This window comes from Macaca nemestrina, chromosome 10 (assembly GCF_043159975.1).
Source record: "Macaca nemestrina isolate mMacNem1 chromosome 10, mMacNem.hap1, whole genome shotgun sequence".
NCBI lineage: Eukaryota > Metazoa > Chordata > Mammalia > Primates > Cercopithecidae > Macaca > Macaca nemestrina.
This window is the reverse complement of record NC_092134.1, coordinates 38,052,954-38,169,291: the sequence shown is the minus strand read 5'-3', so window position 1 is coordinate 38,169,291 and position 116,338 is coordinate 38,052,954. Positions and strand designations below refer to the sequence as shown.

Genomic DNA, 116,338 nt, shown 5'->3' with positions numbered 1-116,338 from the left:
AATGAACTTGCTGCAATGATGTTACTGGGCTTAGATGTGTGTTTTCTGTTGGGATCTTCGAGAAGCAGGCACTGAGACAAAGATTTGTTCTCAGAAGGTGATCTCAGTAATCATCTGGCTACTTTGTTCTAAATCTTTTTGGATTACAGATCCAAGCCTCAAGGTTCATTTGCCAAGCCCTTCCCAAAACTTTTGCACAAATCTTCCATGTTGCTGTTTTCAATCTCTGACTATCTAGCCAGTGACTGGTTACGGTTATAGATCCTCACCTCAGATCATGTTTCCCTGAAGTCAAAGTACATGATAAAAGGCAGTGCTTGGAATTTTGCCTACAAATTGAGATTTGCCCTCAACTGTCCTTCAAGACCACCCCAAATATACACAGTACGTTTCTAGCTGATAGCGCCTATTGTTCACGGTATCTGTAAACCGGGTTTGGCTTTTTTCCATTCTCAGTTAACTGGACAATAACGCTCCACAAAGGTAAAGGGACAGATTGGTAGGGGCAAGGTATGGGAATAGAGTAGTTAAAGGCACAGAGTCAGGAGAAAATGTTCATACAAAGAAAATGTGTCTTCATGACCTGTCTGGTCCCACCTGCTAGGTGATGGAGTGCTGCTGGAAATGGTCAACTTTATGAGTAGGTGTATTAAATAGCAGCTGGTGCCCCCACAGTCTCCAACATCCCCAGTAGCAAATTGAACCGTTTCTCAAAAGGAAAATAGTAATCTTCCAGAAGGGGGTATGACCTTGCTCCAAAGTCCTGTGGGCTTCCACTGTGATTCTCCTGGAGAAATTTGTCTCTGACTGCGTTAAGTCTCCCAATCAGCCAGACACTTTGAGAGGGCTGAGCAGCAGAGCTGCTTGGACTGCAGACTGGGCCACCTACAGGGACTAGTTTTGCTCTGCCAGCTTTTCAGGTCATCAGGCAAATAAATACGTGCAAAACACCTGTATGTTATATGCTGTCTCAAAAATCCAGGGCTAAAAAAGCCAAAACAACACACTGAATACAGTATGTCTTGAAGGCACTGAATTCAACCTGATCCAGCTAAGGGATACTCAGGGGATAGGGCTGCAGTAGACTAGTTTCTTATGACTGAGGAAGAGTTTCAAAAGAACTGGTTTTTGCGTGTTGGTTTCTTTAGCACAGTTGTTCAAAACATTGGCTGCAAATTGAACCATAAGGTGGTGAGGGGAGAAGTTTTAAAAATTACTGATGCCTGGATCCTACCCTCAGAGATGCTGGTCTGATTGCCTGGAATTCTGGATTATAAAAAAGCTAATATGCAGTCAAGGGTGAAGACCATTGTTCTAGTTCCTTCTAGATGTTCCTATACCAACAGCCAGGGTCCCACTCTATCCCTTCATTTTCATATAGGAAAACAAGAAGGTAAGTGAAGTCATACGATTACCCTGCGTTTCACTTATAAACCAAAAGGTATCTGAGACAAGTCTCAATCAATTTAGAAAGTTTATTTTGCTGAGGTTAAGGCTGTGCCTGTGACACAGCTTCAGGGGGTCCTGATGACACGTGCCCAAGTGGTCGGGGTACAGCTTGCTTTTAGACATTTTAGGGAGACGTGAGACACCAATCAGTAGGTGTAACATGCACACTGGTTCCGTCAGGTGAGACGGGACAACGTGAGGTAGGGGCTTCCAGGTCATAAGTAGACAAGAGACAAAAGGCTGCATTCTTTTGAGTTCTTGAGCAGCCTTCCACTGAATACACAGTTTAGTCTGGCTCCGGGAATCTGGATTTTTACATAAACAACAGGGCAGAGGAAGCAATCAGATACACATTTATCTCCGGTGAGCCTCAGAGATGACTTTGAGTTCTGTCTGTCCTTTGTCCACAAGGAATTTCAAGGAGGGAGATATGTAGCTTTTTATCTTTGTAGCTATTAATATCTTATTTAGGGATAAAATGGGGGTCAGGTTTGCCTGACATAGTTCCCAGCCTGACTTTTCCCTTGGCTTAGTGATTTTGGGGTCCCAAGATTTATTTTCCTTTCACACACTTGATGCCTTGAGTTGAGATTTGAGAATCAAGGTTTATTCTCTCTTAAGTCATTCAATGCCCTTGGAAACCACCACCTGACTCCATAATCCTAGCATTAATTTGTTCCATGGTGGCTGCTACCAGTCCCCAGGGGCCTTATCCTCGGGGGCTCGTGGATCCTGGTGACTAAAGGCAACAGCCTGATAAGCTCCTTGATCACTGGAGCTGTGAGCTTTCCATCTGGAATACAGAGAGATGTGGGCCTTTCACCCTACCCAGACACAACCACCAATTCCAAAGATCCCGCATTTCCTTGAAGGTCTTTTGCCTACCTCTGGTACCAATCTGGATATTAAAGACTTTTTTATTGGTAAGCAACAAAAAAAATCTGTGACCCTAGTTAGCTTAAAGAACTAAGAACATATTGGAATAGAGTCTAGGATAGTTTACAGTTTAAAATGAACCATTAAAGAACCAGACTCAGGACGTAGGGTATCTCTGATAACCTCCTTAGAGAGCTTCAATAAAAGTCACCCAGTTCTGATGACTTTCAGCCTTTGTGTCTCTCCATTCAAGTTCCAAGTTCCCATGAGAAAATGTGGCTTGGCTTAGGTCTTCCCATATAACGAGCTATGGTAGTAAGGTAGGGTCCCAAAGCACAAACAGGACCACAGAGGCTGTTTCCAGAAAAGGGAACTGTAAACCAGGCAGCTACCCCAATACAAGTCTACTTCAATCACCATGTTTGGAAGCATCTATTTTGCACCTGGAAAACAACAAAGTGAAGGGCAAAAAGGCACGAAAGACATTGTTTAGTCACACAATTTTAATCTAGTGAATGGTAAATGGTAAAAGAGTAATTACATGAAAAGCTCCATATTTTGCATGTTTCAACTGTTCTTCATTGTCTTTACTTGTAAGGTGTTGAAGGTGGGATCCACTCCTGAATCTTCTTTCTAGTGGTGGAATAAGGTACATATTGTTCTGGGGTGCCACTCACGTTGAATTTATGGTTTGTCCAAATGAATTTACGAGCAGTAAGTGGTTTTGTTGTTGGAGGATCATCAGTCATACTGTGAAGCCACCGATGCCTTGAAGAGGGGAAAAAACCCAAACAGTTATGAAGAGGCAGTACAGCACAGTGGAAGGAAGGTTAAAAAGGTATTTTTTGTTGTTGTTGCTTGGGTTCAAGCCTTAGCTCCAACACTTACTAGCTGAATTCTTCTATGCCTTAGTTTTTTCCATCTGAACATCCCTACTCCTCAGGGATGGTATAAAGATAAAAGGAGATAATATACATAAAGCACATAGAAAAATTCTTGTGTGTGGCAGATACTCAACAAATGTCAGCTACTGTTCTCATTACTGTATTTTTTTCCTTCATTTTCTTTCTTTCTTTTTTTTGGAGACAGGGTCTCACTCTGTCACCCATGCTGGAATGCAGTAGCACTATTATAGCTCATTGCAGCCTCAAACTCCTGGGCTCGTGTGATCCTCCTACCTCAGCCTCCTACGTAGCTGACACTATAAGAGCATGCCACCATGCCTGGCTAACTTTTAGAACATTTTTGTAGAGATAGGATCTCACTATGCTGCCCAGGCTGAACTCAAACTTCTGAGCTCAAGGGATCTTCCTGCTTCAGCCTCCCAAAGTGCTGGGATTATAGGTATGAGCCACCATGCCCGGCCCATTACTGTATCTTATCAAATCTGACACTATCCATTTTCAGACATGCCATTATTTTATCTACCTCTAAGAAAGAAAGATGCTACCAAATATATTATGGCACACTACTGATTATAACATGTATCCTAAGTTTAGATGTGCAAACGTATTTTAGAATTGACAAAAATACAGTATTACTATTAGGTGCTAGAGGTCAATTCTGGATTTTCGGTACGCTCAGGTTACTCTGGCTCATGAAGGTCTAGTTTAAAATCCATGAGGCTCCTGCTGAGAAGAGTCTCTGATGCATTGTAAATTCAAGCATGTCAGTGTAAACACTAGAGAATATGCAACTTGTTATATTAAAAGATTAAATCAGGGCCAGGCACAGTGGCTCATGTCTATAATCCCAGCACTTTGGCTAGGATGAGGTGGGAGGATCACTTGAGGCCAGAAGTTCAGGACCAGCCTGGGCAACATAGTGAGACCCAGTCTTAAAAAAAAAGTTACAACGACCCCCAATTCACAAATATTTCAGTCGTAAGTGCTTAACAATTTAAGAGGATATGTTCCAGAAATCAGACCTAAAAGCCGGATACCTGGAGGTGAAAGGGAAGAGACCAGCGATACTGCTGCTAACGACAGGGAAAGGAGGAATCAAAGTTTGTGGGACAGAGTTCGATCAAGCAGGAAGCTAAGCTGAGGGGTTTACATGGGAAAGAAGGGAAGAGAGAATTTGTCCCAGCCTCTAAGACCTGGAGCTCACAAGACAGAGACGACCCTGTTGGGGGGGGCGGGGAAAAATGAGAGGCCCGTCACAGAACTGCAGCCCCGGGGTGGGGAAAAGGTGATTATCTAGCTGCAGAGAAAAGGACAAGAGGAGGATGTTTCAGTGGAATAACTAGAACTAAAGCTAATGAGAAACATTTTTGTTGCTATGTAAACCTAGGAATATTTGCTAGCAGTAATTGATAGATATAGATAGGTAATTGGCTAAAAACCAGTCTGAATACAGATAAAATATGATTACAGTTGCTATATTTATATCGAAAGATAATTGTTTCATGATCGGCTTATACAATGAAGAATGCAGAAAGCTGTACAAGCTAGGTCAGTGTCTGTCTTACATCCTTTAAAGGAAGCTGGGGATTAGTGAAAGTGACCTGGGCCAATAAACTGTAACCATGCATATGAGCACACGAGCGCTGAAGCCCTTGTGAGACGATGGTGGTGAGCCAGGCTCCACTAACCACTCAGAGGGATTAGCTGTTAAAGTCAAGGCTGTCACTTATCAAGGGGCTTTATGTGAGCTTATGACATAGCAGAAATACTTAACTTTTATCTTGTTGAGTCAGCTTAACTAAAGAAAAATTTTATTCAAAAAATTGCTATCAAGACTCCTGAAGGTTAAAATGATATTTAAGGAACCACAGTCCCAAGCTTATGCCTATTCTGTTACTTAAGTGAGGAACTGAAGAGCTCATGGAGAAATGGAAAATGCTCCAAAAAAGTAAAAAATAATTTTTATCACAATACACAAAATCTGAAAATATTTATCCCGGCAAGGCTACATGCAAGAATCAGGGAATTAATAAATAATAAACTATACCCATTATAGCAGTTTATAAAGAATTATAAGAAAAAGGGATATGTTTATAGTCTGCTAGGCAAATATAACCCTTGTTATTTTATTATTAAATAAGGGGTAAATAAATCATATCTTTCAGACTGCCACATCAGAGAGTTTTACTTGCAAAACAGACTCTTAGCTGGGTCCTTTTTCTTTTTCTTTTTTTTTAGACAGTCTTGCTCTGTGGCGCAGGCTGGAGTGCAGTGGCGATATCTTGGCTCACTGCAACCTCCACCTCCTGGGCTCAAGTGATTCTCCTGCCTCAGCCTCCTGAGTAGCTGGGATTATAGGCGCATGCCACCACGCTGGGCTAATTTTTTTTATTTTTAGTAGAGATGAAGTTTCACCATGTTGTTCAGGCTGGTCTTGAACTCCTGGCCTCCAGTGATTTGCCCGCCTCGGCCTCCCAAAGTGCTAAGATTAAGGCGTAAGCCACTGCGCCTGGCCAGAGATACTGACTTTTAAGTTATTTTTTAAAATTTGGCCAGGTGCAGTGGCTCACGCCTGTAATCCCAGCACTTTGGGAGGCTGAGGCAGGCGGATCAGGTCAGCAGATCGAGACCATCCTGGCTAACACAGTGGAACCCTGTCTCTACTAAAAATACAAAAAATTAACCGGGCATGGTGGTGGGCGCCTGTAGTCCCAGCTACTCGAGAGGCTGAGGCAGGAGAATGGCACGAACCCGGGAGGTGGAGCTTGCAGTGAGCCGAGATCGTGCCACTGCTCCAGCCTGGGTGACAGAGCAACACTCCGTCTCAAAATATTTTTTTGTAGAGATGGGATCTTTATGTTGCCAGGCAGGCTGGTCTCAAACTCCTGGTCTCAAGCAATCCTCTTCTCTAAACTTTCCAAGGTGCTGGGATTACAGGCTGGCTTCTGACCGTATTGTTCATGTTTCAGATATTTTCACTTAGTATCACTGAGACTAGAAATGCCAAAGATTTTATTTATTTATTTATTTATTTATTTATTTATTTTTGAGACAGTGTCTCGCTCTGTCACCCAGGCTGGAGTACAATGGTACAATCTTGGCTCAGTGCAACCTCTGCCTCCTGGGTTGAAGCAATTCAGCCTCCCGATTACAGGTGCACGCCACCACACCTGGCTAATTTTTGTATTTTTAGTAGAGACGAGGTTTCACCATGTTGTCCAGGATGGTCTCAAACTCCTGGGCTTGAGGGATCTGCCTGCCTCAGTCTTCCAAAGTGCTGGGATTACAGGTGTGTGCCACCGCACCTGGCCTAGAAATGCCAAAGATTTTTCAATTTTTCAAAAAATAAATACGAAAGACTAAGGAAAAACTCCAGAATGTTTTATGAAGTAAAAATATTCATCATACTAAAACTATTACTCCATCTCACTTTAGTTTATGAGATATTCTCACACATACTGCTCTTTCACTTATTTAACACTCATCAAACTATTCTAAAGTCTAGGAAACAGGATTAAAATGACTTTCCCAAGGTCCCACATGATGTATATTACAGAGCTGAGGCTTGAACACAGCCTTCTAATGGTTGAATCAAGAACCTTTTGATTAGAAATTTAACTTTCAATCAATAGATGAAACTGGGTTGGGATTATGGTATCCACAAAACCCCTGGATCCATCTAACCCCAGGATGGGATTGATACATTTAACAAATTTAAAAAACAAACATGGTTCATTATAAGACGGCAATTCAAACCTTGTTAGCACACTAACTATTATTTAATTAAGTGCAATCTGAATGAAAATCCCAATGGGGTTCTTCTTAGAGTTTCACAATATGATTGTAAGCTTCAGTTAAAGTTTATCCAAGAAAATTTTGAAAACTCAGAACAATCAGAAAGGCTGGCACTGGCATTATCAGACATTAAATTAATGTCTCAAACATTAGAATGCTATGGCAACTGACACAAAAGTACCATAAGAAAGTAGAAAAACCCCCAAACAGACTAAAATGTATATAAGGTGAAACTGGCATTTCAAATCATTGAGGAAAGTAAAAATTTCTCAACAAATTATGCTAGGATGATTTTGTTGGGAAACAAAAAAACACCATAAGGTATAAGTTGAGAGGAGTGTAAAAAAAGATAAACAAACAAAACAAAAGAAAAAAAAAAGTTAGATTTCCCAAGTCATCAATGATTCCAGATAGATTAATAATGCTCAGGACCAGGCACAGTGACTCACACCTGTTATCCCACGGGAGGCCAAAGCAGGAGGATCACTTGAGGTCAAGACCAGCCTGGGCAGCATAGTGAGATCCCCATCTCAACAAAATAATTTTTGAAAATTTAGCCAGGCATAGTGGCACCTGTAGTCCCAGCTACTCAGGAAGCTGAGGTGGGAGAATTGCTTGAACCCAGGAAACATAGGCTACGGTGAGCCATGTCCTGCCACTGCACTCCAGCCTGAACAACAGAGCAAGACTCTGTTTCTAAATAAATAAATACATACATAAAAATAATAATCTCAGATACGAAAAGAGTATTTATAATCACAGAATATATTGATATTCAGATAATATGAAGATTCACTTGTAAAATTAATGTCAAAGGTAAAAAGCCATAAAAAGAAAAAAGTTGATAGATCTTACTATGTAAAAATTGAAAAAAGTGTAAAACATTGATGAAAGACATTGAAGAGGACACCAAAAAATGGAAATATATTCCAAGTTAATGGATTGGAAGAATCCATATTGGTAAAATGTCCATACTACCCAAAGCAATCTACAGATTCAATGCAATCCCTATCAAAATACCAATCACTTCCTTCACAAAAATAGAAAAAAAACCCACAAAACCCAGTCCTAAAACATATATGGAACCACAAAAGACCCAGAATAGCCAAAGCTGTCCTAAGCAAAGAGAACAAAACTGGAGAAGTCAAATTACACTGACTTCAAATTACACTACAGAGCGGCCGGGTTTGGTAGCTCATGCCTTAATCCCAGCACTTTAGGAGGCTGAGGTGGGTGGATCACTTGAGGTCAGGGGTTTGAGATCAGCCTGGCCAACATGGTGAAACCCCATCTCTACTAAAAAATACAAAAATCAGTGAGTGTGGTGGCACATGCCTCTAATCCCAGCTACTCAGGAGGCTGAGGCAGGAGAATCGCTTGAACCCAGGAGGTGGACATTGCAGTGAGCTGAGATGGTGCCACTGCACTCCAGCCTGGACAATAAGCAAGACTCCATCTCAAAAAAAAAAAAAAAAAAAAAAAGAGTCTTAAAAAAAATAACAGAGCTATGTTAATCAAAACAGCATTTTCACCAAAGGTGCCAAGAACATACACTGGGGAAAAGGTAGTCTCTTCTGGGAAAACTGGATATCCATATGCAGAAAAACGAAACTAGATTCCTATCTTTTGCTGTATTTTACAAAAATCAAATCAAAATGGATTAAAGACTTAAATCTAAGACCTTGAACTATGAAACTACTACAAGAAAACATTGGGGAAACTCTCCAGGAAATTGGTCTGGATAAAAATTTCTTGAGTAATAACCTGCAAGCACAGACAACCAGAGAAAAAAATGGGCAAATGAAATCACATCAAGTAAAAAGCTTCTGCACAGCAAAGGAAACAATCATCAAAGTGAAGAGACAACCCACAGAATGAGAGAAAATATTTGCAAATTACCCATCTAACAAGGGATTAATAACCAGATTATATAAGGAGCTCAAACAACTCTACAGGAAAAAATCTAATAATCTGATTTAAAAATGGGAAAAAGATTTGAAAAGACATTTCTCAAAAGAAGACAAACAAATGGCAAACAGACATGAAAAAGTGTTCAACATCACTGATCATCAGATAAATGCAAATCAAACTTAAAATGAGACTACTCTGGGCACACTGCCTATGGGGTAGCTCTGGTCCACAAGGAGCAGTAAAAAAAAACCTACAATGAGATACTATCTCATCCCAGTTAAAATGGCTTTTATACAAAAGACAGGCAATAATAAATGCTGGCAAAGATGTGGCGAAAAGAGAACCCTCATGCACTGTTGGTGGGAATGTAAATTAGTACAACCATTATGGAGAACAGTTTGGAAGTTCCTCAAAAAACTAAAAATTGAGCTACCATATGATCCAGCAATCCTGCTGCTGGGTATAACCTAAAAGAAAGGAAATCAGTATAGTGAAGAGACTTTTGCACTCCCATGTTTGTTGCCCCATTGTTCACAATAGCCAAAATTTGGAAGCAACCTAAGTGTCCATCAACAGATGGATCTGTAGAGAAAATGTGATACTTAATACAATGGGGTACTATTCAGCCATAAAAAAGAACAATATCCTGTCATTAGTAACAACATGGATGGAACCGGAGATCATTATGTTAAGTGAAGTAAGCCAGGTACTGAAAGACAAACATTGCATGTTCTTGTTTATCTGTGACACCTAAAAATCAAAACAGTTGAACTCATGGAGATAGAGAGTAGAAGAATGATCACCAGAGGCTGGGAAGAGTAGTGGGGTTGGCCGGGCGCGGTGGCTCAAGCCTGTAATCCCAGCACTTTGGGAGGCCGAGACGGGCGGATCACGAGGTCAGGAGATCGAGACCATCCTGGCTAATATGGTGAAACCCCGTCTCTACTAAAAATACAAAAAACTAGCCGGGCGAGGTGGTGGGCGCCTGTAGTCCCAGCTACTCGGGAGGCTGAGGCAGGAGAATGGCGTAAACCCGGGAGGCGGAGCTTGCAGTGAGCTGAGATCCGGCCACTGCACTCCAGCCTGGGCGACAAAGCGAGACTCCGTCTCAAAAAAAAAAAAAAAAGAGTAGTGGGGTTGGGTTAGGGATGAGGAGGAGGTGGGGATAGTTAATGGGCATAAAAAAAAATAGTCAGAAAGAATGAATAAGACCTAGTACTTGATAGCACAACATGATGACTATAGTCTATAATAATTTAATTGTACATTTTTTAACAAGTAAAAGAGTATAATTCGATTGTATGTAACACAAAGGACAAATGCTTGAAGGGATGGGTACCCCATTTTCCATGATGTGATGATCACACATTACATGCCTGTATCAAAACATCTCACCCCATAAATATATACAACTACTATGTACCCCCAAAATTAAGCTTTTTAAAAATTGAAATGTCTATGTCCTAAAACACTATAAACAGGATTAAAGGTTAAAAGAAACAGGAGAAAATATTTGTAATATGCAGAAAAAAAGGTTCATTTATCATTACAAATTAGAGAAAGTCAAATATCCCATAGAAAACTGATAAAAAATATTGAGATGTCAACAAAGAAAAAAATTATAGGAGCAAACAATGAAGTTTAATCAAGGCAATGCCCATTAAAACAAGGTAAAATTTTTTACTTGCTAAATTGGCAAAGATTTAAAAAACCCAGAATCAGTGAACTTAAAGAGAAATCAATACTCATATAGTATTGAATATATTTATCCTGAGAATATAAATTGGTATAGCCCTTCTAGAGGGCAATTTGGCAGCAGGTATCAAAAACTTATAAAACATGTATACTCCTGGTGGATCCATTTCCATTTAAGGAAATGAGGATATGGATAAATACTCAAGTACAAGAATATTTATCAGAGTTTTATTTATAACAATGAAAGAATGGAAAGAACAAAACCAAAAATAAAGGGAATAGCTCATGGCATATCCATATGATGGGAAGACTAAGGCATTATTAAAAATTATGCTATAGAGAATATTTTGGCTAGGTATGGTGCCTCACACCTGTAATCCTAGCACTTCTGGAGGCCAAGGCGGGAGGATAGCTTGAGGCCATGAGTTCGAGACCAGCCTGGTCAACATAATGAGACCCCATGTCTACAAAAAATGCAAAAATTAGCCAGGCATAGTGACAGGCACCTGTAGTCCTAGCTACTTGGGAGGCTGAGGCAGCGATCACATGAGCTCAGGAGTTCAAGGCTGCAGAAAGCCATGATGGTGCCTGGATGGGAAGGGGGGTGGGGAAGGCGGGATTCCATTTCTAAGAAAAAAAAAGAAAGAATATTTTATGACTTGAGAAAATGTTCACCATATATAAGTTTTTTAAAAGCAGGTTATTTGCCTAATTTATTTAATACTTATATATAGCATTTGTAAGTCATGGGCACTAATCTATACACTTTACAAATATTAACCTATTTGATCCTTATAACAACTCTAGTGGTAAATATTATTATCCAAATTTAATAAGTGAGAAAACTAGGGTGCCAAAAGTTAAAATAACTTGCAAACCCAGGCTACTTCTTCAAAAAGCTCAATTACATGAATAACAAAAACAAAAGAATATATATGCATAGAAAACGAGGAGGTAAGAATAACAGTTGTCCCTAGTATCTATGGGGGATTGATTCCAGGACAAATGTAGCATTTGCATATAATTTAGGCACAACCTCCTGTATACTTTAACTCATCTCCAGGTTACTTATAAAGCCTAATACGACGTCTGCATATCACTTCATTCATGTGGATTCAACATAATACTTGGCACTCAGCAAATCCGGCTTTTTGGAACTTTGTGAACTTTTTTCTGATATAATTTCCACCCGATGTTGGTTTAATCTATGGATGCAGAACCCACAGATACTGAAGGTTGAATATGTATCAAAATGTTAATAGCAGTGGTTTCTACAAGTGGTGGGATAACAGGCTATTCTTATTTCTTTTGTTATTTTTTGAATTTTCTATAATGAACATACTGAGCTGTTCTTCATTCACCAAGAGTAATACATAGTTTATTTCCACATCCCACATATGGAATTTTCCAACAAGGCATCTTTGTAAAATGTTAGAATCAATATTAAATGAAGCAATGAATACTCAGTGAAATGTGTTAAATAAAAGCTGAGTTTTAAAAATCAAAACAATCTTGTCTTCTGCTTATAATGAACATATTTTAACAGAGAATGGTTATAAAGAAAAGTAACATTCTGTAACATAAGAGAAACTACCTAATTATGTAGTTTGTAGTTTCTTAGAACACAGTATCCTAATATTCTGATTTTCTGGAGCAGAAAATAAACATTAGGAAGGACTTACTTTGAAGAAAGTATTATCAGCCATTGACAGCTAGCAATTTATTTAGAGAAATAATATTTTAAAAGACTATAACAGGCTAGGCACAGTGGCTGTCACATATAATCGCAGTGCTTTGGAAGGCCAAGGTTGGGGGAACACTTGAGGCCAGGAGTTTGACACCTTCTCTCTCAAAAACAAAAACATTAGCTGGGTGTGGTGGCATGCACCTATACTCCCAGCTACTCAGGAGGTGGAGGCAGAATGATGGCTTGAGCCCAGGATTTTGAGGTTGCAGTGAGTTATGATCATGGCACTACACTTGGCCTGGGTGACAGAGCAAGACCTTGTCTCAAAAAAAAAAAACCAAAAAAAAACACTCCTCCGCCCCCAAAATCCCATAAAACTATAACAAATGATTCAGCGGGTCAAAGTACTAAAAAGGACAGGTTGAAACTGCAATGTAATTCAGAGGTAAATCTAGTTTCAAATTCATCAAAAAGCTATAAAGGAGTAGCAGAAGATGCCATTTTTGAATCAGCTAAAGTGAAGAAAACTGATTATCATACCCAAAAAATAATGTTTGTTTCAAGTAAAATAGTATATGTACATTCATTCATTCAACAAATATTTTTTGAAGAAATACTGTGGCAGGCACTGTTCTAACATGGTATTTGGGTAAACATACAATAAATTAAATAATATATAAAAAAATGTTAAGCAGAGGTAGGTAAGTGCCACCAAGGAAAAAACTAGAGCAGGAGAAGAGTATGGAGTATGAGAGGGAACAGGGCTCTTATAGACTAGATCACCTGAAAAGCCACTGGATTGGCACTTGAATAAAGTGAAGGTGTGTGAGCCATGCCAAATCTGGGGAAAAAGCTAGTGCAGAGACTGAGTTGGGAGTATGCTCACTGTTCAAGGAAAACCAAGAAGGCCAATGTGGCCAAGTCAGAGTCAACAGGGCAGTGACTAGGACAGTGCATGCAGACTGCGATCACACAAGGCCTTGCAGACCATGGAAGGAGTTGGGGTTTTTACTCTCACTGTGATGGGAAGTCACTGGATCATTCTGAGCAGAGACTTGATGTGATCTGATTTACATTTAAAAATAGGCACTCTTGGCCGAGCGCGGTGGCTCAAGCCTGCAATCCCAGCACTTTGGGAGGCCGAGACGAGCAGATCACGAGGTCAGGAGATCGAGACCATCCTGGCTAACACGGTAAAACCCCGTCTCTACTAAAATACAAAAAAAATTAGCTGGGCGTGGTGGCGGGCGCCTGTAGTCCCAGCTACTTGGGAGGCTGAGGCAGGAGAATGGCGTGAACCCAGGAGGCGGAGCTTGCAGTGAGCTGAGATCCGGCCACTGCACTCCAGCCTGGGTGACAGAGCGAGACTCCGTCTCAAAAAAAAAAAAAAAAAAAAAAAAAAAAAAAAAAAAAAAAGGCACTCTCATCACTTAGCATATTGGGAACACTAGTGCACTGCAAGAACGTTATCAAACCAGTTAGGAGGTGACTGTAGATGTCCAGGCAAGAGAAAATTTTGCCTTGGACTAGGGTAACAGTCATAGAGGCAGTGATGAGACGTGGGACATACTCAGAAACAAAAGCAGTATGAATTTGCTAATAGACTGGACATTAGAGAAATGAGACAGGGGGATGACACTGAACTTTTGGGCTTGAGTAAACAAGTGTCATTTAAGCGCTTAGGAACATTTTGCTTGATAGCTTAATCTGCCTATACACTGGGGATTTGAAGAATTGAAAAATATCAAATATCAAATATGTTCAATTTATAAATGTGACCTTAAATGCTTAAAGAGATGTATTAAGTAAATTTGCAAATGGGTATTACTGTTTAGGACAATGTAATCCTTTCCATTAGAGTTTATCAAACATTCATCAAAGAACAAGAGAAAATGACTGTTCTTTATTTTTAGGCAAAAAATAATTCAATTTACTAATCTTTTTATCCTATTTATAAATTGAACCTCAAGAATGAAAAACAATTAGGTTTTTACATTTGCAACTATAATAAATAGTATATTAATTTTAAATCCAAATTGCCCAACAATCCTTTCTAAATACAAAAGCCCCACAGAAACTAAAAAACTCGAATTGACACAGTATTTAGCGACACAGGAAAAATGTCTGTGACATATTAAGTGAGGGGAGGGAGAAGCAAGTCCGAAAATGTTGCATACATTATGTGAGAAATGTGTATGTATATTGTTCTTTATAATAATAAGCTTTCTTCTAAAGAAGTTGTGACCAATAAACTACAATCAGTTTTTCACACACTGTGGTCTTGAAAAAACATTCCTCTGGAGTCCCAGCTACACGGGAGGCTGAGGCAGGGGGATGCTTGAGCCCAGGAGTTCAAGGCTGTAGTGTGCTATGATTGCACCTGTGAATAGCTCCTGCACTCCATCCTTGGCAACATAGCAAAACCCCACCTCTAAAACAAACACTCCCAAAACATTCTTTCTCTACCCAAAAGCAGACCCTCAAATAGTTGTTGAATCAGTGAATAAAATGTTAACAGTATTGCCAAAGAATCAGAGCTTATTTTTGTTTCACCTCATATTAATATTTCTCTGGATTTCCAAATTTTCTATAGCAATTGTATATTCTTATAATCAGAAAAAATATTTTAATGGTGACTATAAGAACTGTTTTAATAACATGAAAAATTGCTTATAATATTGATGGAAAAAAGCAAGAAAGATGGAATATGGTTATGAACACAACTACACAGAAAAGTTTTAAAAGGGGCCGGGCGCAGTGGCTTACACCTGTAATCCCAGTACTTTGGAAGGCTGAGGCAGGTGGATCACATGAGGCCAGGAGTTTGAGACCAGCCTGGCTAACATGGAGAAATCCCACTCCTATTAAAAAAAAAAATTAGCCAGGTGTGGTGGTGGGCACCTGTAATTCCAGCTACCCAGGTGGCAGAGACACAAGAATTGCTTGAACCTGGGAGGCGGAGGGTGCAGTGAGCTGAGATCATGCCACTGCACTCCAGCCTGGGTGACAGAGCAAGACTCTGTCTCCAAAAAAAAAAAAAAAAAAAAAAAAGGATTCATGGAACAATGTCCAATATTGACAGTGCATGTCTACTAGAGCTATGTGGATCACTCTCCTTTGCCAGAATGTTTAAACTTTTCTGATCTCTCCTCATTTCTTTCAAGAACAGATTCTATGTAGATTCAATGAATTTCATATTGCCAAATCACATGGACATTTTTCTGTCATCATCTTCCTCAACCTCTTGGCAACAATCAATACGAGGCTTCCCTTGCTGAAATACTCCTCTTTCTTCCCTTTCCTCCTACCTTGCTAGCTACTCATCATTGTTCTCTGCTGATCTGGCAGGTCTGACCATTGTTCTAAGCTCAATTCGCATATCCAGCTGTTTACTTGATACATATCTAATCATGTGGATTTCACAAGAGGTATCACACACCATGTCCAAAAAGAGGGTTCTGATTCTAATTCTCCACCCCTACCAACCTGCCCTTCTGCAAGTCCTTCCATCTCAGTGAATGGTCCCAGCATTATGGTACCAACCACCCAGGCCCCAAACCTATGAATCATCCTTGATTCTTTTCTATCACCTCCATGTAATGGCCCCCGCCTGCCATGCTATTTCTCTACAAAGCCTTCTAGAACACATCATGCCAAATGAAAAACAGCTGACCACCATGATGTTAAGCATCTCAAACAAATTAACCTTTCAAGGGCAAAACCATTTATTAATTTTTCCCTGGCCACAGAAAAATTTTCAGGGATAAAATTATTTTCTGTTAAAAAAAAAATCCTTTACCATACACTACTATTTTTTAAACGATGTATTTATGTATTACTTCAGTAAATTAATTTTAATAAGAAAAATCAATGTATGAGGAGAGACTAGTGTAACTGCTGAGAGAGAAAGACACGTTACTAAGAAATGAACAGAAAGTGCCACCAAGTGGGAAAACGGTATACATGCAATAGAGAAAAATCTATCCAAGCCATGTCTTGTTTTGTTTTTTTTTAACTTGGTTCAAAGGACTTCAAGGTTCCAATACTTCAAACCACAAAAAAGCACATCTTCATTTCTTCCGATACAAGTGAAAACAGTAATTTTACACAGCCGTGCATGAAATAGCCCAAACTTTCTACTTTTCTACACTAATTCTATATAAAAGCTAACTACCATAACAATGAAAATGAAGATTTCTGTGTGTTACTGTATAGATGGTGGCAATTAGATAACTTCAGAATAAAACTGAAGGCAATAAATGTGGTATTGAACAAAATAAAGACAAGAACAAGAAAGAAAAAGTAGTATAGAATAGTATTTGGGCTGGGCACAGTGGTTCACGCCTGTAAAGTCAACACTTTGGTAGGCCAAGGCAGGTGGATAGCTCGAGCCCAGGAGTTTGAGACCAGCCTGGGCAACACGGCAAAACCCTGTCTCTACAACATACATACATACATACATACATACAAAAAGTAGCCAGGCGTGCTGGCCTGTGCCTATAGTCCCAGCTACTCCAGGGGCTGGGTCAAGGCTGCAGTAAGCCAAAATCGTACCACTGAACTCCAGCCTGGGTGACAGAGCGAGACCCTACCTCAAAATAAAATAAAATGTTACTTGTTATCTACTTAAATACTTTCAGAGTATCCTACTGAATTAAATTAAATATAAATTCCTGAAGAAGAAATTAAATCTTGTTGCTGATCCTATAAGAGAATAAAACATATAGGAAAATGAAGGTACTGTAAAAACAAAACAAAACAACAAAAAACAAACCAGACACTAAATTAGAACACTGTATTAGTACTAGTATTCATTAAATGCCTATAAACTACAAGAGAACAAAGACCATACATATTTCACTCACCACTGTGAATATATAAACCCATCAAGGTCTGACATATGGGGGGTGCTCAATATATATTTGTTGAATGAATCAAGTTTGCAAGCAGACTGTGTTAGGTTCTAGGCAATCCCCGTTTCTTATTTTCAAGGCATGTGAAGCTCAACTGCCCATCCGAGAAGTTTGCAGCACCATCTTTTGTTTTTGTACTGGTGGACTTAGCAGTCTTTACTGGTGGCTGGCAGATTCAAAGAAGTGAAGGCCTTTAGACCAGAGAGATAAAATGAACTCATTTTTCCACAAGATTTCTAATGTTTCCCCTAAGATTAGAGAACATTAAGTGAAACAGAGAAGCTGACTAAAATTCTATCCAAAACACTAATGTCTCTAAGGGAAATCTTTCCCTAGGTGAGATTATGCAGCTACTGAACAGACTCATAAGACTATCACACTTGGTACCTGAGAACTCAGGACAGAGGACAGGAATCACAGTTTGCCAGCCGGGCAGCATCAGAGGTTCCTCTCCCTGGGAGTCTGTGCCATTGTTCATGCAAGTGACAGCTCACCCAGCTGTCCAGAAGCTTTTCTAATTTTTATTTTTATTTTTTTGAGACGGAGTCTCTGCTCTGTCGCCCAGGCTGGAGTGCAGTGGCACGATCTCGGCTCACTGCAAACTCCGCCTCCCAGGTTCACGCCATTCTCCTGCCTCAGCCTCCCGAGTTAGCTGGGACTACAGGCGCCCACCACCATGCCCGGCTAATTTTTTTTTTTTTTTGTAGTTTTAGTGGAGATGGGGTTTCACTGTATTAGCCAGGATGGTCTCAATCTCATGACCTTGTGATCCGCCTGCTTTGGCCTCCCAAAGTGCTGGGATTACAGGTGTGAGCCACCGCGCCCGGCCCAGAAGCTATTTTCTTTAACTCCCGAGGTGACACAGCACAGGCTCGAGGGAGAAGAGAGCAACATGAGGCAGGTGCAGGAGCTGCCTTAACTTCAAAGCTTTATGCTCCACCAAAGCCAACGTCTCTAATAACTCCAAAGGCATACTTCAGGATTCCCTTTCCCACAGGGTCATGCCAGTTCTGAGAGCAGCAGCACTCACCAGGCATTTCTAATTCCTCTCAATCCAGATGCAATTTCCCAAACAGAGGTCGATTTTATGTTGCAATACTGTTAATACAATTTTATCTGGTTTCCAGGATAACAGAGCTAGGCATTTAACTGAAGATCATATTCTCCTAAACCTCAATTTATAAAGTTAAGTTGAATACTACACTAGATAAAATCAAACCAAAATCCTATCTCCAGCACCAATCTCTATCCTAACCAACAGGCTAGCTTTCAACTGTCTACTCACCTTCTCATGTGGTCGTCTATCAAGCTTCTCATACGTAACGTAGACTACCTCTTCTCAACCTGCTCCCCCTACTCCACTCTTCCCTATCTCAGTAACTGTACCTCTAGTAGTTCAGGCGAAAAATCCTGAAGTCATCCTTGACTGGTTTTTCTTTCAAAAGCCAATCAATCAGCAAATCCCGCTGACCCCATCTTACTTGGCACCCTCTAAGAGGGCCTCCAGTGATCGCCGCCTCCTGGTATTCACACCCTTGTTTAATACCCTCTTCTTAAGTGTGGCTGGACTGATTGACTCGCTTCTAAAAAACAGACAGCTGAAGTATGGGATGTCACTTCCTAGATGAGGTTTAAAAAGACTGTGCCGTCCACCTTGGTCTGGGGAAGCCAGGCGCCATGTCATGAGGTGGGTGGTCTGTGCAGAGGTCTACTGAGTGAGCTGGGAGGCAAATCTTCTGACATCTGTCTACGGCCATGTGAGTAAGTGTGGCAGTGGGTCCTTCCCAAGCCAAACCTTGAGAGCACAGCAGCCTCAGACAAGATCTCAATTGTAACCTTGTGAGACCCTGAGCCTGAGGCACCCAGCTAAGCTACACTCAAATTGCTGTGAGATAATATTTACTGTCTTAAGCTAAGTTTGGGATAACTTGTTCCACAGTAATAGACAACTAATACAACCCCAAACCTCCCAACCTGCATCACTAGCACCCTAGTCCAACCCCATCAACTGTCTAGATCAGGACTTACAACAGCTTCTTAAGCGATTAGCCTGCTTCCACACTTGTCTTGCCCCCTTCCTTTATTCTTCGTAGCAACCACAGAGATGCTTTAAAAATGTAAATCAGAGTGCAAAAGTCATTAAGTGGGCCCGAGGAATGTAGACATCTGCACGTGGTATGTGAGGAGAATGCTGCGGTAGCCCAGCAGGATGTGTCAGAGCTTTGTGGGGGAAAGAGCCTGTCCACACAAGGAGAGGGGAGGGTGGCAAGCTGGTTTGGGGGCTGGAGGCAAACTGGGGTAAGGAAGAAGTCCAGTGGGGGAGGGGGATGAGAGGGCAGCAATGGGAACTTAGTTATACACAGTGGAATTGAAAAAATAACTATATTAAGAAAAAAACCAGCTATACATGGGAGAGGGAGAAAACTAGAGTGTAACCTGTAGTGTGGGACTGCCGTCAGTGGTACTGGTGGGGACACACAATCGTTACACCTGTTGTTCCCTAGCTTGTCCACTGAGAAGGCCTGGGAGCACTGACATTCCAATAACGATGAGCACAGCTGACATTCATATCTTCATTTCTAATACCACTCTCCACTAAAAAACAAGCAAATGGTCAGCTGTGGTGGCTCATACCTGTAATCCCAGCACTTTGGGAGGCTGAGGTGGATGAATCACCTGAGGTTGGGAGTTTGAGACCAGCCTGACCAACATGGAGAAACCCCGTCTGTACTAAAAATACAAAATTAGCCAGGGTGGTGGTGCATACCTGTAATCCCAGCTACTCAAGAGGCTGAGGCAGGAGAATCACTTGAACCTGGAGGCGGAGGTTGCAGTTGAGCTGAGATTGTGCCATTGCACTCTAGCCTTGGCAATAAGAGCAAAACTCCGTCTCAAAAAACAAAAACCAAGCAAAACAAGCACGGGGTTCCTCAGAGAAATGGCTTTCTCCAAGGCTGGAACAGAGAACCTCTAAGATTAACCTGGAACACCTCATGTCAGAAAGTAAGAAGGTGCTCCAAGAATGATGAAGATATTTCAAAAGGACCCCCCACCCCATGCTAATAGACAAAAAAATAAATAAATAAATAAATAAAAATATATTTATTTTATAAAATAATATATATTATTTTATATATAATATATATTTTATATATTAAATAAAATAAAAAATATATTATTTATATATTATATATAATTATATATTATATATAATAATTATTAATTATTTATATATATTATTATTAATTCCATATATATATGGAATTTAAAAAACTCACCATCCTGGCCAACATGGTGAAACCTCATCTCTATTAAAAATACAAAAATTAGCTGGGCATGGTAGTGTGCACCTGTAATCCCAGCTACTAAGGTGGCTGAGGCAGGAGAATCGCTTGAACCTGGGAAGCGGAGGTTGCAGTGAGTGGAGATCGCACCACTGCATTCCAGCCTGGCAACAGAGCGAGACTCTGTCTCCAAAAAAATAAATAAATAAATAAAATAAAGGAAAAGTGGCTGGGCATGGTGGCTCACGCCTGTAATCCCAGCACTTTGGGAGGCCTGGAAGGGCGGATCACGAGGTCAGGAGATCAAGACCACCCTAGCTAACACGGTGAAACCCCGTCTCTACTAAAAATACAAAAAAATTAGGTAGGCATGGTGGCGGGCACCTGTAGTCCCAGCTACTAGGGAGGCTGAGGCAGGAGAATGGTGTGAACCCAGGAGGCGGAGCTTGCAGTGAGCCGAGATTGCGCCACTGCACTTCAGCCTCAAAAAGAAAAGTCTCAAAAAAAGCAGTTGGCAGGAACAAAGTACCTAGACATTTCTCAGAAGACATACAAATGGTCAACAGCTATATGAAAAAAATGCTCATTGTCACTATCATCAGGGAAACGCAAATTACCACCACAGTGAGATATCACCTCATACCTGCTAAAATGACTTATCAAAAAGACAGAAGATAACAAGTGTTGGCAAAGGTATGAAGAAAAGGGAACCTGCAGCCAGGTGCGGTGGCTCATGCCTGTAATCCCAGCGCTTTGGGAGGCTGAGGTGGGTGGATCATCTGAAGTTGGGAGTTTGAGACCAACCTGGCCAACATGGCAAAACCCCATCTCTACTAAAAATACAAAAATTATCCAGGAATAGTAGCTCACACCAGTAATCCCAGCCACTCAGGAAGCTAAGGCAGGAGAATTGCTTGAAGCTGGGAGGCAGAGGTTGCACTGAGTCGAGATCGTGCCACTGCACTCCAGCCTGGGCGACAGAGCGAGATTCTGTCTCAAAAAAAAAAAAAGAAAAGAAAAGGAAAAAAGGGAACCTGTACATTGTTGGTGGGAATGTAAATTAATATAGCACTATAGAAAACAGCATGGAGGTTCCTCAGAAAACTAAAAATAGAATTACCATATGATTCAGCAATCCCACTTCTGGGTATATATCCAAAGGAATTATACCCAGAAGTAAGATTCCTGAATTATGCTGAAGAGATACCTGCACTCCCATGTTCACTGAAGCATTATTCACAAAGCTAAGACAAAGAAGCAATCTAGGTGTCTATCATCGGATGAATGGATAAAAAAAAATTGTGGTATATGTACACAATAGAATACCATTCAGCCTTAAAAAAAGAGGGAAATTCTGTCATTCGGATATCATGGGTGAATCTGGAAGACATTATGCTAAGCAAAATTAGCCAGGCACAGCAAGATAAATACTGCATGATCCCACTTATATGTGGAATCTTAAAAAATTGAACTCATAGAAGTAGAGACATCCAGGTACCAACTCCAGCTGCCCAGAACGGGCACTATGGTCATGGTAGAAGGGACAGCAGTGCTGAGGCAGAACAGACTGGGCACCAAGGCACAAGATTTCTATAACTGGCCTGATGAATCCTTGAGAAAATAGGACAGTACACTCGTGTATCAGCAGCACATTCAACAGAACGTAAGAGCAGGCTGCTCCAATATTGACAAAATTCTTGAACCACCTGAAGACCAAGATGAAACTGTACGGAAATAGGAACACTTAAAGCAATTCTGCCTTCAGCTAAATGGACTTGAGGTCAAACTTCAGAGTGAATGCCATCCAGATACTTAAATGACAGCAAGAGAACAATGGATTTGTCTTTGTGCAACTCATAAAACAAGAGTGTCCTGCTATAGACTACAATAGACATACATTTGATGGTGCTGTGTCTTCTGAACAGCAATATTTTCCCGGCAAGGTTAGTATAAAGGAATCATTGGTAGCAAAACTAGGATCAGCATGCCATAGGATTTATATAATATTTTAATGTGCTTACTTTCATCACTGGCAAATTTTTGATAAATATGAAAATGAGACATTTTTGTGTCATCGGTTTACTAACTTTGTGCTGAAGTATAATTTGATGTCCAAGCATAACCTGAGTGTACCAATTTTAGAAGAGGAAGCTCAGAATTCAGTTTCTAGGGAAAAGTGAAGCATGAAGGGAATTATATAGAAAAATGTACTGATCACATAATTAACATTAATTATGTGCTGTATATATCATTTTAGACATATCAATCATGTGTCCATATTATAGCTTATTTGTTTAGTATAGGTTTTGGTATGCTGTGTCTGTCTTTTATTAATAAAATGGGAATTGCTTTTTAAGTTATGCATAAGCTGTATATTCCCCAGTTTGGCACTCATGGGTTTTCAATAAGATTAGGGCCAGGTGCGGTGGTTCATATCTGTAATCCCAGCACTTTGGGAGCCCAAGGTGGGTAAATCCTTTGAGCTCAGGAGTTCGAGACCAGCCTGAGAAACATGACGAAACCCTGTCTCTATGAACAATATAAAAAATTAACCAAGCATGGTTGTGCAGGCCTGTAGTCCCAGCTACTTAGGGGGCTGAGGCAGGAGAATCACTTGAACCCGGGAGGCAGAGGTTGCAGTGAGCTGAGATCATACCACTGCACTCAATTCTGGGCAACAGAGAGAGACTCTGTCTCAGAAAAACAAAAATAAAAAATAAATAAGATTAGTATTATCTGTTTAAAATGCCTGTTAATAAAAGAATTTACAGTTTGTAAAATTGCTGCTAAATAATCACTGGATCACAATCCTTATCAAACAAATCCACCTATAAAAAAAATGAGTGAGCTTGAGGTTTTGTACAAGTCATATACTAAACAGGTGGTTTCCTTTGGTTTTACCTCTCAGTATATTCTAGAAACTTCTGTAGTATACACTTCCATCGTACCTGTTAACTTTCCCAAAATGAGATTAAAGTGTTATAAGATTCTGTTTAGTTTTAATATGCATGTGATTATTTGTATATCTAAATATAAATGCAAATGAAGCATTAATGCCTAAATAATCTTACTATGCTACATAAAGTACATTCTAGGCTAGCATACTTGGAAAGGGTTTACCTTTCTACAACAGTAGACTGTTACATACAAGATGATGATAATGGCAAAGTACATAAATGATGTTCCCACTGGCAACCTGCCCTGCCTGCCACTTCTCCTTCCCTTAACCCTCTTCTCAAAATACTTTAGCTGAGAAGCTTTTCACCAGACTGTGATTTAGTGATGGATTATACCTATTTATATTCATATTAACTGCTTACTGATTATATTCCATATTAGCTATTACATTACACTACAGGAACAATGTATTGGCATAGGCCCTTGCCTATCTTTGTTTTGCAAAATTGTTCTAACTACTTAGAAAATAGTCCTTAAGGCCGGGCGCGGTGGCTCAAACCTGTAATCCCAGCACTTTGGGTGGCCGAGACGGGTGGATCACGAGGTCAGGAGACCAAGACCATCCTGGCTAACACGGTGAAACCCCGTCTCTACTAAAAAATACAAAAAAAAAAAAATCTAGCCGGGCGAGGTGGCGGGTGCCTGTAGTCCCAGCTACTCGGGAGGCTGAGGCAGGAGAATGGCGTGAACCCGGGAGGCGGAGCTTGCAGTGAGCTGAGATCCGGCCACTGCACTCCATCCTGGGCCACAGAGCGAGACTCCGCCTCAAAAAAAAAAAAAAAAAAAAGAAAATAGTCCTTAAAATAGTTTCTCTTCCTGTCAGTAATATTAGTCTTTTCATCTAACCATCTAGGCAGCATTAAATAGAGTTGAAGAAATATTTTAGTATTTATTTTATACACCCTGTCCACAAAGTTTCTGTTTGAATTATATGCGCATGTGAGATTATCTGCAGTAATTCACAGGTTCTGAGGGTGTTGATAAGTGGTCATATGTTTTTTGGACTTTGGTATAATTCAGTGTCTTAAGAAGGATTCAAGTACAGGTTTAACAATCTTATAATCTCATTTCTGATAAAGCACTGAAGGTCTTACTGCCAGACTGATTATAATGAGGCACTAAAGGTGAAAAAAACTGTACATGTTGTGAAGAAAGTACTTAAATCCATCTTTTGAACAAATTTAACTAACACAAGGAAATGCTTTTCCATTTAAAAGGGTTATTTTGAAATGAAGACAAAAATGTATTCATCTTCACTGTTTTTTCAAATTTAAGGGAATAATTTATACCATATTATTATACAAGAATGTACAGCAAAAATGTGGGACATAGCAGTATACTGAGAGTATATATATATGGTTTATACCTTTCCAAGCTGCCAGTCTTTTAGGCTTTGAATATGGCCAGCAGCCCCCATCATTACTATACCCCAACCCACAACTATCTTATAAAAAGTTTTATGTTCACGGTGAAAGGAATTTTGACTTTCAAATTACATATTTATATTAATGTCACTATAAACCAATGGGAATAGTAATTTTTAAACAAGCTTGCTAAATATTGGGACTAAACTGTTACTAAGATATATGTAGCTATTTAGCTGTTCTCTCTAGACCATGTCTCTCAATGGGTTTCTACCACTTGACTAATTTATTGGTGAATTTTTTTTTTTTTTTTTTTTTTTTTTTGAGATGGAGTCTCACACTGTTGCCCGGGATGGGGTGCAGTGGCATGATCTGGGCTCACTGCAACCTCCACCTCCTGGTTTCAAGTGATTCTCCTGCCTCAGCCTCCCAAGTAGCTGGGATTACAGGTGTCCATCACCATGCCCGGCTAATTTTTTGTATTTTTAGTAGAGACGGGGTTTCACACTGTTGGCCAGGCTGGTCTCAAACTCCTGATCTCAGGTGATCCGCCTGCCTTGGCCTCCCAACGTGCTGGGATTACAGGCGTGAGCCACCAGGTCTGGCCTTTTAGTGAATATTTAAACAAAGGTAGTGACTGGGATTGGTGATCTGGCTAAGTATTTTGAAACATATTTTGAAAAATATGGCTTAGTGTTAATAGGGAAATAGAATATCAGTTTTTTTCTTATTCATTCCATCTTCCTTGTACTGTGTATTTAAAATTGATCAGATAAAAAAATCTCCAAAAGAAAACATCACGCTGGGTGCAGTGGCTCACACCTGTAATCCCAACATTTTGGGAAGCCAAGGCAACGATTGCTCGGGCTCAGGAATTTGAGACCAGACTGTGCAACATAGCGAGACCTTGCTTCTACTAAAAATAAAAATAGGCCAGGCGCGGTGGCTCACAGCTGTAATCCCGGCACTTTGGGAAGCTGAGGCGGGTAGATCACCTGAGGTCAGGAATTCGAGACCAGCCTGGCCAACATGGCGAAACCCTGTCTCTACTAAAAATACAGAAGTTAGGTGGGCGTGGCGGTGTGCACCTGTAATCTGAGCTACTCGGAAGGCTGAGGCAGGAGAATCGCTTAAACCTGGGAGGCAGAGGTTGCAGTGAGCTGGGATCACGCCACTGTCCCCCAGCCTGCGCGACAAGAGCAAAACTCTGTCTTTAAATAAATAAATAAACAAATAAATAAATAAATAAATAAAATTAGCTAGTCCCAGCTACTCAGGAGGCTGAGGTGGGAAGATCGCTTGAGCACATCATATTGAAGCTGTAGTGGGCTATTAATGTGCCACTGAACTCCAGTATGGGAGATAGAACAAGACCCTATCTTTAAAAGAAGGAAAAAAAAAAAAAAAAAAAAAAGGCAGAGTAGAATGGTGGTTACCAGGGGCAGGAGGAGTGGAGAGTATAAAAAAGAGGAGATGTTGATAAAAGAGTACAAAATTTCAGTTAGGAGGAATAAGCCTTAGTGCTCTACTGCGCAGAATCGTGACTGTAATAAATAATAATGCATTGTATATTTGGAAATTGCTAAAATAATTTTAAATGTTTTTACCACAAAAAAAGATAAGTATGTGAGGTAATGGATTTATTAATTGGCTTGATTTAATCATTCCACAATGTAAACACATATCAAAACATCATATTGTGCCCCACAAATATATACAATTATTATTTGTCAATTAAAAATAAAATTTTAGCCTGGGCAACACAGTGAGACCTCATCTCTTAAAAAAAAAACAGCAGGGTGTGGTGATGCACGCCTGTAGTCCCAGCTACTTGGGAGGCTGAGGCAGGAGGATGGCTTAAGCCCAGTAGGTTGAGGCTGCAGTGAGCTGTGAAAGCACTACCGCACTGAGCCTGGGCGACAGAGTGAGACTCTGTCTCAAATAAAATATTTTTAAAAACTGAGAACCCCTCCCCTCTAAAAACCTCTAAAGAACTCCAAATGCAACTTGAATGGGTTCCAACTAGTCAAATAGAGCTCAATTTGAACAATAAAAGAACCAATTATAACAATGGATTATAACCCATTGATTAAAATAGGAGTTGATACAGATGTAATGAATTAAAACTCTGATGAGTAAGGGGATACTTATATAATCTCAAAGAGTCTCCCCACAAAATGTTAACTAATTACAAAGGGAAAATTAGTAACTTCAGAATGGAGAAAACTGGCAGACCCCTTAATTACATGATAGAGGTTTTCATTAATAATAGGACAAACACAAATCAGCTGCTACTTAATAGAGTGCAACCAGAAAAACATGGCTTCAGTGACAGGAATGTCAGACACACAGCCTGAACCTAGTCGTGAGGAAACATCTAACAAACCCACTGAGGGACCTTCAACAATGTAACTGCCGAGTAATTTTCAAAAGCCTCAAGGTCCTGAAGATCACGGAAAAGCTGAGGAGCCAATCCAGTGTGAAGGAGACTAAAGAACTTGAGATCCATATGAAATGTGTGATTGGATCTCTCTATAAAGGGCGTTGTTGGGACAACTGATGAAACCCGAGTGGCTGAAATTCAGAACACACTGCTCCAAAATAGGCAGCTCTGGCATATTGACCATGCTGAGTTAAAGGCACTTGAAAAACAGCAGGCACAGCCGAGTGTGGTGGCTCTCATGGCTGTAATCTCAGTACTTTGGGAGGCTGAGGGAGGCAGATCACTTGAGGCCAGGAGTTCAAGACCAGCCTGGCCAATGCGGTGAAACCCCATTTCTACTAAAAATACAGAATTAGGTGTGGTGGCCCACACCTGTAATCCCAGTTACTTGGGAGGCTGAGGTAGAAGGATCACTTGAGCCCCAGAGGTCAAGGCTGCAGGGAGCCAAGATTGTACTGCACTCTAGCCTGGGCGACAAAGCAGGATCTTGTCTCAAAACAAAACAAAACAAAAACAGCAGGCACAAGAATAATATGACCTTTTTCTTTCTGAAAGGAGAAAAAATTCTCACATAAAAGATGTCCTCCCTATACCAGAAGGAAAATATCTTTCTACATCAAGGACAGGAAATTGAGGTCAAGGGAAATCTGCACAAACTTTGTTAAATTAACTCTTATCTTCTTGGTCACTTCTCCACACAATTAACCTATTCAAGCCCAAGTCCCTTTGTCTTGTCACATTTTCACAATGTTCTACTCTTTGTCCAATTCAGTATCTAAGTGTTCAACATGAACTGCATCTTTGGGTCTTCATTCCCTTATGAGGGCTCCAAGTCATGGAACTCTTTTTTTTTTTTTTTTTTTTTGGGACGGAGTCTTGCTGTGTCACCCAGGCTGGAGTGCAATGGCCAGATCTCGGCTCACTGCAAGCTCCGCCTCCCGGGTTCACGCCATTCTCCTGCCTCAGCCTCCCGAGTAGCTGGGACTACAGGCACCCGCCACCTCGCCCGGCTAGATTTTTTTTGTATTTTTTATTAGAGACGGGGTTTCACCGTGTTAGCCAGGATGGTCTCGATCTCCTGACCTCGTGATCCGCCCGTCTCGGCCTCCCAAAGTGCTGGGATTACAGGCTTGAGCCACCGCGCCCGGCCGGAACTCTTATATTAAATAAATTTGTATGCTTTTCTCCTGTTAACATGTCTTTAATTCTCAGGCCCAGCCAAAAAGCCCTAAGAGGATAAGGGTAAAATTTTGCCTCCCTTACACAGTGTATCATTGTTACTTTCCTCATATTTATGGTTACATTGTGGATACGCAGGACAATGCTCTTGTTTGCAGGAAGTACCCGCTAAGGTATTCAGGAGTGATGGGACATCAATCTGGCAACTTACTTTTAAGTTATCAAAATATTTGTAAGCTGGGCGTGGTGGCTCATGCCTGTAATCCCAGCACTTTGGGAGGCCAAGGTGAGCAGATCATGAGGTCAACAGATTGAGCCCATCCTAGCCAACATGGTGAAACCTCATCTTTACTAAAAATACAAAAATTAGCTGGGGGTAGTGGTGTCTGCCTGTAGTCCCAGCTACTCGGGAGGCTGAGGCAGAAGAATCGCTTGAACCCGGGAGACGGAGGTTGCAGTGAGCTGAGATCGCGCCACTGTACTCCAGCTTGGTAACAGAGTGAGACTCTGTCTCAAAAAAATATAATAATAAAATAAATAAATAAATGAAATATCTGTAACGATTCTGAAAGTTCGGGATTATTCCAAGTGTTAAAAAACCTGTCAACCAGATCACACCCTATCTTACCTTCCAGTGACTTCCAGGTAAATTCAGACAAAAAGCCGAAGTATGTACCATGGCTTACTGAAAGAGTCTCCCCGAGGCCTGAAAGCTTGAAGGGATGAGTAACTCCTCCCTTCTCAGGCTCAGTCCCAAGGCTCAAGGCTACTTGGGCAGCAGCCTGTGTCAGCAAGACACCAGAAGCAGGAAGAGAGCTGGCTGAAAGACACAAACCCCCTTGAAGATCAAGAGGCAGGCCGTCCAGGTACTAGATAGCAGTTACATCAGACCGAGACACTTCCTATTTACAGGAGACTATAAAACCCCTGCCCCGTCCTCATTTGGTGCTAACACCATTTTAGGCCTCAGCCCGCCTGCACCCAGGCACTCATTAAAACAGCATGTTGGTCCACATCGCCTCATGTTGTCTATTGGCACGCTCTCGGGGTTCAAGCCAATACAAGAACTTTTCGTCTTACAAGATCTACATGATTTGGGCCCTAGCTATTTCTCCTACCTCGTTTCTTAACATCTTCCCCTCACTCATTCCATTCCAGCCAAACTGGCCATACTGCTGTTTTTGAACAGACCAAGCAATACGTCTCAAACATACAGGCTTTGCACCTGTGGTTCCCTCTGCCTGGAATGCTTTCTCCCCCTCTTCTAGGTCTTTCCTCAAATGTCACTTCCTCAAAGAATCTTTCTCTAACTCCTGTATAAAACAGCCACCTGACCCTTCCATTGCTCTTGATTCCCCTGTGAGGCCCAGCTTCATATCATCTTCCTTGCACTTATCATTACCACAAATACGTAAAGTATGTTTTTCTGCCTTCCCCCATGAAAACAAGGACCCTGTTTTATTCACTGCTTTATCCCCAGGTTCTTGGCACCTGGTAGGTACTAAATAAATAGTTATTTGAATAGGGATGATAAATTGTATCTGTACAATTACTCTCTACATGTAATAATACCTGGCTCTCTAATTAGAGATAAATCAACCCAACATCAAATGTATTCACGAATCAAGGGTAAGAATCCACAGATTTAGAATTCCACAGTGTGTCACAGTCAACAAACAGGGCTTTGAGAAACAAACAGCTAAGCTTGTCCAACATCCAACACCATTTCTCCCTACAAAGATTCATCACAAGCCGTGAAGCTTCCCATACAAACAAGGGTCATCAAAGGTACTCAGCCCTTAGGAGGCTTCTCTCCACAAAGAAATGCAGCTTTGAATCCTCCCTTGCCCTCAGGCACCTGCTGGAGTGATCTTCTACAGCTCTTACCTTCATTTTCCTGTGATCTCAGATCAAATAAAAGGACTTGCTCCACTGAATAGAACTTTTATCTTTTCAGGTTTTTACTATTTTATAATTTTAAACATACTTAATCGCACATAATTGAAATCACAGCCTACCCCTCATCTCCCCAACTGTGGCCCCTGAGCACCAATGTTAGACGAACGTTTTGAAGCAGATAGATGTCAATCTGAATAAGACAGCTTACATGCCTTCCACAGCCTCCCAGGACCAACTCCACCCAAGAAACAATCTCTCAATGAAACAAAAACCAGGACACCTCAGCTCCAAAAGCCTGAATTCCATGTTGACACCTTGGTCTCAAATAATCCTCCTAACATATAGAATGCCCCTTCGGAGAAGGTTGATGGTTCTAAACCTAAAACCCAAGCTCAGTGCATGCTGGGCTTAATACCTAGGTGACAGGATGATCTGTGCAGCAAACCACCATGGCACACGTTTACCTATGTAAACCTGCACATCCAGCACATGTACCCTGGAACTTAGAATAAAAGTTGAAGAAAAAAACAAAGACACAGAATGTGGAAAAAATAAAAAATAAAAATAAAAATAAACAACCCAAAACAACCCACAGCTCCTCAGACCTTAACAGAACAACAGGTTATTATTTCCCACTAAAAAGAGTGCAACAGCAATCCCCTAATGATATAGCATGAGAAAGTTCCTAATCAGTGCTGCTTTCTCATGTTAAGAACCAATGAACTTCTTTTTTCAGATTCAGGGTTTCACTCTGTCGCCCAGGCTGGAGTACAGTGATGCACTGATACCTCCTTGCAACCTCAAACCCCTGAGCTCAAGGGATCCTCCCACCTCAGCCTCCCAAGTAGCTGGAATTACAGGCACACACCACCATGCTTGACTAATTTTCTAAAACTTTTTTATTTATAGAGATGAGGCCTTGTTATGTTGCACAGCCTGGTCTCAAACTTCTGTCCTCAAGCGATCCTCATGCCTCAGCCTTCTGAAGTGCTGGAACTACAGGTATGAGCCACCACACCGAGCCCCAGTGAGCTTTTAAAGACATTATCCATTATCATGTTCTTCAAACTACATCACTGACATAGTCAGTGCTCACAATTAGTCCAAGTAGTAGAACACGGGTTGAAAACTGGTTATAGCTCAGCAAAAAATGTACAGTACAAATATGTTTTGCTTAGCTCACACAGTATTTGGGAAAAAAAAAAAAGTTGTTCTGTCCAATTGAGTAGCCTATTTATCACAAATAAAAATTTAAAAATGTCCTCAGTTGGATTATCGGTATTTTAAAGTGCTCTAGAAAGGCCAGGCATGGTGGCTCATGCCTGTAATCCCAGTATTTTGGGAGGTAGAGGTGGGCGAAGCATTTGAGTCCAGGAGTTCGAGACCAGCCTGGGCAACATGGCAAAACCTCATCTGCACTAAAAATACAAAAGAATTAGCTGGGCATGGTGCCACATGCCTGTAGTCCCAGCTACTCAGGGGGCTAAGGCAGGAGGATCACCTGAGCCCAGGAAGTCGAGACTGCAGTGAACCCTGATTGTGCCACTGCACTCCAGCCTGGGCAACAGAGTGAGACCCTGTCTCAATAATAATAATAATAATAAAAATAATGTTCTGGGCCACATGTGGCAAGTGGTTACCCTATCGGACAGGGCAGATAAAGAACACTTCCGTCATCGTGGAAGGTTCTGCTAGATAAGGCTGTATTTAAAATGTCAAATATTTTTGAAAATTAATTGAAAAAACAAGAACTGGCCCGGTGTGGTGGCTCATGCCTGTAATCCCAACACTTTGAGAGGCTGAAGTGGGTGGATCACTTGGGGCCAGGAGTTTGAGACCAGCCTGGCCAACATGGTGAAACCTGTCTGTGGTAAAAGTAGAAAAATTAGCCAGGCATTGTGGCAGGTGCCTGTAGTCCCAGCTGCTCAAGAGGCTGAGGCAGGAGAATCGCTTGAACCTGGGAGGCAGAGGTTGCAGTGAGCCAAGATGGTGCCACTGCACTCCAGCCTGGGCAACAGAGTGAAACTCTATCTCAACAAAAAAAAAAAAGCAAGAAAAAACAAGAAGTCTCACAAAGAAATACAGATGTCCACCTTTGAAAATTCCAGAAACCCTTCGCAGAATTCTCACCGGATGGAACTGGGGTTTGCTGAATAAGCCTGCTGCCCTCTTTGACAAGTCTGTACTTTTCAGTTCACTGTAGTTCCCACGACCCCCTATTGTTTCATAGCCGCACTTCACTCACTTATGTCACATATCTGGGTTTCCAAGTGACTCTTTAGAACAGAGGCAAATACACTGAGATTATCCCACTTTCTACTGAAGACAGCCCAAAACTAGCTCTGATGTTCAAATCCAATTAAAATAAAATGTCACAGCCCACCAGATATACTTATTTCTAGTTTTTGAGTGAAATTTTCTAGACCACTGGAAAGGATCTCCAGAGTTTAACTGTATATCAACTCTATGGCATTATTTCAGCAGTCTATGAAACAGATATAAGTACTTTGCTTAGAAACACTTCATGCAAAATTTGGTAATTCAAGTGAGCATTTAGAATTTCATCTCAAAATATGTATATTATAAAGTCATACAGGTTTTAGAGACCTAAGGAATTTTAGGACTATCATTTTACAGATGATGAAACTAAGCCCTAAAGAGCTTAAGGAACTTGCTTAAAGTCAAACCGCCAGACAAGATTACAGCCAAAGTTCTTTTCACCTTCCGCTTCACCAAGACAGGTGATACTATGGCATATCGTTGTTCTAAGACAGCCACACCATTATACATCCCAATATATACCGTGATGTTGACATGCCTCCATCAAGAGATAGGTCCATGTTTTCTCAAGTAGAACTTGGGCGGAGCTTTCTAATTGCCTCAATCAATGGAATATGAAAGTGATACTGGACAATTTGCAAGACTAAGTTAGATAAGGCAATATGGCTCCTGCCTAGCTCACTCTCTCAGAGCACTTGCCTGTGTCAGCCCAGGCAACATGAAGGTATTCCAACCCACAGGCCCAGCTATAACCCCAGCTGACAGCCAACAATAAATGCCAGATACTAAGTGAACAAGTTTTCCTTTTTCTTTTTTTTTTGTGGAGACGGAGACTCGCTCTGTTGCCAGGTTGGAGTACAGTGGTACGATCTCGACTCACTGCAACCTCTGCCTTCCGGGTTCAAGTGATTCTCCTGCCTCAGCTTCCCAAGTAGCTGGGACTACAGGCACGTACCACTGCGCCCGGCTAATTTTTGTATTTTTAGTAGAGACGGGGTTTCACTGTGTTAGCCAGGATGGTCTCGATCTCTTGACCTCGTGATCCACCTGCCTCAGCCTTCCAAAGTGCTGGGATTACAGGCGTGAGTCACCGCACCCAGCCTGATCAAGTTTTCAGATGATTCCAGTGTCCAGCCTTGGAGTCTTCCAGCTGAGGCTCCAGACATCTGGGAGCAGAGACTAGCCACCCTTGTTTTATCTTGTCTGAACTCCTGACCCGAAAAAAAAAAAAACTATGGAGACAGAAATAATTGTTGTTTTAAGCCACTAAATTTAAGGGTAACTTATGCATTCAATGTAAGTAGGACAGATACTTTCAGAAGAATACCACTGACTGCCTTATAGAGAGATATTCAATACATTTTTTTTTTTTTTTTTGAAACGGAGTCTCACTCTGTCGCCCAGGTGGGAGTGCAGTGGCCGGATCTCAGCTCACTGCAAGCTCCGCCTCCCGGGTTTACGCCATTCTCCTGCCTCAGCCTCCCCAGTAGCTGGGACTACAGGCGCCCGCCGCCTCGCCCGGCTAGTTTTTTGTATTTTTTAGTAGAGACGGGGTTTCACCGGGTTAGCCAGGATGGTCTCGATCTCCTGACCTCGTGATCCGCCCGTCTCGGCCTCCCAAAGTACTGGGATTACAGGCTTGAGCCACTGCGCCCGGCCTCAATAAATATTTTGTAATGAAATAAATATTGTCAAGTTAAATTAAATAAAATGAACCAGGCATGGTGGCTCGTGCTTATAATCTCAGCTACTTGGAGGCTGAGGTGAGAGGATTGCTTGAGCCCAGGAGTTCCAGCCTGGGCAACATAGTAAGATCCCATCTCAACTAAAAAAATAAACAAATAAAAGCTGGGTATGGTGGCTCACGCCTGTAATCCCAGCACTTTGGGATGCCAAGGTGGGTGGGTCACTTCAACCCAGGAGTTTGAGACCAGCCTGGGCAACATGGCGAAATCGCATCTCTATAAAAAATGCAAAAATTAGGCCGGGTACAGTGGCTCATGCCTGCAATCACAGCACTTTGAGAGGCCGAGGCAGGTGGATCACCTGAGGTCAGGAGTTTGAGACCAGCCTGGCCAACATGGCGAAACCCCATCTCTACTAAAAATACAAAAATTAGCCAGGCGTGGTGGCATGAGCCTGTAGTCCCAGCTACTCGGGAGCGTGAGGCAGGAGAATGGCTTGAATCTGGGAGTCAGAGGTTGCAGTGAACCAAGATCATGCCACTGCACTCCAGCCTGGGCAACAGAGCAAGACTGTCTCAGAGAAAACAAACAAACAAACAAACAAACAACAAAAACAGGCCAGGCATGGTGGCTCACACCTGTAATCCCAGCACTTTGGGAAGCCGAGGTGGGGGGATCACCTGTGGTCAGGAGTTCGAGACCAGCCTGGCCAACACAGTGAAACCCTGTCTCTACTAAAAATACAAAATTAGCTGGGCATGGTGGCTCACACCTGTAGTCCCAGCTACTCAGGAGGCTAAGACAGGAGAATCGCTTGAATCCAGGAGGCGGAGGTTGCAGTGAGCCAAGATCGCGGCACTGCACTCCGGCCTGGGCGACAGAATGAGACTCTGTCTCAAAAAAGAAACAAACAAATTTAAAAACGAAACAAAAATTATCCGGGTGAGATGGCATGGGCCTGTAGTCCCAGCTACTAGGGAGGCTGATGTGGGAGGATCACTTGAGCCTGGGAGGTCAAAGCTGAAGTGAGTCATGACTGTGTCACTGCACTCCAGTCTGGGTGACAGAGTGAGACTCTGTCTCAAAAAAAAAAAAAAAAAAAAAAAAGACAAATAAAATAAAATAATAAAATGTTGTCTCAGCTTACCAGTCAGGAGGCACCATGCTTCCATCCACTTCCCAGAATGTGTTTTTGCCATTCATTTCAGTAGTATATACAACCCATCGGTGACGGCCTGAGTGGAAAGACGAACATTTAGAAAGAAAAACTTTTTTTTTTTTTAAAGCATAGATGCATAATATCAAAGAAGACAACCTTTTTATTAAAAAAAGACTTTGTGTGATCTTATATAAGAGAGCTATTAGAGGAATAACACCCTGGGTGAATTCATGAAGGCAAGCTCCAGGACGTGTGTGGCAAGCTTTAATCAGCAACCTGCACCAAAGACTGAGATGATTCACTGCTCTGGAGGGGCTCAGGCCTTTCCCGGAGTGGAGAATCCTTGCTTCCCTGCCAGCTCCCCAGAGGGAGTAGCAGATAGGACAGGAAAGTGTGTTCCCGGATGTTCAGGGTATTCAGAAAATAAGGTGCTCCTCTTGCGACTGGGGCAAAAACACATTTGTAGCAATCATACTTGAATTCTACGTCTCCAAGTAAGTATTTTTTTTAAACCACCCCAGATCCTTTTGGAAATTTGTGAATTATACACAATAAGCAAACATTAGAAACGATGGTTAGGTACACAGGACACCTCATGTCATCAAAATAATATGGCTGCATTCCTCATTTAGGAAATTTCTGAGCACTAGTTGAGGGGCCTAACCACTATTTACACTATTGGGTCCTTAAACTGAGCAAAGACTTGGGCTTTGTCACTTATTATCAGTGGTTGTTAGGCAAATTTCATGAGCCTCAGTTTCTTTATCTATTAAAAGTGGATGACTATACCTACATCTTAGAGTTGCTGTGAAAATTAAATATCACATACATTCACCTAGTTCAGCATCAGCCACATAAGCGTATAATAAATATTAATTCCTTCTACCCCTTCCTTACTGTTCTTACCTGCCAATAGGGAACACTGAATTTGTTCATTCCTATGATGGATTTTAAACCAATAAGCAAAAGGTAATCTGCATTTCATTTACAGGGTTTTCCTAGATAAACATATAATCAACAAATATTGACTACCGGTACTTAAACATGACCCCATCTCTTTTTAAAAATACAGATTTCAATAAACATTTACTGCTTCATTTAGAGAAATCAATCTTAAGAATAGCTAACTAAAAACAAACTATAATTCAATGAGGCACGGGAATGTGCAGGCAGACGGAGGAGACCTTGGGAAAGGTTTCATAAGTCAAGACCTGACAATACAGTTAGGCTATAATGATGGAGGTGGGCCTTAACAATCTCTCCCTCTCTGTCTCTCTCTCTCCGTATTTCTTGAAATGTTAAATGCCTATTCTCAGACTCAGCTTTATTTATTTATTTATTTGTTTACTGGAGATGGAGTTTCGCTCTGTTACCTAGGCTGGAGTGCAGTGGCGCAACCTCGGCTCACTGCCTGCAACTTCCCCTTCCTGGGTTCATGCAATTCTCCTGCCTCAGCCTCCCGAGTAGCTGGGACCATAGGCATGTGCCACCATGCCTGGCTAATTTTTGTATTTTTAGTAGAGATCAGGCCAGAAATTTATTTAAACACATACATGTAGTTATAAGCAGGTTCACAGTAGCATCATTCCTAATAGCAAAAAGCCAAAAGCAACCTATGTGTCTATCAACAGTAACAGGATTGAAGAAATAATGGTTCTACCATACACTGGAATGTTGTGTTGCTGTTTTTAAAAATGCTGTGCATTTTTTTTTTTAAATAAGCAAACACAACTGGCTGGGCACGGTGGCTCACTTCTTAATCCCAGGACTCTGGGAGGCTGAGGCAGAGGGATCACTTGAGCTCAGGAGTTCGAGACCATCCTGGGCAACACAGTGAAACCCTGTCCCTACAAAAAAATACAAAAATTAGCTGGGCATGGTGGCACACGCCTGTACTCCCAGCTACTCTCAAGCTTGAGGTGAGAGGATCACTTGAGCATGGGAGGCAGAGGTTGCAGTGAGCCGAGATCACACCACTGCATTCCAGGTGGGGCAACCGAGAGACCCTGTCCCAAAATAAAAGAATCTTAAATATACATAAAGACTAAACTATTAAAAGAGTTGCAAAATTAAAAGGGGAGAGAGCTTTCATACACCAAATATATATATACACATACATATATAGGTACACACACACACACGAGATGGGGGACATTGTGAGACACTATGTTGCCCAGGCTGGTCTTGAACTTCTGGCCTCAACTGATCCTCCCACCTTGGCCTCCCAAAGCACTGGGATTACAGGCATGAGCCACCATGCCAGGCCCTAATTTTTTTTAATTAGCAAAAATAGGAATATTTCCAATGCAAGGGAGAAAAGAAGAAAGGAGTATGGCTGCGGTGGCTCACGCCTGTAATCTCAGCACTTTGGGAGGCTAAGGTGGGCAGATCACGAGGTCAGGAGTTTGAGACCAGCCTGACCAACATGGAGAAACCCCATCTCTACTAAAAATATAAAAAATTAGCTGGGCATGATGGCGCATGCCTGTATTCCCAGCTACTCAGGAGGCTGAGGCAGGAGAATCGCTTGAACCTGGGAGACGGAGGTTGCGGTGAGCCAAGATCCTGCCATGGCACTCTAGCCTGGGCAACAAGAGCAAAACTCCGTCTCAAAAAAAGAAAAGAAAAGAAGAAAGAAAGGAAAGAATGTAATGTTATACTTTGTAACAGTAAGTGAGAAGTAGAAAGAATAATTACCCCAGGTTCTGCCATTAATTACTTAAGTCTCTTTGATTAAGACAGTTCCTTGTGACTGTTTCTTCATCTATAAAACAACAGTGTTTAGACAATCTCTTAAAATCTATTCTAGGTCTAAAATTCTGTGATTTATGTGAGTATTAAAAACATCATAACTAGGTGTGGCAGTATGTGCCTATAATTCCAGCTCCTCAGGAGGCTAAGGCGGGAGGATTGCTTGAGCTCAAGAGTTCAAGACCAGCTCAAGTAAAATAGTGAGACCTCATCACACACACACACACACGCACACACACACGCACACGCACACACATAAATAACAAAGTACATCAGATGTTTACTTCTTATAGACCAACATGCATCCAAAGCAACCACACATGGTTTACACATTCCTGAGAAATATTCCTAACTGCTCAATGACTTACCTTCTTCATCTGTAAAATGGGGGCACAGGGAGCACAAAAGTGCCTATCTCAAGGAGATGTTGAAGATTAAAGTAGATAATGTATGTTTTTGTTTAGCACAGCACCTAGCACATGGTAATCACTCAATAAATGCTAGGTAATTATATTTCACATTATACATTGTTCCCCTGGATGAAGACTAATTGCTTTTTCCTCTTTGATACTTTTCATCTCAATCAAGAGAGTATTTTTTTATTATTATAAAAGTAAAAAATGCGGCCGGGCGCGGTGGCTCAAGCCTGTAATCCCAGCACTTTGGGAGGCCGAGGCGGGCGGATCACAAGGTCAGGAGATCGAGACCACGGTGAAACCCCGTCTCTATTAAAAATACAAAAAAAAAAATTAGCCGGGCGCGGTTGTGGGCGCCTGTAGTCCCAGCTACTCGGGAGGCTGAGGCAGGAGAATGGCGTGAACCCGGGAGGCGGAGCTTGCAGTGAGCCGAGATCGCGCCACTGCACTCCAGCCTGGGCGACAGAGCGAGACTCCGTCTCAAAAAAAAAAAAAAAAAAAAAAAAAAAAAGCACATGGGAGAAAATTCAACAATTCAAGAAGGTACAGGTTGGGTGTCTCTAATTCCAAAAGCTCCAAGATTGGAAACTTTTTTTTTGTGTGCTGGCATGACACTCAAAAGAAATGCTCATTAGAGCATTTCAGATTTCAGATTAGGGATGCTAAACTGGGACATATAATGCAAATATTCCAAAATCCAAAAAATCTAAAATCTGAAATATTTGTGGTCCCAAGCATTTCAGGTAAGGGATACTCAAACTTTAAAAAAAAAATAGTAGCAGTCACAGTGCTAATATTGACTGAGCACTTATTATGTGCCAAGCATTAGGCCAGTGGTTCTTAAGAGTTGGAAATTTTGCCCCCAAGGGGACATTTGGCAATGCCTGGGACATTTTTGGTTGTCAGTCAGGGCCGCTGCTGCTGGTCATTCTATGATGCACAGGACAGCCCCTCACAAGAAAGAATTATCTGTCCCAAAAAAAGAAAACTACAAACCAATATCCCTGATGAACGTAGATACACAAATCCTCAACAAAATATTAGCTAACCAAATCCAACAGCATACCAAAAAGATAATCATACATCATGATCAAGTGAGTTTAATACTAGGGATGCAGGGATGGTTTACCATACCCAAGTCAATAAATGTGATATACCACATAAATAGAATTAAAAATAAAAATTGTATGATCATCTCACCAGATGCAGAAAAAGTATTCGATAAAATCCAGCATTCCTCTATGATAAAAGCCCTCAACAAAATTGGCACAGAAGGGACATACCTCAAAGTAATAAAAGCCACATATGACAAACCCACAGCAAATGTCATACTGAATGGGGAAAGGCTGAAAGCATTCGCCCTGAGAACTGGAACAAGACAAGGATGCCCACGTTCAGCACTTCTATTCAACGTAGTACTGGAAGTCATAGCCAGAGCAACTGCATAAGGGAAAGAAATAAAGTGCATCCAAATTTAAAAAGAGGAAGTCAAACTGTCGCTGTTTGTTGATGATACGATCATATACTTAGAAAAGCCTAAAGACTCATGCAGAAAGCTCCTAGACCTGATAAATAAATCCAGCAAAGTTTCAGGATACTAAATCAATGTACACAAATCAGTAGCACAGCTATACACCAACAACAACCATGCTGAGAATCAAATCAAGAACTCCATCCCTTTTACAACAGCTGCAAAAAATAAAATAAAATACTTAGGAATATACTTAACCATGGAGGTGAAAAATCTCTACAAGGAAAACTAAAAAACACTACTGAAAGAAATCATAGATGACACAAATAAATGGAAACATACCCCATGCTCATGGATGGGCATAATCAATATTGTGAAAATGACCACATGGCCCAAAGCCATCTACAGATTCAATGTAATTCCCATCAAAATACCATCATCGTTCTTCACAGAACTAGAAAAAACAATTTTAAAATTCATATGGAACCAAAAATGAGGCCACATAGCCAAAGCAATACTAAGCAAAAAGAACAAATCTCGAGACTCCACATTACCCGACTTCAAATTATACTATGAGGCTACAGTTACCAAAACAGTATGCTACTGGTATAAAATAGGCCAATGGAACAGAACAGAGAACTCAGAAATAAAGCCAAATACTCACAGCCAACTGATCTTCAACAAAGCAAACAAAAACATAAAGTGGGGAAAAGACACCCTATTCAACAAATGGTGTTGAAAAAACTAGCAAGCCACATGTAGAAAAATGGAAGTGGATCCTCATCTCTCACCTTATACAAAAATCAACTCAAGATGGATCAAAGAGTTAAATCTAAGACCTGAAAACATAAAAATTCTAGAATATCACTTCAGAAAAACTCTTTCAGACGCTGGTTTAGGCAAGGAAGTCATAACTAAGAACCCAAATGCAACAAAAACAAAAATAAATGGTACCTAATTAAACTAAAAAGCTTCTGTACAGCAAAAGAAATAATCAGCAGAGTAAACAGACAACCACAGAGTGGGAGAAAATATTTGCAAACTATGCATTAGACAAAGGACTAATGTCCAGAATCTACAAGGAACTCACACAAATCAGTAAGAAAAAAACAATACCATCAGAAAGTGGACAAAGGACATGAATAGACAATTCTCAAAAGAAGACATACAAACAGCTAATAAACCTATGAAAAAAATGCTCAGCATCACTAATTATCAGGAAAATGCAAATTAAAACCACAATGAGATAGCACTTTACTCCTGCAAGAATGGCCATAATTAAAAATTCAAAAAATAATAGATGGTAGTGTGGATGTGGTGAAAAGGGAACACTTTTACACTGCTGTTGGGAATGTAAACTAGTACAACCACTATGGAAAACAGTAAGGAGATTCCTTAAAGAACTGAAGGCAGAACTACCATTCGATCCAGCAATCCCACTACTGGGTATCTACCCAAAGAAAAATAAGTCATTACATGAAAAAGACACGTGCATACACATGTGTATAGCAGCACAATTTGCAATTGCAAAAATAAGGAACCAACCTAAATGCCCACCAATGAATGAGTGGACAAAGAAAATGTGGTATATATACACCATGGAGTACTATTCAGCCATAAAACAGAAAGCAATAATGGCTTTTGCAGCAACTTGGATGGAGCTGGAGGGCATTATTCTAAGTGAAGTAACTCAGGAATGGAAAACCAAATATCGTACGTTCTCACTTATAAGTGGGAACTAAGCTATGAGGATGCCAAGGTATAAGAATGATATAAACGACTTTGGGGACTCTAGGGGATAAAAGACTACATACTGGATACAGTGTAACACTGCTCGGGTGACAGGTATACCACAATCTCAGAACTCACCACTAAAAAACTTATCCATGTAGGCCAGGCACAGTGGCTCACACCTGTAATCCCAGCACTCTAGGAGGCCGAGGCGGGCAGATCACGAGGTCAGGAGATCAAGACCATCCTGGCTAACACAGTGAAACTCCGTCTCTACTAAAAATACAAAAAAAATTAGCTGGGCGTGGCGGCGGGCTCCTGTAGTCCCAGCTACTCGGAGGCTGAGGCAGGAGAATGGCATGAATTCGGGAGGCGGAGCTTGCAGTGAGCCGAGATCACGCCACTGCACTCCAGCCTAGACGACAGAGTGAGACTCCATCTCAAAAAAACAAACAAACAAAACTTATCCATGCAATCAAAAACCACCTGTACCCCAAAAACTATTGAAATAAAAAAACAAAAAATGAAAAGAAAGAATTATCTGCCCCATAGTGTTAACACTGCTGAGGCTGAGAAACCCTATATCACAGTAAGTTCCTCCCATTCACTTTTCATCTTTTAATACAGCTTTATGAGGCACTTATTATTATTATTCTACTTTACAGATGAGAAAACTGAGGGTTAGGGAAGTTAATTAAGTTAACCGGGTTACAAAGTTATAAAGTGGAGGGGCAGAATGTTGAATCTCTACCATCTGATTCTATGAGTTTATTGAGTTTCCTTCCAAAATTTAACATGTACACAAAAAGCATGTATTTTCTCCTTTTGAGGATACCAAACATTGTTCTGCAACCGGAATTTTTTTATATTACACATCTTTGACATCTCTCTATATTAAATTTATAGGTTTATATCATTCTTAACAACAAAGTATTCTAAAAAAATGTTTAATTCACCAGTATCCAACTTACGCACACTAATGTTGCTTTTAAAATTTACTAGCATGGTGGCTCATGCTCGTGATCCCAGCACTTTGGGAGGCTGAGACAGGAGGACGGCTTAAGCCCAGGAGTTCAAGACTAGCCTGGGGAACAAAGTGAGACCCCGTCTCTTAAAAAAATTAAAAAATTAACAAGGTGTGGTGGTGCATGACTGTGGTCCCAGCTACACAGGAGGCTGAGGCAGGAGGAAGGCTGGAGCCCAGGAGGTCATGGCTGCAAGGAGCCAAGATCATACCACTGCCTCCAGCTTAGGCAACAGAGTGAGACCCTGTCTCAAAACAACAACAACAAAAACAAACAAAAATGCTGCGGCCGGGCACAGTGACTCACACCTGTAATTCCAGCACTTTGGGAGGCTGAGGTGGGAAGCTCACCTTAGCCTAGGAATTCAAGACTAGCCTAAGAAACAGAGCAAGACCCAGTCTCTCCAAAAAAAAATTTTTTTAAACAATTAGCCAGGCATGGTGACACATGCCTGTAATCCCAGCTACCTGGGTGGCTGAGATAGGAGGACAGGTTGAGCCCAGAAAGTTGAGGCTGTTGTGAGCCATGATCGAGTCACTGCACTCTAGCCTGGGTGACAGAGCGAGACACCAAAAATAAATAAATAAATAAAATTTAAAACTATAATAAAACAATGCGGCCGGGCGCGTTGGCTCAAGCCTGTAATCCCAGCACTTTGGGAGGCTGAGACGGGCGGATCACGAGGTCAGGAGATCGAGACCATCTTGGCTAACACGGTGAAACCCCGTCTCTACGAAAATACAAAAAAAAATTAGCCGGGCGAGGTGGCGGGCGCCTGTACTCCCAGCTACTCGGGAGGCTGAGGCAGGAGAATGGTGTGAACCCGGGAGGCGGAGCTTGCAGTGAGCTGAGATCCAGCCACTGCACTCCAGCCTGGGCAACAGAGCCAGACTCCGTCTCAAAAAATAATAATAATAATAAAAAATAAAACAATGCTGTGATGTGTGTTTGGTTTGCAAGAATATTTGCAGATTTTTTTTTTTTTTTTTTTTTTTTTTCTGAGATAGAGTCTCACTGTCACCAGACTGGAGTAGAGTGGTGGGATCTCGGCTCACTGCAACCTCCGACTCCCCGGTTCAAGCAATTCTCCTGCTTCAGCCTCCCAAGTAGCTGGGATTACAGGCACACACCACCACGTCCAGCTAATTTTTTATTTTTACTAGCGACTGGGTTTTACTATGTTGGGCAGGATGGTCTCGATCTCCTGACCTCATGATCCGCCTGCCTCGGTCTCCCAAAGTGCTGGGATTACAGGCGTGAGCCACCACGCCCAGCGGAATTAGTAGTTAAAAGTGGAAGTGCTGAGACAAAGGATGTGTGCAATGTAAATTTTTACAAATGTTACCAAATTATCCCTCCAAAAAGACTGCATTAACCTATATATTTCTATGGCTTTGCCCACACTGGGATTTATCAGATTGAATACTCAAGGCTGGGCACAGTGGCTCACACCTGTAATCCCAGCACTTTGTGGGGGCCAAGGTGGGTGGATCACGAGGTCAGGAGTTCAAGACTAGCCTGGCCAATATGGTGAAACCCCATCTCTACTAAAAAATACAAAAATTAGCCTGCCATGGTGGCGTGCGCCTGTGGTCCCAGCTACTCAGGGAGGCTGAGGCAGGAGAATTGCTGGAACCCAGGAGACGGAGGTTGCAGTGAACCGAGATCGCGCCACTGCACTCCAGCCTGGCCAACAGAGCGAGACTCCGTCTCAAAAAAAAAAAGAAAAAAAAAAAAGAAAAGAAAAACACTTCAAAATGTGATAGGTGAAAAATATGTAACACTGTTTTTAAACTTGCATTTCTGTTGTTGCAAGTGAGAATGAACATTTTTCCATACCTTCATTGGCTATTTACTTTTCTTTTTTCTGTAAATTATCTTTTTTCATTTTCTATTGAGTTTTTCATCCTTTTCCAAGTGTTTTGTAAAAGCTCCTTGCAAAATATGGAAAACAGACTCAAATCAAATGCCAATCCCAATCCAATTATTCATACTAAAAAATACTGCACTCACCAAAAAATTGCTTGTTGTCTTCGTAGTATTTGTTTCCATATTTGTCTTCTCCCACTAATGTACCAACCTTCACATCATTTGTCCTGTGAATACCCAAAAGAAAACAGACATTTTAGAATGATTCTTAGTTCAAAACATAAACGGAAATAAAGTGAGAGTAACAACTTTCAGACACAAGGGCTGCTGCATCAACTAGCAAAACGAAGAAGTGCTGGGGATGGGAAAAGATGAATTGACAACTGATGTGCCCAAATTATACTAAAAATATAAATGTAGTCCCTTCAGATTACAGGACTACTTGTATCTACTATCCCTCAGCCAGGAGGCACTGGAGTTAGTAAAACCTTCAGGAAATCAAAAAGCCAAAGTATTTTATCTTACAACGATACGAAGGTCTCCAGGCTCTTTCATTCCACTCTGGGTCTTCATTTAGGTTTCCGCGTAACTATGCTGCTCCTGGGATCAGTGAATGTCAGGACGACCATTATTATTACCTTCAACGCCTTACAGAGAGGGTACGGCAGTGCAAGGATTAAAAAAAACTTTACCAAGGTCACTGAGTTAATGTCTTGTAATGCTCATTACTCTCCAGGGCGTGGGAAAAGAGTGCAGCCCAGATGCCCTTGCCTCCGTGTCACAGCTCTGACTCTACAGAGAGCTTCGGTCTTGTCTCGGGGAGATACGCAACAGAGACCAGCCTGGGGGTGGCAAGGCAGAGATTGGGGCGCTTGTCCTTGACAAGAGCTGTGGATTCTCCAAAGTGACCCGAGCGTGGGCCCCCTTCCAATAAATCAGCCAGCGAAAGTATAGCCCCAGAGGCCAAAAGCATGGCTCTGGCCGCCTACCTGAAAAGAGCCCGTAGATAGCCTCGGAGACCGCCGTGGCCGGTGAACTGCTGCAGCCCGCGTTTCAGGACCCGCACCAACTCCATCTTGCCCCGCAGGCCCCGCCTCCCGGGTGCGCCAAGCAAAACCTACCGGATGGAAGCCGCCACTCAGCCGCAGGAAGCCCAAGCCCAGAAGGTTCCCACGCGAACGCCAGACGCGGTGGCTCTGCGCCTGCGCAGAGCTAGGGCTTTCCTACACGGTCTTGTTCTGGCTTCCCAAGTAGGCAGAATTGGTTTCCCCTGGAAGCAAAGGTACCTTAAACTTTAGAGTTTTCAGAGGTTAAATCTAGAAGGCCGGCATATGCTGGAAAGCTCACGTAGAAGAGGTTTCCCCACACGGGAATTCCTCCTTTGGGAATTTCAGTTTCCTTATCTAAAAATAATTGGCTTTGGTGGGCGCGATGGCTCACTCGTGTAATCCCAGCACTTTGGGAGGTCGGGTTGGGAGGATCGCTTGAGCCCAGGAGTTCGAGACCAGCCTCGCCAACACAGTGAGAACTCTGTCTCTACCAAAAAGAAAAAAGAAAAAAAAAAGAAAAATTAGCTGGATGTGGTGGCGCGTGCCCGTAGTCCCAGCTACTCAGTAGGCTGAGGCTGAGATGGGACCATCGATTTAGCCTAAATAATTTCAATGTTACTTCATTTGTTAACCACAGTTCTACAAAGATAAACCTCCCTTCAACTATTTGGTTCCTGAGATACAATTAATATAGGAAAGGCAGTATAGGTGCTTGATTCTCTTACTTTTTTTTTAAATTTTAGAGACAGGCTTTCACTCTGTCACCCAGGCTGAAATACAGCGGTGTGGTCATAGCTCACTGCAGCCTCAAAGTCCTGTGCTCGAGCAATCCTCCCATTTAAGTATGTACCACCACCCCTGGCTAATTTTGTTGTTGTTGTTTTTCAGAGATAGATGTCTTGCTATGTTGCCCAGGTTGGTCTTGAACTCTGGCCTCAATTGATCCTCCTGCCTCAGCCTCTCAAAGTGCTGGGATTACAGGTGTAAGCCACGACACCCAGCCAATTCTTTCCCTTATGTATGTTTTCAAAGTAACAATTTATTTACTTAGCTTTTTTTTTTTTTTTTTTTTTTTGGTAGTGGTGGTTAAAAACACAAAATATAAAATTTACCATTTTAACCATTTTTAAGTGTACTGTAGTGTTAACTACATGCACATTATTGCACAACAGGTCTCTAGAACTTACTCTTCTTGCAAAACAGAAACTTTGTATCCATGGAACAACTTTTTCCTCTTCTCCATCCCCTGCCAACCACCATTCTACTTCTGTTTCTAAGAGTTTAATTTAGATACTTGATATAAGTAGAATCATGAGGTGTTTGTCTTTTAGGACCTGGCTTGTTTCACTCAGCATGATATCCACAAGGCTCATCCATATTGTACTATATGACAGGATTTTCTTCTTTTTATAAATGTTGAATAATATTCCACTGTATATATATATGCCACCCAGTTATCTGTCCATAAACATTTCTGTTGATTCTGCCTCTTGGCTATTGTGAATAATGCTGCAATGAACACAAGTGTGCAGATATCTTTAAGATCCTGTTTTCAGTTCTTTTGGATATACACCCAGAAGTGGATTGCTAGATCATATGGAAATTTTATTTTTTATTCTTGTAGGAATCCCCATACTGTTTTCCATGGCAGCAGCACCATTTCACATTACTGACAACAATGCACAAAGGTTCCAACTTCTCCACCTCCTCACCAACACTAGATATTTTCTGTGTTTGTTTGTATGTTTGTTTGTTTGTTCTGAGACAGAGTCTAACTCTGTGGCCCAGGCTGGAGTGCAGTGGTGTGATCTCAGCTCACTGCAACCTCCGCCTCCCGAGTTTTTTAGTTCAAGCGATTCTCCTGCCTCAGCCTCCCGAGTAGCTGGGATTACAGGTGTCCGCCACCACCCGCAGCTAATTTTTGTAATTTTAGTAGAGACGAGGTTTCACCATGTTGGCCAAGCTGATCTCGAACTCCTGACCTCAGGTGATCCACCCGCCTCGGCCTCCCAAAGTGCTGGGATTACAGGCGTGAACCACCGCGCCCAGCCTGTGTTCATTTGTTTTTCACAGTGGCCATCCTAATGGGTGATGAGGTGATAACTCATTGTGGTTTTGATTTGCATTTACCTGATTATTGATGTTAACCATGTTTTCATATGCTTGTTGGCCATTTGTATATCTTCTTTGGAGAAATGTTTGTTCAAGTCCTTTGCCCATTTTTGAATCGGGTTATTTGTTTTTTAGTTGTTGAGTTATAGGCATTCTTTATGTATCGTGGATATTTTCTCCCGTTCCCTAGGTCATCTTTTCATTCTGTTGATTGTGTCCGTTGCTATACAGAAGTTTATAAGTTTGATTGTAGCCCCAGTTGTCTATTTTTACTTTGTGCTTTTGTTATCATATCTGAGAAATCACTGCTAAATCCAATGTCATGAAGCTTCCCCCCTGTTTTCTTCTAGGAGTTTTATAGTTTCAGGTCTTACATTTAGGTCTTTAGTCCATTTTGAGTTAATTTTGGTATATAGTGTAGGGTAAAGGTTGAACTTCATTCTTTTGCTTGTGGATATCCAGTTTTCCCAACACTATTCTCTCCCCACTATGTAGCCTTGGTACCCTTGTCCAAGATCACTTGACCAAATACTTAAGAGTTTATATCTAGGTTCTCTATTCTGTTCCATTGGTCTATATGTCTGTTCTTATGCCAATACCACTCTGTTTTGATTACTGCATCTTTGCACAATGTTTTGAAGTCAGAAAGTGGGTTCTCTATTCTATTCCATTGGTCTATATGCCTGTTCGTATGCCAATACCACTCTGTTTTGATTACTGCATCTTTGCACAATGTTTTGAAGTCAGGAAGTGGAAGACCTCCGGCTTTATTTTTCTTAAGATTGTTTTGTCTATTCAGGGTCTTTTGAGATTCCATATGAATTTTATGACTTTTTAAAAATCTGCAAAGAAAAATGGCACTGGGATTTTGATAGGTATTGCAATGAATCTGTAACTTACTTTGGGTAGTATGGGATTTTAATTTTAACAATATTAAGTCTTCCAATCCACAAACATGAATGTCTTTCCATTTATTTGCATCTAATTTCTTTCAGCACTTTTGTAGTTTTCGGTATATATATAAGTCTTTTGCCTACTTGATTAAGTTATTCCTAAATATTTTATTCTTTTTGATGCTATTTTAAATGTGATTGTTTTCTTAATTTCCTTTTTGAGTTGTTCACTGTTAGTGTTTAGAAGGCAACTGATTTTCGTGTGTTGATTTTGTACCTTGCAACTCTGTTGAATTCATTTATTAGTTCTAACCAATTTTTGGTGGAATCCTTAGGGTTTTCCACATATAAGACCATGTCATTTGTTAATGGAGATAATTTTACTTTTTTGTTTTTTTTTTAAGGCAAGGTTTCACTCTGTCACCTAAGCCGGGGCTCAAGTGATCCCCCGGCCTTAGCCTCATGAACAGCTGGGACTACAAGCATGCAACATCATGCCTGGCTAATTTTTTAAAAAGTTTTTTGTAGAGATAGGGTCTTGCTGTGTTGCCCAGATTAATCTTGAAATTCTGGCCTCAAGCAAGCAATCTTCCCATCTCAACCTCCTAAAGTGTTAGGATTATAGGCATGAGCCACCGTACCTGGCCCTTCTTTTCCAATTTTCAGCTTTTATTTATTTATGTTTTGCCTAATTGCTCTGGCAAGGGTTTTTAGTAATATGTTGAATAGAAATAGCAAGAATGTACACACTTGCCTTGTTCCTGATCTTAGAAGAAAAGCTTTCAGTTCTTCACTATTGAATATGAAGTTAGCTGTGGCCTTTTCAAACATGGCCTTTATTAGGTTGAGATAACTTCCTTTCATTCGTAGTTTGTTGAGTGTTTTTGCCAAGTGCTTTTTCTATACCAATTAAAATGATAATATGGTTTCTGTTTTTCCTTCTGTTAATGTGCCTCTCAACTTACAATGGTGTTACATTCTGACATGCCCATTATAAATAAAAATCTAAATAAAAAATGCACCGAGGCCATGTGGTTCACACCTGTAATCCCAGCACTTTGGGAGGCTGAGTCAGGCAGATCGCTTTGAGCGTAGAAGTTCCAGACCAGCCTGCGCAACATAGTGAAACCCTATCTCTACAAAAAATTTAAGAAAAAAAAAAAAATAGATGGGCATGGTAGCATGCACCTGTGAGGCTGAGGCTGGAGAATTGCTTGAACCTGGGAAGCAAAGGTTGCAGTGAGCCAAGGTCATGCCACTGCATTCCAGCCTGGGTGACAGAGTAAGACCCTGTCTGAAAAACAAAACAAAAAAACACACACAAAAAACACATTGTAAACACCAGTAAACCCATCATAAAACAAAAAAATTGTAAGTCAAGTCATGATCAGTTGCAAACCATTTGTAGTATATTACACTGATTGATATTTATATGTTGAACCATCCTTGCTTTCCAGGAGTAAGTCAAGTCCCACTTGGCCATGGTGTATAATCCATTTTTTTTTTTTTTTGAGACAGAGTCTTACTCTGTTGCCCAGGCTGGAGTGTAGTGGCACGATCTCAGCTTATTGCAACCTCTGTCTCCTGGATTCAAGTGATTCTCCTGCCTCAGCCTCCCAGGTAGCTGGGACTACAGGTGCCTGCTACTACATTTGACTAATTTTTGTATTTTTAGTAGAGACAGGGTTTTGCCATGTTGGCCAGGCTGGTCTTGAACTCCTGACCTCAGGTGGTCCGCCCACCTCAACCTCCCAAAGTGCTTGGATTACAGAAGTAAGCTACCATGCCTGGCCGTATAATCCTTTTAATGTGCTGTTGAATTCAGTTTGTGAGTATTTTTGTCGAGGATTTTTACATCAATATCCATCAGGGATATTGGTCTATAGTTTTCTTGTTGTATCTGTTGTGGTTTTGGTATCAGTGTAATGCTGGCCTCATAAAATGAGTTTAGTCTGGCTGTGGTGGCTCACGCCTCTAATTCTAACACTTTAGGAGGCTGAGGTGGGCGGATCACTTGAGTCCAGGAGTTCAAGACCAGCCTGGCCAATGTGACGAAACCCTGTCTATACTAAAAATACAGATACAAAACTTAGCTGGGCTTGGTGTTGTGTGCCTATAATCCCAGCTACTCAGGAGGCTGAGACATGGGAACTGCTTGAGCCTGGGAGGCAGAGGTTGCAGTGAGCTGAGATTCCACCATCACACTCCAATCTGGGTGACAGAGGGAAACTCTGTATCAAAAAAAAAAAAAAAAAAAAAAAAAGAGTTTAAAAGAGTTACCTTGGCCGGGTGCAGTGGCTCCTGCCTGTAATCCCAGCACTTCGGGAGGCCAAGGCAGGTAGATCACCCGAGGTCAAGACTTCAAGACCAGCCTGGCCAACATGGTGAAACCCCGTCTCTACTAAATACAAAAATTTAGCCAGGTGTGATGGTGGGCGCCTGTAACCCTAGCTACTCGGGAGACTGAGGCAGGAGAATTGCTTGTACCTGGGAGGTGGAGGTTGCAGTGAGCTGATCGCACCATTGCACTCCAGCCTGGGCAACAAGAGTGAAACTCCATCTCGAAAAAAAAAAAAAAAGTGTTACCTTCACTCTTTCTTTCTTTCTTTTTTTTTCTCTTCAAATGAGATGGAGTCTCACTATGTTGTCCAGGCTGGTCTCAAACTCCTGGGCTTAAGTGATCTTTTCACCTCAGCCTCCCAGAGTGCTGGGATTACAGATGTGAGCCACTGTGCCCGGCCAAGTGTTATCTTCTCTTTAATTTTCTGGAAGAATTTGAGAAGGATTGGTATTAAATTTTCAATTAATTCAAATGTTTGCTGGAATTCTCCTATGAAGTATCTGTTCCTTGGCTTTTCTTTGTTGGGAGGTTTCTGATTACTGATTTAATCTCCTTACTAGTTATGAATCTGTTCAGATGTTTTTTTCTTTATTTAAAATTTTTGTTTGTTTGATTTGAGACAGAGTCTCACTCTGTTGCCAGGCTAGAGTGCAGTGGTGCGATCTTGGCTCACTGCAACCTCCACCTCCTGCGTTCAAGTGATTCTCCTGCCTCGGCCTCCCGAGTAGCTGGAACTACGGGCACACACCACCACACCTGGCTAATTTTTGTATTTTTAGTAGAGACGAGGTTTTACTATGTTGGCCAGGCTGGTCTCAAACTGCTGACCTCGTGATCAGCCCACCTCGGCCTCCCAAAGTACTGGGATTACAGGCGTGAGCCACTGTGCCCAGCCCTTTGCTTTTGATTTCTAGCTTTATTCCACTGTAGTCAGAAAAGATACTTGGTATGATATCAATCTTAAAATTTATCAAACCTTGTTTTGTGACCTAATATGTGATCTGTCACAGACAATGTTGCATGTATGCTTGACAAGAATGTGAATTGTCTCATTGTTGGATGGAATGTTATCTGTATGTCTGTTAGGTCAAATTACTCTACAGCATTGTTCAAGTCCTCTGTTTCCTTTTTGATATTCTGTCTGGTTGCTATGTCCATTATTGAAGGTGGGGTTTTGAAAACTACTTTTATTGTGTTACTATTTCTGTTTCTCCTTAATTCTGTCAGTGTTTGCTTCCTATATTTGAGTGTTCTGATGTTAGGTGCATATTTAATTGTTATATCTTCCTAGTGGATTAACTCTTTTATCATTTTGTAATCACTTTGTCTCTTGTGACAGTTTTTGACCTAAAAGTTTATTTTGTTTGAAAAAAAGAGGCCACTCCTCTTTTTTTGTCACTATTTGCATTAAAAATCCTTTTTCTGTCTTTTCACTTTCAACCTATGTGTGTCCTTACATTTACTCTAAGTAAATATCTTACAGAGAGCATATAGTTGGATCCTGGTGGGGTTTTTGGTTTGTTTGTTTTTTGGTTTTTATTTATTTATTTATTTTTGGTCCGTTCACCTACTCTGTCTTTTGATTGGGGAGTTTAATTCGTGTACATTTAAAGTAATTACTGACAGGGAAGGATTTACTACTGGCATTTTGTTAATTGTTTTCTGTATTTTTTGCTGTTATTTCATGTCTCTCTTTCCTCTCTTGCTACCTTCCTTTGTGTTTCATTGGTTTTTTGGTAGCAATTTGCCATTCCTTCATTTTCTTTTGTGTATCTTTTATAGGTATTTTCTTTATGATTATGTTATCCCTTGCTTTTTTTTTTTTTTTTTCAAACTGAAGCCGGGTTTTAATATGTTGCCCAGGTTGGTCATATGCTCCTGGGCTCAAATGATCCTCCCATCTTAGCCTCCCAAGTAGCTGGGATTACAGGCACATGCCACTGCACCTGGTGTCTCTAGCATTTTTAAAGTACAATATGTACTTATAGATTTAAATGTTTGATGTGTTTCAACCCATTGCAGTTATTATTCTAATCAATTACCAAATTGTTTTATCTTTGGGTAGTAGATACCTCTTCAGGTTGGTTCCTGACTTTCTGAGATAAAACCTAGTCATCTTTGATAGTTTTATTATCATTATTTTATTTTTGGTGTGACAAGATGTTCCCAACTCATCTTATACATTTCCTACCCTGGACCTGCAATCAGCCTTTCTTCTGGGGACCCCTACTCCAGGGTTTATGGTTGCTTAAATCTCAACTCTATCACTGTATGAGTACATTCTCACACTGCTAATAAAGGCATACCTGAGACAGGGTAATTTATAAAGGAAAGAGGTTTAATTGACTCACAGTTCAGCATGCCTGGGGGTGGGGCCTCAGGAAACTTACAATCAGGCAGAAGGGGAAGCAAAAACATCCTTCTTCTCATGGTGACAGAAATGAGATGTGCAGAGGAAAAGGGAGAAAAGCCCCTTATAAAACCATCAGGTCTCATGGGAACTCACCCACTATCATGAGAACAGCATGAGGGTGACTGCTCCCATAATTAAAGCATCCTTTCCATGACACGTGGGGATTATAGGATTACAATTCAAGATGAGATTTGGGTGGGGACACAGCCAAACCATACCAATCACTAATTAGCTATATTGAGCAAGTTGCTTGAGCTTAGTTTACTCATTTGTAAAATGGGGTTAATATTACCCACCTCATGAGATCACTGTAGGCATTAAATAAGGTACATAAAAAACTTAGCACAGTGCCTGGTGTATCATAAGTACTCAATAAAGGTTTGATAAATTACTTCTAAATAACAATAGAGGCATATGCCTTCTTGAGCAAATTTTTCACAGAACATTCTGACTTCCTGTTCTAATTTTGATCAGTTGTCTTTAGGCCTCATGCATGAATGGATGATCATTCTGGGATTTCTTTTCATTGTGTTTCTGAATAAATGAGTCTTATTTTATCTTGGATCCTGCATATTTTTCTTTCTTAGAATTCTCTCATTTAGGGTTGCTTGTTTTTTTGTTTGTTTGCTTGTTTTGGTAGAGCACATTTTTGAGACTTTTTTCAAAAATGCATGTAGGAGATAACATTTCCTTTGATTGATCCTTTACCTGGACATAAAACCCTAGGTTCAAAATAGTTTCCTCACAGAACTCTGAAAGCATTCCTCCATTGCCCTCTAATGTCTAACATTTAGCTGAGTGTGCTGGTGTATGCCTATAGTCTCAGCTACTTGGGAGGGTGAGGCAGGAGGACTGCTATAGCCCAGGAGTTTGAGGTTGCAGTGAGCTATGATTGTGGCCACTGCACTCCAGCCTGAGTGTCAGAGTGAGACCCTGTCTCAAACAAAACCCCCAAACCTCTAACATAGTTGATGAGAATCCTGCTGCCAATCTGATACAAATTCATTTGTTAAAAATCTATTTTTTAATCTTTTGAAGTTTTTCAGATTTTTCTATTTGTCTTTAAAGTTCTAAAATTTCATGAAGATTTATCTAGGGCTTTTGTAGCTGATGTTTTTTGGAATTCAGCATCATCTTTGAATTTGTAGATGTGTCATTTTTAGCAGTAGAAATTGTTTTAAATAATTTTCCCCTACATTTTCTGTTACTTCTTTCTGAAATCTGGGTATTAGGTGAACATTGGCCCTTCTGGATTGATCCCCTGTATCTTTTTAATTTTACCTGCATATTTTCCATTTTGATCTTTATGCTTTACATTCTGAACCATTTCTTTGTATTTATGTACCAGTTCACTAATTTGTTCCTTGTCTGGGTCCAGTCCATCAATCCTGATACAGATTTTTTTCAACATGATTTTTTATTTAAAGAACACAGAAAGAGAGAGAGAGAGAGAAAGAAAGAAAGAGAAAGAGAAAGAAAGAAAGAAAAGAAAGACAGGAAAGAAAGGGAGAGAGAAAGAACGAACGAACGAACTCTTTCTTTGATCTTTTTTTTTTGAGACAGAATCTTGCTGTCACCCAGGCTAGAGTGCAGTGGTGCAATCTTGGCTCACTGCAACCTCCGCCTCCTGGGTTCAAGCAATTCTCCTCCCTTAGCCTCCCGAGTAGCTAGGATTACAGGCACGTTCCACCCTGCCCAGCTAATTTTTGTATTTTTAGTAGAGACAGGGTTTCATCATGTTGGTCAGGCCGGTCTCGAACTGCTGACCTCGTGATCCGCCAGGACTTCCAAAGTGTTGGGATTACAGGCCTGAGCCACTGTGTCCGGCCGGTCTCTCTTCTTTTTCATAGTATCCTGTTCTGATTTTTTTTTTTGTCATTAACTTGATATCAACATTGTTATTACAGAACAAACTAAAGTTAAAGAGATATACAGAATTCAGTTGGATAATACTGACATGTTCGTGTGAACAAACATTGCCAGAAGTCTTTTTTTTTTTTTTTTTTTTTTTTTTGAGACGGAGTCTCGCTCTGTCGCCGGGGCTGGAGCGCAGTGGCCGGATCTCAGCTCACTGCAAGCTCCGCCTCCCGGGTTTACGCCATTCTCCTGCCTCAGCCTCCCCAGTAGCTGGGACTACAGGCGCCCGCCACCTCGCCCGGCTAGTTTTTTGTATTTTTTTTTAGTAGAGACGGGGTTTCACTGTGTTCGCCAGGATGGTCTCGATCTCCTGACCTCGTGATCCGCCCGTCTCGGCCTCCCAAAGTGCTGGGATTACAGGCTTGAGCCACCGCGCCCGGCCTGCCAGAAGTCTTAATTCTTTCTTCAATGATCTTAGTTTCAATTTAGCTCATCCATTTTGATCATTTTCCCTCTTAAATTTAGTACATTGAACATATGTACCTCACTGAAGAAATCATATAGTTCAATTTTCTGAACTGATTGCCCACTGCCAGCAACAACTACTTCCAATCCTTTTAGCTTATTTGGTTATTCACTACCATATTTCTAAATTACATGCTTATAATATTTCTAGATTTTTTCCAACTTTAGGCATTATTTGTTGACTTCTCCACATAAGTGAGGACTTTTAGGGCTTTCGCACACTTCCCTCCTCACACTTTGCAGTCCCCCCGCCAACTTCCTGCCCCATTTTTCATATATAGTTTACTAAATTTTCTGTTACATATCCATGTAAGGACAATTTAGTGTTTACAACTTCTCAAGGGCTTACTCCCCTCCCTTGGATACAGGGAATTGTGGAGGAGATGTGGAGATCTAAGAGCACCTCATTTTTTCTACATAAGGATTTATTTTTCTATCAAATATCATGAAATATACAAAAGTGCCTATTTGATCTTAAGAATCTACAATCAGCTTAATAAGTAGAATAGTATCAGAGACTGAAGTTTTCAAAAAATGGCTGAAAAAACAGCTTTGATTCCCTAAACTCTTCCAGAATCTTGCCACTTTCCTGTCAAGGGGCATAGTTTATCTTCCCTTGAATGCGGGTGGGTCTTTGCATCAGTAAATAAAATGACATGGAAAGCAATGTGGCTTGGTTTCTGAGGGTAGGTTAGAAACAACCATCCGGCTTTTCCCTGGCACTTCCTGTCTCAGCACTTCCTCTCTCAACGCTTCCTCCAGCAGCCACATGGAAGTTACCCTTCATTTCCCACAAAATGGGGTCCAGTCTGCAGCTGAGTAGTTTTTTTAGCCATCTCCTGCCCATACAAGTGTGAAGGTCCAAGATCATACCTTCTTGTTTTTTTTTTTTTTTTTTTTTTTCCAAATTTTAGAAACAGGGTCTCACTCTGTCACCCAGGCTGGACTACAGTGACACCAGCATAGCTCACTGCAGCCACCAACTCTGGGCTCAAGCCATCCTCCCACCTCAGCCTCCAGACTAGCTAGGGCAGCCATGCACCACCATGCCCAGCTTAAGATGTTACAATCCTTTAAACTTCTTATGATTTTTTATGTATCAATTTGTAAACAATTCCATAAGATGAAAACCACCCTTGACCTCCTAGGCCCCAGTCTTGTCCAGGTAAGCCTTCTCTACCTGGGTTTCCAAGTGAGGCTGCTGAGATGCAATATTTTTTCCCTCAAATGGTGGAAATATTTCTGGTATTTCTGGTTCCATATGCTCTTCCAGAAGTTTGCCACTTCATCATCAGGAGGTGGAGTCTATTTCCCCTCCTTTTCCAGCAGCACAGACCTTTGTGACTTCTTCGATGAGTTGAATGCAGCAGAAGACACTGAATTAGTGTTTTTGTTCTTTTTTTTTTTTTTTGAGACAGAGTCTCGCTCTGTCACCCAGGCTGGAGTGCAGTGGTGCTATCTTGGCTTACAGAACCTCCGCTTCCCAGGCTGAAGTGATCCTTCCACCTCAGCCTCCCAAGTAGCTGGGACCACAGGCACGTGCCACCAGGCCTGGTTTTTTTTTTGTGTGGTTTTTTTTTTGTATTTTTTGTAGAGATAGGATTTTGCCATGTTGCCGTCTGATCTTGAACTCTTGAGCTCAGGCAATCTGCCCGCCTTGGCCAAAGTGCTGGAATTACAGGTGTGAGCCCCCGTGCCCGGCCTGACACTGGATGAATTCTAATGCCAGGCAAGAAATGGTAACAGAGCTCCCACGTGGCCTTCTCACCCCTTGTTCTTGGAACCTAGCCTCTAGGTTGTGAGGAAGGGAAACAAGACTAGGTATGTGTTCTGGCTTCAGCTCCACCTGAAGTCCCAGCAAATAGTCACTAACAATTTCCAGACGTGTGAGTGAATGACTACATAGATTTCAACCTCACTATTTGAGCTGTGGCTGAAAGAAGCAGAGACAGGCTGTCTCTTCCAAGCTCTGTCCATGTTGCATGTTCAGGAACACAATACATGTTGTTTTAAACCATTACGTTTTGGGGTGGCTTGTTTAAAAGCAAATAGTTAGAACTTTGTCAATACTTTTCAAGCCCCTTATATTCTTTGTGTTTATCCTCTTCCTACCCCTTCAGAAGTAACTAGTATTCTAATTTAGTATTAATATTTCCTTTGCTTTCACAAAATTAGCTTTCCCACATAAATACCTCTCAACAGTATATTTGCCTGTTTTCAGTAAACCAGTTATTATGGTTTTGTATACTTTTGGGCTTAAAAAAAAAATACAACATTGTATTTTGGGGATTCACCCATGTTTACAGTTTTTTCCTTTTTTAGTGTTGCATAGTATTCCATTGGGTGATTATACCACAATTAACTTACCCATTCTCCTGTCAATGGATATTTGAATAGTTTTCCTTTTTTGCTCTTACAATGCTGACATGAATTTTTTGTATGTCCTCTGGTACACGTGTGAGTTTCTCTAAGATAATTTCATGCATGTTCAACTCTACTATTTAATGCAAAATCTTTCCCGAATTTATTGTATCAACACTCCCACCATCAACACACATATTTTCACTCCACGTACTCTACGTTTGGTTTTGCCAGACTAAAATTTTATTAGTCTAGTGGGTGTGTATTTGCTTCCAAAATAGACTTTCAACAAATCCTTCATCCTTCCTTCCAGAGATTTCACAGTACAAGAGCATTTTGGAGGATCTGTGATACAAATCAGATTGCTTCGCAGCTTTCCACACTGCAGGATAAAAAGTCCTCAGGTTTGCTAGGATCATCACTACTAATCTATTTTTAGCTTTCAAAAAGTTGTGGTTATCATTTATTTCTGTCCCATTTTTTTGCTTTGTAAGATGCATTAAAAAACAAACAAAAACCATAAAGCAAACCAGGTGTGGCAGTTCACACCTGTAGTCCCAGCTAATCAGGAGGCTGAGGTGAGAGCATAGCTTGAGCCCAGGAGTTCTATCCTGGCCAACATAGTGAGACTTTGTGTCTAAAAAAAATATATATATATATAACCCACAAACCTTTAGCTGTTTTAATGCAGTTTTAGAAGGAACTTAGGGTTAAATGTATGCATTCAAGACATCTTTCACCGTGCATTAATTTTTTAATTTCAGTAAGTTTTTTCTAAATGTTTCTTGGCTTTTCAAATCTACTTGGTTATTTTTGCTGCTCCTGTTTCTTGTTTACTTTTAGATTCCATTTTTTTCTCCTTAAAACATATTATATAGTTACATTCTGCATGTGACAATTTTAAGATCTAATATTGTCTGAGGGTCTTTATGTATTGCTTATTTCCTTGTGAGTTTGATAATTTTGTGTACTCATATTTGGTTGAGCCTAATCTGCGAGAATATCAAGATTTTTAAATTAAGGGTTGGTAAACCATACTCCAAGAGCCAAATCCAGTCCACTGCCTGTTTTTGTATGTTTTAGTGGACCACAGGTATGGCCACTCATCTATGTTGTCTATAGTTACTTTAGCACTTTTTGAGTCGTTTTAACAGACATTGCATGGCCTATGAAGCCAAAAATATTTCCTTTCTCAACTTCTGATCTCAATTGTGAATATTTTCTCCAGAGAAGATTTACACTTGCTTCTGCCAGGACGCAGAGGGTACTACTGACCTGAAACAACCTCAGCCTTCTTTAGGAAGTCATCTCCAATTTGGTGAACTCAGCTAATAGATAGATCAGAGGCCTTCAGAGTATCTATTCCTTTATACTGCTAAAAGCAGCAGTTGTCTTCTTTGACTATATTGTGATTTCGAGATGGTATATCCTTTAAAATTTATAATGATGGATCATTTCCACCTACAGACTAGTGTCCTTTTGTGGAACGTTTCTTACATTATTTAACAATTTCCTTTTCTATTTTCCCTTTCTTAAACTTAGTATTGAAAATGTTAGACCTTGGCTGGGCATGGTGGCTCACGCCTATAATCCCAGCATTTTGGGAGGCTGAGGTGGGCAGATCACTTGAGGTCAGGAGTTCAAGACCAGCCTGGCCAACATGGTGAAATCCTGTCTCTACTAAAAACAAAAAGAAATTAGCCAGGTGTGGTGGCATGTGCCTGTAATCCCAGCTACTGGTGAGCTAAGGCAGAATTGCTTGAACCTGGGAGGTGGAGGTTGCAGTGAGCCGAGATTGCACCACTGCACTCCAGCCTGGGCAACAGAGCGAGACTCAACTCTCCCCCTCACCCCGTCAAAAAAAAAAAAAAAAAAAGATCTTGTTTGATTCTCTAATTTTATCATTTCTATCCTGTTTCCTATTCCTTTGTCTTTTGGTTTTACTTTCAGGGTGAATTCCCCAATTTTATCTACCAGTCCTTCTAATGAATTGCCTTGACTGTCATTTTTAATTTCTAGGGGCAATTCTTTGCTTCAAATTTGTTTTGGGAAACATTCTGTTCTCCTTTTATGGATACAACATCTAGTTTCTCTCAAGATATTAATTATATTTGGGGAATATTTTTCTGATCTTTACATTTTGTATCTGCTCCCTACCCCTCATATCTGGTCTCTCATGGATAGAGATTTTCCTCAAATATCTGGCTATCCTGGGCTGTAAGTTCACATTTAATAATAGGGCACTAAAGAGCTGAATGGAAACCGAATACATACACACGACTTGGTAATTGGAGGGCTTCATTGAAGAGTGATAAGGTGGCAAACAGGCTTTATTATTATTTTTATCATTAAGGGATAACCAAAATGGAGATCTTTTCTCTGGGGCCATTTAGCTTCTCCAAAGAAAAAAAACCTGGCAGAGAAAACTGTACTTGATTGCCAGTATCCTGGGAAAAGGATAGGGAGGCTACATACCAACCAAATGCAGACTTTTTTTTTTTTTGAGACAGAGTCTCGCTCTGTTGTTTCCCAGGCTGGACTTCAGTGACGCAATCTCAGCTCACTTCAACCTCCACCTCCCGGGTTCAAGCAATTCTCCTGCCTCAGGCTCCTTAGCTGGGATTACAGGCGTGTGCCACCATGCCCAGCTAGTTTTTGTATTTTCAGTAGAGGCGGGGTTTCACCATGTTGGTCAGGCTGGCCTCGAACTTGTGACCTCGTGATCCACCCACCTTGGCTTCCCAAAGTGCTGGGATTACAGGCATGAGCCTCCACTCCCGGCCTCCAAATTTGGATTTTCACTTCCTCCATATTTTCAACCCTGTATCTTATTCACACCTTCTGTTATCCCTGGTATCCTGTAAGTCCTATGCTCTTCCAGTTCAGTTTCTCCAAAGAATTAATCTCTGGCCTCCTCCTGCTTGAAAAGGGAGGAAAGTGGCCACCTGATTTTTTTTTTTTTTTTTTTTGAGATAGGGCCTGGCTCTGTTGCCCAGGATAGAGTACAGAGGCATGATTTTAGCTCACTGCAACCCCGATCTCCTGGGCTCAAGCTGTACTCCCACCTCAGCTTCCCAAGTAGTTGGAACTACAGGTGCACACTACCATGCCTGGCTTTTTTTTTTTTTTTTTTTGTAGAGATGAGGTTTCACTACATTACCCTAGGTAGTCTTGAACTCCTGGACTCAAGCAATCTGCCTTGCTCGGCCTCCCACAGTGCTGGGACTATAGGCATGAGCCACCACGCCTGGCCTCCACCCATCTTAAGTAGGGTTGGGGAAAGATAGTCTAATTATTCTGTATCCAGACTTGCAACCAATCTACCTTTTTTTTTTATGTCTCAAGCATCATTTCTGTATCTGAGCACTGGTTCCTTCAAGGTACTAAGCATCTTGTCTGGTATCCTGGCTTCTTTCTCATTGCATTGCCTTTTGTAGTCACTCAGTTAAAGCTTCTTTAGTTCTGGTTCTACTAAGTCAGTCATTCTTTCTCTATCTGCATTTTGTTTTCGAAAAATTTACTTTACTCTGTCCTTTAATTTCTTCTCTCCTGTTCCATTTGTCATCGTGTAGTTATACTTTATGGACATTTTACTGAGATTTCAGGAAAGAAAACAAAAGCTAATCTGCAGTATTTAGCTGGGAGTCTTCAAATTGAATTGCAAATAACCCTAAAATATAGGACACAGAAATGTCTCCATGTTTTTCTCTTGCTGGAAGTACTTTAATTAAAATCACCCCACCTGAGAACCAAAACACCTATTATATCAGTAACGATTCTTATTAGAGCTTTCTTAATATAGCAGATCTATACTTCCTATAGATGAAACCACAATGGAACAAATGAAGGATAAGCAATCATTAAATAGGAAAATGAATATATTTGCAAATATATTGGTAAGACACAGAAATTTATAATGCAAGTCACATTTTAATATAGTTTTAAAAACTCTTCCAAATATAATAACAAATTTAATCAGAAAAAACACCTGAAACATCTTAATTAACCATTAGTACATTAATTTTAAAGGATTAGTTCCCTGATTCCTTGGCTTACTACATTGTATTTATAAAGGTATAAACTACTGATTTTTCCATTTGAGTATTATACTAAATGTAGTTTCTTTAGCTGATAATTATAAATAAAATTGTTGACTAAGATCATTTTTTAAATAGGGAAAAAAGTAGTAAGCAATAAAATCCACATCCCCACAAAAACTTCAGCTTTTCTTCTATTGCAAAAATCTTTACAAAAAATGTACTCTTGAGTGCATTATCCATGTTTGTTTTAAAAAGCAACAAACATACCAAAATAATTCATCAAGAAATCAAAGCAAAGAAACAGTTATCAGTATCAGGTTTGCTAAAAAAATAAATCACTGTGGAAGACATCCGAGGAGTCTAACATGCATTTGTTGCAGCAGTAACAAGGCTTCAGGCTGATTCTTACACTGCTGTTAAAGCAGCCCTCCCGTGCTTTACAGTGAAAAACATCAGTGAATATTTATTTTAAAAAAATTATCATTAGCTTCAAAATAATGTTTAAACTTGCCTTGAGAACATGTATTGGCTATGATAAATCCATTATTTGACAAATTGGGTGAGTTGTTTTAGTGACCTAAAAGAAATAGGCTAAAACCCATACATGACAGGGCTGGGAAGCTCTAACTCAGGTCAGAAAAGTAGAAGAGAGATCAGATTCTTTTTATGGAATGACAGAGCAACAATTTTAATATCTTTTTTGAAATAGTGAAACATTTTGGGCTCAATTAGTCTCTATTACTTTCTTTCTTTTTACAGAGACGGGGTCTTGCTATATTTCCCAGGCTGGTCTCGAACTCCTGAGCTCAAGCAATCTGCCTGCCTCAGCCTCCCAAAGTGCTGGGATTATAGGTATGAGCCACCACAGCTGGCTAGTCTCTATTACTTTCAAAGATAGCAGTAGGCCAGGCACAGTGGCACGTGCCTGTAATCCCAGTACTTTGGGAGGCTGAGGCAGGATCACTTGAGCCCAGGAGTTTGAGACCAGCCTGGGCAACATAGTGAAACCCACCTCTATAAATGAAGACAAAAACAAAAACACGAGCAGTAAGCTAAAAATATTAAAATATCAACACTAGCTTATTCTCAAAAACAATTTTCTGCTATATAAAGTGCTTGTAACTAATATATACATTAAAAATGTCAATCTTAAGATCATGAATGGCCTGTCTCACTGCCAGCAATGAGAGTGGTATACATACGCTAAGGGACACCATGATATTTACAGAAGACAAAAAATATATATTCAATTATTTCCTATAATTCTAATATTATCATTATACCAGTAAGCATAAAATGATCTTATTTTGATATGGTAATTAAAACAAACAAAAATTATTATGGCAGAATAAAATGCAAGGAACTAACTCCTCCTTAGGGATTTCTGACCATTAAGTATTTTTACTAGTTCTTAATGAAGTTAAATATGACTAGAACACAATTCAGAAAAAAGAGACTAATTTATTTGTTTTATAAAATAGAATGAGCGCTTAGTTTAGATAATCAAGAGGTGACAGCTTCAGGTATCATCTTCAACAAGAATAAATTTGTAGTGTTTCATGTTCATTTAAAGGAATCAGGAAGAAAAATTCATTTAATTTCTGCTGTTGGCCCAGTCACTTCAAAAATTCTTAAGGAAGCTAAAATAAAAATACCTTGGATTCTGGTTACTTTTTGAAGTAAAAATTTCCAGATGCCCCAAAAGCAATGAGTTCAATTTGGTGTCTTGTGTTCTGGCAAAGAACAATTAAGTTTACAGCACTGCAGTTGCAGCTTTCAAATGCTGTGACCAATTATTTGAGAATTATAATCTGCAGGCTCCATTTTCAAAATATGTGGGATGACACTGTCAATTCGTATGTTGCCAATGAGACCTTTGAAAAACAATTCTTCAGTGATGGTAGCATTCATCAGTCTTAAAGCTGGCAATCTGAGTAGCAGTCTGGATAACCTAAAACAAGAAAGAAAAAAGGGAGAGGAACAAGGTTGTAAACCAGAAAGAAATTTAGTAGAAAAGTATGAGTAATTTCTGCATGTGGCCTAATTTGATAAATATATCATTTTCAAAAGTTAAAATCAAAACTTTAGTATTCTCAAGCCTTAGAGCATATGGCAGTTACCTGGGTATTAATGCAGTCTGACAGACTCCACAGGGGAAAGCACTGCTCTTAATGCTACACTGTACTGCCTCCCCTTGGCTGTAAGGACTACGGAACTGAGCTGTTAAACACATCAAGTTATACTATTTTTTTTTTTTTTTGAGAGAGGGCCTTGTTCTGCTGCCCAAAGTGGAGTGCAGTGGTGTGATCTCACTGCAGCCTCAATTCCTTGTACTCAAGTGATCCTTCCCGCCTCAGCCTCCCAAGTAGCTGTGGCTACAGGAGTGTGCCAGTATACCTGGCTAATTGTGTTTATTTTTTGTAGAGACAGGGTCTCACTATGTTGCTCAGGCTGGTCTCACACTCCTGGCTCAAGCAATCCTCCTGCCTTGGCTTCCCAAAGTAACTGAGATTATAGGTGTGAGCCATTGTGCCGGGCCAAGTTATACATTTAAGAATGGCAGCTGGGTGCCAGTGGCTCATGCCTGTAATCTCAGCACTCTTGGAGGCCGAGGTGGGCAGATCACTTGAGGTCAGGAGTTTGAGACCAGCCTGGCCAACATGGTGAAACCTTGTCTCTATTAAAAATACAAAAAATAATTAGCCAGGCATGGTAGCACATGCCTATAACCCCAGCCACTTGGGAGGCTGAGGCAACAGAATCACAAGAATTGCTTGAACCTAGGAGGCGGAGGTTGCAGTGAGCCGAGATCATGCCACTGCACTCCAGCCTGGGTGACAGCAATATTCTGCTTCAAAAAAAAAAAAAAAAAAAAAAAGAAAGAAAGAAAAAGAATGGCTTAGCAACTCATTTCAGGTTTTAAAAATGGCAGTGTTTTGTGTTATCAGGACATAAAGCATTTTCTTGGTTTTGCTCTGCAAAAAACTACTGGAAATAGGCAACAGTCGCTATTACTGGGAAGAGCACGGAATGTGGAATCAAGACCGTTGGGTTCAAATCTTGATTGAACTGCCCACTACCTATATAAATGTGTGCCTGCCACTTACTGTCTCTCACAACAGTGCTGTTGTAAGGATGAATGAAATGATCCCTGCCAGTTTCTGTGCCAAGTAGTGAGGTTCCTTAGGGCAGGACCCTATCTTGTGTGAAAGTGCCTTATAAGTTGTAAACTATTATCCAAGGATAATGTATTATTTTTAAGTAACCAAGAATGTAAAAAACTGAGAAAGTTGCAATCACAAAGGAAAAAAATTTAAATACTGTATTTATTTGTATAATGAGGCATACAGTAACTTTTAAAACTTAAAGATAATGCTGAAAAACCACCACAACAAAACCTTTCCAAAAAGACTGTGGTGGGTTTATCCTTCTGTCCTAAGGCCTTGCACTCTAACACTTCAGACCAAATGAGAACAGCAGCCCCCAGGATTATCTTCCTGAAGCTGTGTGCTCTACTCCTCAAATTACTCAGCATCCACATCAAATTATTCAGCTTTTACAGAACTGGTAGAAAGCAGGATAGGAAAATGAGTTAGATAAAATAAGGCTGATATTTGAGATGAGACTGGCTTATAAATCTAAATTATTTAGTATATGTAAAAAATTATATGTAAAAATGCTATTTTGCTAGTTTGAAGTATGCTAAATTAACAAAATGTTTTATTTATTATAAACAACCACACTTATATAGCCCTTACTATATGATAGGCACAGTCCTAAGCACTTTACATATATTAACTGATTTAATCCTTAAAATAATTGTAAAAAGTAGATACCATTATTATCTCCATTATAGGAGGAAACATGCCCAAGGTTATGAAGCTAGCAAGAGCTGGAGTCAGGATTCAAATCCAGGTACTCTGGCTCTATAACCAGGTGCTTAACCCCTTGGCTATAATGTCCCTCTTTAAAGAAAGTGGCTCTCATTAAAAAAGAACTTTTCTCAAAGAACATTGGTGAGAAATAGCTTGGAGGGAATTTCATAAACCATGTTTCAAAATTAATTATAAAACAATCTAATCTAATGGTATTTGATTTTTAAAAATTTTTTAATTATTATTTTTTAGACAGGGTCTTGCTCTGTCACTCAGACTGGAGTGCAGCGATGTAATCATAGCTCATTGCAGTCTCACCTCAGCTTCCTGAATAGCTGGGACTACAGGCATGCGCCACCATGCTGGGCTAATTTTTGTATTTTTTGTAGAAACAGGGTTTTACACCATGTTGTCCAGGCTGGTCTCTGATTATTTTTTATCCTCCTTTTACTAACAAAATTCATTATTTTATCCAAAGAAAAAGAGTTTGGACTTTAGAGTCAGACTACCTGGGTTCACAGTCAGGTGCTATCATTTACTGTGTGACCCTGAGCAAAGCTAACCTCTCTGTGCTGAAGTCTCCTCTTATATAAAAATGTAAGAACTGGATGAAATATTTTATGTAACGTACTTGCAACAATGCAATACTGCTTTTTATAGCATTACTATTTCAAAGTTAAGGTTGCCTAAAACATTTAATTATTCTGAGAGTAGAAACAATGAGATAACAGATCCACAAAAGGTTTTTCAATTATTTTAATTATATGGAATTTAACTGTAGATACCTGTAGGTGTCATCTGGATATGTTTTGGTTATATAATCTTGGAATTCCACATAAGCCTTTTCCTGAAATTTCTCTATCTGTTCCATGTTTTCTAGGCCTGGATGATCTGAAACATTAAAGAAAACATTGGTACCCTAGTTCTGAATGTTCATTTAAGACAGAGTGAATATGAAGAGACAGAAAGAATAGTTAGTCAAAACAGAAGCCCCATCATAAAATGTGTGGCTCAGGCCGGGCGAAGTGGCTCACGTTTGTAATCTCAGCACTTTGGGAGGCTGAGGTGGGGAGATCACCTGAGGTCGGGAGCTCGAGACCAACATGGAGAAACCCTGTCTCTACTAAAAATACAAAATTAGCCAGGCATAGTGGCGCACGCCTATAATCCCAGCTACTCGGCAGGCTGAGGCAGGAGAATTGCTTAAACCTGGGAGGCGGAGGTTGCGGTGAGCCGAGACAGCGCCATTGCACTCCAGCCTGGGCAAAAAGAGCAAAATTCTGTCTTTAAAAAAAAAAAAAAAAAGTGTGGCTCATTCATTCCACAAATATTGACTGACCCCACCTACTATATACCAAGCACTATATTTTACATATTTAAAATTTTTTATCTCATATACGTATGCTAACAAGTATAAACAGCTTTCTCGCCATTCCAAAAGTAGTAGGAAGGCATTTGATAACTTTGCCTTTAACAGGAGCAAAAGGTAAATGACTCAGCCTAAAAAGACATTTTAAGACTGGGTGTGGTGGCTCACAAGGTCAGGAGTTCAAGACCAGCCCGGCCAACATGGTGTGAAACCCTGTCTCTACTAAAAATACAAAAAATTAGCCGGGTGTGGTGGTAGGCACCTGTAATCCCAGCTACTTGGGAGGCTGAGGCAGGAGAATCGCTTGAAACTGGGAGGCAGGCAGAGGTTGCGGTGGGCTGAGACCATGCCACTGTACTCCAGCCTGGGCAACAGAGCGAGACTCTGTCTCAAAAAAAAAACAAAAACAAAAAACAAAAGGCATTTTAAATCCATGAAATATTTGCAGATTATATTCTGTGCCCTATTTTTATAAGTCAAAAATTCTATTATCTTTAGGTAAAAAGGTATGTAAGAAATTATGAAACTATAAATATAATCTCTATCAGAAAAATAACAGAAATATGAAAAAATCTATATAAGCATTTCAATGGTCACTATAACATTACACAAAAACAGAAATACTAAAAAATTCATAAAAATTATGCATAGCTTAAGAAATGTTGACTATGGAAAGCTCTGTTCTCATGGATGAAAATTTTAAAAAGTAATAAATGGAAAATCCTAAAAATAGTAAAATAAAATTACATTAGAATTTAAACTTCAAATTTTTGTCCTTTCAATTTTCACCTAAGGAAAATGAAAGTGACAAATTGTGCTAAGAATAGAGACATACGTTACTAACTCATAAGAAACGTTAGAAGAAATAGTACAAGCTTTCATGTTCTTACTGGTATCACTGACAGAAAGAAACAGGTTTCCTCAGATAATCTTATTATGATGCACAAGAACAGAAACATATATCAGAATGAAAAATACAGAACCTAAGAGAACAGTCAATTTCTCTTATTCAGAAATTGACCATTGAGAGCTTACCATCATTTTACCATCTGTGAAAACTGTAAACTGGCAGGAAAACAAGAAACCAGTTTTTTTATTTGTTGGTAACTCATATAAGATGTTTGGAAATGTAGCCCATCAACATACCAATAGTCATCTCTCATTCTGCCATTTAGTAATGGCTAAAAAAATACACCTAAGAATTCAAATGTTGATGTGACAAAAGAAATAAAGGTCTATAATATTTTTTACATTTTCATTTATTTTTAAGACAGGGTCTCCCTCTGTCACCCAGGCTAGAATGCAGTGGCGTGATTAGAGCTCACTGCAGCCTCAAACTCTCAGGCTGAAGTGATCCTCCAACCTGAGCCTCCCAAGTAGCTGAGACTACAGGTGCGCACCAGCACATCCAGCTAATTTTTTCTATTTTGATTTTTGCAGAGAAGAGGTCTCATTATGTTGCCCAGGCTAGTCTCAAACTCCTGACCAATCCTCAGCCTCCCAAAATATGAGGATCACAGGCATGAGCTACTAAGCCCTGCCAAAGTCTATCATATTATTTCACTGACTTCTCAACCTCCCTTTTCATACCCACATAAATATCTAACATCCTTAAAATTCACCAATTTCAAGTATACAATTCAGGCTGGGCGCGGTGGCTCACTCCTGTAATCCCGGCACTTTGGGAGGCCGAGGCGGGCAGATCACCTTAGGTCAGGAGTTCAACACCAGCATGGCCAACGTAGTGAAACCTGTCTCTACTAAAAATACAAAAATGAGCTGGGTGTGATGGTGCATGCCTGTAATCCCAGCTACGGGGGAGGCTGAGGCAGGAGAATCGCTTGAACACAGGAGGCAGAGGTTGCAACGAACTGGGATCGCACCACTGCACTCCAGCCTGGGCAACAGAGCGAGACTCAGTCTAAAAAAAAAAGTAAGTATACAGTTCAATTCAGAGTTGTACAACCATCACCACAATCTACTTTTGGAACATTTTTGTCACTCCAAAAAAAAAACTCCACCCATTAGCAGTCACTTCCCATTTCTTCCTTCTCCTTAGTCCCTGGCAACCACTTAATTGTTTTATGTCTATACAGGTTTGCCTATTTTATATAAATGAAATCAAACAATATGACTGGCTTCTTTCATTTAGCAGAACATTTTAAAGGTTCATCTGTGTTGTAGTATGTGTTAGAATTTCCTTCCTTTTATGGCTGAATGATATTCCATTGTATGTATATATTACATTTATTTGTTCATCTGTTGACTGACATTTGGGTTGTCTCCACTTTTTGACTATTATGAATAATGCTGCTATGACTATTCATATACACATTCTTGCATAGATACATATTTTTCATTTCTCTTGGGCTGACAAGAGTGAAGCTGCTGAGTCATTTGATAACTCCATGTTTAACCTTTTGAAGAACTACTCAACTCTTTTCCAAGGCAACTGCACCATTTTACATTCCCACTTGCAACATATGAGGGCTTCTATTTCTCCACATCGTGAAACATTTTATTTTGAATAAAAAGTAAATGTTTATATACCTGGACTGAAGAGTACTATTGCCTTCAGGTAGGCATATTCATATCCATCAATGCAGAGTTTAACCATGCTGTTGCAAAACTCCTGTAGTTTGAAGATGTGCTCCATCAATAATTTTCTTCTTTCTGTTGACATTTTATCTTTAATTAAAAATAAACAAAAATTTTTAATTGTTTTTTGACAAAAACAAATCTAGTTTTTGTCTAAAATGAACAACTACTTTCATCCAATATATTTCCCTCTCAGGAATTTTGAAAAGTTTTTTAATTCTTAAATTTTTTTTGAGACAGGGTTTTACTCCTGTCGCCCAGGCTGCAGTGCAGTGGGGCGATCTTGGCTCACTGCAACCTCTGCTTCCTGGACGCAAGCAGTTCTCCTGCCTCACTCCCAAGTAGCTGGGACTAGAGGCGCATGCCACCACGCCCAGCTAATTTTTGTATTTTTTGTAGAGACGGGGTTTCACTATGTTGCCCAGGCTGGTCTTGAACTCCTGGGCTCAAGTGATTAGCCCACCTGTGCCTCCCAAAGTGTAGGGATTACGGCGTGAGCCACTGTGCCTGGCCTTCTTCTCATGAATTTCAAGCTTTGAGTATAACCAATGTAGAAATGTTTAAAATTCAGTATTTCTGCAATTATGGCTAAAACTAATCATCTTAAGATATTGTTCATTCAAGAACAACAAGCTGTTAGTATAATCTGTATAAACATTTTAAGTAGAAAAGTTTGTATTTATTTTTTTTTTTTGAGACAGGGCCTTGCTCTGTCACCCAAGGCTGGAATGCAGTGGTGCGATCTCAACTCACTGCAACCCTGCCTCCTGGGTTCAAGCAATTCTCCCACCTCAGCCTCCCGAGTAGCTGGGACTACAGGTGCGCTCCACCATGAATGGCTATATTTTGTATTTTTAGTAGAGATGGGGTTTTACCATGTTGGCCAGGCTGGTCTTGAACCCCTGACCTCAAGTGATCTGCCTGCCTCAGCCTACCAAAGTGTGAGCCACTGTGCCCAGCCAGGTTTATATTTCATCTCAATTATTTTGATGTTGTAAAAGTACTTTTAAAAAATGAATTATTTTCTCATGGTAATTGCTTTTGGGGAAAAAACTATATATAAAAAATGGATTATTTGAATGTTTATGCTACTTGGCTTGTTACAAAAAAAAAAAAAAAAAAAAAAAAAACCCAAAACGAAAAAAAAAAAAACTCTAAACGTAAATGTAATGGTTCCTTTTTTTTTTTTTTTTTTTTTGAGATGGAGTCTGGCTCTGTTGCCCAGGCTGGAGTGCAGTGGCGTGATCTCGGCTCACTGCAACCTCCACCTCCTGGGTTCGAGCAGTTCTCTGCCTCAGCCTCCTGAGTAGCTGGGATTACAGGCACCTGCCACCACACCCGGCTAATTTTTTTTTGTATTTTTAGTAGAGACGGAGTTTCACCATGTTTGCCAGGCTGGTCTTGAACTCCTGTCCTCGTGATCCACCCTCTTAGACCTCCCAAAGTGTTGGGATTACAGGTTTGTGAGCTACCGCGCCCACCCACCGCCACCCTTTGTTTTTTTTTAAAGAAATGGGTCTCACTCTGTTGTCCAGGCTAGGGTATAGTGGTGCAGTCATAGCTCACTGTAACCTCAAATTCCTGGGCTCAAGTAATCGTCTGCCTCAGATTCCTAAGTAGCTGAGACTACAGGCATGCACCACCATGGCCAGCTAATTTTTAAAAAATTTCTGTAGAGGTGGGGTACCACAATGTTGTCCAGGCTAGTCTCGAACTCCTAGGCTCAAGCAATCTCACCTCAGCCTCCCAAAGTGCTGGAATTACAGGCGTGAACCACCCCACCTGGCTGAAATGTTTGCTTTCAAGATATACCTTTGAGAAGATAGGATATAAAGATAACCATTTGAAACACTAGACAACTAAAAGTACATAAGACTCAAAGTTTGGTAATAGGATTTTATTTAAGTTTATGTTGGTTGGGAAAAAATGAGCAAAACCATCTACATGCTTCACTACCAAGACTACTATAATAAAAACAAATATTTAGTAAAAACACTGTTAAGAAGGAAAAAACTGAAGCAGAATAAAGTTTTACAATAAAGACTTTAATTTATTTTACAGGGACATGTTTAAAACTCATCCATTAGTAATTAGTCAACCATAGCTTTCCTGAAGATAGGCTTTATAACAATTACAGGCATATAAGACATGAACCAGGGGTAGGAGTCCATAAGTAAGATGGGAATGTGATGCTGCCTTCTAGTAGATCTATTTTTGATGACATTTTAAGGTGATTACCCCTCTGCTTTTAAATATAAGGAGGAAGCAAATGATTTAAAAATTGTACAAAACAATGATAGAATATGCTAAGGAACTAAAAGGTAGTCACCAATTTATAAATTATTCCTGAGCTCAAATCCCCATTTGTTGATAAGGCACTGTTTCGGGTAGTCATAAGCCATTCTATAGTTAAGCACTTATGAAGTGATTGCTTGTCTCGTGAAATGAATGAGGGCTGCAAATACCTTGGCATCTAGGAACGGAAAAACAGAATAAAAAGGATTGTTCCCTGACTCTTCAGAACTATTTAGGTGAGAGAATACACCCTGATGAATTGATATAAAATCAACCTATCTTAGGATTCAAAGGGCTATAATAAAGAAAGGTTGCTTAAAAATTGCTGAGTAGTATATGTTTTAAAATATTTGACCACCTGTACATAAGCTCACCCTGGATTCTTTGATAGTTGCACAAAAATTCACAAGACTTGGTCAGAAATAGCCTGTCAGACTTAAGCATACTGTTTTCAATTTTGTTGCACTCCATTTAAAAAACATTTTTAGAATATTGGTAAATTTATAAAATTGTAAAAATTATCTAAAGAAGAGCAATGGTACCTAAAACACGAATATAATAATAATTAACTATCTTTAGTCATAACATTTAATGAAATTCATGCCTCCTTCTACATCCTGGAAAAGGTAGTAAGAAAGGTGCTTTTTACCTTGTTGAAGACTATTGTGAAGACAATTGACAAATGTTGCTAATATAGTTGCTACATTCATCACTTGCCAGCACTGGGCAAGACCAAGAGTAAAAAGTTCATTCCAGTAAGCTTTCACCAGTGATATGCTGTTTTCTTGCCTATTAAAAACAGTAATAAAAGCACAAATCAGATATTATTAAACAAGTTTTATAAACCTTACAGCTAGTCCAAATATTTAAAAATAACATATTACTAAACTAAAATTACTCTAGAAAGATTTGATCAAGTCTGTGTTTTGTATAGCTGATAACAAAATGAGAAATGAGGAATGCTTAGACATTTAAATAGTAGCTCATCAATCAGCCAGTTTATAAGAACAATTGCAAGTAATATTTCAAACTAAAAGAGTTGGGGCTTTAACTTCACATTTCATAGAAATGGAATAAAGATTGTTCTTAAAAAAAAAGCAAAAGCATATATTAAAAAAAATTTTGCTTTGGATAGAGGTAAATACCTTTTAAAAGAAAGGGCAATTCAAATTATTTTACTGTTTTGAGACAGAGTCTTGCTCTGTCGCCCAGGCTGGAGTGCAATGGCGTGATCTCCACTCACTGCAACCTCTGCCTCCTTGGGTTCAAGCGATTCTCCTCCCTCAGCCTCCCCAGTAGCTGGGATTACAGGTGTGCACCACCACATGCGGCTATTTTTTGTATTTTTAGTAGAGACAGGGTTTTGCCACATTGACCAGGCTGGTCTTGAACTCCTGACCTCAGGTGATCTGCCTGCCTTGGCCTCCCAAAGTGCTGGGATTACAGGCATGAGCCACTGCTCCCAGCCTCTAGAATTATTTTATAGTAGGCAAGCAATCAATTTTAGGAGAAAAATGGTTCACTGTATGTTTCAGATGAGGTAATAGAATCCCTATAAATGAGATATCCAGGATTTTACTATGAATAATGAGAGATTAGAAAGGTCAAAAGTTCTTTCCTGAATTTCTAAGTAAGTTATCTCAGCAGCATAAGAGAGTAGAAAAAGTATTAAACAGGAGTCAAAGCACCATGGTTTAAACCTACTTATCCATTTGAAATTAGGCAAATAAACTTTCCAGGTTTCAGGTTGTCTAATGATATAAAATGCAGAGACACTATACGTCCTATATCTTGCTCAGAGTTATTAAGAGGTGAAATGTAAGAATTAGCTGGGGCTGGGTGTGGTAGCTCACACCTGTAATCCCAGCACTTTGGGAGGCTGAGGCAGATGCATCACTTAAGCCCAGGAGTTGCAGACCAGCCTGGGCAACATGGCGAAACCCTATCTCTATAAAAAATACATAAATTAGCTGGGTGTGGACGTGCACACCTGTAGTACCAGCTACTCACACAGGCTGAGGTGGGAGGATCACCTAAGCCTGGGGAAGTCGAGGCTTTGGTGAGCTGTGATCACACCACTGCACTCTAGCTTGGGTGACTGAGTGAGACCCTATCTCAAAAAAAAAAAAAAAAAAGAGAGAATTAGCTGGGTGCTGTGGCACATGCCTGTAGTCCCAGCTACTCAGGAGGGTTGAGGTGGGAGGACTGCTTGAGGCCAGAAGTTTGAAGGGGTAGCATGCCATGATTGCATCTGTGAAGAGACACTGCACTCCAGTCTCTAACCTGGCACAGGAAGACCCTGTCTCAAAAACAAAAAAAAATTTGAGAAAGTATATGCCAGGTACTAGAGAAATAGCAATTAAGAGATGAAGTTTGCCTTCATGAAAAAGAGGGGAAATAACAAATATATAATTTCAAATATTTTATATAAATAATATACATATATATGAATAATATACATTAATTTTAGGTAATAAAAATTCTGCATTACTATAAAGTATGTATATTAGAAAATGGGAAGGTTCAGGTAAGGTGGTTAGAGAAGGCATTTCTGAGGTGGTGACATTTGAGTGGAGAAAGATGGTAGAGTTAAACAAAAAAACCAAAAACCAGAAAGATCTAGGGGAATAGTATCCCAGGGAGAACAAGAGCAAATGTGCTAAGGTGAGAACAAGCATACAATAGGTATTCAATAAAAACTGTTGAGTGAATTACTAAATGCTATCCTATTGTCTTGGAAGGTCCCTTCCTAGTCTTGTTTTCCTGGCTAATACTTACTGATCCCTTAAAATACAGCTCAGCGTTCACTTTCTAGAAGGAATATTATTCCTCTCTCAACATAGTTAATCATTCCCCCTTCAGTGTCATGCATACACGCATCCTCACTGAAGGCCGAGACTCCCTGTGCATTTCTAGATCTCAGCGACCAGTGCAGTACATGGTACACAGAAAGAATTCTGCAAATGATTTCTGATCTTAGGGAGTACAGAACAGGCAGAAGTGAGAACTTTGAAAAGACAGAGAAGAGCTGTGGGCATAGGCCTTTTACAATTAAACAATCTTTAAACCAAACCTACAGACTTTATTATAAATAAGATGATGAAGCTATAAGATTTCTTTCCTTAAATCTCTGGAGAGATTTAAGTTGGTAAGAACATTCTGATAGGAAACATGTCCAACCTAATGAATGGTACTTCTTTATTTTTCTCCTTAATAAAGCTTTAAAATTAGGATAATCAGTGTGTTTAACAGAAATCATTTGTTAAGAATCACAGCCTTCTTTATGACATTACATTTTATTAAATAATTGAACATACTTGAAACAAATGCTAATACTGTCGACTTAGTCACAGCAAGTTTTTTTCTGAGAATTATTAATACGACATTTTAATTTCAGGCTGATCTCTTTTCCATTCAGTATCTGAGAAGGATCACTTGCCATGAGACACTGCCTATCATTTGCAAGTAAAGTTTAAATGCAAAGAAAACCAGTATTTTATAATCTTCATATAGAAAAGGGTTAAAAATATCGATCTTAAACAAAATCAAAGGAGATAAAAATAAAGGATAGTATTTTCATTAAAGATGGATAAAATCCAGAATTGAGGAAGAGGTGAGGAAATAAGCACTGATCCTCATACAGTGCTGACGTGAGCATAAACTGGATCAACATCTTTTCAGAGAACAATTTGGAAGTACCCATCAAAAGTTAAAATGTACACCTTCTCGACCCAGCAATTTCACCTCTAAGAAACTATTTTATAGAAATACAGTCATGCATAGCACATTTTAATTTCAACAATGTACCACATATACAATAAAATACCATATTTTTATGGAAACTTCTCTATATTTAGATACACAAATATTTACTATTGTGTTACAACTGCATATGGTATTGAGAACAGTAACACACTATGCAGGTTTGTCCTAGGTTTGTAGCCTAGGAGCACTAGGCTATAGCATATAGCCTAGATGTGTAGTAGGTTTGTGTAAGTACACTCTATGATGTTCACAATGACAAAACTGCCTAATGATGCATTTCTCAGATTACATAGCCATCGTTAAATGAGCAACGCATGCCTATACTAACATGACTATACTAACAAAAGTGGGCAAAAATACATATACAATGCCACAAAATGCACATTGTAGTACTGGATATAATAACAAAACTGGCAACAATCCAAATGTCTACTAATAAGGAATGAATAAGTGTATAAACTGGAATACTATAATAGAAGCCATGAGAACAAATGGGGTAAATTTACATGTACTAACATAGGAAGAAGTCTATGAGTGTAAAAAGCAAGGCAAAGAATAGGATGTGTAAATATGTGTATGTATTTAATTGTCTAATAAATATCTCATGGAAAAATTCTAGTAGGACACCAAACCGTTAATAGTGGGGTTAGTTACCTCTGGTGAGTGAGGTTTTACTTTATAATCCTATACTTCAATTATTACTTTAAACATTAAAAAAAAAAGTTAAAAACTAACATGACGGAAGTTAGAGTAAATTCAGTTTCACTTTTAACTGATTCTAAAGTTTTAAGGAGGAAACAGCTAACCAAAGTAGTTTACTAGTACACACAGGAAAGGAAAAATAAATGGAGAAAAATCAGAGCTGGCTTATGCTATGCATCTTGTAATAAGAAAATACCTTGGCATTGTTGGAGAAGCTCAGAAAAAAAGGAGTATAAGTGCAAAGGATAAGAATACCAAAATTATTACTAAGGAAAAAAGACACAAGTGGCAGATGAGAAATAACCTACCAGATTATTGTGTCACTAAAAGAAAAGTGAAAGGACTGTAGAAACCAACTACAGAAAGATATCTATTTACATTTATCCAAACCCCAAACCAAAAACCCTGATGGTATAGCTAGTTATGTTTTTAAAAAGTTCAATTAGGAGGCCAGGCACGGTGGCTCACGCCTGTAATCCCACAGCACTCTGGGAGGCCGAGGTGGGTGGATCATGAGGTCAAGAGACCGAGACCATCCTGGCAAACATGGTGAAACCCTGTCTCTACTAAAAATACAAAAAATTAGCTGGGCGTGGTGGCGGGCTCCTGCAGTCCCAGCTACTCGGGAGGCTGAGGCAGGAGAATGGTGTGAACCTGAGAGGCAGAGCTTGCAGTGAGCTGAGATCAGGCCACTGCACTCCAGCCTGGGGGACAGAGCGAGACTCCATCTCAAAAAAAAAAAAATAAATAAAATAAATAAATTTTAAAAATAAAAATAAATAATAAAAAATAAAATATTAATAATAATAAAAATAAAATTTTTTAAAAAAGTTCAATTATGTTAGGAAAGAAAAACAGCAAGCCTACTCTAAAAAGATGGTCTTTAAGGAATGAAGAAAAATTACCTTTTATTATCTACTTAGCAGTAGGCAATGGCTTAGATACATTTACATTCATTATCTCACCTATGTGATGTAGTTCATAATCAAGCATTTCTGCTCCTAATTTACAGACACTAAGCCTCATTTAGGTTACTTGGTCCAAAGACACAAAAGCCAGCAGATGCATAAAAACAGAATTTGAATCTTTTTGCTCCTTTATACCTCCTTACACAATTTAGCAAGTAAAATGCAAAAGTCAAATTTCTCAGTAGAGACTCCTCCATTTAACGTTAATATTTTGGGATGTTAAGGGCATGTTTGCTACCAGTTTTTCCTGTTAGGAAAATAAATGAGTGTTGTACTTTATGTTCAAAACATCTTTCCTTTAAGAAGCAAAAAGAGCTGAGTAGAGACTGTAGTTAAGTTTATCACTAAGGCATCTAGAAGAAAAAAAAAAAAAAGGCCGGATATGATGGTTCATGCCTGTAATCCCAGTACTTTGGGAAGCTGAGTTGGGAGAATCGCTTGAGGCAAGGGGTTCGAGGTCAGCCTGGACTACATAGTGAGATCTCCATCTCTAGTTTTTAAAAAAGCATTAACTTGCAAAACACTAAATATGTTAATTTCTTTTACAAATAGGTACAGGTATTTTTCTCTAACTACTACACTATATTGTGGGTTTACTTTTTTGTTTTTTTTTTTTTGAGGTGGAGTCTCCCTCTGTCACCCAGGCTGGAGTGCAGTGGCATGATCTCAGCTCACTACAACCTCCATCTCCTGGATTCAAGTGATTCTCCTGCCTCAGCCTCCCACATAGCTGGGATTACAGGCGGCTGCCACCATGCCTGGCTAATTTTTGAGTTTTTAGTAGAGACAGGGTTTTGCCACGTTGGCCAGGCTGGTCTTGAATTCCTGGCCTCAAGTGATCTGCCTGCTTTGGCCTCCCGAAGTGCTGAGATAATAGGTATGAGCCACTGCGCCTGGCCTACATTGTTAATATTCATTAAAATATGTATATAGGACTCACAATTAGAGGTTATATAATTGTTTATACTATTTACTTTCATAAAGGAATATAACTTTTGAGCCACTTATATCTGGTAATACTGAAGGCACCAGTCCTCAGGGAAAAGTATCAGTGATACTGCAATGAACCCAAAAAATTACAGGTTTCAAAACCACAAAGTTACAGGAAACATTACATTATCTTTCAGTGGTAAAAGATTCAGCTTTCTGGCTTAGCATTTAATGGAAGGCTACTGATTACATTATTCAATAAATAAAGTTGCCTGTGGTAAATGGTGGTGGCTTGGAGCTTTTGGTTATATTGTAAGGATCTAGGTAGAGATGACTGCTGCCATACTTACTCCAGGCAAATCATGACAAGTACTCTCCACTACCCCGCAGTGGAATCTACCACTATTCACTTAACCTAAATTTTGCAGGGAAAACTTAAAACCACAACTGAATTACTCTAAGTACTGAAACTACAAATCTTAAAACAGAAAATCAATACCTTTGTAAAATACAGAAGCCTTGTAAAATACAAAGCTGCTAACCATGCACTGTTGAGTAAAATTATTTAAGTTACTGTTGCCTTGAATTAAAGTAAGTGATCAAAACAATCTTGATTTCGGAAAATGATTAATGTTGCTTATCTGTTTCTCTCTGTAAAATTATAATTTTGTCACCAACTTTTATATTTTTAGATAAAAATGCAACCTAATGCCAGTTTCTACTTTTAGAATAGCTTTTATTTCCATATAACAGAATTTTTCCATCATTATATCCATATGATTAAGTCAACACATAAATAAGATCTATGAATCATCTAGACGGGGATAAAAAATAAGAGTTTGCATAATGGCCTTGATTGCTAGATCAAGTTATTCTAATTACAAAGAATCTTGTGGTTGTTACATTGAAACTGATTCTCAATACAGATCACAGGAAAATGTGGCTACCACTATAAAAATGACTTATTTCATAAACAGACACTTCCTGAAGCCTTATTTTTGGTTTCTTCAACATCTGCGTTATTTCCATAGGATAATTATACTCAATTTAATAGAAGTACTTAAGATCAATGGTGGTGTAAATAATTCAACGAGTTCAAACCACTCCCCAAAATTCCTCCCTTTTGTTGTTTTATTATAACTGATAGCTTATTATGAAAAATGTCACCAGGTTACTTTTTAGACATATGAATGTGAGTTACAAGATGAGTGAACTACACTTAATATTTTAAAATTAATCAATTGCTGGCCAGGCACAGTGGCTCACACCTATAACACCAGCACTTTGGGAGGCCGAAGTGAGCAGATCACTTGAGGTCAGAAGTTTGAGACCTGCCTGGCCAACATGGCGAAATCCTATCTCTACTAAAAATACAAAAATTAGCTGGGCTTGGTGGTGCACAACTGTAGTCCCAGCTACTCAGGAGGCTGAGGCATAAGAATTGCTTGAACCTGAGAGGTGGAGATTGCAGTGAGCCGAGATCATGCTACTGCACTCCAGTATAAGTACTTATTTTAAAAATTTTGGTAGATAATAGACTAATTGTTCTCCAGATTACCTCACCCTCGGTAGTGTGTACTTGGTTTTCTGTATCCTCACTATACTTGATACTATTGATCATTTCAGTAATTACAAAGCAGAAAAAAGACTCCCAACTAAATAAAAAAATCAACTGCCAATATGCAAATTTACATTACCTTTTTTCTACAAACAAACACACTGAACATTGGGCGAGGTGGTGCACGCCTGTATGGGAGGCTAAAGCAGGAGGATCACTTGAGCCCAGGAGTTCCAGATCAGTCTCAATGACAGAGGAAGAACTCATCTCTTAAACAAAAAAACCCCCACAAAACTAGAGAAATTCTGAAAGTTGAATGTTAAAAAAGGACTGACCATCATTTTAAAGGTTAACCATTCTAAATCAAGCTTTTAGCCTATGTAACTATAATATCTTGAGCATGATTTAATGCATAGTATAATGCTGATTAATAAACCAAATTATAATGTTAAATATACCTTTATTCAATTCTCTGTATGCCTTTTACAATCATGTTCACATGTTTGTTATATTCAAAATAGTCTCTTAAGGATAAGGGGTGGGCAATTATTATTCCCACTTGGTAAACAGAAGAACAGGTATACAGGATGTGAAAGCGAATTGTTTACAAAATCATATTGGTGAGTAGGGTCCTAGGAGTTGAATAAAAACTTTCTAACTTTGAAGAAAAACTTTCTAACTATGGGCTTAACTTTTTCCATTGTTTTGCCTTTAAACACACCAGTTATTTTAAAACAATTTAAATAAATTTGGCAAACTTTAGGTAAAGCTTGAGTTTCTTACAGTAGGCCATTTTCTATCTCATCTGATTTCTTCAGAACAGAATATAGATATACTCTTTTTTTTCTTTTTAAGAGACAGGGTCTAGCTTCGTCCCATGCTGGAGTGCAGTAAGCCATGTGATAATGGCTTACTTCAGCCTCGAACTTCTGGGCTCAAGTGATTGGCCCCCCCTTAGCCTCTAGAGTAGCTGGAACTACCAGTGTGCATCGCCATGCCCAGCTAATTAAAACATTTTGTTTCTCGCTCTGTTGCCCAAGCTGGTCTTAAACTCCTGGCCTCAAGCCATCCTCCTGCCTTGACCCCCCAAAATGCTGGGATTACAGGTGTTAGTTACCATGCCCAGCTTCAGATGTACTCGAGTGGTAAGACTAACCCTCTAAGTCACTGTAGTGGTACTATGGGGGTTTACATTTTCTTTTTTTTCTTTGAACCGCATGATTGGAAAACAATTATACTTTTAACATAACCACTGTAGGCAAAATTCAGCTCTTTAGTAACATACCTGGGATGAACACTGAAATAGTAGTGATGAGAGAAAAACAAGAACCTAGGGCAGTCTTACAGTCTCTCTATCTATGAGCCAGTGAAAGGCCTGTTACAAATGCTAGCCATAATCTATCAATTCTACTGATTCTGTTCCATCCAAATTCTTAACTTAGTCAAACTACAAAATATGGATACTCTTCCACATAAATACAAAGAAAATACTAGTTAGCTGCCATGATTTGTCATATGAATGACCCAACTTGAAGCTATGTTATACTGTTTTATCCTTTAATGCAAATCTTCCCAGAGTAAAAGTTTTGTTTAATGTACATTTGTGCTACAAAATCACATTTATAGTCAAGATTTCAAAACACTCACCCTAGCGCCTGGAAAGAAGGAATCGAAAGTGCCCAGTGCATTGATAAGAACAGCAGTCTGGACGCAGACTCCCCAATGTAGTGCACATTCAGGTACTCAGGCATAGGAGAAGGCATGGTGAGCTAGTATGAACAGGGATTTAGGTAAATTATCTTATGACTGAAAAGTTCTAAATTATCATTTCTTTGAAAAAGTTGAATGTAAACATAACACATCAAATGAGAGCTAATATATTCATGAAAAAAGCTAATCTTGAAATAATCCAAGTCACTAGAATTTACAGCTAACAGGGCTTAGAATAAATAAGTAGCCCATAGTTTCTGACAAGCCAATATTCAGACAAGCAGAACCTCAATAAATATCAACTATGATATTATCTGGTTATGTTACTTCCTGTCTTGGTCTAACAATGTGTTTCTTTTCCTTCTTTCTCTCTATTAATGATAGCATACAACAAATTCAGTTTAAGGAAAAATCCTGTCTGCTAAATGTTTCTTTCATTTAGGGTAAGGCGTTAACAAATTAAAATGCTTACAAGACCAGGAGAGTACGGAGTGCAACAGGCTTGCTTGTACCAACTGGGAAGAGCATATTTATTCCCGGATAAAGGGTACAGCTGTGAATTGAATTCAGTGCAGTGAAAACATATTGAATTGTGGGCTCAGCACTGCCAGCTCTTTCAGTTTTTCAAAGAGCACATTCTGTGTGAAACCTCCCTATTTAAAAAAAACTGGCAGGCCGGGCATGGTGGCTCGTGCCTGTAATCCCAGCACTTTGGGAGGCGGAGGCGGGCGGATCACAATGTCGAGAGATCGAGCTCATCCTGGCCAACATGTTGAAACCTCATCTTTACTAAGATACCAGAAAAAATTTAGCCATGCGTGGTGAGTAGTCCCAGCTACTCAGGAGGCTGAGGCAGGGGATCGCTTGAACCAGGGAGGTGGAGGTTGCAGTGAGCCAAGATCGTGCCACTGCACTCCAGCCTGGGTGACAGAGTGAGACTCCATCTCAAAACAAACAAACAAAAACCCAAAAAAACCCAAACTGGTACTAAATTAAAAAATATATATTTTAAAAATTACAAGTATGCCTGTAGACATACTACTAGCAAGTGATCAGTTTATATTGCTGATCCAGTTCTTTAAAATGTCTGACCACTGTTGAAAATTTTTCTACTTTGTAATTACTGAAATGATCAATAGTATCAAGTATAGTGAGGATACAGAAAACTGGGTACACACTACTGAGCATGGGGTAATTTGGAGAACAATTAGTCTACTATCTACCAAAATTGTTAAAGTACATGCAGTACCACTTCTAAATCTCTGTTCCAGCAAAATACTTGCATACATGCACAAAAAAGCATGTGTAAGGATGTCCATTGCAGCTCTACATCTAACAATGAAATTAAATGCTGGCAACAACCCACATTTCTATCTCTAGAGAAAAGAATAATCCATGTTATAGAACATATGTGGGCATTAAAATTGGAAAGATAAACTGAGATGTAATGGCATACAAAAAATCTCACAGACATCTAAGTAGAAAAAACTGTAAAACAGTATGTATTAAATAGATGACCCACTTTATGTTAAAGAGCGCATATTTAGGTATACCTAAAAAGTACAGAAGGAAACACATCACATAGTTAACAGTGGCTACCTCTGGGTGGGGTAGGTAGATGTGCCCACATTCATTTTTCTAGGGAATGACTATTATAGCTTTCATCAGATTCTCAAAGGTATCTTTTTTTTTTTTTGAGATGAAGTCTCGCTCTGTCACCCAGGCTGGAGTGCAGTGGTGTGATCTCAGCTGTCTGCCAGGGTTCAAGTGAGTGTCTTTTCTCAGCCTTCCCAGTAGCTGGGACTACAAGCGTGTGCCACCAACCCAGCTAATTTTTTTGTATTTTTAGTAGAGACAGGGTTTTACCACGTTGGCCAGGCTTGTCTCAAACTCCTGACCTCAGGTGATCAGCCTGCCTCGGCCTCCTAAAGTGCTGGGATTACAGGTGTGAGCCACCGCACTTGGCCCCTCAAAGGTATCTTCTAGCTAAAATACCGCACCTGGCCCCTCAAAGGTATCTTCTATCTAAAATTTAGGCTTGAGGTTTGAAACAAAGAAAAGTTAGATAAAAATGTAAAAAAAAATCCTGCCTTTGTTCATTATTAGCCAAGAATGGTTTACCTATTTTGGTACCAAGTAATAAAAGAAAAGGACAATTAATAGTTGAAATTCTGCAAGTGAGAAGAAAATTTTTTACATATTTAAGAATGTCTGGGAAAGGTTTATCACAGCAGTAAGTTAAAATACAATTATTTAAGACAATTCTTGGCTGGGCGCAGTGGCTCGTGCCTGTAATTCCAGCACTTTGGGAGGCCATGGTGAGAGGACTGCTTGAAGCCAGTAGTTCAAGACCAGCCTGGGCAACATAACAAGACCCGTATCTACAAAAAAAAAAAAAAAAAAAAGAAATTAAAAATTTAGCCAGGTGTGATGGCTCACACCTGTATCCCAGCAGCTCGGGAGGCTGAGGTGGAAGAGCTGCTTTTGAGACCAACTTGGGAAACACAGTGAGACCTCATCTCTAAAAATAAAAAAATTAGCTGGGCATGGTGGTGTGCACCTATAATCCCAGTTACTTAGCAGACTGTGGCAGAAGGATCCCTTGAGCCCAGGAGGTAGTGGCTGCAGTGAGCCAGGATTGTGCCACTGAACTCCAGCCTGGGTGACAGAGCAAGACCACATCTTAAAAAACACAATATATCATATCTTTTCAGAATTACCCAAGGTGAGTAAAAAGAAAGTCTGAAAAACTAAGGGAATTACCAAAAATTACTAGTTTTGGGGGAAGGGGCAACTAAGATGCAAAACAACAACAAAAAAGTCCTTTGTAGGGATGGGCATGGTGGCTCAGGCCTGTAATCCCAGCACTTTGGGAGACCAGGGCAGGCAGATCGCTTGAGGTCAGGAGTTCAAGCCCAGCCTGCCAACAAGGTAAAACCAGATCTCTACTAAAAATACAAAAAATTAGCTGGGCATGGTGGTGTGCACCTGTAATCCCAGCTACTCGGGAGGCTGAAGTGCTGAGAATAGCTGGAACCCAGGGGTGCACTGGGCCAAGATTATGCCACTGTACTCCAGCCTGGGAGACAGAGCAAGACTCTGTCTCAAAAAACAAAACGAAACAAAACAAAAATCCTTTGCAAAATAGTTTAAAATTGCACTTAAATATTAATACTTGTAATGTGTAAACACTGGATATAATGGTTTTGCTTTACACAACAGTGGTGGTAACTCTGAAAACTTTCTGCTGCTTTATTCATAAAATGTAAATAGTTTACAACACACACTAAAGGGACTCATTATTTAAAATATTACTACACACACCATGTTGAGTTAACTTATAGAGAGAAAATGTGTCATAATCTATCTGTTTTACATGCTCAATAAAACTCTAGTATTCTGAATCAGAAAGCTAACGCTGGCTGAAGAAACAATAGTCCATTTAACAAGTCTTTGAGACTGAAAAGACACAGATTTATTCCTACATATAGAGAGAGTGAGCTTCCTCAAAATGCCTGTAGATCTTTAGGTTTATAAATCGAATTATACACATTTTTCAAATTAGAAAAGTTCAATATATTGAGCTGAATTTTTAAAGAGCATTGACAAGAACTAAACCTGACCAATCTATTTTACAAGTTATTAGATGCCTCTACATATCTTTCTAGCAGTTTCTGTACTGAAATCTTGTAACAGCCTGCATGATATAGCTTTTTTTTTTTGGAGATGGAGTCTCACTGTCACCCAGGTTGGAGTGCAGTGGTGCTATCTTGGCTCACTGAAACCTCTGCCTCCCAGGTTCAAGCGATTCTCCTGCCTGAGCCTCCTGAGTATACAGGTGCCCGCCACCACGCCCAGCCAATTTTTTTTTTTGTATTTTTAGTAGAGATGGGGTTTCACCATGTTGGTCAGGTCTTGAACTCCTGACCTTGTGATCCACCCGCCTCAGCCTCCCAAAGTGCTGGGATTACAGGTGTGACCCACCGCGCTCGGCTGACATAGCTTTTGAAAAATCACTGCATGGCCGGGTGTGATGGTTTAAGCTTATAATCCCAGCACTTTGGGAGGCTGAGGTGGGCAGATCATTGGAGCTCGTGAGTAACATACAGCCCAGCATGGGCAACATGATGAAACCTCGTCTGTATTAAAAAAAAAAAAAATACAAAAATCAGCTGGGAGTGGTGGTGCATGCCTGTAGTCCCACCTACTCAGGAGGCTGAGGTGGGAGGATGGCTTGAGTCTGGGAAGCAGAGGCTGCAGTGAGTCGAGATCACGCCACTGCACTCCAGCCTGGGCTACAGAGCTGGTCTTAAAAAAAAAAAAAAAAATCCTTGGAGGCTGAGCACAAGCACAGTGGCTCAGGCCTATAATCCCAGCACTTTGGGAGGCTGAGGTGGGAAGATCATAGCTTGTGGCCAGGAGTTTGAGACCACCCTAGGCAACACAGTGAAACCCCATCTCCACACAAATATAAAAAAAGCATTTGAGTCAGGAGATCTGGATTCTGCTCCTGACTTTTCGTTAATCACTTCGCCTAATTACCAGTATGACCCTAGATTACATATTTATTCAGTAACTATTTACTTAGAGTTCACTGGGAAGCAGTAAGTGCTACTGTCTCAGTGGAAGAATAAAATAAAAACTGAATGAATAAGCTATAGAAAGGGCTAAGAAAGCTAATGGCATGTGTGAGAAATGATGGGCAGCTGGGTCAGAATGTGGAGGGCCCTAAAAGGTCAAGTTATAGAGACTGGACTTAATTTCATAACATGGGCAATGGGAAGCTACTGAAGGATGGTAAGTAGTGGAGTGACATAATTTGATTTTTAACAAATGTAACGCTGGTACCAGCACACAGGACAAGATGGAAAAGAAAGACTGGAAGCAAATATATTAGGGTAACAAATCAAGAAAGGAATTTTAAAAGGCCTAAAATATGGTGAAGGAAATGAAAAGGGAGGGAGAAAATTCAAGCAATAGAATGGTTAAAATTCAGTTATGGAGTGAGAGGAGTGAGGCTTAGGGAGAATAACTTCCTCTAAAGTTGCAAACATGGGTGACCAGAAAGACTGATTCTAATATGAAAATAATAAAATTTTATTTTATTTTATTTTATTTTATTTATTTATTTATTTATTTATTTATTTTGAGACGGAGTCTTGCTCTGTATTTATTTATTTATTTATTTTGAGACGGAGTCTTGCTCTGTCGCCCAGGCTGGAGCGCAGTGACCAGATCTCGGCTCACTGCAAGCTCCGCCTCCCAGGTTCCCGCCATTCTCCTGCCTCAGCCTCCCGAGTAGTTGGGACTACAGGCGCCCGCCACCTCGCCCGGCTAGTTTTTTGTATTTTTTAGTAGAGACGGGGTTTCACCGTGTTAGCCAGGATGGTCTCGACCTCCTGACCTCGTGATCCACCCGTCTCGGCCTCCCAAAGTGCTGGGATTACAGGCTTGAGCCACCGCGCCCGGCCAAAATAATAAAATTTTAGAAATAAGTATATGCAATTTCCAAAACCACCTCACTTCTGTTGTATATATACAATTTCTAAAATGGGAATATGATCTACCATGATTATTCTTCTAAGGAGATTTTAAGAATCAAGTGAAACAAAGTACATGAAATCATACCAAAAATTATGAAGCTTAATAAAAATCTTTTTCTTTCTTTTTTTTTTTTTTTTTTAAAGATGGAGCCTCGTTCTGTCACTTAGGCTGGAATGCAGCGATGCAATCTTGGCTCACTGCAACCTCCGCCTCCCGGGTTCAAGCAATTCTTCTGCCTCAGCCTCCTGAGTAGCTGGTGTTATGAGCATGCACCACTACGCCTGGCTAATTTTTGTATTTTTAGTAAATATGGGGTTTCGTCATGTTGGCCAGGCTGGTCTCCAACTCCTAACCTCAGGTGATCTGCCCGCGTAGGCCTCCTGAAGTGCTAGGATTACAGGCATGAGCCACCACGCCTGGCCAATAAAAATCTCAAATATTACTATTGCCCTTGATTTTTCAAAATCAAACTTCAAGTTTCATTATTAGACTACTTCTCCTTACTATCAAGATTGCTTTGAACAAGACACTAAAAATCTCTACATCTCTTTCTTCATCCATCAAATGAGAATAAAAATTCTAACCCTGCCAGGTATGGTGGGTCATGCTTGTAATCCCAGCACTTTGGGAGGCTGAGGTGAGAGGATCGCCTGAGGCCAGGAGTATGAGACAAGCCTGGACAACAAAGTGAGATCCCATCTCTACAAAAAAAATTTTTTTAATTAGCTGGGTATGGTAGCACATGCCTATGGTCTCAGCAACATGAAAGGCTGAAGCACGAGGATCCCTTGATCCCAGGAGGTCAAGGCGGCAGTGATTATGCCACTGCACTCCAGCCTGGGTGAGAGTGAGACCCTATCTCAAAAAGAAAGAAAAAAAAATTAAAAATTCTAACCTCAACATATGTGGTGAGGCCCAAAGGAAAGAGTGTACGTGAAAATATGCTGCAAACTACAGTGTACATAGAAATGCAACAGAGGAACAAAATGCTATTCAGCTCAGCAAGTAAGAGAGGATTGAGTTGTTGGATTACAGATGTAGGGTCTTGAAACCCATGACCAGAAAACTTCAATGTGAGAACCATGAAATTACCAGACTCTAGGAGCTAAGCAGGGAAATCACTGAAAAGTAAAACATTTGACTTCACAAGGCTGTAAGTAAGACTCCGAGAAAGGTGAAGCGGTCCTTTTCAGGAAAGTAAGAAAATTTATAGTGCTGACTGTGAGGATACTTAGGAAGACAAAGATGGAATGACAAAAGCCAATCCTAGGAAGAAAAAAAAGTTGTAATTTGCCAAATTCTTCTCTCCAGAACATTTCAAGGAATCAAAAACTTTGAGGACTAACATCAGCAATAAACAGGTAAACTACCCCTACTTTCTAAAGAGCACTCTGTCCTTTTCCCTCATAGTGGGGCCTGTTCCTACATCTGTCTCATTTCTTTCTTCCTCCCATTTAAATCCAACGCAGAACATAAACCTAAGAAAACAAAAGAATGTCTTTTATCTAGAATAAGAAAGAACAATGGGAAAAAATCAACTTTTGCCTTGCTCCACCCTTGTCCATAAATCTTACCATAATTTTTTAGAATATTATTCCAATTACTTTTTCTTATAGCACTTATAAAAAATTTTCCTGTAGAGTGTAGAAAAAAACATTTCTAATTTTTTCCATGTAAATTATCTTTGGTAAAATTTTACATAAAAATAGGCTTCACTGATATATTTTATTGACTACATCAAATTACACTATTTTAAGCCAAAGAGTTTCTCTGCGGCTATTTCTACCAAGTCAAATTTTTTAAATACAAATATTACTTTGCACTCATAATTTCTACTGATACACATATTTATTTGATAGCTGTGCATATTCTCCTTAAAAAAATCCATGGAATTTTATAATCTATAGTAAAATGAGCAGTCACCCTCAGGTATTCCAGGACTACTATATATTGCTAAGTGAAATCTATATGCATTCAATCCCTTTGCATACATCTTGCTAACAGTATCCACAGCTGAGTGGTTAAAATGGAGGTGTCAAAACAACAGGATATTAATGTAGGATCTCCACAGTGAGCATGGCTATAACTCTATCCAAGCATTATTTGAATGACAAATCAAAGGGTAGAAAGTGATTTTCTAGTCTTCTACATGTATTATATCTAGTATTCTGCATGTATTGTTTCTGTCATAAAAAGTTAGGTTGGTGAAAAAGTAATTGCAGCCTTAAAAGTAATGGCAAAACCCACAATTATTTATGGGAACAAAATAAATTATAAATGTACCTTCTCCAAAATGGCTAAAAAGTATAACTTAACAACTAAAAGTTAAAATATATTACATGTGTATCTTTTTAAATTTTATTATGTAATTTTTATTTATAATAGAGATGAGGTCTTGGCATGTTGCCCAGGCTAGTCTCCAACTCCTGGGCTCATGCAATCCTCTGGCCTCAGCCTCCCAAAGTATTGGGATGACAGGTGAGAGCAGCTGCACCTGGCCAATTGGTATCTTATAATAATGCTGGAAGCCAGCTAATTAAGGTGATACATAACAAATGGAGTTATCTGTAATTACTATGGTAAGAACAAACTATCTGGGTCTTACTGATTTACAATATAGTAGTAGCTAGGCATTGAACAAAAGCAGTCCATTCAACACATCATGAATGCCAATACTTAAAAGTTTAATAAAATGTGCTGAAAAGTTATAAAAGCTAACATTTATAGATTTAAACCCAATAACTGCTATTATAACTGATTTAATAACAGGATGCTTTATTAAGCCATTATCTTACCTACATAAGGCTTTAGCCTCCTGCATAGATGCACACTAACATGCCCAGCTTATTCAGTATCTTGATAATCAACAGCAGAGAAAAGCCTAAAAAATTTTTGTTTCTATATGCAGATGAGTTTTTTTTCTTTTTTGAGACAGAGTTTCGCTCTTGTTGCCCAGGCTGGAGTGCAATGGCGTGATCTCAGTTCACTGCAACCTCTGCCTCCCAGGTTCAACCAATTCTCCTGCCTCAGCCTCCTGAGTAGCTGGGATTACAGGCATGCACCACCACGCATGGCTACTTTTGTATTTTCAGTAGAAATAGGGTTTCTCCATGTTGGTCAGGCTGGTCTCGAACTCCTGACCTCAGGTGATCTGCCCACCTGGGCCTCCCAAAGTGGTGGGATTACAGGTGTGAGCCACTGTGCCTGGCCCAGATGAGTATGTTTTAGCTGCTGTTTTGAAATTCTATCAGGGATATTTCTGACTTCAAAAGCACAACAAACATACTTTGATTTTTGAAAGGTAGATCAAAATCAAGCAATACAACATGCAAGTTTAAAAAAACATATAGAAATACCCTGAAAGCTACATGTGAATCGCTGAGAAGTGGTCCCTCTTTTTCGGTGTAATTTATGCTTGAATCTCCAGTGATTAGGTGTACACTTCCTTCCATGCCTGCTACTGAGCTCTGGCAGGCTGTGCTCTCTCCTGGATTCAATGCTTTTGCAAGAGTGTCAAATGCCCTGTATGAAGATATCAGAAGCTGTGAGCTTGACCAAACACCAGAATAAAATAACAATTCTACATAGGATTCTAGAATTAAGATTTAAGCCTAAAAAAACTGGTCAGGCTGGTCTAGAACTCAAGTGGTATGTCCGCCTCAGCCTTCCAAAGTGCTGGGATTACAGGCGTGAGCCACATGCCTGGCCTAAAGTCTCTTTTTAAAATCTTGCATAATTAAGGGGGAGAAACATCTTCATATTTTCATACAATAATATGCTTTTAAAAGTTATATATTTTTATCGCTTGAGCCCAGGAGGGCAGGGCTGCAGTGAGCTATGATCACACCACTGTACTCCAGCCTGGTTGACAAAGCAAGACCCTGTCTCAATTAAACAAAATTCTTGTTAATGAATTATTTTTAAAAAACATTATATTTTTGATACTACAAGACTATCAGTCTATTTATTTTGTATACAAAAGTTACTTAGAACAAGGAAAAGAACTTATGTTTACTTTATTATGCACAGTACAATAGGTCTTAAATTTTATTTAAAAATTCAGAAAACATTTTACTTTACTCATGTTTATTTTTGAAACACGTTCTCCCTCTGTCAGCCAGGCTGGAGTGCAGTGGCATGATCATGGCTCACTGTAATCCTGAACTCCTGGGTTCAAGAAAGCGATCCTTCCACCTCAACCTCCCGAGTAGCTGGGACTACATGTGCGCACCACCATGCTCAGCTAACTTTTAAATTAGCTGTAGAAACTGGGCCTCACTATGTTGCCCAGGCTGGTCTTCAACTCCTGGACTCAAGCAATCATGCCACCTGAGCCCCCCAAAGTGCTGAGATTACAGGCATGAGCTACTGCACCTGGGCAGAGAGTATTTTAAAATGTGTGGTCATACAGCTAAATATAAACTGTAACAATTTGATATTAGAATAATAACAAACTAATGTTACTAAATACTCAAAATAGTTCCCCATATTTTTCAATAGGCCTCCTAGAGTTTCTTGAAATCTCATGTTCAACCAAGTACTACTTATTGTGACTCTTAAATGTAGTTTATTCAATATATATATTTTGTTGTTTGAGAAAGAGTCTCGCTCTGTCGCCCAGGCTAGAGTATAGTGGCATGATCTCAGCTCACTGCAACCTCTACCTCCGGGGTTCAAGCAATTCTCCTGCCTCAGTCTCCCAAGTAGCTGGGATTACAGGCATGCACCACCACACCCAGCTAATTTTTTTCATTTTTAGTAGAGATGGGGTTTCACCATGTTGGCCAGGCTGGTCTCAAACTCCTGAACTCAGGTGATCCACCCACCTTGGCCTCCCAAAGTGGTAGGATTACAGGCGTGAGCCAGCACGCCTGGCCAATTCAGTGTATTTTTATCGTATCTTTTTTTTCCTTTAGAGATGGGGGTCTAGTTGCTGGTTGACTCAAAATCCGAGGCTGAAGTGATCTGCCCACCTCAGCCTCCTATACACTAATGTGTTCAGCTTATTCATATTTTAAATGATAAACTCAGTGTAGGAAAAGCCTGAATAAATTGTTTCTATATCCTAAGCATTAGTATTTACAGAATAAAAAACAGAATTCTGATACTACTTTCTTCAAGTATAACTTAAAACTGTAGTTGATTAAATCTTTTACATTAATTTTCATCACTAGAAATTGAGGAGTAGGATCAACATGATTGCTGAGAATGACAAATGTTTCACTCTCCATACACATCTTCATCTTTAGAAGAAGAAAATTCCTAAGTTTTAAGACTACATGTTTGCCGGGCGCGGTGGCTCAAGCCTGTAATCCCAGCACTTTGGGAGGCCGAGACGGGCGGATCACGAGGTCAGGAGATCGAAACCATCCTGGCTAACACGGTGAAACCCCGTCTCTATTAAGAAATACAAAAAACTAGCTGGGCGAGGTGGCGGGCGCCTGTAGTCCCAGCTACTCGGGAGGCTGAGGCCGGAGAATGGCGTGAACCCGGGAGGCGGAGCTTGCAGTGAGCTGAGATCCGGCCACTGCACTCCAGCCTGGGTGACAGAGCGAGACTCCGTCTCAAAAAAAAAAAAAAAAGACTACATGTTTAATCTTCTAATATTCATTTATTTATTTTGTCATTTAGAATATAACTTGTCATACTGAATGCAAGTTTTCAGTTAAAACTTTCTATGCCTTTATTTTTCTAAGTGAAAATAGAAATGTAAGTTAAGGATTCCTAATACTAAAATCCAAAATGCTCTAAAATCAGAAACTTTTTGAGCACCAACATGATGCCGCAAGTGGAAATTTCACACCTGACTTCTCATGATGGGTTGCAGTAAAAATGCAGGTGTATAACAGTTTATTCCCTGTCCAAAAGGGAAAAAAGACCCTCCCAGCTGAGATAAATCTTTTCTGCACACGCCCAGATTCCCCCAAGCAAGCACACCCACTACAGGCCAGACATGCCAATGGCAGGTTCCCCTGATTCCCCATAAGGAGCCAAGATCTATGTGCATTACTCACTGTGGATTTTTGCATATTCTCTTCTTTGTGGTGTAAAGATATTTTTGAAAAGGTCAGAAAGGCCTGCATGGTACCCAGAGTAATGCAAACATTCCAAAATCTGAAATCTGAAATGTTTCTGGTCTGAACAAAGCATTTCAGATAAGGGATAATCAACCTGTATTTGTTTTCTGAAACTTTTATAAATAGCACATAAAAATGTTTTAAGAAATACTGAAAGGCATGTAAACAAAAGGACATTGATAATCAAGAGAGACCTTACCTTGAAACATCACCGTTGGTCTGCATTTCTTGAAATTCACACAAAGAGGTATCATCATTGCTTAAGCTTTCAATCATAGACATTTCATTACTATTTTGAGAAAGATCTTTCGTTTTTCCAAGATTCGCTAATGATGTAACCACACTGGCCAATGTACTTAAATCTCCCTGACATGATTCAGCCTTTAAAAAGAAGGGTATTAAAATTCTGTGAATTGGTATCAGTATTTTTTTCAATCTGAAATATCCAATTATAGATTATGATATGCCAAGAAAAAAGAAGAGCATGATAAATGAAACCTGGAAAGTTAAAGGGCTCTGAGCTTTCAGAAATTTCTTGAGGAAAATACAAATTTAAAAACATCAGGTATATTTCTTTTTTTTTTTTTTTTTGAGACGGAGTCTCACGCTGTTGCCCAGGCTGGAGTGCAGTGGCGCGATCTCGGCTCACTGCAAGCTCCGCCTCCTGGGTTCACGCCATTCTCCTGCCTCAGCCTCCTGAGTAGCTGGGACTACAGGCGCCCACCACCGCGCCCGGCTAATTTTTTGTATTTTTAGTAGAGACGGGGTTTCACTGTGGTCTCCATCTCCTGACCTTGTGATCCGCCCACCTCGGCCTCCCAAAGTGCTGGGATTACAGGCTTGAGCCACCACGCCCGGCCGGTATATTTCTTAAGAAATGTTTATACATATGTGTATATATATTTTGAGATGGAGTCTCGCTCTGTCACCAGGCTGGAGTGCAATGGCATGATCTCAGCTCACTGCAACCTCCGCCTCCTGGGTTCAAGCGATTCCCCTGCCTCAGCCTCCCAAGTAGCTGGGATTACAGGCACATGCAACCACGCCCAGCTAATTTTTTGTATTTTAGCAGAGATGGGGTTTCACCATGTTGGCTAAGATGGTCTCGATCTCCTGACTTTGTGATCTGCCCGCCTCGGCCTCCCAAAGTGCTGGGATTACAGGTGTGAGCCACCGCGCCCGGCAATATATGTTACTTTTTTTTTAAGAGACAAGGTCTTCCTTTGTCACCCAGACTGGAGTACAGTGGCACGACCATAGCTCACTGCATCCTCAAATTTCTGGGCTCACGTGATCCTCCTGCCTCGGCCTCCTGAGCAGCTGAGACTGCAGGTATGCACTGCTATGCCTGGCTCGTTTTTTCATTTTTAGACATGGAGTCTTGCTGTGTTGCCCAGGCTAGTCTTGAACTCCTGGCCTCAAGTGATCCTCCCTGCCTCAGCCTCCTGAGTACAATTTCTAAAACTTACTATACAAACTATAAACTTGTATGGAATATAAAGAATACTAGTGAAGGGGGGAAAAGGGCAAATGAATTGTTGAACAGACTTCCTAAGATGCCAACTTTTGCCAGACACTGTGTTAATTAAATGTGTTAAAAGGCACTGTGTTAAACACAAACATTAAAAGAAATAGATCAGTTACCCATTATTCTCTTCACTTTTTCGTTACTGGAGTTGAAAACTCTCTATATAGGTAAGATACTGATCTTTCGATTTGTCTTTTTTTTGAGACAGAGTCTCACTCTGTTGCCCAGGCTGGAGTGCAGTGGTGTGATCTCAGCTCACTGCAACCTCCACCTCCTGGGTTCAAGTGATCCTCCCAGCCTCCTGACTACGGGCGCACACCACCACGTCCAGCTCATTTTTTTATTTTTTGTAGAGATGGGGTTTCATCATGTTGCCCAGGCTGGTCTCAAACTCCTGGGCTCAAGTGATCTACTGCCACAGAATCCCAAAGTGCTGGGATTATAGACATGAGCCACCATGCCTGGCTTGTCTTCATTTTTTAATGTTTGTTGAAAATATGCATATTATTTGTGCATTAACTACAATTATTTTATAAAAAAGAATTTTCGCTCAACTCTTTCACAACCTCAGAAATATAATTTGTACAGGAAAGTACTTTTTCTTTTACTTAGTTATCAATTTTCAGAGCAAGAAGTTGATACCCTAGCAATTTCTAATTGTGATAGATGAGTTTTTCTGAGTATAATTTTTAATTCATAGATTTTCATATATTTGATGCTTTATTTTATTTAAATTTATTACCAATCTAATGAAAAGCCTTTTAACTTGCCTTCTATGGCCTACTGGGCCAATCCCTTAATGGTATCGTTTTGATTAATACTTTCTTCATGGTTTTTCTTTTTGGTGTTTTTTTTTTTTTTTTTTGAGACAGAGTCTCACTCTGTCGCCCAGGCTGGAGTGCAGTGGCGCTATCTTGGCTCACTGCAAGCTCTGCTTCCCGGGTTCACGCCATTCTCCTGCCTCAGCCTCCCGAGTAGCCGGGACTACAGGCGCCCGCCACCTCGCCCGGCTAATTTTTTCCATTTTTAGTAGAGACGGGGTTTCACTGTGTTAGCCAGGATGGTCTTGATCTCCTGACCTCGTGATCCGCCCGCCTTGGCCTCCCAAAGTGTGGGATTACAGGCTTGAGCCACCGCGCCCGGCCCTTCTTGGTGTTCTTAATCCTAAAATAACACATATGTTCCCATGATGTTTCATTTATTATAACAATTATTCAGTTTCTGTGAGATTTATTTTGGTGAATCAGTAGAATAAAACAATTTTTGTGCCCTCCCCAAATTAATCTATGGTCCAAAAATCATTTACTGAAAACCCTACCAGTTAGGTTCTTACATAATTAATACCCATACATGCATTTTATTTAACCTCCATAACAACCCTGTGAAATAGAAATCATCATTCCTCTATCGCCAACCAGAAGAATGACCCAAATAGTAGAAGTGGGACTGGCTGACTGCAAAAGTCTATGCTTTTTTTTTTTTAGAGACACTCTATTGCCTAGACTGGAGTACAGCGGCATGATCATAGCTCACTGCAGCCTTGAACTCCTAGGCTCAAGTAATCCTCTGCCTCAGCCTCCCAAATAGCTGGGACTACAGGTATGTAACACCATGTCTGGATAATTTTTTTTGTTTTTAGAGACAGAGTCTCGCTATGTTTCCCAGGTTGGTCTCAAATTCCTAGCCTCAAGGAGCTCTTCAACTTCAGCCTCCCGAGTTGCTGGGATACAGGCTTGAGCCACTGTGCCCAGAAAAGCCCACAATGTTAAGCACTGCCCCAAGAATTTTTCTTATATTTGAATAAAAAGTACATTAGTTAAAATTTTTAAATGCTTTAATATTCACCTAAAACTTAGTTTATATATTCTCTTCTCTCTAGCAACACATCTAACTGGATTCTTAAGTTTTTGCCCCTAAAGATTCTTAGTCAACATAAAAAACTTTCATCTTGTGACTTCAGAGTTTTGGGGTCATTTGTCAGAGAAGCTTACCATAAGGTTGTCCTAACAATTTCATACAGAGATATACAAGAGAGCACAGTGTCTGAGCAGAGTAGTCTGTCAACGAAATCTAGTTCCCTTCCTTTCCTGAAGGAGTTAATATGTCAATAAAACCAATTATCATTCTAACCTTGAATCATGTAAACAGGGCTAAGTGAAGTTTTCCAAAACATACGGCAAGAGGCCACTGCCTCACCTAGCAATTACATGCTAAAGCCCAATCTGTAAGACAGATACTCTTATTACTCTTATTTTACAGATGAGAAAGTGAGGCACTAACAGGTCAAATAACTTGCCTAATGTTATATAGCTAGCAAGTGGTAGATGAAATTTGATTTCGGAGCCTAAGTATTTAGAGTACCTTAAAGTAGCAAGTGACAAATACATAACGAATCTTGCCTAAGTAGGACAAATAATCTTATAAGTTATATAAAATCAGATCCTGGCTAGGCAGTGGCTCATGCACATAACCCCAGCAATGTGGAAGGCCGAGGTAGGAGGATTACTTGAGCCCAGGAGTTCGAGACCAGCTGGGTAACACAATGAGACTTGGTCTCTACAAAAATAGGAAAAATTAGCCAGGCACAGTGGCATGTGCCTGCAGCCCTCGCTTCTTGGGAGGCTGAGGTGAGAGGATCACTGGAGCCTGAGAGGATGAGGCTGTGGCAAGCCATTACTGTGCCACCACTGCACCCCCAACTTGGGTGACAGAGGGGACCCTGTTTAAAAACCAAACAAACAAAAAACCCAGATCATAGGCTGAGAGAAACCCTGATTGTAGGCTTCCTAAAATCTGTTTTCAGATATGAGTTTTCAGGAGAAATTTTTGTTTCTTGTTCTCCCAAAGGGCTTCTGACAAATACAGAAATTCTTCATGTTCAATTTAAATAAACAAACTGTTTTTCTTTTAGACCCTTGGTCTAATGTAGAGCTGCTCCAATCTCTAAGAGAACTGGATGACCTGGATACATGATAGGAGAGCTCTTGCAGTCCTATTCCTACTCTTGACTCAAGTAAGTATTTTGATGGAGATGAGCTGAGAATTTCCTTTTACCTGAAATATTTAAATATGTTAAGTATTTTGGCACTAAAAAAAAAACCATGTATTTTGGCACTAACAAATCTGTAAGGGAACATAAAAGAAATATTAAGAATTTTACACCTATAAATGTCTTTTACTGAGGACTCGTATTTCAAGATGAGGGAAGAGTATGTGTTTGTTGCTTTCATGTTGAAGTGATAATCATCCTAGTGAAATTAGGAACATTTCTGATTTTTTGTTTTTTTTTTTTTTTTTTTTTTTTTGAGACAGAATTTCACTCTTGTTGCCCAGGCTGGAGTGCAGTGGTGCCATCTTGGCTCACCGCAACCTCCACCTACCGGGTTCAAGCGATTCTCCTGCCTCAGCCTCCCGAGTAGCTGGGATTACAGGCATGTGCCACCACACCCAGTTAATTTTTCTATTTTTAGTGGAGACGGGGTTTCTCCATGTTAGTCAGGCTGGTCTTGAACTCCTGACCTCAAGCGATCCACGTGCCTTGGCCTCCCAAAGTGCTGGGATTACAGGTGTGAGCCACCGTGCCCGGCTGAACATTTCTAATTTACGTTAAAAAAAAAAAAAAGGCATCTTGTAATGTGGAATATTTAAGAACAAAGCAATTTACCAAAGCAAAGGAAGCGATTAGGAAAACATTTGAAAATGCTTAAAAATATCTAAGCTTTAAATTGTACTAAACACACCTTATCTGATGTCATCAGCACAGTTGACTCAGTTTTTACTCCAGATGGATGAATATTCACGAACATTCCTGAATCTAAAAGTCCTGTTGACCTGTAACAAATAAGCACACATTTTGGCCTGAGTTTCATTGGGAAGAAAAACAAAATGACCAGCTACTCAGTGTCTGTTTTACTTTACCTTGTAGTTTCACTATCTGTTACAAAAGTTGGAGTTGCAGTTAATGGGCTACGAAGGTCCTTTCGGATATAGATTTTTTCTGTTGAAGCGGCACAGTTGGAAGATTTTTCTCGTGATACTTCAATGGGTTTTCTTTCACATTGGACAGCTACAAAAATGTGTTAAACTATTATATCACAATATAGGATTTACAGACAATTATAAATGTAAGCTGTAGGCAAGCTTAATGCTGCTAATAGGAGACATGGCTACTATACTAAACTCCAAAGATAACCATCAATCTTTAGAAATTATGTGCGAGTTCAACAAAGTTGCTTTAGATTAGTAAAACTAACCAATTTGCATCTCTCATTCTTTTTTCTCTCCCTGCTCCCCCATTCCTGTGATAAAAATGAAAAGGAACTCTTTTTTAAAAGTTCACCATCAAGAAGAAAGAACTAAAGTTAGTAGTCACTTACCTATCTATATGAGAGCTTTAAACAAAATGAAGTGAAATTTAATCCATTGAAAAAATACTGAAAGGAACAAAAAGGCCTAAGGTAGATCTTTTATTAATGAAGGGCAAGAGATTTTTGAGAAGTAATTCAACTACTTGGTCTTCCTTTCTAAAATATAATACATAGTATTTGTAAGAATTTTATCTCATAACACTTAGGAGATAGTACAGTAAGGTTGTTAAACTGCCAGGATTCAAAGCCAGCTTATGCCACTTACATTAGTTGTATGACCTTGAGCAGGTTTCTCAACCTGTTTACCCAAATGTAAAATGGGTAACCTGGTACCTACTGCAGAGAATTGCTGTGAGAGTAAGTTAATACATATGCTAAGTGCAGTGTCTAGCATAGTGCGAGCTCAATCAATACTAGGTATTGTCATTATCTTACTAATCACCTTTTAGTAGTTTAATCAAAAAGTAAACTGGTATCTTAAGCTAGTTAAACTTGCTGCCAAACTACAAATACGTGCTTTTTACACAGGTATTCAATAAATATTAGTGGAAAAAATAAAAAATACATACGTATGTCTGTATTCTTATATTTTTAGTTGGAAAACTGTAAACTAAAAAGTATACATATTTGACCTATTTTAATTTGTTAATTTCAATACTCTTCTAGTTTGCTGGAATCTTTAAAAAGTATTTTCTCCTTAAAAGCTAATACATACAGTCTTGCTTCATTCCAAACGCAATACATCTCTGTAACCTGCAGTATTGACAGCGGTTTCGGTGGTGCTTATTAATAATACAATCCTTTGATCCTCGACATGAATATACTAAATTTTTTCGGATGCTTCTTTTAAAAAATCCTTTGCAGCCTTCACAAGTTACTGCTCCATAATGACGTCCTAGAGATAAAATGTTTAAGAAAACATAAAAGTCACATTATTTCAGAACAGACATGAAATAAGCCAATTTCTTCCCTTTAAACAACATGAGGTGAAACTAATTTTTGAGCTTCTGACATAAAAAACAGTTTTAGAAGTTATTTTTATTTATTTATTATAATTTTTTTAGAGACAGGATCTCACTCTGTGGCCCAGGCTGAAGTGCAATGGTGCAATCACAGTTCACTGCCGTCTTGAACTACTGGACTCAAGTGATATCCCCAAGTAGCTGGAACTACAGGCTTGTGCCACCACAACTGACCAGTTTTGTTATTTTTTTTTTTTGTAGAGACAGTCTTGCCATCTTGCCCAGGTTAGTCTTGAACTCCTGGCCTCAAGCGATCCTCCTGCCTCCACTCCCAAAGTGCTGGGATTACAGGCATGAGCCATCTCACCTGGCCTAATGTAATATATTAGTAAAGATCAGAAGTCATCATTTTTAAATGATTCCTTGGCCAAAATTTCTAGTTTTCACATTAAAACATTTTTCCACAGCTGGGCATGGTGGTTCATGCCTGTAATCCCAGCAATTTGGGAGGCCACGGCAGGTGGATCACTTGAGGTCAGGAGTTCGAGATCAGTCTGGCCAACATGGTGAAAGCCCATCTCCACTAAAAATACAAAAATTAGCCGGGCGTGGTGGCACACACCTGTCGTCCCAGCTACCCAGAAGGCCAAGGCAGGAAAATTGCTTGAACCCAGGAGGGAGAAGTTGCAGTGAGCCAAGATTGCACCACTGCATTCCAGTCAGGACAACACAGCAAGACTCCATCTCAAAAAAAAAAAAAAATTTTTTTTACATATTCACTTTCAAAAGTGAAATATGCATTTTATTTCATTACAAATCAAATTAAACTGCACTGAAGTAAAAAAATATATAAGTGAATAAAGAGCTTTGGAACCAGGCATGGTGGCTCACACCTGTAATTCCAGCACTTTGAGAGGCCAAGGAGGGGAGGGTGGATCACGTGAGGTCAGGAGTTTGAGACGAGCCTGGCCAACCCCATCTCTAACAAAAATACAAAAATTAGCCGTGTGTGCTGGCACACACCTGTAGCCCCAGCTACTTGGGAGGCCGAGGCAGGAGAATTGCTTGAATCCAGGAGGCAGAGGCTGCAGTGAGCTGAGATCATGCCACTGCATTCCAGCCAGAGCAACAGTGAGACTATCACAAAAAAAGAACTTCGGGAAAAAATTAGTTAAATTTTATAGGCTACAAACATTAACAATAAAAGTGACATACTTTAAGTAGAAGAAACATGGTAGTGTGGTAGTTATTTCAACAACACGACACATATAGGAGGTTATTTTTTTTTCTTTTTTTATTTTCAGGAGGTTATTCTTAATGTTACCTGATGCTTTGTCTCCACACACTACGCAAAGATCAAAAACCTTATTTGGTCCCTGGTCTGGAGAAGAATTATCTGTTAGGAGCTAAAAAAACAAAACAAAACAAAACAAAAACCTGTTGTTACTGGTAGCACTCATTCTATTAAAAAAATTAAAGAACATTCAGTTGGTCTTGCTTTGTTGCTTTCTTTTTCACAAGTTATTTTTAAACTTTGTACTCTATGAAGAGCTCAGAACCTTTCCATGTGGAATGACGTGACAAAAATAAGCTTGTAATAGCATGAAGAGATAACTCTGAACCTTTTAAATAGAAAAGGGGCGATAAATAAATTTCCTTGAGGTAATTATAATCATGCAGATGTGGTTGCTATACAAAGGTATGGACTTAAAAAGCTCATCACTAGGCACAGCTAATAAGATACTGGCAAAGGAAACTAGTTTCTTCTTTAAAAAACAAAAAAAGGCCGGGTGTGGTGGCTCACACCTGTAATCCCAGCACTTTGGGAGGCCGAGGCAGGCGGACCACCTGAGGTCAGGAGTTCAAGACCAGCCTGGCCAATGTGGTGAAACCCTGTCTCTACTAAAAATACAAAAAATTAGCCAAGTGTGGTGGTGTGTGCCTGTTAATCCCAGCTACTTGGGAGGCTGAGGCAGGAGAATCACTTGAACCCTGGAGGCAGAGGTTGCAGTGAGCTGAGACTATACCACTGCACTTTGGCCTAGGAGACAGAGCGAGACTCCGTCTAAAGAAAAAAAAAAAAAAAAAGGAAACTAGTTTCTTCCTTTAGGTTTATATTTCAACTTTTTCATCATTTTCTTTCAATCTTGAAATGTGAACAAATAAATTCAATTAAAAAATGGTATGGCATTTGAACTCCTTCAGGAATACTTCTGATTTTACCACCTTTAAATGGTTCTTAAAATGACTGCCCCTTACTATGTAATATATAGCATCATTTCTTCTTATATCACCACAAAAATCAGTCTTCAATAAGTACTTAAACAAAACAAAAACTTCTGGTACTAGATGTCCTATGAAAGCATCTATGACCAAGTATTACTCTTTTCTTTAATAGCCTACCTATTACAAATGCTGCTGATCTTTTATCTATTATTCCTAAGTCTGGAAGGAGATATTAAGAGATGAAGGGATTTGCCCACGTTCCTGAGAAAAACATCAGACCAAGTCCAATAGTAGGGCATCCTACAATATACCTGGCCAGTACTCCTCACACAACTGTCAAGGTCATCAAAAACAAGGAAAGTCTGAGAAACTGTCCTAGCCAAGAGAAGCCTAAGGAGACATGTCAACTCAATGCAGGAAGGTATCCTGGATGGGATCCTGGGACAAAAAAAAGCCATTAGGCAAAAACTAAGGAAAATCTAAACACCTATAGACTTAGTTAACATTGTATCAGTATTGCTTATTAATTGTAATATATCATGAATGTAAAATGTTAATAATAGGGGAAACTGTGTGTATTTATGGGGGAGTAATATGAGAACTCTGTTCTATATGCTCAGTTTTTCTGAAAATCTAAAACTATTCTAAAAAATCAAGTCTACAGGGTGTCAGGATGGCCGAGTGGTCTAAGGCGCCAGACTAAAAAAATCAAGTCTACTACTTTAAGAAAGAGAAATTAAGGTACGTATAATGTTATACTTTTTTTGTGACTTCTGTCTTGTTGATAAAATAACTTCTTATAAATCTGTGACTGTATCCACTTTCTACCTTTATTTCCAAAACTAATACAAATATCATTGGATGAACAGATGATATCAGGATATATAGGCAAAATTTCATGTTTTATGAATTCAGTTTGTCAATCAAAGAGGAATTTTCTTTCGTGAGTTTTTCATCATAAAAGATGGAACCCAATTTTAAGTAGACCCCCTTCAAAAAGTTTCTGAAGGCAACTTCAGAGTACATTATATTTGTATTCGATCATAACAGCCAGCAGTGAAACCACTGACGTAACCCCACAGGCATGTGGTGTATAAAAGTTTTTGAGTTTTTGAAGAATAATGTGTAGTTTTCTATTCTAGCAAAAACTAAAATGATGTAATGTTAATATATACTACTTCATTTCAGAGTAAAGCAGGAGACCATGACTACACTGCTTGCTATTTCATGAAGATGTGCAAGACAACAAAGGAGGCACAATGCTGAAGCCAGCAGCTATAGTCCAAACTTCTTGATTTGGCAGCTTCCTATTTGTAGCATAGGCAGCTTGGTTCTGGAAAATACAGCTACAAAAGCTGCTCCTGAGTTGACAATTTCCTAATTATGCAGAAGTACTAGGTCTCTTAGAAGCCAGTTTTGCAGCATGCTCCAATAGTCATTCTTGAAAACCTGGCCTAGAACTGTTTTTTCAACCTTCCTAACAATTCTGCAAGCTCTCTATATCCTTTATTAAAGGCCGTCCCATCGTCCTGGCTACAATAGCCAGAGTGGATCTTACTGTATGCAACAAATAATCCCCCAAAATATATGGCTGTGAGGAAAGTACAGTAGCTCATAGGAGAGGGCTGTCACTGTAGATACTGTGTTGCACATAATTTTATGCATTTTTTTCCTACTGAATATATGTAGATCTAAAGTCTTCATGGCAGGGCTTATGATTTAAAAAATTTTTTATATATATAAGAGGAAAAGACACTTCTATAGTTATTTACCTGCAGGTGTTGTGCAGACAGATCAGGAGTGGTAAAAAATAACTGGTTGACACCTGCTGCATCTGGAGTTGTAAGGAAAACTTTTCCTGGAGTGGAATCTTGCCTGGCCAGAATGACTTTGCTTGGAGTAGAGCCATCATGATTTGTCAGAATGAACTGCTTGCCTTGGGTATTGTGATCAAGTGCTGTCACAATCTGGATCTTCTGCCCAGTTTGCTGCTCTGTAACAATCTAACAAAATCATGAAAAATAATCAACTAAACTCAATCATTTATTTTTCTTTAACGACACAATTATCTTCTTACAAAAACACACCATTTCATATATATTCGATATAACACACACGTACCTTTTAAAATACCAATTCTATTGCCACAAAATTCTATCCTACAGAAATAAACAAATGTGCAAACAAATGTACAATAGTAAGAACATTTTGACTTCACTATTTTGATTCCCTCCTTTCCCTTCCCTCCCATGTTCCATTTAGACAAACATATATTGGGTGATTTATATTAGCTGTTCTGCATACTGGGATGTAGCAGTGAATAAAACAAAACTTTTGCCTTCATGAAGCTTTTATTTTAGTGGGGAAAGACAGATAATAAATAAGCAAATAATAATATTGTCAGGGGGTACTAAGTGCTATGAAGAAAAACAAGGTAAGGTGAGACAGTAACAGAATGAGGGCAACAAGAGAAGTTCACTCTAAGGAGGTGTCATTTTTGCACAGTCCTGAGTGAAGAAACAGACCAAGGGTTACGACTACCTAGGGGAAGAACATTCCAGGTAGAGGAAACAGAGCATATAAGTAGGTCCCAGGGCAGGAGGGAGGGTGTTTGACACATGTGAGGCACAAGGCACAGCGATAGAGATATACGATGAGTAAGACAGAAGGGAAGACAGGGATTACACTAGAATATGGGATCTGAGTGACAGCTGGGACTTAGAGGGCTTTATAGGCCAAACAAAAGTCTAGATTTCCTACTGTGTGAAATAGAGAGCCACCAGAGGGTTTGGAGCAGAGGAGTGACAGGATTTTACTTTTTAAAAAGGAATCAGACAGGCACAGTGACATGCATCTATAATCCCAGCTACTTGGGAGGCTGAGGCAGGAGGATCACTTGAGGCCAGGAGTTCGAGACCAGACTGGGCAACACTGTGAGACCCTGTCTCAAAAAAAAAAAAAAAAGTATAAAAAAAGTATTCTAAATTTAGTGTGAAGAACAGACTGCAAATGTTCAAGAGCAGGCCGGGTGCAGGGGCTCACGCCCATAATCACAGCACCTTGGGAGGCTGAGGCAGGTGGATCCCTTGAGGTCAGGCGTTCAAGCCCAGCCTGGCCAACATGACGACACCCTGTCTCTACTAAAATATAAAAATTAGCTGGGCATGGTGATGGGCGCCTGTAATCCCAGCAACTGGGGAGGCTGAGACAGGAGAATCACTTGAACCTTGGAGGCAGAAGTTGCAGTAAGCTGGGATTACATCACTATGCTCCAGCCTGGGAGACAGAGCAGGACTCTGCCTCAAAAAAAAAAAAAAGGACTGGACACAGTGGCTCATGTCTGTAATCCCAGCACTTTGGGAGGCCGAGACAGGCAGCTCATGAGGTCAGGAGATTGAGACCATCCTAGCTAACACAGTGAAATCCCGTCTCTACTAAAAATACAATAAATTAGCTGGCATGGTGGCATGTGCCTGTAACTCCAGCTATTCGGGAAGCTGAGGCAGGAGAATCACTTGAACCGGGGAGGAGGAGGTTGCAATGAGCCGAGAGCGCACCACTGCACCCCAGCCTGGGTGACAGAGCAAAAGTCTGTCTCAAAAAAAAAAGTTCAGAAGTAAAATTAAGGGAGATCAGAAAGGACACTATTGCAGATACCATCAATATGTGGTTATGACATATGGGCAGAAATACTGGCCAGGAACAGGGTAGTAGCCAAGCTGGGGGTGAAAAACAATTAAATTGGGATTTATTTATTTTAAGAAGAGAAAAGTAAAATATGCTGATGTACTGAAGTGGAATATGAAGAAAGAAGAGTCAAGGACGATTATAAAATTTTGGCTTGAGCAACTGGGAGGACAGAACTGCCATCTGCCATCTGGGGGGAGGAAAAAGTTCATGAATATACAGAACTATTTCAGCATTCAGAGTTTCTGTTATTCAGCAAATATATTACAGAGTAAACATCATTAAGCCAATTAAATTCCTTGATTCAATTTTAAAATGGCAAAGTCGGTTTGTTTCTAATTTTCCAAAATTCCAATCCTGTTCCTTCTGTACCAAACTTTTTCTATTTTTATTTTCCTGAAATTATTTCAGTATTCTTTTCTATGCAAAATTTAAAACAAAGTTCTGATTCACTAATCAGTTTCTACCTAAAGCAAGTTGTATTGGATAAAAGACTAATAGTCCATACTGATTTCTTAGAGAAGAGCATTTAGTGCATTCATGGTCCAACTGCTCTTGGGTTGAAACATTCTGCTTAAATGAGTAAAAGGACATTACTGCAGCATAATAATTATAATCATTGAATATTTAGGCAATCCAAAGAGCCTTCAATAGAGAAGAGTAGTAAATAATGGAAACAGTTCTTAGGTTTCAGGACCACTTTATAGGCTAAAATATTACTGAGGGTTCCGAAGAGTTTTTTTTTTTTTGAGATGGAGTTCCACTCTTGTCGCCCAGGCTGGAGTGCAGTGGTGCCATCTCGGCTCGCTGCAACCTGGGTTCAAGCGATTCTCCTGCCTCAGCCTCCCAAGTAGCTGGGACTACAGGCACCGGCCACCCCACCTGGCTAATTTTTTGTATTTTAGTAGGGATGGGGTTTTCTGCATGTGAGTTAGAAATTCAGAGAGAGATTTTAAAAATAGTTGATTCATTTAAAAATTAACAACCCATTAAATGTTAACATAATTTTTTAAAATTTATTTTTAAATTTATTTTAAATTTATTTTAAAATTTATTTTCATGGGTACATGAGATGTTTTGATACAGGCAGGCAATACGTAAGAATTGCATGGAAAAATAGGGCATCCATCCCCTCAAGCATTTATCCTGTATGTTACAATCAATCAATTATACTCTTTTAGTTATTTTTAAATGTATAATTAAATTATTATTGGCTGGGCACAGGGGCTCAAGCCTGTAATTCCAGTACTTTGGGAGGCTGAGGCGGGCGGATCATGAGGTCAGGAGCTCGAGACCAGCCTGACCAACATGCCGAAACCCCGTCTCTACTAGAAATACAAAATTTAGCCAGGCTTGGTGGCAAGCGCCTGTAATCCCAGCGACTTGGGAGGCTGAGGCAGGAGAATCGATTGAAGCAGGGAGGCGGAGCTTGCAGTGAGCCGAGACAGCGCCACTGCACTTCAGCTTGGACGACAGAGTGAGACTCCGTCTCAAAAAATAAAAATAAAAAATTATTGACTATAGTCTGTCTGTTGTGCTATCACAGACTAGGTCTAATTCATTCATCCTATTTTTTTTGGTACCCATTATAACCTATTTCTTAATGACTAAAAACTTTATTTTCCAAACAAACAAAAATGTAGTGGAGAGAATGGCTTTGTTTTACATTCCTACATATTGCTTTAATAAAGTCTGGTTTAACAGAAGTTGGAATCTCGTATCTGTTTCTTCATTTAATCTGTTGGACTATGTTGTTTTGGTTTTAACGAGGCTGGGCACAGTACCTCACACCTGTAATCCCAGCACTTTGGAAGGCCAAGGCAAGTGGACTGCTCCTGGTCAGGAGTTCCAGACCAGGCTGGACAACTTGGCAAAACCCTGTTGCTATAAAATATACAAAACATTAACCAGGTACGTAAGCACGGAAAATGGTCACAAAAAATCAGCCGGAAATATATTTCTTCACCATATATATGGTAAAGAAAATTCAGTTTCATATTTATTGGTTGAAAAGGGGAAGGATATTTTAATACCCTTTTCAAACTGTGAAAGTTGTTCTTTGATACTATATCAACTCAACAAGTGGCAGTTTTTCAAAGGTTAGCTGCAAGGTAGAGTCATAAACTATATTAAAATCTGTTGGTCTATCCTGCAATTTAAATGGATCCTTCACTCATGCATAATTTTGTAACACTATACACTGGTCATCTGGAAAGCAATGATTCAGTGAGTTATGTACACCTTATAAATGTTGACAAATTATATCGTACAGTATAATCACGTCACAGTCTGTAGAAAATTCCACTGTATACCTGGGAGAGAACAATACCGAAATGGCAAATAACATTTCGGTATTATAAAAAAATGGCCTTCACCTGGTTGATTCTCTGAAAGTGTCCCCAGATAATACTTTGAGAACTTCCAAATTATCTGGTATCTATTACCAAGTATTAGGAGGTAACCATTTAAAAAAATGAAGATGTCAGTATTGACACTGAACTCCTTCTGATCCCACCAAAACTGGTCTCAGATTGTACCCTCTAAAAAGCCTTCCCTCCAAAAGCATTCCTACTCACTCTACAGCTCTTTAATTTCCTTCCTTCCTTCCCTTCATTCCTTTCAATTGTTTTTCTTCCGTGCTCCCATTGCACCTGATACAATGACCTGTCACAGAACTTACCACATTCTACTATGAATTGTCTGATTATTCAACTATCTCTCAGTAGCTTGAAAAGCTATCTTAAGTTAGGGAATATCTTTTATTTCTGGAACTCCAGAACCTGGTATATGCATTTAGTATGAATTATAAAAGTTTGGTGGGTCAGTGCATCAACTGTAAACTAGACATACCTCTCCCATCTGTTGTTCAATAATTTGATGTGCAATTTCTTCTATGGTTGCCATGATCTAACTGCAAAGATGTCCTGCCAAAAATAAAAAGATGCTTTATAATTAAATTCACAAAAACACTTTTATTAAATAATTTATAAATAAAACTATATGATATTTAAGATTTGCTTCAAAATAATCTAGTTGAAGTGGGAGGGTTGGCTTTTTCTGAAGTCTCTTTTCTGTTCATGGTTGCCTTTTCCATGTCTTTTTTTTTTTCTTTTTTAAAAACAAGGCCTCACTCTATCACCCAGGCTGGAGTGTAGTGGTACCATCACAGCTCACTGCAGTCTCAACCTCCTGGGCTCAAGTGATCCTCCCACCTCAGCCTCCTGAGGAGCTGGAACTACTGGTATACACCACCACACCTGGCTAATTTTTTATTTTTTGTACAGATGGGATCTCACTGTGTTGCCCAGGCTGGCCTCAAACTCCTGGGCTCAATCTTCCTGTCTCGGCCTCCCAAGTGTTGGAATTGAATTGGCATGAGCCACCACGCCCAGCCCTCCATGTATCTTTTTTTTTTTTGGAGATGGAGTCTCGCTCTGTCACCCAGGTTGGAGTGCAGTGGCACGATCTTGGCTCACTGCAAGCTCCACTTCCTGGGTTCATGCCATTCTCCTGCCTCAGCCTCCCGAGTAGCTGGAACTACAGGCACCTGCCACCACACTGGCTAATTTTTTTGTATTTTTAGTAGAGATAGGGTTTCGCTGTGTTAGCCAGGATGGTCTTGATCTCCTGACCTCGTGATCCACCCGCCTTGGCCTCCCAAAGTGCTGGGATTACAGGCGTGAACCACTGCACCCAGCCCCAGCCCTCCATGTATCTTTAGATGTTTATACAGTCTTCCCTCTGAGTGCCTGTGTCATAATCTCTTCATAGAAAGACATCTGTTATTTTGGATTACGGCATACTCTAATGAACTAATTTTAACTCAATGATCTCTTTTAAGGTCTTATTTCCAAATATACTCAATTCTGCGGTACTGGTGGTTAGGATATCAACACAGGAATTTGGGATTCATGTGATTTTGTGGGAGAACTGAATTCAGCTCATAACACTCAGGCATAAACCTAGCAAGAAACATGCAAGATCTAGGTAGGCAAATAAAACTTTCAAATGCTGCCTAAAGACAAGAAAATCTACACTTGGGCCAGCCCCAGTGGCTCACATCTGTACTCCCAGCACTATGGGAGGCCAAGATGGGCTGATCACCTGAGATCAGGAGTTCAAGACCAGCCTGGCCAACATGGTGAAATGCCATCTCTACTAAAAATACAGAATTAGCCAGGCGTGGTGGCACATGCCTGTAATCCCAGGTACTCGGGAGGCTGAAGCAGAACTGCTTGAACCTGGGAGGCGGAGGTTGCAGTGAGCCGAGATCACGCCATTGCACTCCAGCTTGGGCCACAAGAGTGAAATTCTGTCTCATAAAGAAAAAAAAGAAAAAAAAAAAAATTAGCCGGGCATGGTAGTGGGTGCCCGTAATCCCAGTTACTTGAGAAGCTGAGGCAGAAGAATTCCTTGAACTTGGAAGGCGGAGGCTGTAGTGAGCCAAGATCGTGCCACTGCACTCCAGCCTGGGTGACAGAGTGAGACTCCGTCTCAAAAGAGAAAAAAAGAAAAAGAAAAACTACACCTTAAAGGACACATAAGAAAGAAAATGGTTCCAATAACTACCTCCAAGGAAAGAAACTGTAAGTTTGGAAACAGGAATAGGAGGCTTATTTTTCATTGAATAAGTGTTTGGTGCTTTTAAATTTTGCTTAAATACAAGTATTACCACAAAAATTAAAGTAATAAAAAGAAATCTTTTCCAGAAATCCTAAAATCAACACCAGCGCATTGGTGCATTAGACTCAAAGAAGTCACTTCATAATGAAAACTTAGGAAGATAAACTATTTGTTTATCTGAATGAATTCCAGGGACTCACTAGATTAATAGTCATGTACTGCATGATGTTTTAATCAATGAATGAGACTGCATATACAATAGCGGTACCACAAGATTACACCCGTAACACTATTTTTACTGTACCTCTTCTATGTTTAGATTTTTTACTTCCACAAATACTACTGTGTTAAAACTGCCTGCAGTATTCACTAAATTAACATGCTGTGTGGGTTTGCAAACTAAGAGCAACAGGCTATACTGTATAGCCCAGGTGTATGGTAAGTTATATCACTTAGTTTTGTGTAAGTATGCTCTATGATGTTCATTCATGATAAAATCACTTAGGGATGCATTTCTCAGAACACATCCCCATCACATATAACTATATATTTTCCAAGACTAAATTTAACTCCGAAGATAAGGCAACACACACATTCCTTTTTTCCCCCAAAAGGGAAAGAATGATTTTAAACATTTATTAATCCATCCATCCATCCATCCATCCATGCATCCATGCATCTATGTATGCATCTATGCATCCAACCATCCATCCATCCATCCTTCCTTCATGGATGCCACTGAAGGAAGATTCTCAATCTTATAAAAAAGAGCAACTTTCCCTTTCCCTAACTACACCTTTCAGTTGAGTTCCAGGATCTATGTCTGACACTGGGATAGGATAATAAAGACGGTCTCTACCCTGAAGAGATGAGAAACAAGATAAGCAATGGTATAAGTTAAGGCTGCTCTGATAGCAGTGTCTGTTTTCTTCCCATTCTTCCCAGCTTCAAATAGGATCCAGCCTGATAAACCGGCCTTGAGCAGCCAATACAAAAGTAAAATTTCCAAGGTTTTTTTTTTTTTTTTTTTGAGACAGAACCTTGCTCTGTCACCCAGGCTGGAGTGCAGTGGTGCAATCTCAGCTCACTGCAACCTCTGCCTCCCAGGTTCAAGCAATTCTCCTGCCTCAGCCTCCCAAGTAACTGGGATTACAGGCATGCATTACCATGCCCAGCTACTTTTTGTATTTTTTTGTAAAGAAAGAGTTTCACCACGTTGGCCAGGCTGGTCTCGAACTCTTGACCTCAAGTGATCCGCCCACCTCAGTCTCCCGAAGTGTTGGGATTACAGGTATGAGGCACTGTACCCAGCCAACACACACATTCTTTATATACTGTTAGTAAAAGGTTAGACTGTTTTAACCTTCCTAGAAGTCATTTGCCAATGTATACCAAGAGCCTTAAAAATGTTCATATTCACTGGCTCAAAAATTTATTCAATTTTCTTCCATTCAACAAATACTTGTTGAATGCTTACTATGGGCCTGGCATTCACAGAAGGACTTACAGAACTAAATCACATCCTTATTCTTCAACTTCAGACCATCAGTGCTGCTTTAATGGCAAAGGAACAAAGTTTTAATCCCTTCCCTTGGTATTCATTCAATATTTATTATGCTTTCACAAGGTGTCTGGCACTGTGAACACAAGGGAGAGTTCTTTTATAATCCGACTTCCCCCATTCTCATTTCCTGTCACTCTCAAGAGGGGGCCTCTTCAGGTCAAACTATCATGTGCTTTATTCCCCAACATATTCCTACTTTCTCCCTCATTTAAATCCCACCTGACCTTTAAGATTTGGTTCAAGCCAGGGCTCCTGCCTGTAATCCCAGCACTTTAGGAGGCCAAGGCATGTGGATCACCTGAGGTCAAGAGTTCAAGACCAGCCCGGCCAACATGGTGAAACCCCATCTCTACCAAAAATACAAGAATTTAGCCGGGTGTGGTGGATGGTGCCTGTGGTAACAGCTACATGGGAGGCTGAGGCAAGAGAATCGCTTGAATCTAGGAGGCGGAGGTTGCAGTCAGCCGAGATCGTACCATTGCACTCCAGCTTGGGAAACAAGAGCAAAACTCCGTCTGGGGAAAAAAAAAAAAAAAATTTGGTTCATAGTTTTTCACCTAGTCTTTCTTCAAGGGTCTAGCATTTATTGTGTAGACTAAGGTTGTTAACTAGGATTCAGAAAAAGATTTGTTAACTCCTAATATTGTATGTAAATTTTATCTAAAGGTACATTTTTCTAGAGACAGTTCATAAAAGACTTTAAGAGGCTGCAGATGGTCTTGTGACTGAAAAAAGGCAACGAATTATATTTATCCTATTATTTATTGTATGCTGTTTTGTTATTTATTTTGTTTTTATTTTATTTGTTTTATTTAATAAAAAAAAAAATTAGCTGGGTGTGGTGGCTCCTGCCTGTAGTCCCAGCTACTCAGGAGGCTGAGACAGGAGAATCGCTTGAACCCGGGAGGTGGAGGTTGTAGCGAGCGGAGATCGCGCCACGGCACTCCAGCCTGGGTGACAGAGAGAGACTCCCTCTCCAAAAAAAAAAAAAAAATCATCGAGTATCACCAACCACACAGCAGAAATGGTTCAAAAAACCTCAAAATTGAAGGTCTATTTACAACGTCTAGAGGTATTAAACCCTAAAGGCCTTAATTTTAGGTCTTTTGCTTTTGCTTTCCGGTTACTTTTTTAAAGACTGACCTACTTACTGAAGATTATGGGACAACTTGGCAACATTCATACTGCACAAAAATGGTATCTGCACGAGCTGAAAGAAGAATTTCTTAACAAAAGAGCTATCTATCGGAAGCTTGGACATGTCCCCTACAGTGAGGACCCCGGGGCCGTTCCGTATCTTCTGAAAAGATCCAGGTCCACAGGCAGCGACGACCCTGGCCCGATTTGTCGTGAGAGAAAAGTGAAAGTGGAGGGCGTCATTCTGTCCGTCCCGTGAAAGCATGAGAGTTAGGCAGGGGATGCAGGCCGGGACCTGCGGCCACTAGCCGAGCGTCGGCCTCTCCCGGGACTCACTCGTTCCGGCGTTAGCCGTGCGCCTTCGAGGCCCCGGCGCTGCGCGCGGCTCCCCGGGGCGGGGGAAACTGCGGCACCGCGGAAGCTTTCCCTGCAGGTTAAAGGTCAGAGGCGCTGCGATGAGCGCACTGGGAGAGGCAGTTGTGTGCTCCGAGCCGCTCGGCGTCCGACCCCGCGTCCCGCCTCTCCGGGGACCCAGAGCATTCGGGGCCGCCGCTCCGCGCTCCCAGCCCAACTCCAGCAGCCCAAAGCGGCGCGCCCAAACTGAACGGCCCCGCTGGCCGCAGGGCGCAGGCCGGGGGATGCCCTGGGAGTCCGTTGGCCGTTGGGGTGAAGGGCACCCCCCGTCCCCCGCCCCCGACGCGGTCGCTGGTGTCCCCACCCAGCGCTTCTTACCGGCGCTTTTGCGCCCCGCTGACTCCGGCGTCGGGCGCCGACGCGACAGTCCCGCGGTTGCCACTGCTGGATTGGGGGGCGCTCCGGAAAGAGAGGTTGAAGGAAGCCCACGGGAGGGGGGATCGAGATTCACGGCGGAGGGAGCTTTCTGTGTTTGGGTATTTGGGAGGGTCAGAGTTCGTGACCCCTTTCTTGGCTCGGCGGCGCGCTATCACGCCAGCGCCTGCGCATTAGCGACGGGGAGAAGCGGCGAGAGGAGGTCGTGACGTTCCCAGGGTGAGGTGGAGGGATCAGAGGGCCGAGCAGCGGCTCTGTGAGTCCACTGCCCCCTTTTGGCTTGGAGGCAGAGTGCCCCGCCAGAGCTACGCGTCCCCAGCCAGGTACTTTTTGCAGCCACGTGCAAAGGTTTAAGCACTGTTTGCCAAAGGTGGGCATTAGGGGAAGTTTTGAGTCAACGTTTCAGATTTGAGTAATAACCCTCTGGGTCGTAGGCATATCTGTTTCTAATTTCTGGAAAACTGGGCCCTGGATAGAGTCCAATCATATTTAAACTTTATATATAATGACAAGCTGAGGCCGACTCATGCAAATGGTAAGGCAAAGTTTCATTATAAACTGTTGTGAGTAGAGAGACATAATGGCTAAACAGGGCAAGAATGTAATCACTAGAGACTGGGCACGGTAGCTCACGCTTGTAATCCCAGCAAGTTGGGAGGCCAAGGCGGACGGATCACTTGAGCCCAGTTGTTCGGGACCAGCCTGGCCAACATGGCGAAACCCCGCCTCTACAAAAAAATTAGCCGGTCCTGGCGCGTGCCTGTCGTCCCAATTACTTGGAGGCTGAGATGGGAGGATCACCTGAGTCGAGACGGCAGTGAGCCAAGATCACACCACTGCACTCCAGCCTGGGTGACAGAATGAGTCTCTCTCTATATATATTTATTTTTTTTCCATATCCTCTCTCTATATATAGTGTGTGTGTTTGTGTGTGTGTATATGAAATCCTCAATGGCCGTTTTATTGTCTGTTTTGCTCCGTGATGTATTACCAAGCGCATAGGACGATGTCTGCTATCAATAATGATGTATGAAACGAAAACCAGGCAGGTGGCTGCTGGGAGGCCAAGGCAAGATCACTTTGGGCCAGCAGTTGGAGACTAACTTGGGCAAGATAACAAAACCCTGCCTCTACAAAAAAAAAGTTTTCAAATTGTGAAGAGACATTGGATGGAACATCGCATTCTAATAGTGGCCACCTGTAGCAGCAAGGTGTGGCAGGAATAAATGCCCTGTGTGCAAAGTACTCTGCGCTTTAGATTTTGAAGCATTCTTGAAATTTCTATTTTTTTTTTAATCTCCTTTGTTTTACCATGAAATTTCTATTTAACCTAGCTTAGATCGGCACTGTAGGAAAGCAGCCACAAACTCAGGGCAGAAATCCAAGGAAGGAAAAACAATTGCTGGGAATGAGAACATCTCTGTTATTTCTCTTTGGAACTCGGCAGACGGACAGAGATCAAGGCATGAAACAATCCCTAACAAGTAAAAATATGCTTTATCCCTCATTAGAAATCCACCTCTGCTGAGCACAGTGGCTTCTGCCCCCAGAGCTTTGGGAGGCTGAGGTAGGAGACTTGCTTGATGCCAGGAGTTTGAGACCAGCCTGGGCAACATAAACTCCATCTCTTAAAAAAAAAAAAAAAAAAAAAAGGGCATGGGGGTACAGGCCTGTATTCCTAGTTACTGAGGAGGCTGAGGTGGGAGGATTGCTTGAGCCCAGGAGTCT

General features: G+C 40.2%; 2 protein-coding genes, 1 long non-coding RNA gene and 1 pseudogene across 13 annotated transcripts; 2 read left to right on the top strand and 2 right to left on the bottom strand.

Annotated features, from left to right (window-relative positions):
* Positions 1-2,810: 2,810 nt before the first annotated feature.
* LOC105483684 (NADH:ubiquinone oxidoreductase subunit A12) lies at positions 2,811-45,891 on the bottom strand. The gene is made up of 4 exons (XM_011744667.2): positions 45,735-45,891; positions 44,890-44,972; positions 35,471-35,558; positions 2,811-3,093 (listed from the first exon to the last, which is right to left on the bottom strand). The coding sequence occupies exons 1-4, from the start codon at positions 45,818-45,820 to the stop codon at positions 2,913-2,915; spliced, it is 438 nt and encodes a 145-aa protein (XP_011742969.2). The 5' UTR covers positions 45,821-45,891; the 3' UTR covers positions 2,811-2,912.
* Positions 22,041-22,695, top strand: LOC105483683 (MOB-like protein phocein pseudogene; annotated as a pseudogene).
* LOC105483685 (uncharacterized) lies at positions 45,890-104,583 on the top strand. Of its 6 annotated transcripts, XR_011608958.1 has the most exons (6): positions 45,890-46,027; positions 88,962-89,011; positions 98,167-98,268; positions 103,029-103,231; positions 103,468-103,551; positions 103,999-104,583. It is a non-coding gene; the product is annotated as an uncharacterized lncRNA (long non-coding RNA). The 6 variants fall into 6 exon arrangements; XR_988486.3 differs by lacking the exon at positions 103,029-103,231; XR_011608957.1 differs by lacking the exon at positions 88,962-89,011 and having other exon boundaries at positions 45,891-46,027.
* LOC105483687 (nuclear receptor subfamily 2 group C member 1) lies at positions 62,652-114,691 on the bottom strand. 6 transcript variants are annotated; one of them, XM_071071293.1, is made up of 14 exons: positions 114,554-114,691; positions 109,348-109,421; positions 104,583-104,813; positions 101,909-101,990; positions 100,338-100,517; positions 99,174-99,321; positions 98,996-99,086; positions 93,927-94,108; positions 91,007-91,172; positions 82,044-82,165; positions 73,123-73,262; positions 70,131-70,268; positions 66,997-67,102; positions 62,652-64,287 (listed from the first exon to the last, which is right to left on the bottom strand). In XM_071071293.1, the coding sequence occupies exons 2-14, from the start codon at positions 109,399-109,401 to the stop codon at positions 64,113-64,115; spliced, it is 1,815 nt and encodes a 604-aa protein (XP_070927394.1). In that variant the 5' UTR covers positions 109,402-109,421; positions 114,554-114,691; the 3' UTR covers positions 62,652-64,112. The 6 variants fall into 6 exon arrangements, with proteins under 6 accessions (XP_070927394.1, XP_070927397.1, XP_070927395.1 ...); XM_071071296.1 differs by lacking the exon at positions 114,554-114,691 and adding an exon at positions 114,158-114,289; XM_071071294.1 differs by lacking the exon at positions 114,554-114,691 and adding an exon at positions 113,828-114,136.
* Between the last annotated feature and the right edge of the window lie 1,647 nt (positions 114,692-116,338).

Bases quoted from the DNA above. Each gene is read 5' to 3' on its own strand.
- LOC105483684 (XM_011744667.2), bottom strand. From the start codon at position 45,820: ATGGAGTTGGTGCGGGTCCTGAAACGCGGGCTGCAGCAGTTCACCGGC. The intron at 44,973-45,734 runs GTAGGCGGCCAG...GGGTATTCACAG, and splicing joins TATCTACGGGCTCTTTTCAG to GACAAATGATGTGAAGGTTG. The intron at 35,559-44,889 runs GTGAGTGCAGTA...CTTTCCACTCAG, and splicing joins AGACAACAAGCAATTTTTTG to GCCGTCACCGATGGGTTGTA.
- LOC105483687 (XM_071071293.1), bottom strand. From the start codon at position 109,401: ATGGCAACCATAGAAGAAATTGCACATCAAATTATTGAACAACAGATG. The intron at 94,109-98,995 runs GTGTGTTTAGTA...TTCTTTTTAAAG, and splicing joins TGCTGATGACATCAGATAAG to GCTGAATCATGTCAGGGAGA. The intron at 70,269-73,122 runs GTAAAAAGCACC...TTTTAATTAAAG, and splicing joins TCACAATAGTCTTCAACAAG to ATAAAATGTCAACAGAAAGA.